Source organism: Sceloporus occidentalis, unplaced genomic scaffold, assembly GCF_023333645.1.
Source record: "Sceloporus occidentalis isolate IW3139 unplaced genomic scaffold, rSceOcc1.0.p SCAF_50, whole genome shotgun sequence".
Lineage (NCBI taxonomy): Eukaryota > Metazoa > Chordata > Lepidosauria > Squamata > Phrynosomatidae > Sceloporus > Sceloporus occidentalis.
The window spans coordinates 4,480,738-4,624,916 of NW_028317030.1; the positions used below are offsets into that span (position 1 = coordinate 4,480,738).

The window sequence follows — 144,179 nt, forward strand, 5'->3', positions numbered from 1 at the left end:
CATCATGGCTGCAGACTACGTTCTTACACTGGTACACAGTGTGTCCATGTATATCTAGTTGGGAATGGTAAGTGGCCAACACCATCTGGCACTGGCCTATTGGGCATTTTCCTGGCTGGCCAGATGAGCAACCCATTAATATAGTAACTCCGAACCATGCGCAGCCAATGCTATTTCCCCGAACGTCCCAAGCACACAGACGTCAAAGACTGTGCTGATTTCATAACTGCGTCTAATCTTTAAGCAAGCCATTGGGGCACAGATGAGCCGAGTATTCGTTCATGTACCGTTTTATAGCGTGTTAACATTTGGCTATTTAGCTGCAAATCAATTAAAATATATATCTGCATATCATTTGAGCATTTAATTTCTTTAAATTATCTTAAACACATTGAGGTTTAAAAATGTAAAGGACTCTGACACATATAACGAATGATACGGCACTCTTCCTGGTTATCATAATTAGATCCTATATGCAATGTGGGCACATATATGAATGTGTATGAATATATTATATTTGGTCCTATACATATCCTAGAAGGTTTGCTATAATTCTAGGCAGCCAAACCTCTATGTATCTGATGGGTCATCCATGAATGCAGGCCTGGACTGGCCATCAGGCACACCAGGCAAATGCCTGAAGGGCCATTTTTAGACAGCACCTGCTAGTTGTAGTGAGTGGCCATATGCTTTGATTTATTGACCACTGGTCCACTTACTGTATGGATGACTGTGGCGCATCACACCTAGTAGAGCGAAAAGTATCTCTATTCAGATTGAATAATTCATGATGAATAACTAAGTTCTCACTGTAACAATGTAACGAAGGACCGGCCAGCATCATAGAATCAAACGCACGGCCACCAGAGAAACTCTGATTGGGACCACAAAATCAAAATTGGCAGAAGCCTCACCTCTGATTTTATGATCAGCAAATTCTAGCTGTCTTCTGACTGGCTGAATAAAAGAATACAATCAAATCTGGGTCATGCGTAAGTTAGAGCACGTCAAGACAGGCCATCTGCATATCCAGCCGTGTTCTGCACCTAGGTCATCTGGCGGCCTCTGGACGTAAAGTGCCAGGGACATCCCCAGTCCAGCCCTCATCTTTTATTTAAATCTGTTGAACTTGCCAGACTTGAGTCTACTCCACTGGCAGAGTTATTTAAAGCCCAGCCTTCACTCACTGAAAGGAAGCAACTCCAAAGCTCAACCTTTTTTGGGGTCATTTTGAGAGTGGTGGGAATTTGATGTTGAGGTTTGTTCACTAAAGAGGGAGTTTGCATGAGTGATGAATATATATCAACTACTTGATGTTACTAAACATTATAATGGGCCAACCCCAGCAAGCTTCCAGACCAGCAAGAAGGGCCGAGCCGGCCCTATATCATGGGTAGTTGTTGAAAATTAACTCACTGAGAGGACTATGTATCATGGGTCGGCTCAGCCCTTTTGCAATGAGCACCCATCAGGCCCAACGGCACCTTCCTGCATCAGCCAGCTGACGTCATGTTGCCTTCTGGTGGTCAAGGGGAAGGCTTAAAATATCACAGCAGTGCTGTTGATGGGGGTCCTAGGGTCAACATCTGTGGGCCGCTATGATAATGCTTGGCTTGGGGCAGCTTCTCTTTTGCTTTGTAATGTTCACCTCCCCTGCAAACTCCCTCTTTAGTGAATAAACTCCAAGACTCTACTGCTAGACTCAGGAGCTCACATAGAACTTTGCTCTGAACTTGGCTCAAACTTCCCCGGCATCCCCGGGTCCAACTAAATCTGTAGTCTAACCAACATGACCCCCTGAGACTTTTTTTTTTAAAGACCACCAATAACCTGCCTAAGTTCCTTGTGATGAAAAGCCTGACTTTGTATCCGTGTGAGCCTGACCATAAACTATTTCCTTTGTTTGTCATAAAACCCACTATTCAGCATTTTTAAGGTCAGGATAGGGTCAGGTGCTTTTCGTTATGCTGACTATGGAATTTTATCTGGCAAAATAGAAAAAAAAATACATAGAAAAATTCTCCAATTCAGTAAAGTTTAGGATTCGCAACGATGGCGACAGCTTGGAGTTCAGGGCTTTCCGAAATTCAATTAGAAGAAGCCAACGCAGATAAAATATATGAGAAAGTGTGTGCGGAGATAGAGACTTTGGAGTTACCTCTAGGATCTACATTAAGGTAAAAAGATATTTCGGAATTTAGATGTTTATATATCATTATAGCAAGGCGATCAACAAAGTTAAACTCCAGTAAAGAAAATAATGGCTTTTTTCTATCCTAGCTGGGAATAATTTTTATAACAATGTGGATATTTAATTATTAACAAAGATAATTAATCTGGGATTCTGAAATTCTATTTTTGCTAATTTTCACTTCTATAAAAAGAAACCCCAAAACAGCAAAAGTATTCGAATGGGGAGTTCCCATCATTTATTTTAGTTAAAAGTGGGTTTTCAAGAATATTGTGCAGTTTTAGTTTTTTTTCCCCCATAATATAATATTTTTGGGCAGCTACGTATGAGGCATTTGTATCAGTTCTCTCTCTGTTATCTGAGCCCGATCTACTAGACAAACATTTAGGCTCCTTATCATATTGCCTTGTGGTACAAATATCAGAATGACTCAGCCTTAATCACCCAGTCTGACTAATTAAAGTCTATGAAAGGTTTTCATAGTACAAGCAGGAATTAATTAGGATTACCAGAAAGCATCAGCTCAGTGTGGTGCTTGAGCAGGGAAAGCTACTCAAAATATCACATGACTGACAGCAATGGCTGCCTCCAGGTCTGCAGATAAAGGAAGTAGATTGGAACATTCTATTTTAAGGAGGAAAGTATTTTTTCCCCCTATGGGATCATACCTAGGTTTGCTGTAGTATAAAGTCTCAACGTATATAATAATAAAGTGCGCGTGGTGTGTTGACAGCATGCAGGTATGAAGTCAAATATCTTGACCTTTACATCGTCAATGCCCATGTCAAGATGGAATTTCTCAATATCCAACGTACAACCATGCAATAATTCTGTAAGACGTTGATGGAGGTTTGAGTAGAATTATGAAATGATCCAAGGGTAATTGCCCTGCCGGGCTTTTGCCCTTGTGCCAGATGGCCAGTCCGGGCCTGTGCACCAGACCTACCCGGACGACCAGCAAAGATGTTCAGTCTAAGTTCTCACAATGTACATGCCACCTTCTGAAGCAACATCTTCCATGACAAGGACCCAGTTGGGCCCGCATAGACATCCCTCCAGGTAACACGCTTACGTAGAGCAACTTTTACTAAAGGTGCTGTCCCAGCTATGCTGCCAAATTTAATACCATCCAACTTTTAGTGATCACTGAAAAAACTGCGGCTGGATTTAAACTTTGAGACCCTGGTTTAGGAAAGGAGAACGATCGGTCAGTGACCGGTAGGATCAAAATAAAGTATACGATCCCCCTGCTTGGGAGCAGAATACTGTAGATGAAGCTGGAAGCCAGTATATTAGATGTACTCGCCAGCATGCAGAAACAATTGTCCGATCCCTGCTTACGTCAATATGTGACCTGAAAATTATGATGTCATAAGATGATGAATGTTTCAGGAAAAGCGGTGGCCATCATAACTGGCCCAGGATTATTTGAGACGATTAAATATGGCCGTACTTGACTTAAATGTTTAGTTTGTAACAAATAATGTCAAATTTTAGGTGTTTTTACTAAATCTGGAGTTTGGAAGTAACCTGAGCATTACACCTAACCAACTGCGAAAGAGCTGAGCTGGCCCCAGATAATGTACAGATAAATCAGTGAGATGACTTATACAAAATCTCTCCATATTAACTATGCATTATACAGGGCCAGCTCAGCCCTGTCTGCAGGAGAAGCTCACTGTGGGTTCAATAAATTTCTTTACAGGAAGGGCTAATTTGGCCTGCATAATGTATAGGTCAATCAAATGACTTTTAATATGTCTTACCAACTTAAACATGTTTTATACAGGGCAATCCACGGTGTTCTTGTAGCATAACGAACGGGAACATCGCGAGATGAACCTGTAACTCTCCTGTGTTTCCATACAAAAAACGTCTTGGTGAACCCGATTCCGAGGCGATATCAGGAAGTCGTCCATCTCTGATCACCGTGTCTATGACTTCCCACTTAGATTAATACCAAGGACGCTTTCCTCTTGTGCTCCTTATCCAGCTGCAGCGTATAGGGTTGCAGTGTGTGCCCCGGGCAGGGTCTGCGCTGCTACCCAACCCCGGAGTGACTCGACGCACGTTACATTACACCTCCCTGTACGGCACCCGTTTGCCCCACCTGCGCTTTGTGTTTCACTCGCTTACAATCACGCCGTCGTTTGCCATTGCTCACATGGGGCACTCAATGGCCGGTGCCCCCCCATCACCTCCCATGTACCCTTAAAGTACCGGTGCTGAGTTTACCATTCCAGCCCGGTACTGGTTAGAAGCTGTATAGGTGACCGTGCCGTCCTATAATCCTAAACCCAACATCGCCTTGCTGCATTGTACTCTCTCTGTGTCAGGGACCTGCATTGGGACTCTCGGGTGGGTTTGGCTGGATGCCTCCGTTGATGACATCCCCGTAGCTCGTTCTTTGTATGGTTTGACGCGTTTTGTCTCTTTTGGGCTTTTTTCCTTCTTGTCTGCCCACGCGGTGAGCCAGATTTTTGGTGATTTTGGCTAGACCTTGATAAAAAAAATCTACCCAACCTTCAGACCCCTGGACCAGCCTGCCGCTCCTTAGAGCTTTCCTTAACGGCCCCAGGCCTAGGGTCCATCTATGAGGCAAAACCTTACACGGGGGGAATTAACTCATTGATTCTGCCCCCATTTTATAGTGTACTGTACCTTTAAAAGCACTCTGGAACGCGATGCTTATATTATGAACGCCATATCTTCGTTTTTGTACCATCGTTCGGTGTCCTGTTTGTTTTTTCCTGCAGCTCTGATGACTTTCAATCGCCTGAAACAATAATCCATAGATCCTTTCCTGCTCTTTGTATTCCCCCCAAGCCCCGCATTCTGCACGTGTTGGCATCAAACTGCATTTTCCACTTTTTTTGGGGGGGTCAACTCCTCAATTTTTTTTGAAATCACTGCGATTTAACCTCTGGGAGTCAGCGCTGGAGGATATCTCGTCCACCACTTCCATATCTAACGAAAGAAGCCACTAAAAAACATATCAAAGGGTTTCGGTGGGTCTCGCCATAACCAGCGGCCATTTGTGTTTTTTTTAACTTGGCAAAAAAAAAATAATACAGAAAAAATTAAATATTTACTTATAAGGCATTAAAAATATAAATAAAGCAAAAAAATAAATATAGTATTAACTTCAGCATTTCCATACAAAAGGGTTATCCCCAGGAGCTTTATTAGCTTAGGGCCCCAAAGGTACTTTATTGGCTTTGGGCCCCCAGGTGCTTTATTGGCTTTGGGCCCCCAGGTGCTTCATTCGCTTTGGGCCCCCAGGTGCTCTATTGGCTTTGGGCCCTCAGGTGCTTTATTGTCCCAGGGCCCCTAGTGCTTTATTGGCCCAGGGCCCTCAGGTGCTTTATTGGCCCAGGGCCCTCAGGTGCTTTATTGTCCCAGGGCCCCTAGTGCTTTATTGGCCCAGGGCCCTCAGGTGCTTTATGGGCGCAGGGCCCCTAGTGCTTTATTGGCCCAGGGCCCCCAGTTATTTCAGTGCCCTCTGTGACCCATCCCCCACTCACACTGTGCAGCCGAGGTGTCTCCGGCTCCCTCTAGCGGCCGCCGCCTGACATTGCGCCGCCGAGCAGCTCCTGCAGTCTGTCACCGGCAGCCCCGGCCGACTCAGTCCCTGCAAGATGGCGGAGAGCGAGAGCCTGGAGACCGTCACCGAGCACGAGAGGATCCTGCAGGAGATCGAGAGCACCGACACGGCGTGCGTGGGGCCTACCCTGCGGTAAGATGCCGGGCAGGGTGCTACGAGGTGACCGGGGGGAGGGAATTCCCTTCTTATCGCGGCCCTTCTTCCCAACCTGCACCGGGGGTGGGTGCTGAAGTGACAGCTGCCCTGGGGGTGGGTGCTCTAGGTACTGCAATGATAACTGCCCCGGCGTGGGTGCCGTAGGTGCTGCTCTCCCGGGGGTGGGTGCTGGAGGTGCTGCTGTTGCCCCCCGTACCCCCTCGGCGGCTGTCATCCCACGAAAGCCTCATTCACATCACATGTCCGGTTATATATAATATTATATGTGAGATTATATTATATATCGGATTATATTATACGTCATATTATACATGAGATTATATTATATGTGAGATTATATTATATGGGATATTATATTATACGTCATATTATATTATACATGATATTATATTATATGTGAGATTATATTATATGGGATATTATATAGCGTGATGCCGGCTCCATCAGCCAAGGGATATCCCTCGTTCCGCTGATCCCGGTGAAGAACCCGTTTATCTGCAGTGTAATTATTTTATTTGCTGAGGCTGCTGATTATAAAACGTTATTATAAAGTTCCTGTTTTGGGGATATTTTGGTTTGATGGCTGATTTCTGGTTATCGGTTGGGGAAGCTGTACGCCCGCGTCCCGGTTGGGGAAGCTGTACGCCCGCGTCCCGGTTGTTGAGGCTGTACGCCCGCGTCCCGGTTGGTGAGGCTGTACGCCCGCGTCTCCGGTTGGTGAGGCTGTACGCCCGCGTCCCGGTTGGTGAGGCTGTACGCCCGCGTCCCGGTTGTTGAGGCTGTACGCCCGCGACCCGGTTGTTGAGGCTGTACGCCCGCGTCCCCGGTTGGTGAGGCTGTACGCCCGCGTCCCGGTTGTTGAGGCTGTACGCCCGCGTCCCCGGTTGGCGAGGCTGTACGCCCGCGTCCCCGGTTGGGGAGGCTGTACGCCCGCGTCCCCGTTGGCGAGGCTGTACGCCCGCGTCCCAGGGGGAGGCTTTACGCCCGCGTCCCCGGTTGGGGAGGCTGTACACCCGCGTCCCCGGTTGGGGAGGCTTTACGCCCGCGTCCCCGGTTGGCGAGGCTGTACGCCCGCGTCCCCGGTTGGGGAGGCTTTACGCCCGCGTCCCCGGTTGGCGAGGCTGTACGCCCGCGTCCCGACGGCCAATGTCGGCGTTCATTAACTTGTGACATCAGAAGTAGACCGGGGGACAGGGCCTTCTTCACCTTGGAACGTCGGACCACAGAAGGGCCGTTCTGCCCCAGCTCTGCAGCTGCAGCTTCTCCCCAAGGTAGGCGCCCCCCCCCAATTTCCCTTTAAAATCATGCCGTGTCTGATGCGCTTTATACGAGACCCCTGCTTTCGGGGGGCTACCTGGTTATCCGCTATAGGCAGGGTATACGGTGATTGTGTTTTTGCAGGATGTTCACACGGAGAGAGTCCCAGCGTGGATTCACAGCTCCGTGGCCACATCATGTAAACAGAGTAATGACACGGATCCGTCTGACACGTGATCTGTGTGTTATCCTAAGGTTGCAGTCCCGCAGAGCGTGTTTATGTTTCAGTGCTGGGTGTGGACGGAGGTTTGGTAACAGATGAGTCACGGAGCCGTTTCTCCAGCCCGCGCTCTTCCCCGGGCATCAGCGCTTTTGGTTTTATGGTCAAGTGATATGAATGCATACAAAAAAAGATACTTATCACCTTTGGGAGAAGCTGCAGCTGCCATCCTCCAACAGAGCCTGATCATTCTCCCCACTGATTGGCTGTTTGAAGCAGCCAATGGCAGGAAAGCGAAACAGGACGTGAATTAGTTAAAAAAGCAATCGCATTGAAGTATACAGCCTAAAAGGAGAGAAGTACAGGTAGTCGAATGGTTACTGAAACAGAGTAAATGTAACGGATGATATAATCTATACAATGCGGAGAGAAACAAGATAATAAATAAAATAAATAAATAAACAGTGATAGAAAAAAAACAAAACAAGTGAAGTGAACAAGAAATGGAACAAAATAAAAATGAAATGCAGTAAAAAGTCCATAGAGGCAGGCGAAGAGTTAATGGCTGAAGCTTGCAAGCAGCAGCGTAATCAAGCCAATCATCATCCTCATCATCCTCGTCATCATCATCCTCGTCATCATCATCATCCTCGTCATCATCATCATCCTCGTCATCATCATCATCCTCGTCATCATCATCCTCGTCAACAATCGTGTTCCATATTTTATAAGTGTCCCAGAATAACGAATCGATCTCGTAACGCAGACGGGTGATCTACTAATGAGCCCTTTTATGAGCAATAATAACCCTTAAAGTGCCGGCGTCCTCATTTACAAGCAGTAATGAGGCTCCGGGGCAGATGCTTGTTGGCTTCCCCTCCTGATAAGAGAGTGGCTTTAGCTAGCCCCCTGACACACACAGCTAGCCTTTACTGGATGGGGTATATTCACTAAGCCGAGAGTTTCCCCAACTTCGCTCCTCGTTAGTAAGCGGTCAGACCTAGTGAGCTGGATCTCCGTAAAGTATAGCTGGACCCCCCCCCCAAAAACAAATTACGGACGGTTAATCGATAGCCTGGAATATGAACATCCCGGCCGGCAGCGCTCTGACGGCTGATGACTCCGCACCGGTCAGTAGATGATTTAACTCGCCGGTCACACTCCTTGGTTCGGAAGAATTGTTTAGCTAAGCGAAATAAAATATAAGGTGGGGGGTGGGCGGGGGTTTGGTATTTGTTATGGTCTGGAATGTATATGGCACACCAGCCATTATTCTATATATTATGTAATAATATTACATCCAAACCATCCCCACCAGCTGGACATCTATACGTAATGTGACCAACTGCTGTGTCTCGGCACATGATTGGAGCTTTTAGGGCCCAAGCATTCCTAGATAGGAGGGGCATCGGGGAGGAAAAAGGGATTTTTTTTTTATTACATTTGTCGCAGCACCGGCCCCCGCACCGAATACGTGATTTTCCGCATGGAATATAAACGCGTTTTCCCTTTAAGGCGTTCGCCGGGGTCCTCATTGCATCTGCCGGCGTGTGACTGCGAGCTCGTGGGAGTCTCGGAGAAGCGCTCTCACTTCCAATAGCGATTGTTAAACCCTCCTGGCAGCTCGCGCCCTCTAATTCATCCGATGAGTTTATCCGGCTTTCTACCCCACAAGCACCCGGCCCAGCGCCGGCCGGCCGGATGATGGGTAACTCATACAACGAGCTCAGCTGGGTCTCTTCTCTTATTATTAGTATCAGATTCAAAATAACTTTCCCAAATGTTGTGTTTTTGTTTTAAGACGTTCTCATTTTTACGTATTAGCCGCTTGTATGAGTTCTCGCTCTGACTCCTTATCATTCTGCCTGTGGGGAAACAGGAGAATGGCTCAGTCTTAATCACCTAGCTGGAAACTCTGACTAATGAAAGTCTATGGAGGAACGGGCTTCATTAGCATTGCCGTAAAGCATCAGCTCAGTGTGGTGTCTGAGCCGGGAAAGTCACCCAAAATATCACATGACTGCCAGCAACGGCGGCTCCGGGTCTACAGATAAAGGGAGTTTATTGGAATAAAAACAGCACTGAGGGGGTTATTACTGTATACAGCGGTGGGGGGGTTATTACTGTATACAGCGGTGGGGGGGTTATTACTGTATACAGCGGTGGGGGGTTATTACTGTATACAGCGGCGGGGGGGTTATTACTGTATACAGCGGCGGGGGGGTTATTACTGTATACAGCGGTGGGGGGTTATTACTGTATACAGCGGCGGGGGGGTTATTACTGTATACAGCGGCGGGGGGTTCCAATTGCTGAATGTAATACTTTTGTAAGTAATACAGCACTAAAAACACCATTCTTAGTACCCCTGAATGTCCGAAACCACGGCTAGAAGTCATGCAAAATTTTATCTCATTCATCATTTTTACCTGGGAACTCTTTATTTGTCATGTGACCCAAAAGCAGCCGCTGATGTTGGTGCTAAGTTTCTGTTTCCATCGAATAAACCCTCGGAGGAAAGGATAAAAATGACAGATCTCACATACTGGGAGGGGATGCAGAAATGTAGACGTTGCACAGTATTGTTTCTATTGTTTGATATAGCACCATCCTATTCCGCAGCGCTGTACACTGGGCCGTTTGCGTGTCTCATCCACGTGTCCCGGGAGCTCTGAACTCGTATGTTTTGCTTCGCGGCGCGTCGCCGGCCGTAACCTCTATACTAACGAAAGGTTCCTGCGCGGGACAATAGTGTACAATATACAGAGGAAATGTAACCAGAATAACTTTCCTTTCCCGTTCGGCACGTAACAACAACTCCCATCACGCTCTTACATCATTTAATGTACTGAGCATCATTAGAAGGGCCAAAGGCTGATTGGACGACCACAAGTTCCTTTACCCTGTTTAATGGTGAGGTTCATCAGTACATTATATATATATATTATATTATTATTCATTGTTTTATATAGCGCCATCAAATTCCATAGCGATGTACAACGGGTAGACAGGACATAACAAGTAGTGGTAGTACTTATGTCCTGTCTACCCATTGTACAGCGCTGTGGAATATGATGGCGCTATATAAATCATTAAATAATATAAATTTGCCTTACTGTCATTAAATTGAGCAGTGTTTCTCGTCGGAGGATTCTTGTCCAGCTGCTGCTTGACATCAGGAACGTTTACCTGTGCACAGACAGGCCAGTGCGTTCATAGCAATTGGCAAGTGTGTAACCCCTGTGTGGCTGATTCTAGCATTGAACTTGGTGATGCCCCCTACTGGCTACTTTGGTATACATTCCGGAGTCCCTGGAGCAATGCAATGTAAAAGGGGGGCTTCAAACACAATGTTCATGTAGTAGATGACAGGACGTCCCCCCCAAAGTTTCACTGCCAGGTTGGGGGGCTCTGTCATAGGGAACCTTAAACCCAGATGACACGGCTCATGACGATGCATTGATGACCTCATAAGATGCCACAGTGTCATCATGTGTGAACATCAAATGAGGTTTTCTAAACTGTTAATGGGGAAGTGATGACTTTTCAGCTTTTAGCATAACTTATGTTTTTTTATTACAAATCCATACATTTTGCACTTTTGTTATTTAATTTAAACCTATCGTAGCGTTTTGTGGTTATGGAAGCTGAGAAAAAAAAGGAAAAGGTGGCAAAAGTGTATTAAAGGGGCAGTCCGGTGTCCGTGAACGCTTCTCCCGCAGGGTGTTTAGCCGGGGTTTGAGCAAAAGGGGCCAATGCATTCTGCAGAATCCCCCCCAAAAAGGGACCGCACGGGAATTTAAAGGGGCCACGCACCTATCCTATGCATTAAAGCGCACACGATGGCTGGCGCGTCCCTTTAACGAGTTGATGAATGGTTTGGGTGGATTCAGGGATCGTCGTCTTATGTTCCCATCGGCCCGTTGCTATGGCGTTTGTTTTCCCTGCGCAGGATATAATTATGATGCATATCAATTATTAAATTGTTTATTACTGAGATGCGAATGAATTACCGCAGGACAGATGCAATCTTTAGGAGGAAGCCGGTTGAGCTGCTAACGTTACCAAACCCTCGTAGAGGAAACGTTTCTTCACTGGATTACGTTAAGGAAGTCGTTGCTCGTGTCTTCAGGTGCGGTTCCTCTAACTGCTGTCGGATAAACACTTTGATCATCCTCAGCCGGCCACCAGAAAGAGGGCGGTCGCTGATGTATTTATGGGGGCTGCTGCCCTAGGTCTCGGCACCCCCTACCACCACCTTCATGCCCCCCCTGCCGGTCTTCTATGTGCAGAGCGCCTAGGAAGTGAGGTTGTTAGCCGACGCTCTATGTTGGGTCATACCCGAGTCCGGACTGGCCATCTGGCACACTGGGCAGACTCTCCTGTGGCAGCCGCTGGCTCGATTCTCCAGTCCGCGTACCATGTGAGCATAAAAACAAAATATACCGCCGCGCAGGTCCAGCTGTCGGCCGCACTTACAGGCGGCTGCCGGCCTTAAAGTGATGAGGTGTCCTGGCGCCCTAAGACCGGCAGCTTTAGACGTTGGTCTGCAGAGACCTCCGCGGTGTAAATGGGAAAGCCTCAAGAGCCATCTATGATCTTTCAACTGGCCGCTATGGCTGCTGAGCCCTTGGACTTACCGCTGTAGAACTTCTTGGCCCACCTGGCGTGTCCCTCGTGTCCCTTATCGTAAATTGCTTGTTTAGATCGGCGGAAACCCCGATGAGGGATCGCGGTTTTCCGTGCATCTCAAGTTGTCAGAGATCGAAGATCTGAGCGTATTTTTTCAAAAAAATTTGTGCAAATAAAAAAAGCTATTTACGGTTAACCAAGTCGATCCTATATTTATCCCTTTTTATGACCGGTTTCGCGGGAACCACCGTTACTGGCCGGGATTCTCACGCCCTTTACAGGATCACCCTTTATTTATCTCTATATTTACCGTTATACTTATATTTATCCCCAGAACTTCTATTAATAACGTGTTTCAGGACTGTGAGCGCAATCCACCAGGGATCGAATGCCGTATTCATTCTTATTACTGGATTTATCATCTTTGTAACTTGCATTCAACGTCTGTAGAGAAAGATACGTCCTTAGCGGACGTTTCCTTGACCTCTTATATATAGAAATGGTCCCTGGCGGCACCCATAGTGCACTTTGTGCTGTACTGAACTCCACTTTCTGCAGTGCATTCTGGGAGTGGAAGAAGATACAATCACATTACGGTCATCGGCCTACAGGGGCTGGCAGGACAATAACCGATTTATTCATCTATGCTGCCCAGTTGGGTCGTCTTGCCGCCATACTTGGCGACTCTCAGGGTTTCGCTCCGGGGGAAGCACCACTTATTGCGGCCCGCCCCACTCCCCGCCCACTTTCCCTCCCAAATGGGTGTGTCCAGCGATGTCGACGAGACCGCCCACTGATGTCAACATGGCCTCCTACCCGCATTCCCAGATACCCTTGCTGGATGCACCGCGCATGTGAATGCACAGGTATTGGGGGTGCGAATGCCCCTTATGCTAGAGGCAGGGCTTGGGATTGAACCCTGCAGGCCCCCGTCCGTGCCAGTGGCACTCTAGCCTGCTGACGTAGAAGGGGCATTTTGAGATATATTGTGGGTTATCCACAAAAAGTTTTTTTAAAAATGTGTTTTTTGACCGTAGGATCCAAACGGAGCCTTCTGATTCCATCCATCCATTGGTTGCTATGGCAACATGACTACTTTTTGGAATCTGCACTTTTGGAATTTCTCTTCATAAATAAGCGCGTGTCAGACGGCTCACGGGGCTTTAATCCATTCGATTTTGTTGGGTAAAATCCCGATTTGTCTCCGTAATCCATGGCTGCCGCTCCACGCGTCGCTGCTTCCTCTCGTCATGGATGGGGGGGGGCAAGTTAATAGCCAACAACATGAGCAGACCCTAAGAAAACACGAAAGTGGTCTTTTATTGGCTTTTTGTTATTTCAGCGGCCGACTGTAAGAGATAAAGGAAAAGCTCGGTATCTGGGGCCGGCACAATGAGACCGGAAACGAGGAAATCGATCTGCAATGTGGAGCTCCAGATAACCGAGCGGGGGCTTTGGGTAGAAGCGCGTCCGTTGGCAGACGTCGGTATCGCTCCGGCGGGGGGGGCGACGACCCCACTCATAGGAAGCAATGTTAACAAGTGAACCGTTTCCAACCCTTTCCTGTCCGCAGTAACAGGATGCTATTAGGGCTAAAAACACTGAAAAAGCACATTTACGGAAAACGTCGGTGGAATTCAAAGCCCCCCCCCCCCGTTCCCCAGAGACGATAAACCTCCGAGGAGCTTTTTATTATTCTGCTTTGTTCTTGTTTTTTTTTTTTTTTTTTTTTTTTTTTTGCTTACGCTGCCTACATTAGTATCTGGAAAAATAATAACTCAGATCACGCTCAGCCTTTCATCGATAGCTAGAAGGGATGCAGCGTTTAGTCCAATCACAGGGTGAAGGTTATGTCTCCATAAAGGTGGGTATTGATAGTGTTTGGGGGGGATTTCTAGGAGGTGGAACAGTGTGGCTGCCGGCAACCATCCATGACCTTAACGTGTTTGCCTGCAGCAGAGGGACCCTCCAGATGTTTGTCGGGGGTCTTACTTTATGTTTAAAGGGCCTGATCTTGGTGGCATCCCAACCATACAACCATTAAAACTTCAGGGAACCCGGCTATTAGGCAAAGCCAACCTACTCCCGTTCCTGAAAACTAGCGAATGCCCCCCCGATACCTCCCGATGACCTCATATCACCAAATTACCTGATACCCAGGGGCATCACCGCTTCCTCACCTTTTATCCATTGTACGGCAAAATAATAATAATAATAATTGTGTCAATAGGGGGCGCCACCATGAAGTCAAACACTTACCCTCATGCCTGTTTGGCAATATTATTGGCACCATTGCTGGCCAACTACTACATACTTGATGATCCTGTATTCATTATTAGGGCCGTGGAACCCTTACACCCATCAAACATTCTAAGCTTCTAGAAAAGAGGGGCATTGGGGAGGAAAAAAAGAGAAAAAATGGATTTGGGTCCTAAAGAGGGACTCTTCCGTCTTGTAGAGGGACACATGGGAGGTGTGATCTGAGCAGCGGGACATATGAGGTTTGGTTGCCACCATATCTTGGTGAAAAGCTTTCTTTGGTGAAAGCATTAACTCTTTCATTGCCAGAGCGAAGTGTTTGGTTAACTCCCGTCCTGTGAGGCTGGCGGAGGGCTGGCGTTCCGGTGCAGGGGAGGGTATTTTGGCTTTTCGGATGCCGTTAGAAGGGTCGTACGATCGTCCCCCCCGTTCTGACGTCTTGTTGCAGTCCAGCATTGTTCTTCCGTGACTAATTTTCCGCTGACCCGGGGGCTGATTTGGTGTCCCCCGCTGCTTTGGGTAATGTCTGCCCTGTAGTGAGATATTAAGAATTGTGTTTTCTGGCGGCTGAATCACAGGAAACACCTGGCCACAATCTGGGGGGGGAAAAAGAATGAAAACCAGAGGTGGGTCGGAGTTGGATTTTTGGGGCAACATCTGCGGAAACATTAAGTAACCAAGCGGTTTAAATAAAAGCCATCGCTTTGATTTATGATTGCGGGAGGGATGTCCCAAAAACGCAGCCTTGTGCCCTAATTATCCAAACCGATGCTTTTATTACTAGAAGCTGACGCTCCGTAACCAGACGCTGTAAGGTCTTTTTTGCTAAAACTTACGGCATAAGAAATGTCTCAAAAATACATATTTCAAAAATAAGTTGTAAAGAAACAGGACTGCTATAGGGGTCCCCCGAAGCATGAGACCCATCCAGCCCCCGTCTAGTCGCCCGTTTTTCCCAGCTGTTAAGACCTTAATCAACCTCGTCTTCGATTCAGGAGCCATATGTCTATCCCATGCATGTTTAAATCCCCTCACTGTATTACCCTCTACCGCTTCTGATGGGAAGCTGTTCCACTTATCTACTACCCTATCAGTAAAAATGGTCTGTTTCTGGACTATATGAAAATATCTCCGGTTTCCCAATCATTTGGAGACTATTCATACATTTAAAGGGTTAAAGGGAATATAATTGGCACAGAAGCCATATGCCTATCCCATGCCTGTTTAAATTTCCTCTGTGTATTAAAAATGTTATCGTTTATGAAGTTGGTGGGGATCTCGGAAGTTTGTGTATTGAGTCGGTGCTGAGGTCTGGTTTGTGTCGCTATATGCCGGTTAGTGGCGGGCTGCCCAGGGTAATAGACAGTGAGACTGACATTGCTCTGCCTTTTGGTGTCCGAGGGTTAATATTGATATTGCAAAGTCCTTGAAATATAATTTATTAAAGTAATTTTTAACTCTGGTTTTATATATATATATATATATATATATATAATCCCTCTAATTGTAAGATCCTTTGAGCAGGGCCCTCCTCACCTGTTGTCTCTGTAAGTCATATCATTATGTGATATACTACTTGTTATGTCCTGTCCACCCATTGTACAGCGCTACGGAATTTGATGGCGCTATATAAATCAATTAATATAAAATAATAATACTAATATATTTTCTAGTGTTAGACTGCCCCCTTGTGGACACATTCTGTATTTTCACACGTTGTCCGCTTACAATCGGCTTTCAAAGGAAAATCTGTGGATTTCATAATCTCTGTGCTTTTTCACCAAGTTTTAGTCCTTTTTCTATCGTGCAAATTCGTTTTTTTTTTGCCCAAACGCCTGAGTGATTAATACGTGTGATGCCCTCATATTTATAGTCTGATAGTTAACAAACTACAGGAGGAAAGTTTATTACAACGGAGGAGAAATATTAGAACACAAGGCCATCATCTACAACTAGAGGGTCTGAGGCTTAGATGGAATGTCAGGAAGCTTTACTTTTCTGAGAGGGTGGTAGATACGTGGAACAGCTTCCCAACCAAAGTGGTAGAAGGCCAGTCCTTTTAAAGCATTGTAGCCCTTCCAGTAATAGAGGGGTAAGTGACACGTTGAACTGTAGTGCCCTGTACATATCCATATTGTGCATAAGGGGTTAATGTTGTTTTCCTTTTTGACATTTTTGAATCCTTTTAATAATACAGGATCATTTTACGATGCGATTAGCAGCCCCCGACAACTTGCGCCACAATAGGACACGTTATAAATGCAGAGCTTCTACAATGTTGGTACACAAACCTTTTATCTAGGGGGATTAAGACGCAACGAGCCAGCGTGACACCGGAAATCTAATCCATCGGATTTAATTAAACCGTCCCGGTAACGAAGGTCCTTCCTATCTGATTGTGATGTTTTATTGCGCTCCCAACGCGGCGAGAGCGATCATTAAGTAAACAGAATGCGGCGGCCGTGAATAGAAGACATTGTAGCGCCGCTGGCCTTTATGGTCGCTATCTGCGGTGACCTGCTGGCGGAACGAGCTTCCGCGCTCGCTTTATGAGCCGTTTATCGTCGGGTTGTTTACGGTGCGAGCCGGAGATATTTGGGCCGCCCGCCGTAACCCCCAAGGATTATCAGCGAGCTGGAAAGCAAACACTCTCGTACGTTTTTATCGACGCGATTAATATTTCTGATTTTTTTACGACCAGTTTGTTCTGGGAAATAAGACCTTTTGGTAAATAAACTAAAACAAAAGACCTTTTTTTTAAAACTTTTTAAAGAACAATGCATACAAAAGCTGCGCGGCCCCTTTAAATTTCGCTGCTGTTCATTTTGTAATTGCATGGGGGGGATTCTGCAGTGATACGTGATATACACACCTAGCTCTGACTCGGGGAACGTTGCGGGCAGGGGGTCTGTTCAGAAGCCCCCTCGATGATTTCGATGGGAATGCTTACCTGACACTGATTGGCTGCTTCAAGTTAAAGGGACTGCTTTGGGTAGATTTAGTTTCTTATTTACTTGTCCAGGCTACATACGTCCACTTAGTGTCCGCACCTCTAGGAACGCTCTCTGAGCACTTCGTACATTGAGCGGGGGCAGGCTTGGGGCATGGGTCATGTCTGGCCGGCAAGAATTGACCCTGTTGGGGTAGTGTGTGTGCCAAAGAAGCATTTTGGATGGATCCTTCCCGTAGTCTAGGTGGTGGTAGAGTCATCAACATTAAATGACTAAAGTATATGCAGCAGGGAATATTATGGATTTATGGGGGTTTATTCACTAATGCAGACAAATTTGTTTTCTGGCCCTGGGTAATGCATAGTCCAGTGAATAAGCAGACTTTCTAGTAAAACCATTGATTAAACTATACATTACGCAGGGCCGCCCAAGCTTTTCTTGCAGGGGACGCTCACTGTGGTCAGCCCTTCCCAATGCATTGTGTATATGGCAAGCTGGAATGAGAAACCTCTGGAAGCTCTCTGAGGTCTATTCACTAAAGGGAGAGTTGTCAGGAGAGTCTACGGGAGACTTGTGGTTCACTATTCATTATGAAGGGCCAACACTCAAAAGATTGAGCTGGCCCTGTATAAAGCATATACGAAAAGGGTTACGAAATCTCACTGATTTAACTATACATTTTACTGGATCAGCCAAGCTCATCCCACACCGGGGGTTGAACCTTCATAATGTATAGCGAATTTAAGGAGCTGAAACACAACTCATCCACAAACTCTCCCCAATGCTTAGTGAATAGACCTCAATGTTTAGTGATTAAACCCCATGCTACACTGTGGGGTCTTTGTACAGTAGGCTAAGACCTCACCTAAGCATTTGCTCTTAATGCTGTTACCTTAAGCTTGGCTCTACAGCTCTAATGATTCTATATTCATACATATATATGTTTGACACTGTTTGTTGTAAAAACTGCTATTCTGCTTTATTTTCTCCTTGATGGCGTTGAGGTCATCCACAAGATGTTCATTCCTTTTTTAAAGAGCTGCAGAATTATCTGGGCAGCGTGGAAGGTGTCTTGCTGTTTTATCATTTATATATAAAGCACATAGAAAAGGTGACACAATGAGAGGCCCGGCACGTCAGAGGGCAGAAAGCTAGAAATAATTTCTTGTCTATGTATGTTTTTTGAATGGTGTAACTATTTGATAGAAGATACATTTATAGATGAGCCTTAAGAAGATCTGGATATTCACCCGAATTCAGCAGATCCAAATCATGCAGTTTGTGATGTGACCACAAGATGGCGCTCACAGTATGCCTTTACCTTTAAATGCAGGAGTGGATCAGATGAATTATTATTATTATTATTTATTGTTTTATATAGCGCTGTCAAATTCCGTAGCGCTGTACAATGGGTGGACAGGACACAACAAGTAGTGTGTAACATAACAATTTGACTTACAGAGACAACAGGTGAGGAGGGCCCTGCTCAGAATGATTGCAAAGCATCAGCTGGGGTTAAAGAGACAGTTTAATGTTCCTGACGCTCTCCCTATAGAAGAATGTACATTAAAGTGCTCTAACCCTAATATGAATACTTTCATATGTATTCTTCCAAAAAGAAAAAGACAGAAGATGCTGCTACAGCTGCCCTCCTCTTCTGTGGTCCAACCATTCTCGCCACTGATCGGCCGCTTTGAAATCAGTGGGAGCGCTTTCTGTGTATGTGCCACAGGGGTCTGAAACATAGCCATCCTTCCCGCGTTCCCAGAGCCAGCGATGGAGGCGACGGGCGTTGAGTGTAGGGGGATGTGTTCAGCCAAACACATCTCCTGTACAGATCTAGCTGGAGAGTGGGGAAAGAATCCTGCCCCGTACATTTGCAAAAGGGACAAAACAAAAATTAAAAGGGTCCACAAAGCTTTCATATGTGTTAAAGTGCGTATGGTGGCTGGAGTGCCCCTTTAATATGGATTGTGCCAACTGAATATAGTGATATTACTGGCTAATATTTACTTAATTATATTATTATTATTATTATTATTATTATTATAAATGAACCAGATTATTTTGTTATCACATTATTTTAGCTTTGATGCCCTAGATGGAATTTATGTTTGGTAGACTATACTGAAGTTTCTCAAGCACCAATGATGTTTTTCCCCCCCAGAATGTGCTAGACCGTTGAAAAAAAGAGACACAATCATTCCACGAAAGGTGGCACCTCTCATGTATAAAAAAAGACAAAATTAACTTTAATACCTGAAGTGCGACATAAGTAAATATAAAAGGTGTAATTTTGTTCATAAATAGATAATAAATAATTTCTGTTACACCCTGCAGGGGGCACTATAGTCATTCCTTCATTACATTATTATTATTTATTGTTTTGTATAGCGCCTTCGTATTCCGTAGCGCTGCACAATGGATATAACGAGTGGTGTATAACGTAACAGAAACAGGTGAGGGGGGACCTGCTCAAAAGAGCTTACACTCTAGAGGATAATAATGTATTTATGTATCGCCAGCAGATTCCGTGAAATAATTTAAAATCACGCACAATAGCAAACTGGCAGAAAAGGAAAAGAGGGTCCTGCTCTTGTGAGCTTACAATCTAGTTGGTGTATTGTTGGGAAACTCCCACGAAACATTGTATTTTTACTAATATCAGATTAAAAATTAGTTTTCTAAAATATTCTGGTGGTTATGTTTTTCTTTTCTAAAACGTTGTCGTTTTTGCCCCAGGCGGCATATTAGCCAGTTGTATGTGTAGCCTCCGCTGTGGACTCTGCTGGAGCCTGAACTGGTGGCCGATGGGCAAACGAGTGTTTATTAAAAAAAATCTGCAGAAATGAGAGTTCCTCTAATAATTCGATGTGAAAACTAAATGGGCGCCCGGCGCTTCTTGTGCTTCCGCAGCTCGGTGTACGATGACCAGCCAAACGCTCACCAAAGGTTCATGGAAAAGCTGGACACCCGCATCCGAAATCACGACCGAGAAATCGAGAAAATGTGTAACTTTCACCACCAAGGCTTCGTGGACGCGATTAACGAGCTCCTGAAAGTGAGGGCCGACGCGGAGAAGCTGAAGGTACGGCTCGCAGGACTCTTTTCGGTCTGGGTCCCGGCTCTTTCCCTCCCCTCGCATCTTTTCTTGTCTGTCTGGGTTTGGGGTAAAGGAGCCGAAGACCACCAACAGGGTCTCGGTATTTCGCCCCCCTCTAAACGTAGACATTTAACCTTTAACATTTTGGGGTGTAACGTAACGGACATATAAATCACGCCAGCTGAATTTAAGTTTGCGTGTTGGGAGAAATCCGTTCAAACGCGTTATTAAATACAGTAGAGGACGGGGAAGCGAATTAATGAAACCAGTAGTTACCCCGCCAGTGTAATATAAATCGCCCCCCCCCCCTAAATAGGGTATAATAAACCGAGAATGGATCGTATGGTGATTGCCCTCTACTGGCCGCGGCCACTCAGTTGATTCACCAATCACAGAGCTGCTCCAAGTTTTAAATGGAAACTGGAGACTGCAGCTTAATGGGACAGAACCACTTGGAATTGCGTGGGGGGTTCAGGAGAATCCTCTGATACGCATTTGCCCCGCCTCCTACTCCCCAACCATTTCTCTTTCACGTTTACCAGCGTTGGCTCGGCAAATGCAGCCGGCGGAGGGTCCGTTTGGACCCCAATGCACATGTGAAGATTTCGATGCCACAGTCAGACCACGGAGGAGTGCAGCCGCAGAGACTCGGGAATTAAATGAATCCTTATTAACCCCCTTCGGCAGAATATTTATAATGTGGACAGCCATTAAGGTTCGTTAACGATCCGAGCTTTTCTTCTTACATCAAATGGCTGAAAATACCAACTAGGATATTCGCTGCTTAATGTGCTTTAGATGTAGTGAGAAGATGAGCAGCCCTCTATGTAGACCTCAAGCAGAGTCTGGGATCGTCTGAACTTGACAGCGAGCCATGAGCAGATGCCTGGTGGGCAGCAGATGCCTGGTGGGCTGATGGCCGCAGGTGCCTGCCCCAGATCTTCACCGCCACTCGTGCAGCAAACTCCTTACTTTAGTTCGGTTCACGGACCCTCACGCAGCCAAAGTGGAAGAGCATGTAGCGTGCGGCTGCACGTATTCATCGGACGCCTTTACCTATGTCATTAAGAGGGTCTTTTTAAAAAAACTCCAGCCTAGATTGAGGTCTAAGCCGGTAATTGTGGAACCTTTCTATAAGCATGATCAATCACGTGTAAACGTTGGGACGTCCAAGTTTAGTGAATAGACCTAATTGTATCGCTGCGTTTGTTCGGACCCGCCGTCTCTTAGTCAATGCCCCCGCTTGTTTCCAGACCACACAGAAACTTATATTCAAAATATCCTCTCTCTCTCATTAAGACGTACGGGGTCTTCCGCTACATTTGTTCCATGTAGAGTTTTTCGCAGAGATAGAAGTTCCCCCCAATAAAGAGAACGTATGGAGCCGCTCGGAGCTCCACAGTGGGACAATCTGTAACGTTCTCACGAGAAGCTCTTTTAGAACGCAGGTGCCGAGACCTTTATTTCCTCTATCTTACGTAAACCAAATACAATTTTTTTGGGTCCAAAAGTTGCTGCCAAATTGCTCTTGGAACCTTCTCGATGGAAAGAACGCTTCCAAAGGCACCTGTTACGTGCTTGGCGTTGGTCATAAACGTGGTCACCACCAGGAACATTATTTGGCCTTCACAGATGCGTCCGCGGTTTACGCAAAGGTCACACCGCCGCACCATCTCATTTAGCTCTGTTTACACGCCTCCGACACGCATAGCGCCTCGGAACCTGCGATTAGAGACACATTATATAAATGATATTCAGATAACGAGACAAAGCGCGGCATCAATGAGGTCACTGACCGTCTTTGTTTGGGAATTAATGAGATTTTTTAATACGACAGAATGCGCTTCCTTATTACGGTGACCTAATGAGCCACTTGATATGTGGGAAAATGCGAAGGTCGCGGCCGCTCTGCACCTGCGGCCTGGAAATATTGTGACGCCGCGGCCGTTTCCGCGTTTGATGTGAATCAGCCACCCAGTGTTTGCGTTCAGCAAAGTATGAATGTTTAATTACAAGAAAATGCCATCGCCGTCTCGGGCAGACAAAGAGCCGAGGACAGAGCTCATTGAGGTTATCAAGAAGGGACCAGTGGCCAATTGGGTCAGCGATTTGGATTGTTTGACAGACCCGCAGGAACAAGGAAAGTTCAAAAATCCCAAGTAAATTTGAGAAGTTTGCCACGGAATCTGTCAGTACGGGCTGTCAGAAGTAATTAGACTTAGCAGAAGCCCCCCTTTTGTGGTGAAAAGTTCAAGTTCAATCTGTAGAGTTAATTGGAATTTGCATTTCTTTGTTGTTACCTTCTCACGAGTCATGATCTGATTACAAGGGTGAGCAGCCACATCAGGGAAAGGGGAAAAAAAAGCCTATTTCTCCAACAAAGTAACCCAAAAAAATGCCTCCTTTTTAGGTGCAGGTTACCGATACCAACCGAAGACTCCAGGAAGCCGGGAAGGAGGTGAGGAAACAAACTTTTTTTTAAGAGGGCGACGTTGTCAACGTTTCTCAAAAATGCCTTAAAAAAATATATTTTCTTCTCTTCTAGGTGATCGCTAAAACCGAAGAAAGTATCAAGTGTAGAATTCAGCAAAGAAACATTGCGACGGTGATTGATAAGCTGCAACTGTGCCTTCCAGGTGAGCTTTTAAAGCCATGAATGATCGAGCGTTAAAAGGCTCACTGACCAGCAGGGTGGCGCTGTTTCAAATTCATTTTATTATGGTGACAGCTAGGGTACAGACTGGACGTAGAGGAATTTTTAGTATTAATATGTGAATATGAATTAATAATTATCTATAATATATCAATTATTAACTATACACGAAGGGGGGCAGTGACGTTCACTTTTAATTCTTTTTATAAAAGATGTTCTTCAGCGTATAAAAAGTACAGTATTGTTCCAATTTTAGGCTAAACCCTTATTAAGAAAATGTAAGGGATATTAAAAGGCTATAAAGTATAGGGCTACAATACAATGCTTTATAATAATTTTAACCCCCTTAATTCATGATGTACCCTCTAACTAAGAATTGATTCAAGGAGAAATCCGATTGCCTCTTGGAGTCAAGAAGGAATTTTTTTCCCCTGATGGCAGAATTCAAAGTAGCTTAATTAGGGTGTTTTTGCCTTCTTTTGGATCAAGAATAGGAAGGTTGGGTAGAAGGGTTGAACTTGATGGACTTAGGTCTTTTTTCAACCTTATGAACTATGTAACAGAACAGGGCGGAACTAATTGGATCAGTTTGTGTTGTTGGGGGACGCATTACTGATGGACCGCGTCATTTTATGGCGCTTAGCAGCACAGGAGAGGAAAAACGCATATATATATATATATATATATATATATATATATATATATATATAATCCCCAATTATAGCCCACACCCGATGTTGTACTTTGAGAACGGCCATCTTGCTGCTGTATTAAGCACCGACTTCACACAGGAACTAACAGGAACTTCCTGTTCAGATCAAGCTCTTCAACAATGAAATATGGGAAATGGATGAAACTTTGAATGACCTGCATTCCCTTTGGTGATGTCAGAGCTAGAAAATCTAAATCTGAACAAAAATGCAAATGTAGAATATATTTAGATACATAATTAAATAAAATAAATGTAATATAACCTTTTAAATAAGTGATTTTTTTCCAGTGCAAAAGGGCTTTATGTAATAATTCTCCTTCCTTCATTCATTCATTCACTCGCACAGAGCCTCTTAAAATACACTTATGAAGACCCTTATGGTTATTCTATGTATATATATTTATTTATTTATATATATTTATATATGCAGTATGTATATAATGGGGGACGTGGTTGATGGCTGTTCTCTCGATTAGCTCTCTACCCCCGGCTTGCTTTGTGCTCCTGAGGCCATGGAGGGGAACGTATTCATTAAACACAAAGCGATGACTGACAGGCCCTTTGTAGTGAGAAATGGCAGTTTGCGTGGCCAGGGGCCGAGTGCCGTCAACTACCTGAGGTGACCATGTCTAAACCAGGAATGGACTAGCAGGGGCCCTTTTGTTTGGCCACAAGGGGGCCGCTATGTGGGGCTTTCAACCTTTTTAAATTAATAAGCTGCCAGCTCAGTATTTATATTATATCAGAGCCTTGGTGGCCACCGGGAGCAGCCATGTTGCCGGCAGACATAGACCCCATTCCTGCTCCTGGGGCACAGAAACGTACTTGAAAGCCGTATCAACTTAGGGCCCAGTTCCCCATCCAATCTTGACTTGTCATGTTAACCCTCAAGGTCTCCTCCAAATTAAAAAGGGAAAAAAGCCCACTCCTTGTTCCCCGAGACCCCGGTGTTTATTACATAACTGTCTCTTTCAATGCAGACAGAGATCGCAGTTAGTTTTGGTGATTGACATATTTTCAGGATCAGCTGTGAAACCACACAAGAGTTCAAGACCTCAGAAGTCCCTTCTTCATGTGAAATAACAGGAAAATAATATTGAGCTGGCCTCCTAGTGAGAGTAGTATGTTTAGTAGTAACAGTCCTTTTCTTATATTTCCATTAAAAACCGTTTCTGGAGCTCGGTCTTTTCTGTTTACACTAATTTGATGCAAATGTCTTTTTTTGATTCAAATTTTTTTAGCACTGGAAATGTACAGCAAACTAAAGGAGCAGATGAGCGGCAAACGGTGAGTCTATTCTTTGTGATAAATTAAATATTAGTAATAAACATCTTTTAGTTCACTTTTTAGCAGGTTTTCCAAAGGAAGACGTATATTAAAAAAATATATAAAATAAGCATTAATTTATAGCCTTGAAAACGGAGCGCAGGAAGTAGAATAATGTGGGAGATTCCTTTGAAAGTCGTCTCACTGATTTAATTATACATTATACAGGGCCAGCTCAGCCCTTCCTGTAAGAAAGCAATCTTAAGGTATAAGAAGCACCACCAGAGGGGTTAGGTATCTAAATAATAAAATAGGATGCAGATAAGTTCCATGCGCAGAAGTGATTAAGGAAAAAAAATATGTTCTTCCTTGAGCATAACCCCCCAGCGCAGTAATATAACCCCCCCCAGAGCTATATACAGTAATATAACCCCCCAGCGCTGTATACAGTAATATAACCCCCCCAGAGCTGTATACAGTAATATAACCCCCCAGTGCTGTATACAGTAATATAACCCCCCAGCGCTGTATACAGTAATATAACCCCCAGTGATGTATACAGTAATATAACCCCCCAGCGATGTATACAGTAATATAACCCCCAGTGCTGTATACAGTAATATAACCTCCCAGCGCTGTATACAGTAATATAACCTCCCAGCGCTGTATACAGTAATATAACCCGCCCAGCGCTGTATACAGTAATAACCCCCAGCGCTTTATACAGTAATATAACCCCCCAGCGCTTTATACAGTAATATAACCCCCCAGCGCTGTATACAGTAATATAACCCCCCAGCGCTGTATACAGTAATATAACCCCCAGCGCTTTATACAGTAATATAACCCCCCAGCGCTGTATACAGTAATATAACCCCCCAGCGCTGTATACAGTAATATAACCCCCAGCACTGTATACAGTAATATAACCCCCAGCGCTGTATACAGTAATATAACCCCCAGCGCTGTATACAGTAATATACCCCAGCACTGTATACAGTAATATAACCCCCAGTGCTGTATACAGTAATATAACCCCCAGTGCTGTATACAGTAATATATCCCCCCAGCGCTGTATACAGTAATATAACCCCCCAGCAATGTATACAGTAATATAACCCCCAGCGCTGTATACAGTAATATAACCCCCAGTGCTGTATACAGTAATATATCCCCCCAGCGCTGTATACAGTAATATAACCCCCCAGCAATGTATACAGTAATATAACCCCCAGCGCTGTATACAGTAATATAACCCCCAGCGCTGTATACAGTGATATAACCCCCAGTGCTGTATACAGTAATATATCCCCCAGCGCTGTATACAGTAATATAACCCCCAGCGCTGTATACAGTAATATAACCCCAACGCTGTATACAGTAATATAACCCCCAGCGCTGTATACAGTAATGTGATACTTTGGGTGACTTTCCCTGATATGCAGCCGTGTGAACGCGTTATATTATGGGCCACAAATTACCGCTGGTTTATAAAGAAGAGAATACAATATTCTGAAAACACGTTTCTGATGCTTGGAGTATAACTTTAGCAGAAGTTCCAGTTTTGAAGTAAAGATTTTGTGCTGTATCTGTTAATCAGTCTGGCAGATGTTGCTGGTAAATGGGGCCATTTTTCAAATACTTAATGAAGAGTTTAAAAAAAAAGCTTTTTTTTTTATCTAAACAGCGTGAAATGTCATAAAAATATAATCATAGAAGATAAAATATTATTCCTTAATATTTCACATAATCTCAAATAACGCAGGGAAGAGTAATAAGTCGGGTCCGTGGGGAGCACAGCTGGAAGTGGAGAATAACCGTCTCTTCCGAGCTCATTAGTATCTCCTTCATCTATCATCCCGCGTTACAAATTAATTTACCGCCTTAAGCAGCGTGACGACTGACCCCGTGGCAGATCGGCCCCATTCGGCCCCCGTCTACTCTGCCCGTTTCTCCTGCTGTAAAGACTCAAACCTTAATCAGTCGTTGGTCTCATCTTAGATTCAGGAGCCGTATGTCTATCCCATGCATGTTTAATTCCTCTCACTCTATTAGCCTCTGCCACTTCTGCTGGGAGGCTGATCCACTCATCTAACACCCTTGATATAGCGCCACCATTTTCCACAGAGATGTACAATGGGATTTACTATATTTGCTCGATTATAAAACAACCCCCCCAAAATGTGAATATTAATTTAGGAAAAAAAGAAAAAGCCTGAATATAAGACTACCCTATAGGAAAAAAGTTTTATTAGTAACTATTAATTCAGATGTAAACAATTTTTTCATATTAAATAAAAGCTATGATTGCGAAAAATGCATTATTTTCTTTTTATTTCCTTTTATTTGCCAACCTCCCCACCCCCAGTTATGCACATCTCCCCCAGGCCTGCCATTCTGCCCCCAGATATGCATTATACCCCCTATATGCCATTCTGCCCCCGAATATGCCTTATACCCCCTATATACCATTCTGCCCCCAGATATGCCTTATACCCCTATATGCCACCCCCCCCAGATATGCCTTATACCCAGTAAATGCCATTCTGCCCCCAGATATGCCTTATACCCCCCAAATTTTGTAACTGCAGTGTGTGTGTAGAGATTAGAGCTTTAACTTCCATTAACAAAATACACAGTACTGGATGATCTACCAGAGGACTCATAAATGGCTTTTTAGGAATAGCCGTGTGGCTGTTGGTGTGTGTGTGTGTTATTTTACTTACACGTAGAACACGTGAGACACAGTTAGGCACGTCCAGACCATTCCATGTGCTTACGTTTCTACTCCCGGGAAAGCAGGACTCGTCAGTTTTTGCGAGAAGTGTGGGTCTCGTTTGGCACCGACCTCCATCCGCTGCTCGTAGAGCGGAAGACCACGCTATCCATGGCACGTGATGATCGGCCTCGGGACGTTTCCCTTCTCTCCCCGGGTCTCTGAGACATAACACTATCTCAGCAGTCTAAATACAGAGAGAGAGAGAATACGAAAAGAGAGAGTGAGAAACTCACACAACAGAGAGAGAAAAGCATACATTCAGTTTATCGGTGTATCAGAATTCCGGTGGTGGGGATTAAAGTTACTCTCCCAACCCTAAGCGTGGCCCGCTTAAATAAGACAGGGCACGGCTTAATGCGTTCTGCGGCGGGTATATTTACACTATTGCCGTATATTTCACACAATGATGTATGGTCAGTTATTTAATATCGAATACCCACGTTCGCTGGGTAAATCCTGCCCTGCAAGTGACCTACAAACCAAGGAACGTCCCCAAGCTCCCACCGGAGCGGATGTTGAAAGGGCAGAATATATATAATTAACGAGGGGCCGGGGACCGGCTTTAAATTGGATTATGCTAATTCCGCTTTCAGTAACAGCATTCAAAAACCTTCCAGATGAACCAACGGTGTTCCGATAAGCTGATTTGTAGAATTTGAATAAAAAAAAAAAAAAAAAAGGCATTTATGCGATTTCTTTTTTTTAATGCCGTTATAGAATTATCTCCCGAGAGGTCACGGCGCGTGAAGCGGGAATTTGGATAAAAAAGAATAATTCTGAAATAAAACCTTTTTTCTAAGAAGGTTTAATTTTTGCTCTTTTTACACAAAACCCACGCGTTTTACGCGCTCAGTGACCATGTTATTTTTTTCTCTCTTCGTGCTGCTTTTATCCCGTTAACCAGAGACAGGATTTAAAATTCCCCGTTTGAGGGCAAGGAGGGTGCGCGGCCCGTTGCGTTTAGGATTGTTATTTAGGAGTGCGCAGGGCGGCCCGAGGGTTCCTGGTACACCAGGCGGGTAGCGCTTTTGGTATGGAGTGGTGGTGGTGGGGGGGTAAAAATATCTGGGGGAAATATTAATTCTGTAACGGCCTATGTAGTGTCCTGTAAACACGCAGATCTTAATTAGTCCTTTGATCTCGTCTTAGATTCCGGAGCCATATGCCTATTTAAGTTGCCCCGCTGTTGCTTCTGCCGGGAGGCAGTTCCATGTATCAACAACCTCCCAGTAAAGTAAAAATCCTTTCTAACGTCCTTTCTAACGCTCTGCATCTTTCTCTACAGATATTACTCTGCTCTGAAGACGATGGACCAGCTGGAGAACATTTATCTCCCCAAAGTTTCCCAATATCGTTTTTGCCAGATCATGGGTGAAAATCTGCCCAAGTTGCGAGAGGAGATCAAAGAAATCTCCATGTCGGGTCTCAAAGACTTCTTGGAAAGTATCCGGAAGCATTCAGATAAGATAGGCGAGACGGCTATGAAGCAGGTAGGTGCCCAATAGACCTTCTTACTATAATAAAAGTGCTGAACATTCACGCTTATCAATAAAGTTTATTCAAATATTTTAAAGCGGCATTTTCCCAATACTTTTACAGTTCTATATACCTCACCTATGGCGTTCAATAAGCTATATATATGTATATGTGTGTGTGTATATATATATATATAATATATATGGAATTTGACTGCAGACAAGAACCATTCGGCCATTTCTTTTTCTACTGTAAACACACAAACTTTCCTCAGTTCTTGGGCGGCCATCTTGACTTCTTGTTTCGGGAGCTCAAATCAGTTCTGACAGGAAGTGTCACAAAAGCTCAGTATGGAAAATGTTAATTAAACTGCTTTTGCCACATTTTGCTATGTGTTATTATGATTATTATTATTACCATAAGATAGAATATAAATGTAACATTGGTGTTCTTGGTAGAGGTTTTTTTATAATGCTCGCCACATGGTTTCTATACGGAACTCGTGGAGAAGTTTGGAGGTGTGTGTGTGGTTATTGCGTTTCCAAAATGGCGTCCTTCAATCATTGGGCCTGTCTTTCCATGTCGTAATAATATTATAATTCTGTATCTTTCTTTATAAAACGTAGGCACAGCAGCAGAAAATCTTTCACATTGCGCTGCAAAAACAAACCAATGACAATTACAACAAAAACACGTACATCATCATCAACGGCCATGTATCCGAAGCGGAAAACCGATTCAAATCAAAATGTCAGACGCCTGAAGATGAAGACGCAGAGGAAGAGGTAAAAAAAAAACCCTTGAAGATGTCTCAGGACGCTTCATTTGTCATTTATCTAGTATTATTGTAATCTTTACCAAAAACAGTGAATTTTCCCGTAGAAAATATTTGTCTCTGATCCTTACATTAAATCGCCCCATCGTTATGTTAACTGTTTGAGGAAAGGGATGTTTTCGGCATATTGGGTATGGGGGGTAAGGTGAACCAATGCAGATAATGACCTTACTTCTTCTTGCATTGATCTTTATTTATATATATATATATATATATATAATATATATAGATGTAATGTATATGTATGTATATATGTATATATATGTGTATATATATATATATATATATATATATATATATATATATATATATATATATGAAACATAACCATGTTTCTGTTTGTTTTCTCTTTCCAGGTCCTTAGCGTTCAGGATCTGGTGGATTTCTCCCCCGTATACAGATGTCTTCATATTTATTCTGTCCTGGTGAGTATGTTTCCAAACCCTACCGACATGGCAGATGCTGCGCTACAGTACGCTATGCACCTGTCCTCTACACTTTTATTTTGGAAAATATATCTCTTTAAAAAAAAAAAAAAACTCCATGTGTCCATCACCGCATTCAGGTCCGAACAAAATAATATAAGTAAGTATTACGTATTCGTCCTTTACCGCGGCAATAACGTAACTGACCTTTAGGCTGGTTTTTATTGTCCATTAACCGCCCCAAAATTGCTGTTTTTTTCTCTCAACCGTCTCCGCAAGTCTCGCAGTGCTGATTCTCCTGATTAGTCCCGTACCTTCATAAGAGTTGTAAATCTTCTAAGACCTGTTTTTCTTGTAATAAAAATTTTATAGCGGTGTCATAATGATGAAGAAGTCCGAGTTTGGGAGGAATAAGGGGAATTTCGAATGCAACGCTAGCAAAGTTTGACTGGTTTGATATACTGTACGGTGGCTGAAGAAGGAGAACATTATGCAGGAGGAAGCCGAGACGTACAAATCAAGCCATTTCCACCAAGATGCACAAAGCATAAATCTCTCGGCTGTTTTTTCTCCCTAAGAGAACAGAAAGTACAAAAAACTATGGAAAACATCTTTATGATACTAACCTTCTATGAAGGGTGGCTTTAGAGTGGGCTGGTGGAACCCAAGCCACAGATACTTCATAATCATGAAGACGCAGGTCCAAGATAGGAAAAGGGTCCAAGAGAGATTGAATGATGAGGCACTGTATAAAAACTCTAAATTAAGTGAGTAATTGTCACTAGTGAGTCTTTTCTATGGGTTGAAACTATAGTAATTCAAGGATCTCGCCTATAATTTAGTGATAGTGTGAAGGGTGAGAAGCTGATGGCTTGGGTGGATGGCGGATAATAAGGTGAAAAGTCATGTCATGATATCTGTCTGTGTTCAGCTAGTCTCAGTAAGCGATGCAGTAGATGAGAAGCAGAGGGGGCTGATAGATATTCAGAAGACGGAAAAGAAATAAATATTTTTAATATAGAATAAAGATTATGATATTTGATTTTAGAGGAACTTTCCTCTTAACTTTGCTCAACGAAAGCATCTGTCTAATAGACGGATGTGGGAAACTTGCCTGGCCGAGGTTTTAAGCCGTCTGGAACAGACTTGACGGTCTACTGCGCCAAACGGTCTCACCAGGGATGAATATTAAAGTACTTTGTTCCTTAATAAGCACTGCTGAGCGGAAGCTGCGTTTGGCCGAACCCGTGTGCTACGAGACAAGGTGCTGGAGAGTAGGGAAGAACAACAGATGTATGGAGCGGAGTCAGATGAATTCCTTTGAAAGTAAAATATAAGGTGACACCCAGCCATCATATTCATTCAAGGGCATATGATGGTTGGAATGTACCTTGATGGACACCCACATCTGGAGGAGACGTGCCAATGGGTTCCTAGCAAGATTGAGAAGATCCCAAGGGTCAATAAGACAGGAGGCGCGGGGCAACTTTGTTTCAGGGTGACTTACATTAACACCGTGAATATGTCTCTTTCTGCAATATGATGCGATAAGAAAATGACAGTCAAAGCCTTAACTTTATTATTATTATTAATAATAATATTATAATAGCTATAGAGTTCTTATTAATGCATTCTATAACTCCATGTATTCCTTTATCTTCAGGCTTTTATGCTAATTCTTTAAGCAAATTACAATGGGACTTCTTCACTACGTTACTTAACCTTTCCATAAGTGAAGTTACAGAGTGAGAGCTTTAATTAGTAAATTAATTGGTGTTCTTTGGCACTAACACAGAAATTCCATTCTGTTATTTTTTCCTGAAATTTAGCTAAATTACTGATCTTATTAGTCAGATCCCCTCCCCCCCGTCACTTCTTACCCCCACCGAGAAGACGCTTTGGACTTTTTCGCCCATCTATGATGCTCTGGAACTTCTAAATAGTGTTCTTTTTTTTTCTTTACAAAGCATTGATTCCCATCTTATGTTGGCCTTTTTTTTTTTTTTTTTTGTATTCTTGGTAGCGGAGGAGGGGTTCTTGGTATCAAGTCATGGAATGCTAAGTAACTGTGACCCACCGATAACCTCATGCCCCCAAAAATTAAAATGCTAAGCTGCTTTATTCTGCTTGCATACAAATGACGTTGCATTCAGTAGGTAGATGAGACGCTGATGGTGCTGCGGTTTCAAACAGACAGATGGTTCCTTGTGAATGCTTCGTCTTAATGAGAGCACCAGGATGTCACTTAAGTTTTTGACAAAGGGCACAGGGATTTTTTTTTTTTCGAGCATTAAGTCCCAAGGACGATATCACACTGTCCGTCATGGCAGTAGCTGGCGGTTTCGGTGTTTAGTTTCCTTCTATTATTTGCTCTTTATCATATTATTACCTTTTAGTTATTTTTTACTTTGTTTTCATTACAATTCCAAATATAATTGGCGTGTAGAGTTTTTCGCTAGAGAATAATACATTTTACAAAGATGCCAACAACACATAGAAATATATAAAATATATATATATATATTAAAAAAATAACAAAAGTCATCTCCGTTGTTTGGCAAATTTATATAAAAAAGTAATTCAGCGATTTAGGTTTGAATATAGTTTAAATAACGATATTAGTTGGTCTAATTTCATGGCTGAGCCATCATCGTTGCCTCTGCCGGAAGAGCTCAGGAAGTGCTCGTAAGAGCAGGTGTAACAAGATTTTTCCTCCCCCACTCCACTGAAAATTGCTTTGTAACCAGATATAGCATATATATTCCTGGACCTTTTGTCTTAAAAAGGCCTTATCTTAAAGATCCGCTTTAGTCTTAAATATCCTGTATCTTTAAGTAGACTTTTTAGAGAAAAGTGGGTCACATTTTTAAGTTCATTGCGTAAAGCCATTTAGAGTCGGCGCAACTTGTTATTGTTTTGTTCATAAAGTATAAAGTTAGAACATCTGGTTTAATCTAGAGATATTTAGTATTGAATTCATGTTTTAAGATAAAGGAAAGAACATATTTATCTGAATTCCTCAAGCATTCATTAAGCATCTGCGGAGTGTTAACGGCTTTTTATGGTCCAATTTTAGGGCGATAAAGAAGTATTTGAAAACTACTACAGAAAACAAAGAAGGAAGCAAGCCAGATTAGTACTGCAGCCCCAGTCAAACATGGTGAAACCTCTTCGTTAAACAGTTCTTGTTTTCCATCATCGCCATCGACTCATCTTAATTCTTGCACCATTTTGTTTCCTTTTTCTCCTCTTCCCAAAAAAAGCACGAAACAGTGGAAGGCTATAGGAAATATTTCAGCCAAATCGTAGGGTAAGTAGTAGTTGATTTTAAGAGTATTTCCACGGTTGATTCTAAAGTGGTCGAGGTTAATACAGCGAGGGAATTTAAACATGCATGAGATAGACGTAAAGCTTTCTTGGATCTAAGACAAGAACAAGGACTGATTTTGGGTTGAGTCTTCATTGTAAATAGGCTGCCTACATGGGGCCAAATTGTCCAAAATCTATGTCAGCCCATAATAAGAACTTCTGATGGAATCTTGACCCTGGCCTTCAAGCTAGTGGGGTATTAGGCTATCTATTTCCATATTTTTGTACAAACCCCCCCAAAATTTGATTTATTTATCTCTTTATTTTGACGTTTATGGAAACAGCTACAGGTTGTTGATCTTTACAGACAGTTAGCCTTAAACCCGATTAAACGTAATTTAAGCAGTGTCCATTTCGACAAAACGTAAACCGCTTCCCCATTTCGATTCAGATTCTTCGTGGTGGAAGATCACATTTTACACGTAACGGAAGGTTTGGTGACCGCGGCGTACACCGCCGAGCTCTGGAACATGGCGCAGTCAAAGATCATAGCGGTTCTTCGAACGTATTCGGTAAGTGTGATGGATTCCCTTGGCCTTCGCCACCGGGAGAAAAGAAAGAGGCCGCTGTGTGTTTAAAGGTGGGATAATGTCAAAGTGAGAAATCACTCTTCCATCATTGTGCCCTTTTTTTGTAATTAGATGTTGTTCAGACTTAGAAGAAGACCTGCTATGCTATTGTTTCTTCCCAGAAGATTCAGGCTGTGAAAGCACAGCCATGGGCTATTTGCATAATCCTTCTCTGATTTACAACTGACTGAGCCCTCAAAACTTGCTTTTAGTTCAGCATTTTAGAATATGCAGAGTTAATCTGCTGTTATTATTGCAATCTGTCCTCATTAGTCTCAACTGACCTCTTCATTAGATCGGACTGAATGGTTCAACACTGGGAACATCACCAGGAAATAGCTCCTGATTATCATCCCGAACGCCCAGTTTCCAAGATAAACTCTCCCAATCCAATCTTTGCGTTTCCTCAACATTGTCGCTTTGCCTCACCGACATCCCGTGCGCCCCAGATTAAGAGAATAATCCCAACTCCTCCCAAAATGGAAGAACTGTAACAAAAAAGTAGAAAGTCTTGTCTTAAAAATGCAGAATTCTAGGGTTAGAACTCAATGATTCTTTTGTCTTCGGAACGTTGTATGTTTTTGTATGGAATTTTCTTTACTTCCATATTCTTTTTAACAAATATTACATGTGCCACGTTGCACAAAGCCTTAGTAATGTAGTGTAATCATTAAGATAAGTAATAAATATGTATTAGAAATTGTACAGTTATCTTCCTGTTTGGTTATTCTTCCGCCATGCAGTTGCTGATTGCTGTTGATTGGTTCACGCAGCCTTTGAAGGAGTCGGAGAGTGAACTTAACGACATGCAATGATGACATAATACTGGTTGGGTCACGTTGAGACATAGAGCTCAGTTTCTTGGGGGCAAAGTTTTAAACTAAATGGCTGCAAAACAATTACTTTAGTAAACGAACAAAACGCACATGCTGCAGGTTGTTTCAAATAAGTGGATTTAGTTGCTGTGACGCTAATGGTTTCCCCTCAATAATACGGAAAGCTCTACTCTTGGCTGATCTCCTTAATTGATTATTGAATTTGTTTGTAGCCAACTCAAAAATTACAGTCCTTGCCATCCACACATCCCTGCAGAATTATTCTCACTCCCTTGAGCCAGTCTATTGCCCCTGATCAGCAGAGCCGTAACTGCCATGGGGCAAGAGCGGCAGCTTCCCGAGACACTGAACGTTGGCACTTCATCCATCGCATGGATGGTGCCCATACGCACCCTTCTGCATCGTCCCACTTCCCGGAGCAGATGTGATGCCAATGAAGGGTAGGACCTCGGAGCCTGCCCCAGGTGCCAAGAGCCCTAGTTACTGCTCCATGATTCCTCACCATATCCAAAAGCCTTGGAGGTGCATGGAGGGGTATCTGCCCTCTCTTGGCACTTTCTGCAGAAGTCCAATTCTAGAGTTGCAAACAAGTCAGATTTTGTGTTAAAAATAATAAAGTGCTAATTTTTATAAGTTTCACCATTTAGTTAAAAATCAGACCTACTCTGGATGGCGCAGTTGCGTATTAGCTCAGTATAAAAGAGTTTTGCCCGTGAAACTTTACACCTCTTTGAAGATGATGGGAAAAATGCCAAGTAATACATTGCCTGGAATAGGAGAGATAAGCTCCTGTTATATATTTTTTTAATTTATGCTACAAAATCCTTCTTCCTTGATTGATTTTGTTCCCCCCACGAATCATAAATCAGTGCATGTTATGGGATTATATAATTTAATTTATTTTCTTTGGAAGCATTATTCCGTGCCGTGTTCTCAAGGGTCGCCCTCTTGCTCTAGAGGAGCTGCTAACGGGGACAGCTAATCCTTTCATCCCCAGTGACCGATGGGTTAACCAGCAATAATTCTGTATTATTCTGAGATCAGCGTAACGTAACGGAATATAATACCCCATCTTTCTCCGCCAGTAAATTTACTGTGCGCCGTGTAGCTTCAATGGTCCAGTAACTGATAATATGCTTAACAAATCCAATTTCTTTTTCAGTCGTATTGCACCGATCCCGATCTTGTGCTGGAGCTGAAGAATCTGATTGTTGTGTTTGCCGATACTCTGCAGGTCAGTGCTATCTACAGTCTATCAGTTACCGTTCTTATTAGATTTTATTCCTGCGGTACGAGAAACAGCTTTAGACACCAATGAAAGAACCATTTTTATGATCTTTGCCGGCACAAGCCGTACTGCATATCGCCTCCGTGAGGTTTGGAACGTCGTAGTACCTACTGTCCATCAAATCAACTGTTACTTAGAAAAAAAACAACTTTATAAAAAGGTTCAAGATATGGAAAGGAAATCAGCAAATGTGTGTCTGGTGTTATAGGTGTATCCCGGAACAAGAATGGTAGTTACTCCCGGAATGTAAAATAATTTAGGTCAAGGGGAAATATCTACCCTCAATCGGTTCGCAGAGTGAATTTGAAATGTCTTCAATTAAATAAGAAACCTAAGACGAGAATGGAGTTAAGGGGCCGAAGTACATCATCTGACAACCGCAGGACATCTCAACGCTAACTTGTGCCACCAGGTGATGCTGTCTGCCAGCTTATGATGTAATGTTCTTCCTATGAGGAGGTCCATGGAAGCGCAAGGGTTGAAGACTTGCTCTTCCAACATAGGGCTGCAGACAGGACACTCTGTGCTGGACCCTATGCAGTTACCCGGGTTGCCATAAGATGCCCAATAGTACAGTTCTTCTCTTAAATATAAAAGTATATATATAATATATATAAAATATAAAAGTGTATACCGTTCATGGACAGGTCTGGAAAGAAAATTACTGACGTTTAAAAGCCAGGACCAAAAGCAGTCTATAATATGTACATGGTTAGGCAAGGTGGGGGGAAGGGGGTTTACTCGCTAAGAAAAAGTAACAGTTTAAACTCCTTGACTTCACTAAACATTATGAAAGCTCGTCCCCAGTAAGATCTGGCTGCAGGAAGAGCTTGGCTGGCCCTGTATAATGTATAGTTAAATCAGTGAGATTTCTTCAGTCTCCTTACCAATTGAATAATGCTTTATACAGGGCCAGCTCGGCCCTTCTTGCTGGAGAAACCTTACACCAAAGAATAGTGAAGTGAATTAGTTGAAATCACAACTCTCCAACAAACATATTTCACAACTTTGCGATTATAGCCCCCTGTGTGTTTGTGTTGTGTAGAGTGAGCAGGGTTAAAAGCTTTGAGTACATTTGGGGTACCCTCTAGCGTTGGATTTAAAGTGGTCCGTGCCCACATGGTGGATGTCCACAAGTGGAACGTTCATGTGGTATTTAGTAGGACCGTGCTCGTACCCAGATGATAGATTGACTTCCTTTCAGCACCTTCTCCATCGCACTTTAATCCTTCCTTTGTCTTTCTCATTATCCCATTCTTGCTCTCCGCCATGTTATCCTACCTAATTGACCCAATCATAATCCTTTCCTAAACCTCCGCCTTTCCCCCAAAGCCCACAGATAATTAACACTTACATTCCTCTGAACCAGATATCATAATCCCTCTTTCTAATCATTTCGCTGCATTCTATCAGTCTATTCTAGAATAACATTATATGTCTCAAGACTGCAATCCATAGCACTTCCACATTAGCATATCCTCGTACTCCTGTTTAGTGTATCGCCAACGATGATTGTCCTCATATTAGTATCCTGTGATTTATTACTCCTTACAAAAGTGGAATCTATAATCTAAAATGTGTTGGTTTTTTTTAAATTACAAATTTTTGGGGAAAAAAATTTTGATTAATATTTTTAACGATAGGTCTTTAAAAAATACATATTTTTTTTGTTTTAAAAACATATTTTTTACAGGACTGCTTCAGAATGGTTACTACGTCTCTACATGTTCTAAAACTGTAGGTTTAGCAGATCTTTGTAGAAAATGTTAGTCATAAAACTATTTTTTTTCTCAAATTTACAAAACTTTATTGATGTGAAAAAATATTTTTGTTGAAGTTTTGTAGTATTGTCTACGGTATTACACCATTCTTATTTTTTTTTCTCCCAAAAATGGCCTCTGTTCCCTGTATACTGTTTGGTATTCTGCTAATATACTATATTGTATTTTATACAAAATTGTTTTTCTAGTGCTTTTTACTATAAGGTATAGATGTTTTGTGTGTGTGTGTATGTGTATGAATGTATATATGTGTTATATGACATTTTTCTGTTATTCCAGGGCTACGGTTTTCAAGTAAATCGCTTGTTTGATCTCTTCTTTGAAGTAAGAGACCGATATAATGAAACTCTTCTTAAAAAATGGGCTGGGATATTCCGGTATGTATCTACAACAGTCCTTTCTTAGACTTGGAAACAGATTTATCAAAGGATGAAAGGTGTAATTAAGGGCCCTCACTGCAACCTATAAAGTTCCTTATCACATTTCTATGTTTTAACCGACCAAGTTCCTTATAAACCCCTTAATGACAATACATTACGGGCTCATAATGCATTGTTTTCAATGGGTTTAGGGACCGCCCATTGTCCTTAAGGGGTTAAAGGAGCACTCTAGACCTATTTTCATGTTATATTCATATTGGAGTCCACTTTGCATAGGCGATAATTAGGTGCCGGCGTTCCTTATTTGGGTTCCTACGATGCCGTCTCCCTCGGTATACGTACGTAAGCACGCTAACCCACCCGGGATTCTTATAAAGTCTGAAACGTTCCATCCGCTTTGATCCTCATCAGCCACCGAGTAGGTCATTATGCCACCATTTGGTACTCTTATAGTCGTGTAGTATAACACGACATAATATCATATAAGGCATAATATAATACAAACCATGGTTTGCGGGACATTATCATAAATGGTTGGATTGAAAAGTCACTCTGGTTGCACATTGTTGCCAACCTGGATCACTGTGAATACCGCAGAATGATTTGGGCTTGGGATTCCAGAACCTGCTTAAATCTTAGGTCCATGACCAGACAGCGTATGTCTTACCCGTCATGTCTGTGAAACTGAACTTTTAGGCAGCCAAACACACTAAAGACGCCCAATGTCAGTGCCTCTCTTGTGTGGATTTAGATATATAAAAATGCGGCACCTGCGCTCTAGAAGCCGACTCTTCCCTGTCCGTTCAGTAGAATACGATGTGTTATTGACTAAATCAGCTTCTGATCCAGTTACCTGCATCCATATTTCACTAGCAATGGCTCTGTCGTACGTATCGTTTAATAGATTGCATTTATAACGAATGTGCCTTTTTATATGTTTTTTTACAGGGACATTTTTGAAGCTGATAATTACAGTCCTATCCCGGTGGCAAATGAGGAAGAGTACAAGAATGTAATTAGTAAATTCCCGTTTCACGACCAAGAAACCGAAAAGGTATGCAATATGGAGAAATATAGTTTGCTCATTCCTGCATTAGACTCTCCGTTATAAAGAGTGTTACCCTAACATCAAGGCTGTAGGCAGGTGGATAGGTATTATACGCACCCATAGCACCCAGCTTGGTTCAGCGATCGCAGCTTTTCTGATGCACCCACCACGTTTGTGAACTTTGGCTCCACTGCTGGTAATAGACCTGAAACCGCAATGGTTTGTTTCCGGCTTTGTTTAGGTCGGGATATTGAAATATATTTAGCACCCAAATGGGGTGATCTCAACATCACAGATACACAGCAATGTTCTGTAAGGTTCTAGATGGCCGATGGTTACTGGAGGCTCCTGGGAACTGCCGTCCATTGGCAGCTGGGAATTGCCTGCTTCTGTTTTAATGTGCCAGGGCTGTTCTCATCTGATTACATACCCCGGGCAAGAAGCTTTTCCTGCCTGCATCATGTCACTTAGCCATTGGAAGAGGCTTAATGAGACATTGGTGTAGATGTTATCAAACGGGGCTTCGGTAAGTCTCATTATCTCCAACTTATGCAAATGCAGGGCATTGTGTCATGTAATTAGTTGCTGATTGGGAAACGGGAGGAAGAAAACGTGTGAAGGACATCCACGTGATGCAATAATATCATGGACGTGATATGGTCCTGGTTTTATCAGAACATTAGCCACCAATTGCGTTGCCAACCGTTACGCTATTAATTCTCAAGGCGATGATCTAACGTCCAGTGATTTTGTTGATTAAAGGAAATATACAATATACATATCCAGGGCTTATTCACTAAAGGGAGAGTTGCCAGTTTGCAGGAGAGTTGTATTCCAACTCTTCACCTCACCATTCATCATTCGTAAATATATTATAATGCATAATTTAACGGTTAAGGAGAAATCTAACTGATTTAACTATACATTATACAGGGTCGGCCCTGCAGCAGGAGTCCACTTAGGTTAGTCCTTCATATGTGTAATGAAGTCAATTCTCCTGTCAGCTTTAGTGAATTGATATCAATGTCCCGTCCAATATGTTTAGGAGAAAGAATAGCCACTTACAGGGGTAATGAGCTATAACATTTTTATTTAACTTTCCAATACGGGAAATAAATCTGAATCTGCCTCTGCATGTGTTTTTCTAATCCATAGTTAATAATGATGTCTTGTACACTGTATATATACTGTATACCGTATGCCAGTATATAGGCACGGACCAACGTTTGGTTGGGAAACTAATGCATGTTTCTGTTCCTTCCTCAGCATCCATTTCCAAAGAAACTCCCGATGTCGCAGTCCGTTCCTCAGATCTACACGCAGGTCAAGGAGTTTATTTATGCGAGCCTTAAGTTTTCCGAATCCCTTTATCGAAGGCAAGTATCAACTCAAGTAGATGAGCAACAGACCATCCATCCTAGAGCCAGGCATACAGTGGTCTTCCTTCCTTTGTCCCACTTCATCCATTATTTGATGGTTATGTCCATCCTTGGGGGTGCTGGGGCCCGTGTCTTATAAGACATCATCACGATGTGGGACACCGAACCCACTCCTCTAATGATTATAACAAAAAATTATACAGCGCTTTATAATGTCAGTCCATTAAGTCTACATCTTCTAGTCTTCAGCAATTATGAATGAAGCATAGAAACCTAGACTTTGCCGCAAGATCAGGCACATTCGGTCCATTTATTTGCCTTTTTTTCCTGCTGTAGAGACTCAAAGCTTAACCATTCGTTGGTCTCGTCTTAGATTCAGGAGCCGTATGTCTATCCCTTGCATGTTTACATTCCCTCACTGTATTAACCGCTACCACTTCTGCTGGGAGGCTGATCCATTTATCTATCACCCTCTCAGTAAAGTATACCTTCTGTGCAATACATCTAAACCTCGGGCTCTCTAGCTTTAAATGATGGCCTCTTGTTCTAACATTTCTCCTCTGCTGGATCCAGTTGTATGTCTTTGTATCGTTATAGCTTATACAGAGTAACAACGGGTCCTGGCATGGCCGGTTCCCAACAGTTTCTTCATATTTTTGGGTATATGCTGATATCTTAAATTGCATGTTACAAGATTGTTACAGTTAAATTGTTTTTAATGGGATTCGAATGTTATTTGTTCTGGAAACAATGAATCATTTCATGGAAACGACATTTAATTCTGTGCTCTGTGACCTTCATACAATTGTTACATTTGTGAAACTGTGGAGGTCTTCGGCGTTTGTTAGTAATGCCTGTCTATCCATCTTCATGGCATTTGGAACTTTTCCAAGCACAATGTAGCACAATTATGATAAACTTAGCAAAATTAAGGATGTTATTAATGGTTTACATGGAAAATAGGCAGAGTTGGTGTGAAATACATTTTTTAAATAAATTGAAATCAGGGTCATATACATTATGTGTGGGTAAGGTATATAATATCGAAATATTTTTTTTATTGCACGATTAATATATATATACAGTATATGTTATATGCTCACACAAAAATATGTATTAATGTATTAAAAATCATATAAAAAATCTTTGCAGGATTAATATGTTATATGGTATAATATCCAGTATGTATTATTGATTAAATTACAGAATATATATATATATATATATATATATATATATATTACATGTTTACACAAACATATATTACTATTATTATAAAGTATTTCCAAGTTTAATAATTAACCCCTTTTTTACATATTATATAATATTCTATATTATATCAAAATATTTTTCTTAGCTGAAAGATATACATTATAAATGTATTATTAACATATTAAAATATTTACATGATTAATGTTATATATTAACATATATATATCGATTTTTTTTCCATTGCAGGAATAATATAGATATATATAAATAACCCAGAATTTTTATGCAATTCGTATCCTAATATACAATAGGCTTCTTGCGTGACGCTAGAAAAAGCGCCATTTATATGACTGTACTATACAGCGAAACCTCAGCTTTGCCGCATTAAATGTGTTTATTTTTGTGTGAGTAGATTAACCCGTTCCTTTGTGATACGCATTTAATTTTTTTGCAGCTCTGTTTTAAATCAGATAGAATAACATTTGAACGCTCAGCGTGAAAACAGCCTAGCAGCCACTGACAGTTTATCTGCTAATTCCTATCTGTTAATGAATGTAAATGACTGGAGATTCACACATCCTTAATTGACCCACCAAACAATTTACACATACTAACGAGTAACCTTTTGACCCAAACCGCAAATATTTACTAACAAAACACACGTAGAAAGAAAAAAAAAAGAAAACACTGCTAACTACCTTGTCAAAGGTAGACAAACAATTGCAAGTGTGTCCTAATGCCAAGCAAAAGGTGTGCTGATGTTTGTAAAGTATCCTGTATACACTACTGCGCTAATTATCATGCTCAAATAGCCGGGAATAGGTACGCTATTATTTTTTATTATTATTTTATTATTATTATCTTTTATTTTTTATTATTATTTTTATTATTATTATGATCTTGCATTTATATAGCGCCAACAATATCATATCCGCAGCGCTTTTGGTTCAGAAACAAATCTGTCGCTCACCTTCACTCTTCGCTTTCACACACTCTCTCATACACTCTCGTTTACTCTCTTTCACTCTCTCTGTCTCTGTCTCCCTCTTCTCTGCTGACCGCTTCTGTTTCCCCGTCTCCTTTTCCGCAGCTCTATTTCTTCTCTTTCCTCTTCTTGCTCTTCTATCTACTTTCGTCTTTATTCGTCCCCTCCTCCTTGGTATCCTAGCTCCACTAACTAGGCCTTCTGGAGCACTTCCGCAAGCAGGGACCTCCGCGCGCACCCTCTCAATTGATTGGAGGAACGGGGGAGAGGCTGTCCGCGTGCGGCTCGCCGTGGCTCCTCCAGTTTGCGGAAGTACTCCCAAGAGGCCAGAATATTGCAGGTGCGGAAACGCTTCTCTTTCTCCGCAATATTCTGCATTTTTAGAATATAGGAAAAGAGAAATCTCATATAAGATCTGATCGGGCAATTCATAGATGGTGCATATATTTTGGTATTAATCTTTGCAGATCAGAAAATGACCCACTCGGTTGTAGCAGGAGATATCTTTTCTACAAACACATATGGTTTACCATCAAACAAAAACATGGCATTTCTGTATCCTAAACAACCATATAACGCTACAATTGTAATTCACTGTAGTTTAATAAGCAAATACCATATATATATATAAATATATATATATCTATATCTATAAATATAGATATATATATATATATATATATATATATATATATATATGTATATATATATATAGTACTTTAGGTAATCAGATATCATTTCCTAGATGTTTGAGGATGGTATTTAGATAGATTCTTGACATTTTTTTAAAAATACATTTGCCAATACACTATCTATCTATCTAAGTCAGTAAATGCATAATCTTAAAATACACATTTAAAAAAAAAAGTGTGTAATGGTTCGCTAAACTATTCTTTAAGCAATGCCAATAGAGTCTTAAATGATGAGCTAAACGTTGAGGAAGAGAGTTGAGATTTAGTGTAATTTTGGACTTTATTTCAGTAAATCCAGGGTATTCAGGGGTAAATAATGTTGCTTGTTGGATACATTTTTCATTTCTGAGGATTTTGTGAAATTAAAACCGTGATGATGATTTTTTTTTTTAAGATTTCTCCTGCAAACTATAGACCCCAAAGTTTGGAGCTCCGTCTGATGTCGGTCTTTGCAGATCCCCCGTGCCGGAGATTATAAAAAATAGTAAACCTTATCTCCTTTTTCATAGCGAATATTCCTCTTTCATCCCAGAATAAGAGCAGCATAGCCTTATTATTATTATTATTATTCTTATTCTACACGCCTGACCTGTTATTAGCTCTGCGTGGCTTTGCAGTAGAGCTAAAGGCTTATTCTACTTACATGTGATCCGAATAATACAAGAAGGGGGAATTTGCAATATTTCTGAGTAATAGTTATACTTCCTATAGCGCAGAACTACATTTAAATCTCTTGTCCTCTGAATGCATTTTTGTCTTCTTTCACAATAAAGAATCTTCATTTATTAATTTATTTTTTCCGCTGTAGATCAGATTTTTTTCAGTTTTTACTGCCAGCTTTTATTAAAGGCTAGCTTAAGACTGAGGCAGGCACGTACTTGCCATCTGGCTTCAACGGCAGATCGGGTGCTACAGCAGTCGTCTGGACAGGCCCGGCCACTTAGTGAGCATAAAAAAGTCACTTATCCAGCCGACAGCCACGTCAAGCGACCGCTGGCCTTAAAGTGCCGGGTCCGCGCCGTCATTGCCAGTCCGGCTGTGGGTTATAGTACTGGTAGTCCAATAATAGTTTATAATCTGCTGTCACTACCTGAGAGACAATATTCAGTACAAGGCAATGCTCCTGTGTCATCCCGCCAATTATTCACGGTTCTTCACTTTGAAGGTGATGTTCCACTTAGACAGAGAATCGCAATTTTCTGTACGCTAAGCAAATTATCTTTAGGAGATCTATAATTTTATTATTTTGCTCTAAAGGTTTAATCACAAAAACCACACAGAAAGTTTTTGGAGGCTTTTCCAGTTTGTACGGCAACAGCCTATCAATGCCAGCTTTTGTGTCACGTGACAATTGAGTGTTCTCGGCAAAAATCTGAATGAGAACTTTACATGATTACATACATGTTTCTGGGAATGGTGGGAGTATTGAGTAGTACTGGGAATAATGTTTGCAATGCTTCATTGAATCGGCCGCTGCCTGGTACTCCGTTAAATAACTTGTTGATTTTGTTAGATGTGTCTTCCTCTGTTTTCTTGCTACTCATGTCCCCCGCGTGTCTCTTCTGATTTACAGCTCTACAGAAATAGATGATATGCTTAGAAAATCTACAAATTTACTTCTCACTAGAACCCTAAGCAGCTGTTTGCAAAACCTCATAAGGAAACCACACATCGGTTTGACTGAAGTAAGTAATGCTTTGATTAGAGATACTGCGTTCATTTCAGTAATAATGTAGCAGCAAAAATTATAGGTCATGATACTAAAAGACATGCCCTGTGCTTATGTTTATGTTATATATATATACGTGACTATCTCTCTTTTTGATCTCGGCTTACTTCTCTGCCACTTTTTTCTCCGTCACCTTGCTTTCTGCCATTCTCTATGGTCATCGCTGGCTCTTCCTGTCTCTTGAACCGAGGTAACACTCGGTGCTATTCACTCCATCCTTGTCACACTGCCCATCTTCCTTTCTCATCGAGCTTAATCACACTCCCCGTCCTTCTCTTTCTTCTCCATCCTGGATCATACTTCCTGCTCTTCTCTCTTTCATCTATCCTGGATCACACTCCCTGTCCTTTTCTCACTCCTCCATCCAGGAACACTCCCTGCCCTTGTCTCTTTTTTTCCCTATCCTGGAACACACTCACTGCCCTTCTATTCCTTTCCTAGTCTGGTCACACTCCCTTCCTTTCTGTTTTATGAATCCATCTTTCTGCTCATCTCTGCTTCCCATCATGCCTGATGTTGTATCTTGCCCTTCCTTCCCTCCTACATAATGGATCACATTCCATGCCCTCCTTTCTTCCATCCTGGTTTACGCTCTCTACAATTCTGCCCCCCCCAGCCTCATCACACTCCCTTCCCTTCGCCCTCATTCATCCATGCCTTATCACACAGCTTGCCCTTCTCCTACCTCCCGCCTAATCATACTCCTTGCCCTCCTTTCTCCTGCATCCTGATCGCACAGCTTGCCCTTCTCCTACCTCCAACCTAATCACACTCCTTGCCATTCTCTCTTCCAGCCTAATACAAATACTTTCTTTCACTTCTCCAGCTTGATTCCAAACTTGGCAACAAGTTGACGTTGACCGTTTAAAGGCTAGTAACTCTGTAGGAACACTGGCACGTTAGTGTTTTCTTTAACAGTTTCTTTTTCACTGCTGTGTCGTATGTTTGCTGGCATGTGGCACGATGAGAGGGGAGGACAAATCTGTATTAGCAGCCGGTAGCGATGACTTATCCTGATGTTACTCCAACCATGCAGTGGAGTGGCTGCTTACACTGCTAAAGAGCGCACATCACCATTTCAGTGTATACTCTCTAGAAGGGGCAAAGTGATGGGCGACAGAGCCAGATCCTTAACATTCCATTTTATGTACTGTAAAAGTGAAGGGGCTCAGTGAGTGTATGTACTCAGATAAGTAGACTATGAGTAAGGGAGGCTCGTTGAGTGTCTGTACTTGGTTATATGTACTGTGTGAGTGAGGGGGGCTCAGTGAGTGTCTGTACTGGGTTATATGTACTGTATGAGTAAGGGGGCTCAGTGAGTATCTGTACTTGGTTATATGGTATGTGCTGGATGTGTGAGGGGGCCAGTGAGTTACTGTACTCGGTTATATTTACAGTGTGAGTTAGGGAGGTTTAGCGAGTGTCTGTACTCGGTTATGTGTACTGTGTGAGTGGGGGGGCTCAGTGAGTGTCTGTACTGGGTTATATTTACAGTGTGAGTGAGGGGGCTCAGTGAGTATCTGTATGAGTGAGTGTAAGCAGGCAATAAATATGCCTCAATATCAGTACTAAGAAAAGGACATATTTACTTTACCAAAAGCCTACAGACTGGCAGCTCTTAATCATTGTTTTTTAACTTTTTTAACTGCCTTCCAGCCATTTCTTCCTTTGAACTCCCGTGAGTTTCATCCTGGAGGAAGCGAATGATTTCTTATCCTCTTATCCTCCAACACTCTAATTACCGCTAACCCACGATAGTCTCTCTAAAATCAGGTGGAACCGGGTGGGTGACGCCTCTCACCGGATGTCTCTGCTTTTCACTTTGTAGCTGGTGCAGATCATTATAAACACCACACACCTGGAGCAGGCCTGTAAATACCTGGAAGACTTTATAACCAACATTACCAACGTCTCGCCCGAGACCGTGCACACGGCGAGGCTCTACTGCCTGTCTACCTTCAAAGTAAGTGACGCCGGACTCCGTTAAAGCTCCTACACGTGGAATCATCCCCGAGAACACACAGTATATAAGCCACACCATCTGCCTGTCTCTCTTTATATATATATATATATATATATATATATACATACATATTTATATTTATAGTAATATTTTAATGAGCAAATATATTCTGTGTCATTAAACAAAATGTAAAAATATTATAATTAATAATTAAACAATTACATTAATAATAATAATACAAAAATTAACAGAGGCTAGAGAGACCCTACAAGGTTATGGTATTTTAGTTTTCCTTCATCCTTATTGTATAGAAAAGAGAGAGCGTTTTTGGTCCTGATTGCAGTCCAAGAAATCGACATCTTGCGGCCCTCTTCATGGGATGATCCCCTAAATTGCCATTGGTTCTCTGAAGACTGGCAACCATTAAAAATGCTATTTTGTTTTATTAGAGCACAGTTAAATTTTTGGTATTTTTCTGTGTTTTATTAAGAATTTTTTTTTTTTTTTACAAAATAAAATATATCTTAAAATATACATGTGGTTTAGGGTTAAAATTAACCCCTAACCCTTCTTTAGCTGAATTTAGTTATTAAAATCCTAAATTATCAAAATCCTAAAAAAAAATCTAATTGTTTAGTTCTTAGTTTAGTTATTAAAATGTAAAATTCTCAAAATCCTAAAATCATTGTAGATTGGTAAACTACAAGACTACTTTATATTTCTTTATATCCCACAAAAGAAAAACCCATTGTATTTATGTAGATCGAAATATCCCTATTTTTTTACTTGAAACAACAGTTTTTTATCATTCTCATTATGAATTTCTACATTGAAACATTTTGAGATCAGTGCGTATCACACAGGCTTCAGCCTCAAGACCTGTTTTACTGATTAAGAAGCTTTTAGAGATGATCTATGGCTCGCTGGCTAGTTTAGGCATTCTGATCACATGTAAAGGATGGGTTGACGTTTGGAAGGTAACTGAATTACTGCCTTATCTGTGTCACATAGATTAATTACCTCTAAAGAATCGCTAATGAGCTTTACCATCGTAGATCTAAATTTAAAATCAAGTTTCAATATATCATGTCAAAGAAGTACGGAAATTTGGAGCGAAATTCTTTTTTCATATAGTTTTAAGGACAAACCCACTAATACACTAATGTTTAGTTTGGGGTCACTTAGCTGTTTTCTTAGAAAAAAAAAAAGGACATTTCTGGCTGTAACATAATTGCAAAAGGTTTTTCTAACGATCAATTAGCCTTTTAAACTTAAACTCGGATCAGCGGACACAACGTGCCATTGGAACACAGGAGTGATGGGAGTGATAAAGGGCCATTGGTACACAGGAGTGATGGGAGTGATAAACGGCCATTGGAACACGGGAGTGATGGGAGTGATAAAGGACCATTGGAACACAGGAGTGATGGGAGTGATAAAGGACCATTGGAACACAGGAGTGATGGGAGTGATAAAGGGCCATTGGAACACAGGAGTGATGGGAGTGATAAAGGGCCATTGGAACCCAGGAGTGATGGGAGTGATAAAGGGCCATTGGAACCCAGGAGTGATGGGACTGATAAAGGGCCATTGGGACACAGGAGTGATGGGAGTGATAAAGGGCCATTGGAACCCAGGAGTGATGGGAGTGATAAAGGGCCATTGGGACACAGGAGTGATGGGAGTGATAAAGGGCCATTGGAACCCAGGAGTGATGGGACTGATAAAGGGCCATTGGAACCCAGGAGTGATGGGACTGATAAAGGGCCATTGGGACACAGGAGTGATTGGAGTGATAAAGGGTCTCTGTACGCCTCTGAAGAGATTCCATAAAAAATCAGCCGTTTCCAGCTACAATAGTCATTTACAGCATTAACCCCGTCTGCTTTTTTTTAATAAGTGACCCCAAAAGTTGGAACGGTAGCATGTGTTTGTGTATATATATATATATACACACATTATATATGTTCTGTCTTTTATAGGATGCAAGGCATGCGGCAGAAGAAGAAATATATACCAAACTTAACCAAAAAATTGATGAATTTATCCAGTTGGCCGACTATGATTGGACTATGTCGGAGCCGGACGGAAGAGCCAGCGGATACCTAATGGATCTGATTAATTTTTTACGAAGCACATTTCAAGTTTTTACCAATTTGCCTGTAAGTTGACAGAATTGCCGAGTTCTGAAAACTCGTTTCATACGTATCATTCGCTTTACATTTTCTGTTCTTTTTATGTTCGTTTATGTTTCTTTTTGAGAATTTCACCAGGTTGGGTATTAATAAGAAGACGTCATCTAGACAGGGTGATCGTTATTTTTTTTCGTTTTTTCTCCCTAGATAATTATATATATTTTTTTTCTGCTCTCTTAATTTCTCCTGCTTTTAACAAGGATCCGCCGCCACTTTCTGGCAGAATAATCTATACATTCTTTTAGATGAAACTGAGAGAATGGATCAATGGGGAACACTCTTATTTATCTACCACCCTCAGTAAGGTACAACTTCCTTACATTAGATTACACTGTACTTTACAAAGGACCAACCCCACCGAGCTTCTCCAGCAAGAACTTCTGAGCAGGCCCTGCATAATGTATAGTTTAATCAGGGAGCAAAAATATTTCACTCTCCTGGTTGAGTGAATACGCCCCATAGTGTAATAATTTTTTAAATAGAAGTATGATAGCACAATATATCTAACTAGAGAAATGAGAGGTGTAGAGTATGGGGTAAGTGTTTCTGAGAAGGAGAATTATGTGACCTGGGGCTATCAGAGGCCGTTCCTGTTCATTCTAAGCACAGTAACAGGCGATATGGTAGCCGGCAAACAGTCAGGTTTTATGGCAGACTGCTCCTTGTTTATATGCTTGCAGGTCCTGACTTACCTGTCTTAACCTTTACGGCCTGATTAACCTGCTCCAGGTGTAACATACCTATAGACTTTGAAGGAGGCCCCCCCCCATACACTGGGGCAACAGGGTACCTTCTCCTCGCGTCTTTCTCTGCAGCTTCTGGGTTATAAATCCAATAGGGTTTCAGTGTTGGCCATTTTTTAGGGGGACTTCTATATGCTCCTGACCGTGTAGGGTGTGAGACGCATTATTATGTACGTTTATAGACCCCTGTGAGCGTTGTATATGGGGTGCACAGCAACATGTAAAGTTCTGTGTGAATTAGAGAAAAAAATGGCCGCTGTGCCCATGACGCAAGCTGTTTGAAACCTTTTGGAAAAGCTCTTTCAGCCTTTGCATGACGCTCAACATCGTGCGCTGTACCGTGGCCCCCGCCGGAAGCCCCCGCTCGGCCAGCTTTCATCATCTTTAGAACAGCTCTCCTGATGTTGGATGGCTGGTTTTCTTGCCACGTTTGGGGTCAGGGGTTTTTTGGAAGCCACTTGTGGAAGGTCCACCTAACAACTTCCATGATTTATTTACCGAGTAGGAAACCTGGAGTTAGCAGACTGTGACTCGGATGCGACAGACTGCTAATATTTACTAATTAACACCACTTAAATACACAGGGGTGGCCGTTAGAAGTTTGAGACGGGGAACTTGCCGGCAGATCAGACCCATTTGGCCCCATCTGGTCGTCCGTTTCTCCTGCTCAAACCTTCATCAGTCGTTGGTCTCGTCTTAGATTCTGGAGCCCTATGTCTATCCCATGCTTTAAATCCCCTCACTGTATTACCCTCTACCTCTTCTGCTGGGAGGCTGTTTACAGCAGCAGAAACGGGCAGACTAGATGGGGCCAAAAAGGGCTGATCTAACAGCAAATTCCATGTTTCTTTAAGGAAAAGCAGGCATGCTAGACGGGCCGGATGGGTTTGATCGGGCGGCAAATTCTTGGTTTAAACTCCTAGAAGCAAAACTTTAGTTGGGCAGCTGCAGCTTCTCGGCAGCGTTATGCAGCATGTGTCTGTTAACCCTTCCCTAGGCTAGCAGCATGTTCACCCGCCTGGCACTGTAGAGAGTGTCCTGGCAGAGCTGGGTGATATTGTGGCATATGGGCGTGGGAGAATTCAGCACGATCGTATCCATACGCTCCACAAACAGAAATCATACGATGGCATCCTTGGCAGAATGAGTGGTAGATTAGAACGAGACTGTGGGTGGCCGCGTTATTAGAGACGTATCTGCCTCATCTAGTCACCCGTTTTTCCTGCTTTATCAGTCTTCGGTCTCGTTTTAGATTCAGGAGCCATATGCCTGCCCCATGCATGTTTAAATCCCCTCACTGTATTAGCCTCTACCACTTCTGCTGGGTGGCTGTTCCACATATCTACAACCCTCTTAGGAAAATGAAAGCAAGCAAATTCCAGCAAGTGTCCTGCGAGAGTTGTTGCAACTCACAGCGATTACCACCATACATTTACTGGTAAAAACAAATATATACGTGAAAAAATTAAGTTTTAAGGCAGATTAAATAAGATTGGTAGATTGCGTATTTTTAATAATTTGTGGACAGATTATTATTATTTTTCATTATTTTCATTATTGTAATTAATATATTTTAGTTATTTATAATTATATTATTTTCATTATTGTAATTAATATATTTTAGGTATTTATAAATATATTATTTTCATTATTGAAATTAATATATTTTAGTAATCTATAATTATATTATTATTTTTATTATTATTTTCTTTATCTTATAAATTTATTATTATTATTTTACTTATTGTAATTAATATATTTCAGTAATTTATTATTATTGTTATTATCATCATATTTTCTATAAAGTTTGCAATAATTTACACCAAATACAGAGGATCAGTTTAAAAGAAGCCACATTATGGTGAGCCTCATGCAACGGCTGGAATGGGTAATGAATCAAGTGTGTGATTTTTCAGGATATTATCTTTTGCTTATATTTACATTCTTTGTAGCTCAAGCATTCTTCTAAATATGGAATAATTGTGATGTCATCTATTTTATTTCCTTTTAATTAGTGCAGATTGTATTATCAGATTTCATGTTTGGGGTTTATCTATCAAGACATGTTATATTAAAACTGACTTGTTATCTCCATGATCAATACGAAATCTGGGTTTCCATAAAACGTTTCTATTCACTGATGGAGTATTGAAAATTGACAACATGTTTTGTGCTCTTTCAGATATTTTTAATTAGACGGTTTTGGCCCGATAACACACATTTAATTAAACCCTCACTTCTCTATGGCGCGTGATATGGGGGGAAAAAACACCAAAAACTAAATAACTATAATTTTTTCTCTTAATAGAATTTGGCTTTTGTAACATTTTTTTTTAATAAATGTCATCTTGGTAGATAAATACCATGCTTCAAATAAAAACGTTAAAAAACACCAGGACCATTGCTATGAAACAGGGGGGGGAAATTCCAATCCTTAATATGGGGAAAAAAAGGCAAATTTCTTTCAGGGTACCTGTGAGGCCCAAACTTCTTCGGGTTTCTTTCATACTTCTTCTTTGCAAATCTTAAATATTGCCTCCTAACTCTCCTCGGGGCACTTTACTATTGAGGTGTAGTTCTGGTGGCTAGTAGGGCTTTACTGAAGGTTTTTGCGTGACTTTAAGTCATGTTATCAAGATCCATGTAAAAGAGTAGAATAATTAGAGAAATAATGTGTTTTATTTACAATGTTTCATTTACAAACCCATTTACTGCGGTCTCTACACACATTATTGGGGGGTTTAGGGCTGTAGAACCCCGTTATACCCTCATACCCAGCAACCATTCTGAGCTCCTAGGAAAGAGGGGCATCAGGGGAGGAAAGAGGGGCATCAGCGGAGGAAAGGGGGCAGGGGGTACATGAGATATTTGGGAGGCAAGTTTAACAGAGCAGTTTGTCTCTATTGTTCGGCAACCTGATAATCAGTTTTAGAGCTCCGACGGGTAAGCCCTCCACTTCATGGCAATGGTCTCGAGCGTTTACCATCCTTTTAACACCAAGTAAATGTACGCCTGCTCACTGCTGCCCTTTTCCTGCTTATTGCCTCTAATGTTTCTTTGCTCTTTACCTTTCTACCTTTTTTGTGTTTTGATTGCTCTGCTGGTCTCCTCTTCAGAATAACAGCAATGACCACGGAGCTATGTCGGTAAGTAACAGCAAGATGGCAAACACGCTTGTTAATTGACTTGTAACGGGTGGCTTGCAGCAGCTGTCTGCCTCTGTCATGCGTATACACAGTCTAGCACATACCTGCCATGGCTTATACTAACAATTCTTACATATGGGTTTTAGTTGAAAAAGGTCACGGACCCTTGGTATTCGGAGTCGGTTTTCAAGGATATGTGCCAGACAATGGGTTTGTTTAGGAACTTGTTAACGTACATGTTGGCTGCTGATGCGGAGACCACTTCGGCTGACTCCGTGTTTGATTTTTGCTGTCACGGGACCAGTAGGTTTTGCGTAAAATCTAAGAGATATCTTACCATCGTTGGTAGGATCACAGAACTCTTTAAATTAAATTTACATGGCCATCTTCATCTCCAGTGTCTCCATCCCACCGCCTTCAGTGGTTCCAACGTCTTGATTAATGTTTAACAGTAGGCCATATGGGGTGAAGTTTGTCATTGTGAACTTAAACATAAGAGCAATCACCATTTGCAGTTCCTTCTCACACTTGGGATTGTTCCCTTTACATTCAGATTAATTGTAATTTAGAAAAGTTGGGTCATTAGTAACTTTAAAAAAACCATCATTTGAAAAAGTTCCATCAGTAGAATACTGTTTTTCCCCCTCCTCCAGACTTCAACTGGGAACCCGAGCCATACAGTAGACGCTCTAACTCAAACAGTACACCATCTACGTTCGTTATCCTTTTTATAAGCTTTGTACCTGACTTCTGTGCTCTTGGAAAGAAATATTGCTGCGTTGATATCAATCCGACCCTCCACAGGGATACATCTGTCCTCATCTTCAGCCCAGTAAGAGGGTCCAAATAAACCAAATATAATCTATTAAAAAATAAGCATCTAGAATAGAAGAACAGGATAAAATAATCTATTCCGAGCCACAGCATTTAATATACAAAAGAAAGACATCAACTGTCTTTTTTAGTCTGGGTTTTGCAGGATTTTCCCATTACATGACATACTTGCAAATATATTTTTTTTAATAATAAGGGAATTTAATTACAATTAGTTATTTTTCAAATTGATATTTAGCGGTTTGTTTTTTCCCCCGTTCATTGCCCAGCTTTTTTTTTTATGTTGAGGATCTCAAAGCACAGGCAGTGGATTGGGGGCCACCAGAACCAAAATGTTTATTGTAAGACAAAATGAGGGGCGCATTCAGGCCATGGCATAACGTGGCTTATTCATTTGAAGCCTTTGGGGGAAGCGCCTTGTTATTTAGTATGTCTTGGTTGGAAAAACACAAACCGCCTATCAAGACTCCCTTTAAAGATGCTCTTGGTGGTTCCTTATTCCATTGCCCCAATGTGTTAATTCTATTGATTTTTATACTTTCATTGAGTTCACCTGCAGTAAGTACTGGTGATGTATTGTCTAAGGACGATGGTGGCCTTCTTGAAACTTGACCTGTTTAATTAGATAACCTAACGTTACTTCAACGCATATCTGAGACATTTAGCCTTAAATCTGGGTGGAGACCTACACCCAAATCTGAGAGCAGCACTTTCCTGGGACATGTACTTGAAAAAAGGTAGCGTGCACCTGCTTTCTCGCTTGTCTTTCATCCCACAGTTGGGTCCACCAGATCTTACATTGGTCTGTGTTCCTTTGGGAGGCCAAAATAATTTAACCAAATTGTAGTATCTTATTTTTTAAATTTTTATTTATATTGCACCAACAATGTCCGCAGCGCTCCTTACAGTCCATGCGTTCAAAGGGTCTGACAAAACTAGAGCTAACAGACTAAGACGAACCGATACATTAGGTACAAAGGATTGCCTAGATAACGTTTGTAAATCTCTCTGTTTGATCCATTTCATTTTGTTTTACTCCTGCCAGAAAAAAAATATTGCATTGTATGTTAACATTCTTGCTGCTAAGGAGTTGAATACGGATGCTCACCGGCTTCTGCGGGATGGGATTAATTTGCTGGGAATACAGTAAATGTCACCGGAGTACAAGATGAATTATGAGGAACACAATGACCTTTCCTAGGCAAGCTCCGAGTAAGGGTGTTTGCTTGTATTTGAGCTGGGGGTTTAATATTATGTGCTGATGAGAAAGTGATAAAGCTGCCGGTACATATTTTAACCATGACCAGAATGAATTACTGGCATAGGGAACCCTGCTATTACAAATTTCTGCTAGCATCTCTGTTGTTTGTCTAATCTTTCACAAGATCGTATCAGAATCTCAGCGATATCCCAATCTAATTAGATTTTTTTTTTTTCTTCCCCGAGAGATCCAAGTCGTTGAGTTTTAGACTTAACCTTTTCAGAGACCAAAGACCCTACTCCGGTTTGAGCGTAGGGTTAACAAATCCTTAATAGCTACCCCCTCCCCAGAGAGTAGAGATTCGTATCTCGATCTTCGGATGATAAGAATTAAAGGGGGGGGGGATTATATTTTACTCTTGTTAAATATGCCAAAAGGTTTCAGAATCGGGGATCACATGCTCTCAACCGCAAGTCCGATTCCCAACATATGTTTCTGGGATTTAATTATCGTTTTCAGCTGCTATGGTTTTAGTTTAGGCCCCTATCGTTAAGCGACAATAAACCAAATAAAATCGGTAAATATTTTAAGCGGTTTTTTTTTTCGTTTTCTTTTTCATTGAGATGCGATACTTGTATTTTATTCAGCCAGTACTTGAGATGCCAAATATTCATTTAGCAGCCAAAGTTGATAAAAGGAACTATACCCAAGTTTTTCTTTCCATTTTGTTAGATGGATACATTGTATATTAAAAAAACCCAAAACTTATTTTTCAAAGGGCATACAGTCTTATTTTCCGCCGATTTTTGGAGATAGAAGCTTGAGCTCAAACATAGGGCCAGGTCTGAGCGCTGATTTGCATCACGGTCTTTGTGATGTTTGCACAACATGACCAGTAATGATGTCATAAATGCGCAAGTTACCGCAAAAGCTGGGGAGAAAGGCGATTCTTGCAGTAATTCCCCCAGGACTTTGCAGCGCAAAACCCTCAATGCATGGTAACCTGTTATCTCACGTCATCTAATGGGACTCTGTACTCAATTTAGGAAAGAAACAAAGGAAGGGTCCATTTAAGGTGTGAATCCTGCCCAAAGTCCTTGATAAACGAGACGCCCTAGTGGTCATATATGGAATTGCAATTAAACCCCCTCCCAGGAAAAATGAAAAACTCTTTTATCTAATGTAGGAAGTTCTAGAAAATCACTACCTCTCCAAATGGTCTTAATTCTAGAAGAGGTGAGATCCTTGAGTGCAGGTTTAGCCATGTTATTTTGGGGTACCACACATCCATGGAGCCAGTAAGCCATGTAAATATTTTTTTATTATTTTACATAGAACTTTAAGTAATAATTTAATGGCTGCCAGATATGGCTGTTTGACTCCTAACCTCTGCAGAAAGAAATTCCTGTTTTTGTCACTGTTTAAGACAATAAGACATTTTAAAATATCTAAAATATTTAATTGAAGCATGAATCTAAGTCATTAGTTTTCTGTTCAGGTCTTCATTATTGGGTTTGCCCAATCTCTATATGGTGTCAGACTGCTCTGTTTTTGGGGAAATTGGAATCTTAGCTTGGTGAAAAACTGAAGTGACATGGATAGAGTGCCGAACCCAGCCGTGACCGAGACCTACTAGAAGTCTGAGTATGATAACGCACATACATCTACATAAACACAGAGAGAGGGTTTATTGCAATAATACTTGTTCATAAGCTTCAGCTTTCAGTTGACCTTTCCTGATGAAGCCCCTCTGTTACGTATGTATATGAGCTGCCCCTTATGGCTAGAGAAGCCATGCTGTGAAAATAACATTAGCTTTGTAATGTTAAACAAGAATCATTAGGGGGTATAAATAAAGGGGTTATTTTTAACACTTAACACCGAGCCCCTCTGGCTAATATCTGCCTTGATGCTTGATTGGATATCCAGAGCGGTCTACTTGGCTTTAATGCATCTTTTCTGTGGGCTTCAAATACTACAGATGGTAAGAAGTTTGGCTTATAGAGTATAAATAATAGTACCCTACAAGCATATATGATTGTTTATGACATTATTTACCAATCATGGTACATAAACTGATCTATAGGGCAAATTAGCAGATAAAGATCTCTAATAAGTTTTATTTTGGAAAGACATAACTCACCACCATTGGCAGAGTTTAATTCATAATTATACAAAAAATTATCATTAGGTCAATTAGGTTACTTGGAAAAAAGTGAAATCGGAGTGTAACGATAGTGGTCACATAGAATGCAAGTATGACCGGACGAAATGCTCTTTTTATCCTCTGTGACCTTGGGTGAAGAGGTACTGATGAAGACACAGGACTTCATTAGACCATTAGACCATGGTCATTCTTCACCCCTTATGTAAACACAAGATGGAAACCCCTATGGTAAAACTTGCTAGAGCAGCCTTGGTTGGAAAGGAGCTTCTTCAGGCTGATTGACCAGTAACTTTCCCACTGAGGTGTAAGTGGTTCTAGTATTCTTTTATTATTTTAAGTAGAAGACCACGTATGGAGAGATGGATGGAGAGATAGATGGGAAAAGGGAAAAGCATAGAATTTTATGTGTTTGCACAGTGCTTTTGGCTTTAAGACGCTATTCATGTGAGGTGACCTTTAAGTTCTTCTTCCCCACTTGTGTTATTTTACCTAAAGGGTTGGGGGTTGGTTATTTGTGCTGGTTCATTGTTCCCATGATTGGCAGTAAAAGACTTATTTCACAGCTTGCAGTAAAAAGCCAGTGGGTAAGGGATGGCCCATCTCTACAAACTAAATTCAAAAACTGTCAATCAACAAAAAAGCCACAGAAAAGGCTCTCTTACTGATTTCACCGAATGTCGCCTCACGCTGTCCTTGATTGGCACGGTCTGGCAGGGAGGATGGATGAATCTGTCACCGGCTGGTTAATTGTGTTGCCGATCTTGGTCTGACATCGGGTCTTTGAGTAGTAAGTAGCTCAATACAAAACAAATTAGCAGAGCGTAGTCATATTTCTCTTTCACTTTGCTTTGACTTAGTTGAATGCAGTCCATAAATCATATTGACTGACATTCGACTGGATGATGAAAGCAGCCTTTAAGACTCCAAGCCTGGCCCTAGACAGCGCTACCTTGAATGGGACATGTCCAGTTGCATATGGTTGACCCTTCAGGAATTTCCTGTCAGCCAAACATCTCTTGACCACAATTGTTCCAGAGAATGAAAGCTTTTGGTCACTATTGAGAGGACTAAGTGTGTCAGCAGATTTCCACGTTCCTTAGAATTTCAAGACATTAGTAGAATCTCTACTTTCTTTCATGAAAACTAAAGTTTCAGCATTATTTCAGGAGTCAAGAAGATGTTAAGACATTTAGACCCGGGAGCAGCAGGTGTCTTCAACCTTTTTTGGGAATGAAGTATATTTTCTCTGTCCACCCCAGTGTTCAGTATTAACAAGCTTTATAGTTTCCCTCTCTATATATTGCATTTTTGGGGAAAGATGCTATAGACCTTTCTTCCTTGAGCTGCTCCTATTTTGAGATAAGCTTTAGAGGAAGTGAAGCAATGATTTTTAGTGATCTTCACAAGCATAAGGAATCACAAAGAGATTATGATAAATGGAGATTTCTAGGTTGCTGATAGTATAGTATGATAAGCATTTTGATCTCCAGTTAATATGGATCTTTTGAATTTTACTGTCCTATCTATCTATCTATCTAGCTATCTAGCTATCTATCTCCTCATTAAGTTTTATCTCCTGTATTGTGAAGTTGCTGCTTGTTGTTCTTTGGCTCACATTGTAAGGGTGGGGAAGAGAAGGTAGAGAACTTCGGGATGGGAATAGTTAATACAGCCTCTGCCACAGGCCAATCACTGCTTGCCCAAGGGAAGCTTTTATAGTAAATATCTCTATAGCTAGTTTTAATAAAGAAACATCATTATGCAAAAGCTTCGCATGCATGCGTTAATACATATTTTCAACATTTGTTATATAGGTAGACGGCCAAAGACACAAAAATGTGCTGTGCTCTCTGGAACCCTGTCCATGTTACTGATAGGGTTAACATGCAGGGCCAATATACCGACTGCTACAACCCTTTACAAAACCCCTCTACATGCATAAACAGTAGCCCATCTTGGACAGGGAGGGTTATGGTAATTAACTTGGCTCAAAGAGCTATCATTTTGAACCGTTAGCCAATCTGATTTTGGGGAAGGTTACTCCAAGTTTTGTGAAGATGGACCCCTTCCTCCTTGCAGCATGGAACAGTGAGCACCACTGCTGGAACCCGAGACTTTACAAAGTGTAAATAGAGGCAATTTAGTGCCATCAGACCATCAGAAAAGCTTTTCTAAACATGTGACGATTTCTGTTTTGTTATAAGCCGAGCCGCCAACATGTTTCCGGTGAATGAGTTTCTTCGGGTTGAATGGAGTGCTTGGATGTTGTGTTGCTTTATGCACCTGTACTGGGTGTGTGTTTTTGTCTTATTGTTTGGATTGTCAGTGTTAGTTGATATATTAACCTCCATGGCTTTCTATATTATTTCTATTCTTTTCTTTACCCCTTCTTTCTTTTACTTTACCCCTTTAACTTGTGTGTCCTCTTGAACATCTGGAACATCATTCATGAAGACCCTGGTATTCCAAAGGCAAGTTTAGCTCAGCTTATCCTAACCTATACTTGCCCTGGGGTTACCGTGGTTCAACCTGTATCCCACTTTGGCGCAACGGTGTCCCACTGGCCGGCTCACCCACCTCCATTGTCATACCAAGATTTTGATTTCTTATTTTAGTGACAAATTCTAAAAGAAGCACCTACTGATTAGCGGGAGAAACAATATATATTTTACCATTGAATATCTTAATAGAGAGGTTATAGCCATATCAGTCACCTTCTCCTATTAATCCCTTTATTTGATAAGAAAGCAGATCTTCCGAGTTTCGTGGTACCTGAACCTTTTATTTTCCCGAGCCAAAAAACACTATTCAGTTTAGACGATGTTCCGAATGTCTTCTATTTTGTGAACATAAATCTTTCATGTTTGAAAATGTTCCATTTAAATTAATTTAGTTCTCCATGGGATGCTTTCTGTCCTTTTTTTTTTTTTTACATTAAAATTGTGTTTTGGAGTTTTTCTTGACAACCTATTTGTCTGCCTCTACTTCTATTTCATTATCACGGGAGAATAAATAGAAGACACAGCTTATTTAATGGAGTAGTACATTAAACCAAAACGCGCTAGTTGTTCCATTCAATCAAAATGACATACTCATTAGGTATCGCAACATATCACATTGTAATTAAATGAACTGCGGAGTGTGGACCATTGGGTACGCTTGCTGTGTTTCCTTGGGTATTATAACTACCATTAGTTGATGAACATGGAACTGCCTTTGGGTAGAAGATCATTCGTATCAAAATAATGCTTATTTCTTTTTTAATCATTTTATGTTTTAATCTAAAGTTAGGAAATTTTCATTAGTAAATAGTTCTATACCTTGATGAGGCTTTAAGTTTTCATTGTAGTCATACCTGCCAACTCTCAGGGTTTGGCCTTTTCAATGGGCAGATTCTCAGAGTCGCTCAATCTGGGGCTGACTTCTTCATATACTACTTTGATTTGTTTGTCTTACTCTGTCAATTCTAGTCTTGTATAAATGTTATGAATGAAAGTGAATGAATGACTTGGGATTCTCAGATATTATTAAATGATTATTATCATCGTCATCTTTTATTTATATAGCGCCAACAATTTATGCAGCGCTTCTTACAATACATATATGCAATATATTTGCATATATGTATTGTAAGAAGCGCTGCATAAATTGTTGGCGCTATATAAATAAAAGATGACGATGATAATAATCATTTAATAATATCTGAGAATCCCAAGTCATTCATTCACTTTCATTCATAACATTTATACAAACTCTTAGAGTAATATGGTTTCCATCATAAGCGAGTCACTGGAATAGATTCTTTAAGGGTTAATATTAAATTGATCTTAGGGTCTCAGAAATCCCCCCCAGTTTGAGCGTAGTCCAGCATTTATCCACTTTTCAGAGTTTCCCAAGGACCCTTTGTAAGCAGTTAGCGGCTGGGACCACCAAGTTCTCTCACTTTGTAGGAGTCGGGGAGCCGGGACACTGATTAACTTCTCTGGGACTTTTGTGAAAAACAATGACAATTGAAACAATAACAAGTAACTATTAAAAGCAGGTGCAGATTTACACCCAGTGCAGTTTTTCAGGGGCACGTCATGCTGACAACCCATAGTGGTCACTGGCCATTGACCCATTTGATTTAAGGATGAGGACAACAGGAAGCCCAAACTTCCTGATCCATAGTGCGTTCCTGGAGGACACAAAGCAGATGGATCAACAATGTAACAATTACAACACATGCAATATGTGTACAAACATATATAGCTACAAATATGGATCTCGCCTACCTGGTATAATATGTGTAGGGCTTGTAATCGAACCCTCAGGTGTATTGGCAGTTCTAAAGTAGCCTACAAGTATGTGAAAGACCCTAGAGATGATTATATAAAGAAGATCCTGTTATTGTAAACAGTACATTTTAGACACCCTTGTAGAATTGCTGGAGAAAAGCATTATATTTATTGTATACACCCAGAATTGGACACCTAAAACTCGAGGGGGTCATATCTTGAGTATTGCTTAATTGAGCTCCTACTTGGATCAGATTGGGGAATTTACTGTTGCCGGCACCACATGGTAGAATGTCCACAGGGGACTTGGTTTAGGAACGCAACACGGGAAGCCCAGATGATCTGGATGGGCAGGGAGTTGCCCTCGAGTCGTTCAGCTCCAGGGAGTTGATAATGCATTTGCGTCCATCATCTGTATTCCAAGTGCAGAGGGATCCCGCTGTGCCTAACTCTCGCCTTGTTTTATTAAATACCCAAAGTATTTTTGAGCTGAGGATCATCGCTCCTCAATTAGTTGGAATAAGATGATGTTTGTATGACTATACTGTATGTTAGAGTTTTGTTTACCAAATTAATGTCGTCACATCTGTCCTCCAGTTTACTTGCGCAGGCAAGTTATGTTACATCAGAATTGGTGATTTAGATTGGGATAGATCACTCTACAAAGATGTTGGCCTTTAAAAGTGAGTGGAAGCTAATAAGCCATGTGCAGAGTTCATTTATCTAAGTACTAGGACTTTCTTATGTCTTTGTCAGGAATAATATTTACGATCACATAAGCTTTCTTCTAACACCTATCAAGGAAGCCTCCATGGGGTCTTGTTAACCACCTAGTTGGCCACGTAGAATATGCATATCATCTATCTCCAATAAGTTGGTTTGTTCGAGTTAGCCGGTCATATGTTTGAGGAGAAGGTAATTGCCATATGTCGATAGTGGCAAGCTACCCTTCCGCTCTTAGTCTAAGGTTTCAACCCAACCTTCTTCTTAGAATATTTTAATACGTTCGTATTTTAATTCAGCCACAACTTTGCACCCAAGATGTCCTGGACGTTCACAGCAATGTTATTATTTAATGTGTGTAAAGCAAGATTTTGATTGTGTTGTGTGCTCTTGTTTTAAGGGGAAAGTTGCTCAAACAGCTTGCATGTCCGCTTGCAAACACCTCTCCACATCTCTAACCCAAATGCTCCTGGACACTGATTTGAAGCAAATAAGCATGGGAGCCATCCAGCAATTTAACTTAGATGTCATACAATGTGAATGTAAGTACCTAACCTATTGTGTATTACGTGAATCTGTTCACTAAAAAGTCCATCATGAACGTATCTCCTAAATTTAAATGTGCTGTTTCATGCAAGTGTTCCAGGGTTTAAAGGAAAGAATGTTAAGCAGATCTACCTTGATCAGTTGATCTAAATTTTTACTTTAGTTATCTTTTATTTCAATATCAATTTCTGCAGACAACAATCATTTTGTAGTCAATGAGCTGTATTTTGGTTGACCGCCTGCCAATCTACCAGCCTTCTATGATCAGCAGCCCACTGGGCATTTTCCCGGTGTGCCATATCCCAGTCCGTGCCTACCTTAATTTCATCCGTCATGTAATGTATGTGTAATACTGTATAAGAGTTTGGAGTCACTTAGAAGTTTTCCTGTTTTTAAAAGAAAAGCAAATTTTGTCCATTAAAATCCAGAGCAGACGGGGTTAATGTATTAATGGAATCTCTTCATAGGCGTACAGAGGCCCTTTATCACTCCTATCACTCCTGTGTTCCAGTGGCCCTTTATCACTCCCATCACTCCTGTGTTCCAATGGCCCTTTATCACTCCCATCAATCCTGTGTTCCAATGGCCCTTTATCACTCCCATCACTCCCATCACTCCTGTGTTCCAATGGCACGTTGTGTTCGCTGCAAGGCAGTTTCTGATGTTTGCATGGTGGTCTCTGATGTATGCGTGGCGGTCTCTGATGTATGCGTGGCGGTCTCTGATGTATGCGTGGCGGTCTCTGATGCAGCGCATTGACCTCTGACCTTGTGTAGCGAGCGCTCCACCTCCCGCGCATCGATCAAACCAGCTTGTATGATTTGTTTAAGCTACTGTACAGGACTACACATTAAAAAGAAAAATATTGAACTCAACTTATAACGACCTCTTCTGAACCTTTCCAGCTGAACCCAGGGGTTTTTACAAAACAAGAACAAGATCGTTCCAAAGAAACACCCCGTCTTTATTTAATGACGGATTAACACCGTGGATTAAAAGCAGTGGCTTGCTAGCACGGGGACCGTGGAATAGAAATCTCAGTATTCCGAAGCATTCCATTCATAAAGGCTGTCAGACACATTCCCAGCGTCCCTATGTAGGACGTGATTTATGTCTCTACTCATTGGCCTCCTCCAGCTCTCTCCTTTGACATTTCGGGATTAATGGCCACAACAGTGACATTTCCATTAGCACTCAGGGTGTTCAAATAACTCACGAATGGCAGGTGGCTTCCTACTGTATTGATAAATGGCTTTTTAGGTTTAACAGACACAGAAGGGGAGACGTGTCCACGAAAATCCTACATTTTAATGCTCGCGGTCTAATGACTGCCAAACTCGGATATATTTTTTTTCAGTTTCCAAACTGCTGTGAAATGTTCTCGGAATTTTTATGTGTTCGGTGCGATGTATAAATCACCGGAGATATTACTGCGCTCGGGGTGTCAGAAACCTGTGCGTCCCCACTTAAAGGGGCCTTAATGCATGTGATCGATGCGTGGCCCCCTTAATTTTTTACAGTGTCTCTCTTGCAAATGCAGGACCCCCCATACACATTCGCCCCTCTTCTCACCCCCTGGCTACTTGCCGCGTAGGAGATGTGTTTGGCTCCAGCTGCAGGCGGGGGAAAGCACTCCCATTAAAAAGAGAGTAAACGGTCCCTTTAAGGACAGCCATTTTCATATATAATAAAACAAATATATACATTAACCCTGTAACAACGGTTTACTAACTCTTCCAGCATCTAGTGGGTTACATCACTTTGTCAGACCATCGAAATGTTGTTCGGTAGGTTGGCAAAAAACCTACCAGCCGAGTCTACTGGCAACAGCGGCGGAGATAAATGTCTCACAACTAATTGAATAGCAATTTTCACATCGATTGCAACGGGAAAAAATAAACAAGGATATATTTTATCTCAGTTGATGAATGTGGGCCAGTATATCCCCATTTTATCTCAGTTAATGAATGTGGGCCAGTATACCTGCATCAGCGAGACCGCCCACCTGCATCAGTGGGACCGCCCACCTGCATCAGCGGGACTGCCCACCTGCATCAGCGGGACCGCCCACCTGCATCAGCGGGACCGCCCACCTGCTCTGGGTAGCTGGAGCCTGGATGTTCCCAGGTATGCTTATTACGTTACAGATGGTATCACCGCAAAAGCTTTAGATCCAATCTCGGATGATATCTTTCGCAGGGACTTTCCGTTTACATTTGTCGCTGGCTTTTCTTGTTTAGTTAGATATTCAATTTTGTTTTTTTTATTTTTGCGTGTTTAGCTGCTTCATTTGTCACATATGGATTTGCAGGTGCTTGCGGCTGGCTTACTCTTTCAGGCCGTTTCATGGGAGAATGGTTAACGTGACGCGTGATGCAGCCGGTGTTGTTGATAGCTCTAAACAGCTTGTTGTACACCAGATCTTTCAGCAAGATCGTGATTCAGGCCAGACACTTACATTGTCTCCGTTAGTCGCAGTGAAAACAATTCCGTCTTGTGGTTTTCATTTTTATCTTGGAAGACACCCTCTGCTGTAATTGTCTCTCTATGATTTTTTTAAATCGTTCATAGACGACCCTTATTATGATGAGCGGAAATCCAAAGGTTTTTTACCCCCTTTGGAGAAAAGTGGGCTAATTGTTTTCCGTATTGCACTAAAAAAGGCACTTTAAAGTCTTCATTGTGTAAAATAATAATGATCCTAATAGTTACACAAGATGTAGAGGGGGAAAGTCCATATTCTAAGTAGATCCTGTACACAGAGGGATCTGGGTCTTCACACACTGCATCTCTCCAATAGATCAGGGCAGCCGTTGTTGTCTTGAGCCAAATGCCTGTCTTGGCCCAGCTTGACCCAGAAGAGAAAAGCCAAATCAGCAAAAACTGAGACAGTTAAAATGCCCTTTAATCCATCTGTCTTGGAGTCCTTGTGCTTGTAGAAGCATGCTTGCGGAGACCTATGTGTCCTTGGGCAGGAGAAGGTGGTCCAGGGTCTGGCTGGGCTCATGTGCAGGCAGTCAACATTTCAACTCAAAGGACCTTTAGGCTTGACAGAGTCCCTTTGGGTTGAAGCCTTGGCAGTCTTGAGCGGGTTGTGTCTCTCTGCACCCCAGTCTTTGTAGTTAGCTGGGTACCGACCACAAGTTGTATGTGCTATGATATCATCATGGGTTGGGCAATGGAACAGCTGGTCCATTTAAACATTATAGATACCTCTACAACTTTATTACTGCTAACAGAGCATATTGAGCAAATAAGTCCAATCTGGGTTTCCTTTGGATGGTTGGATCCATAGTCTTACTGTGCGTCTGGCAGTTAAATGAAACAGTCTTCTAGCAGAGATGGTAGAACCTTATACGATGAAGGAATAGATACACACATAGGGCTGGTATAAGGCTATCATACATGAAGACCAAGGACTGAATAACGTTTGAGACCTTACAACAGGGAAAAATGGGCCACATAGATGGGAAAAACCTGGAATCCGGCAAGAGATCTTGAGACAGCCATGCTGCTGTTACGCTGTGGATTCCAAACCGTGATCATCTGGGGCTTTTTCTCAAGGAAGAATACCTTTCCCCTCCTGACCTCCGAATGGTGACATTATACTTTAACGAGAAAGAAGGCATTCCGACCTGCCCACACCTGATAGCCTGTTAAGGCTTTTCTTTAATTGGCGTCTCGCTAGGGGTTGGATATTTTATTGTGTGAATTCTGGAATAAAAACAGATGTTCAAAATATGTTGACAGCTAGAGAATTAGTATCATTCAAAATCCCTCAGTAATCATTCCCCTCGGGGCACGAATAAGCCTTTCCCTAGATTATAGCGTTTTTTTTATGTTTTTGAACTTTGAACGTAAAAAATGCTTCAAAATGCATTGTAATCAGGGACAAGGTGATTGACAGTCTAAGAACAGAGATTACCCTGGGTGTGCGCGGTTATACGGGGGGTTTATAAAATCAAACACTTGCTGTTTGAACCCTTGACCTAATAATTACCGTGTAATATTTAATATGACTGTTTATATAATGTTAGCAAACATGCACATTTTGGATTTCATTGGAGAAAAGTAGTTGGTACCGTTAGTGGGTACACAGAAGGTCTGTAGGACACACAAGGATGTGTTACCAAAAATGATGCATTATTAAACAGATCTGTGGCGTCTTATTTTATTAAATGTTTACCCATTCTACAGCACTGTGGAATATGATATATTTATCCACTACTGTTTAAAAGTTTGGGGGCACTTAGAAATGTCAATGTTTTTGTCCATTAAAATAACATGAAATGGATCAGAAATTTAGCACAGGCAGGGTTAATGTTGAATAATGACTATTGTAGCTGATTTAATGGAAACTCATCATAGAGGTACAGAGGCCCTTTATCACTCCCATCACTCCTGTGTTCCAATCGCCCTTTATCACTCCCATCACTCCTGTGTTCCAATGGCACGTTGTGTTCACTGATCCAAGTTTAAGTTTAAAATGCTAATTGATCATTAAAAAAAAAAAAGCTTTTGCGATTATGTTACAGCTAGAAATTTCCTTGTTTTCCATGAAAACAGCTGAGTGACCCAAACTTTTGTAATGTCTATAATCTATATATGACCAAAGTATGTGGGCACCTGACCATCACACCTATATTAGTTTGTTGAAAATCCCATTTTAAAGTTTACAGTCACTGAGCTCATCAGTACGATCCATTCTCCTGCCAGTGTTTTGTCTATAGAGATGGCTGAATAATTGCTTGGTTTTATACACCTGTTAACCATGAGTGCGGCTGAAACACCTAAACTCATTTGGAGGAGCGTCTACATACTTTTGGTCAAAGAGTGTATATATATATATATATAATAAGATTTTTCTGCTTTCATCTGCCTAATGCATCACAAGAAGATTAGGAAAAAGATTTTAAAATATTTTTCAAAATATTATTTAAATATTATTCAAACTGTTTACTGGCTCATCTATAATTTGTTTGTTTTTTCCAAATGAAGGAATTAATTGATTGTTTTCTAAAATTCTGACATCCTCTTTTCATTCCCTTTCTTCCTTCTTTCTTGTCGATCCGTATCAATTCTGATCGGCTGCTTTTCTGTATTCCACTGCTCCCCGACACGAGGTCCTCTGACGTGTACAGTGACAGTGCGCTGCTAAATATGAATAAAATACATTTCATTTCCAATATCATTAACGACAATCTGTATCATTTGTTATTGTTTTTCAATCCAACGTTAAGCATTTTATCGTGTTTTTTGCTTGCAGTATTCGCGAGTTCCGATCCTGTTCCAGGATTTCAGGAGGATACGCTCCAGTTAGCATTCATCGATCTCCGACAAGTAAGAAATCAACCCAAAGTCCTCCTCCTCCGCCATAGTGTTTATTTTATACTGGGGGTAATATTTAGCCCAACACATGGTTGTTACTATAAGCCCTTAGAGCAATTCATTTTTTTAAATTGAGAAAATCTATTTAATTCTGTTAAATTTTGCTGTTTCGTATTAAACTGACCAAAAAAATCAAAATGAATGCATAAAAAAAAAACATTATTTTAAACACATTGTCGTCACTGGAGGAAACATTCTGATTTATTTTTTTTAAATTTGAATATTTGGGGGTATTCTTCTTTTTTTAAATTAATTAATATTTCCAAAAGAGCTTCAATGCTACAAAAGAAAGTGTCTATAAAAATTCAGCAGGTTACGGTAACAATTGTCAATTCAGTGTGAATTCTAGGAAGAAATGAAAAAAAGTATCACAAAATAAAATAATAGTTTTATCAATTTATGATGTTATGCTTAAGGACAAATTCTACACCTCTCGACAGAGTATTCTAGTTGTTGTCTGATTTTTTTCTTTTAATTAGACTACGGTTGAGTATGTCATTGGTTATAAATAATTTTTTCATACGAACTTGAATAGACTAGCTAGCTCCCATACTACCGTATATAATATTATTATTCTTTGAAACCTTTTTTCAAGGCAATACAGTATGTATAAGACTTAAGTCTTATTTTTATAAGTAATTATTCCATTACCCTTGCTGGGAAATGTTAGGAATCGCATTTGTTCTTTAGCAGATGGGGGAATGATTTTCCTTTGCACTCTTCACATCCTCTTGTATTTTAATTTACCTTCTGCTCAGAAAGTGTCCAGGAAGTTCTAATGTGCAAAGGGAAATTCCTTCCCCCTGCACCACTAATCTGCCGTGCATTCTCAATGATTTTTAGACATGTACTGGTTGGGGAAATGTTACATTTATATGGACACATTTACATAAATATTAGAAGCATCTTTACTAACAATTGCAACCTAAATTTACAGCCGTTAAATCTTTCAATGTACTTTGTAACGGCCACCACCTCTCAGCTTAGGGACATGGAACGTGACACCGGGGCCTCAAACAGCATATCTTAACACTTATGCTACATTGTTAAGATCCTCATGGGCTTTTTGGGGGGTCTAATGTCAGGGTTACTGGAAGGATTTCACTCCCCTGAGTCTCAAGAGTTGAAAACTGGAGACCCTGTTTCGGGAAACTATGCAGAAAGGTTAGAATTGACAAACGATATGATTTGGTGAGAATATTTGAGAAGTAATTTGAACAAAGCTGTTTTGATTGCACTATAAATACCCAATCTGTCTGTGCATTTGTTTTAAAAAGCGCAAGTTTTGTAAGTGTGCTGGTAACTAACCTCAATGAGATTATCAGATGTAGCATATACAGTATATATTCTCTCTCTCTCTTTCTCTCTCTTTTTCTCTTTCTCTCTTTCTCTCTCTTTTTCTCTTTCTCTCTCTTTTTATCTCCTTTTCTCTCTTTCTCTCTCTCTCTCCATTATGTATATATACACTACCACTTTAGGGTCAATTAGAAATATCCTTGTTTTTTGAAAGAAAAGAAAATTTTGTCCGTTAAAATAACATGAAATGGATCAGAAATCCAGCGGTGTTAATGTTCTAAATGACTATTGTACCTGGAAACGGCTGATTTTTAATGGAACAATAGTATCTATTATTGAATCAGCCTTAATTTATATTTGATCTAAATATGTATAAACATGATGTCCTTCATATAGATCTCCCTTTTTTGTGATAACCGTTCTCATCTGGAAACTTCTGGTTCAGAAAAGATTCTAAATTACATTGTTCTAATTTTGTGAATCTCCTGCATTGCGTTAAAATCTCTCTCGCATAAAACCATGTTCGTTTATAGGGTATTATAGTGCGATATAACATTGAATTCACACCTAGAGCTGAGAAGAACTTTCACATTTCAGACACACGACTTTATACGCGACAGTTTATATTTGCATCCTTAGCATCCACAATAAGGCGTTCGCTGCGGGGCATAAATTTGAACCCTTGGATTGTAAAACCATATCGGGATCACCTTACCTTTTTGGCGACTTTATGCAAATCCCACTGGATTCCCCACTTCTGTGGCCCGGTAGGACAATTAAACCCGTTCTCAAGTCCACCCTTGGCCCAGAAAGACCTACGGTGATGACAGAATGGGTTTGTCGGATTGTTTTCATAGTATCCATAATCTCAGGACGATTTACTTTGCTGATGAAGGATATCTTCAAAGATGTTTTGTAGGAAACAAAGATTATGATCTAAGTATCATTATGGTATTTCACCTTCGGACCCTTTCTGTTTGTTATTTTTTTTTGGGGGGGGAGACGTTTGCGATACACTCACATTAATACGTCGAATGACAGCTTTTTTCAAGCATTTGCAAAAAAAAAAAAAAGTGAGACGTTCCTCATTGAAAAGGTCAAGCTTCTGGTTTTCTGGGTCAAACTCGATACTGTTGCCTGCGTTTCAGCTTATGAAAGATAAGGAAGTTCCTCCGCTGCTAAATAGTTACCTGCCCACCCGGACTGTGGCCCCCAGGTCAAATCCCTGATGTGTTTGCCTCTTTATAGAGGAGCTGATGACAGGTAGGGTCTTATACAAGGGGGGGGGGGGGACTGGAAATATATCAAAGCTTCGAGGCTGGAGCATTGGGACTTGAATACAGTCTGGAGCTCAAAGTTGAACCAGCAGGATTGCCCTTCTTTTAAAGAAGACTTGACCCGAACATCAAAAATGCTCCATCTTGCTGCCAATCATAGGCTTGTTAATGGAAGCCAGTTATCTCAACAATCTCTACCTCTTCTCAATGTGTGGGATTAAGCTGGATAAATACATCACATAAATATACACATTACGTTTAATGGGAGCTTTGCTATTTAAAGCCCCAGCTATCTTATTATACAAATGTTTGGGGAGGGGGGGGTTGTGTGTTCCTCACCCCTTTGGTACTTAACTAGTTAAACATCGAGTCGCCCTGTTGTCTAAGGGTAAATCATAGTTTAACAGTCTTGCTCAAAGTTGTTACTTTCTGTGTCGAATGTATTAACTTTTTAAGTTGAAACGAAGGCCGGGGATTAAACGCGTCTCAAGAATGCGTGTAGGGACAAGTTTCCGGGCAAATTTCAGTTCTTTTCATTTTCCTAAATAATCGGAAGAAAAAAAATTATTTGAAACTGTCTTTTCTGTAATTAGTGGGGATTTGTCTGGGGTGTTCTCTTCTCCGCCAGCCATTAGTGTGTTAAAATTATATTTAACCCATCGACACAAGCAGACGTTCCATGCCGTCACGTAAACCACATCATGGAACGTTGCAAGGAAATTACTTCCGTGCGCCTCCGTCGAAGGCTCCCTCACCACCCCATTGGTGGGTAGGGGTCATGTGATAAGCATTGGCTTTGTAAGTCTGTCTCCCTGCTTTACATTGATAGTGAGTCAGATCAAGTATGAAATAAAAAATAATAATAATAAGACACAGAAATTAACCCCGTGAACCCCAGTGGTAGTGTCTTAGTCTCTTCTAATTTTGTGTGTGATTATTTTTTTGGCTCTTTTACTGCAATTTGTAAGGCATAGATATAAATGTGTATTTTATTTTGGACATACTAGTAAACCACCAAAGGAAACCTCAGTTTTCACACTTTTAGCTGTTCCAGACGGATTTTTTTTTAAATGGGAACCTTTTTGACGTCCTTTCGTGTTAAGGTTAATGCACAATTCATAACACATTTGAGAAACCCTAATTGCTCTCTAGAGATGTGTTGAGTTCTGTAAGGAATGTATGTTGGGCAGCGCGTGACCTTAATTCCCTTCCCATTTATTGGAATCCCCCCTTAACGATTTGAGACCCTGAGAAGCCGGCGTGACATAGAGATCCTACTTTACATTTTTAGTATTTGTAATTTAAACAGCAGTATTTGTGGAACCATCACCAAAATCCCAGCAGTGCATTGAGATTGTATCACTGACCTCATTCATTGGAAAAATGTTTGCTTAAGCTTCGGAGTACCATATACTCTAAAAATAAAAAATAAATTATAATATATATATATATATATATATATATAAATAAATTTTCCAATTTAAATCAAGAGGAATATCATTATTTTAGGTATATATTAGTAGTAGTAATAAGAATTATTATTATTATTTTAATATCATTATTGGTTATTATTTATATAGGGCCAACAATATAAGTAGCGATTCTTACAGTCTATACATTGTGACTGATAGACGGGCTGATACATTAGGTAAAGAGGGTTCTGCTCACAAGATACAAGATAAAATCGAGTGTGTGTGTGTGTGTGTATATCTATAATATATATATATAATATAATATAATATAATATAACTTTTTGAATGTTTTTATCCCAGTTCCACTAGCTTACTAGTCAGGATAGACATGTTAGATATCAGTAAAACAAAACAGTTACAGATGAAGAGTAATGGACATATCCAGTCCTGATATTAGATAACTAGTTATGTCCTTCTTTTCTAGGACCTCAGAATGTTTACTGGGAAAGGGACTGTCCTCTCAATTAGAGAGACACTTGGGAGGTATGCTGCTGTTTCCACCATACGGCAAGCTTGGCGATATAAAGTGGAAACATTTTTTTTATGTGAGCTAAATGGAGAAAAGTTGCCAACCAAAGTTTCCAAAATGAGTCCAATGAAACCTTTACGTTCTGATGGTGGCCTGTCAAGCTTTAGCCATATTAATAGTCCAAAACCACGCAGTTTCTCTTACTACATTTAATATTACACTTTATTTAGTGTGGGTTGTGGATAAGCTTTTTATTCCTAAAAATACTGTGCCTACGGCCTGCTCTTTACCGATTTATTTTTAAAATCTGCCCATCTTATGAAAAGTACAGGAATATACACGCTGCTGCTGCTTAAAAGTTTGGGGTCACTTAGACATTTCCTTGTTTTTGAAAGAAAGCCAATTTTGTTGATTAAAATAACATGAAATGGATCAGAAATCCAGCACAGACGGGGTTAATGTTGTGAATGACTATTGTAGCTGGAAATGGCTGATTTTTTATGGAATCTCTTCATAGGCGTACAGAGGCCCTTTATCACTCCCATCACTCCTGTGTCCCAACGGCCCTTTATCACTCCCATCACTCCTGTGTCCCAACGGCCCTTTATCACTCCCATCACTCCTGTGTTCCAATGGCCCTTTATCACTCCCATCGCTCCTGTGTTCCAGTGGCCCTTTATCACTCCCATCACTCCTGTGTCCCAACGGCCCTTTATCACTCCCATCGCTCCTGTGTTCCAATGGCCCTTTATCACTCCGATCGCTACTGTGTTCCAATGGCCCTTTATCACTCCCATCACTCCTGTGTTCCAACGGCCCTTTATCACTCCCATCACTCCTGTGTTCCAATGGCCCTTTATCACTCCCATCACTCCTGTGTTCCAATGGCTGATTCAAGTTTAAGTTTAAAAAGTGAATTGATGGTTAGAAAACCCTTGTTTTCCATGACAGTGACCCCACACTTTTGAACAGAAGTGTATATAAAGGTATGTATATATATATATTTATATACACACACATAGGTATATCAATAATTTAGGCAAATGAAACCCTGTAATTTCTGCTGTTTAAAAGCCCAAGTACATAATGGCTAAAGGGTTAAAGTGCAGAGTTAATCTGTGTTAAAAATGTAATCTTTCAGTTTATTAGAGTGAGCGAGGAGATCAGATTTCGACAGGTTGAGCAGACAGCCTAATGATTTCTAGGCGGACGTTTCTGATGTTTTGAGACTTGTAACTGTTTCTTTGATATGAAGTGCGTGATGTTAGGACCCTGTCCTGCGCTTGTCAGTTCGCAAGTACCCAGCGATCATCTTCAAGGCCCTCTTGACTGCTAAATACTGAAGGTGATCATCTCTCCGGGGCACTTGTCTAAGGAACATCTGGACGTTTCTCTCTCTGCCTCCCAAAGAACACGGTTTTAAGACGGCCTTTATAATAATAAATGTTGGATTCTTTCTAAAGGATTCATGAACGAGTTCACTTTGATGTCCCGCATGCGCGTGTATTGTGTGGTTTTTTGGGGGGGAAAGCAAATCTTTTCACACATTTCACATTTTCACAAGCAAATCTGTGTAATGCTGTTAAGCCATTAAAATAATATATTTATAATATGGATTATTAACTCACCTTATGGGTATACCGTGGCTAAACATTCTTCACTGTTTGATTCTCTTCTCCCGTTATCTAATCAACTTTAAAATAAAAAATGATCTCCGTAAATCGATTTAGTTATGGTAAAAGCTGTGAAGATGACAGTTCCAGGTTAAAGTGATATTAAACTTCATTTTTTACACTAGAAATGCGATTTTAAAACATATACAAAGTATAAATATATAAAAATACATATAAATATATAAAAATAAATGCATTTTAGGCACAAAGTTTGATGTTGGCATTAATATTGCTGTTATTGCGATGGTGGAGAATGTCTCGCAGTGTCGTACAATGCTGTTTAGAACATGCTGTGTGCAGGGCTGTCCCTGGTGGGGTTTGGGGTCCTGGGGAACTTCATATTTTGTCGGGGTCCACCATCGGCGACTATGTCTATGCAATAGAAACCCAGCAACAACACAGCAGACTCCTTTACAGAATGCGGGATAGGTGGGAGCCCAGGGCCCTCCTGAGAGCGGGACCCCGTTTTACCCTAAATATAAAGAAGGGCTCTGGCTGTTTGGTGTTGGTAGTAATAGGGAAGAGATCTGAGACCCAGAAGGTCCGTTTTCACTACCTTCTCTCTGATAGACAGCAGAGAAAACAAGAGGGCCTCCTTACCCCCGGCTGGACGGATTCATGCATGTGGCCCCCCGCCGCTTAGGTCAGCTAGAGGCGCTTGTCAGAATCCGGGCAGCAATTTGGAAAATGAAAGATTTTTGCTTAGAAAAGCTTGATCTGCCAGCCCTGTTAAATGTTACAAATTTACAGATATTTCCAGAAAAAAGAACTAAATTCCTGATGTTCTATTTATCTAAAATGTTCAGGAGGCCAGCGACGAGCTCTGCTCTGCAGGGCATAACCTGGAAAATAAGTAGACAGGGAGAAAATGGTCAAGGCATTATTAACTAAGTGTGGTGTAGGTGGGAGTGGGTGGTACACTGAGCATTATATATAATCCATCTTGGGCGTCATAATCATTTGCTTTGAACTGACTATGAGACTGGCCAGGTTTAGCGACCAAACCCTTCTTACTTAAAACTTGTGCTTAGTTAAAGGTCCTATAACGATACCTGGGTACTCTCTGTTTTGACTCTGAGTCCCAGAGTTTTTGCCCAAACCTCAGGGTGTCACACGGTCTGGAGATGACTCCTTCCTACTCTACACTGTTGTGATCATATCTACGATACCCAATTGGTGTTTTGCTTCCGGTATGTTACAGTTGATATCCCTGCCTGAGTACAGGTGACTCAATTAAGTGTATCTTTAAATAACGATAAGTCAAGGTTTTTTGACATTTGGCGAGTCACTACCTAGAATCTTGACGATGGGCAATTAAAGGGTTAATAGTTCAAGAGTCTCAGGGCCGGTTCTTTTAGAACGTTCCCAGGTACGTCTGTACCACCTGAAGAAAGAAAACCACATTCTTACGGGGTTTTTCCCCCTTCTTTTGGATCGAAAGCAAGGGTTGAACTTGAAGGAGTTAGGTCTTTTTTTTCAACGTAAATATAGCCTTTGGCTGGCTAAGGGTCTTAAGAGTTGTAACCCAACAAACAGGCCAATGAAATACCCTAAAAAGCTTTTTTTTTTAGCAGCACATCAACATTTATGGATCTGCTGTGAAGCTCTCTTCCTTTGGAGCTGAAAGAGTTAACATAGTTAACATATATATCATCGTAAATGTATACAAGTCCCTATAAGTGAATGGCATGTACCGCTACACAATGTGCTCTCTACGCAGCCTGCAAATGCATATTATCATAAACCCGATTAAATATGCTGCGTACGGCTGCCCGTTGGAGAGCGGTAAAAGTGCCGTAATTAGATGTCTGCGCTGCAGGCCGTTGTAAATCACCGGGAACATGTACGACTTCGGCTTGTAAACGGATGATATTAATGACAAAGTCACAAGGAAGGATGTGTGATAAATATATGGGAACTAATGTACTCTCCGATCAACAGTCACTTCAAGGTATATGGCTTTCTGCCCCAAACCGCACGTCCCTCTTAAATCAGTGTCCTGTACCCGGGCCGAGATTTATAGCTTCTTTTATAAGAGTCTTTGCAGACATCTCGCCTCCAGAAACGATACAATGTATCCCAGCATGCGGTATCTTGTGGCAAGCGGGCTTATTTCTTCTCCGTCATATTCTGATGCGTAAACAGTTAAAAAATGCAAATACATCTTAATATGATGCATTTATCAGTGTTCCCTTCGAAGAGAAGAGCCCAGTACAGAAACGGTTAAAAGCGAACTCCTTACGGCAGATCAGCCCCATCTGGTCTGCCCGTGTAAAGAGTCGGTCCTCGGTCTACGTCTTAGATTTAGGAGCCGTTTGTCTATTACATGCATGTTATAATCCATCAACCACCTTAGCCACTACCACCTCTGGTGAGAGGCTGTTCCATTTATCTACCACCCTCTCAGTAAAGGAAAAATTTACCGTCACGTAAAATGAACTCTACTGATCATCGTGGTTGTGAAACAGGAAAGTGATGTCATCAACAGTACAATTGAACTGAAATAGTATATCGCAGTACATGGCACGTTTACCCATTATGGGGGTTGTGTTTGGGGACACGCAGGCCGAGGCCATGGACTCAAAGGTTGCCCGTGAAGAAGAAGAAATCCTGATGGGATGACCTCGCAACCGCAGTGACCACGATCCCAGTTGCTGGGGGCATTGACTAAGGCAGCGGGTTTTGGGCACACAGTGGGCAGAGCAGTTTGTATTAGAAATTCCTACTGAAAGAGGGAGGACATTTTTTTATTTTGATTTAAATTGAGAAAATTCATCTTCCAAAAATTGAATTTTTTTAAAAGTAGCAATGATATTAAATGTATCTCAGGTCCAATTGGGTATGAAGTCTACATGGTTTTATTTTAATGATCTAGGTCATGACGGGAGGTCAAATCTCCATCAGTAAATCGGGTGACCTTAGACCTCTTGAGTGCAGCGGAAACCACTGGGAGTTGGAGGTCTCGTTGCAAGTTTTCCGGTGCCTCCTGGACTACAATGCAGCGTTCCGGCTTTGAGCATCAAGATACCATGAAAAGATTAGTCTTCGAGGCACTGTTACATTATTACATTTCATTTTCCATCTGATTCTGTAGGGTTATAACAGAGGACAGAGGAGCAATAATATTAAAATTGACAATGGCATTAAGATATACTGGCCCAGAAGGAGAAGAGGGCCCTGGTCTTGTGAGCTCACAATCTATTAATGCTTTAGATGGTAGAGGGTCTCAGACCTCTCCTACTCAAAATCCAAGAAAACCTTTAGGCTTACGCTTTTCCATTTCGGGCAGAGAAGCTGCATTTGAAGAACTACAAACATTTTGTATATTCTCTATATTTGTATATATATTGATCAACCACTAAATAATTAAGAAGGCAAAAAATGTCCTATGCAAGAGCCATCCACCAATAAAATAACACATATACCGGTAATTTCTGCTTCGGCAGCTATTTCTTAACCTGGATGGGGCTACTGGGTTTGGTGGAAACTAGTAACCCCCTCCCCCCAAATCTACTTCAGATCTGACGCCATTTACCATTGTAATTTAGGAGTATTTTGCTATCCAAATGCATGACTTTACATTTAACAATGTTGAATTTCATATTTAATGTTTTAGGATTATATCGCTGGTTGATATTTAAAGTCAGATCAAAACTTCACACTAGTATATATATATATATATAATATATTTTTTTTTGATTTTCACAGTTTTTGGTATTTTTAATTAAAAAAAACACTTATTTACGTTGCCTTCTCTTGTGTTTAGAACAAATGATTAACTAGAAAGTTGCTGGACAGTCCAGTCTAGGGTCGCAGCCCCGCTGTCTTGCTTTTCCCGGAACAGTCGTGATCATGGGCAAGTTGAAGAGATCCCCTGATCTCCCCTGACTGAAAAATATAGAGGTCTGGGTTGTTGCCATAGCGATAAGGCAACTTTTCAAACTTTTGGAAATACACTATTACAGTATCTTAAAACTCAAATTCATTTTTTAAAGCATAAAAATAGTATTTCTCCTTAAAATTCAAAAAAGTATCGATCCTTGATAGGAGTAAATGCTTTATTATTTTAAAATGACTCTTACTAGGCAAATTCTTTTATTTTTTTTAATATAGATAATTTTTAGGGTGTTTTTTTGGATTTTTTTCCCCTGTTACCAGGTGGCAGCATAATGAAACACACTATTGTAGCATAAAACCAATTGAAATTTGGCCTAATTGGTGAACATACTCTCCGGCACGTCAGAAGTCCCGCTGAAAGCCATTGTTCCCCCCCCCCCCCTTACAGCTCCGGCGTATCTTCCTGGATTATTCTTGGCAAATTTCATCAGAGATGTAATGAGAAAACAGAAGGGAGCTCAATTATATCAGCCGCTAATTGCTGCAGTCGTAGCGGGACTTGTCCATTATACTCGCAGAAGTGTGCTTTTTAAAAGCCAAAACATTTGGGGGGGGGGGGAAAGATTTTTCTGGTCGTTGCATAGATTAAGCCAATATTATATGTGATATATATCAAGGACCCTTACAACCACCCCAGTGCTGGAGAATCCCAGATTTTTGGGGTCCATCCAAGGCTTTTTGATGCACAACGGGACCGGTGAGTCTGACACTAAGGACATCTGACGATGACTTCGTTTTCAGCAATATGTCTGCATTATTCGATGGGTTTGGCTCCAGCTGTGCGGATTGGTTCAGTCTCTATATGTTGAGTAAAGTGCGGTATCCATATGATAGATCCATGCAGAGTGCAGGGATTGTTCCGGGGAAGGTCTGTTAATCTATAAAACATTTTATTAAACTTAATGATTTTTTTTGCAGAGGAAATTCTATAAATGAATGTTATTAAATATGTATTTTATATATAATATCCCGATGATCATAGAGAGCGATTATGCAGTAAATGAATGAGTTTTTAAAACACTGGTAGTTTTTGCACCTTGATATAATGTTTTCAGGTAGTTCTGTTATCTGAGCCCAGTCTACTGGACAAACACCCCAAGTCCTTATCATGCTATCTGTGTGAAACAATAGAACGACTCAGTCTTAATCACCGAGGCAGACACTCTGGCTAATGAAAGTCTGTGGCATAAAGTATCAGCTCAGTGTGGTGTTTGAGCAGGAAAGTCACCCAAAATATCACATGACTGACAGCAATGGCCGCCTCCAGATAAAGGGAGGAAAATAATCAATATTAATATATTTCCTCTACTTATTCTAAAGGCTGTCACAGTTTGCCTTTAAGAAATGGCGTCTTAAATGGGAAATTCCCCCTCTCCCTTACAGTATTATCATTTTCATTTCGTTTTGCTGCTCGTTCTCAGTCCCTGACGACACGGTGTTTGGGAATACACAACCTCTAGTTTAAATTCATGATGTCATTTGTTCTGTCTACTATGGAGTCTGTCGCTATTACTTTTAGGGACCACGATAGTGAATATATAAAGATATATATATATATATATATATGTAGTTATAGACTATTTATATAGACTATACAGACTTTTTGAATGTCTTATATGCAAGAAGTTCAATTTAAAAGAAAATATGTTTTCTTCTTTTTACTACTTTTTTTTCTACATAAATAAAAAGTTACATTTTAAGGGGTTTCTAGAGTTCTATAGTTTAATAGTTTTAAAAATAATATGTAGCCTTAGCACACCAAATTCCTCCCTTGCTAGTTTTCTAGGTGAAATTACACCAACCATAGTTTGTGTCAGACCAATAAAAACATGTTTCCTTGGATGTGGATTGGCATGTGGCATTAAGATCATTAGACCTAAATTTCCAATTATTTTCATCAAAGTTCAGAGGATTATTACCTAAATTTCAAAGAATTTACCAATTAGGTTTACTGCTCTCTTCCCGGCAGGGGGGGTTGGAGGTAAATGAATACAAATCAAAAGAAACTAGTTTGCATCTTTGATCAAAGAAGGTCCAAAATGATAGAAAATTCAACAAGGCACAAAAAGCATTTAAAAAAAAAATAGATATATGTGGTTTAGAGTTGACTGTGGGCTTCACATCTTTAAAACAGTTTGTTAATTAAAAATGGGAAATTTAAATTCTGATTTCTTATAATAATTTAATTAAAAAACTAAATTCAAATATAATGTAAATGGAATTTATTATTTTGTTTCTATCAAAAGGCAAAAGTGAGATACCCATTATTTTTGGTTGAGAAATATCTACCATTTCCAATATATATATATAATTATTTTTTTATTATTTTTTTTTTTAATGGCATGATACTAGAGTTTAAGACACCCCATGATATGTTTGTAGGTAGAAACATGCTATTTATTCTACATTATGTGATGATGGTAATAGTAATCGTTGGTCTCGAGGAGCGCTTTAAGAAAAAAAAAAAACATTTTCATTCATAGATTTAACTTCTGATTCACGGCAGGTAGATGTAAGATTGCAAACTACTAAGTAACATCCACTCAATACATGTACATGCCTGTGACAGGGTAAGACGTATGGATGTGTTTTATAACCTACCCCGAGCTCACATTAAATTCCAGCATTGATTATGTGTATTGGAATGCTTGGCCCTAATGAACCTACAAAAACATAGCTAGGAACTTCATGACATCACAGCTGGGTCAACCCACAACGATCAGGCGATCCAGGCTTCCGAAGACTTTATGGGGGGGGGGAAACAAGTTTTATGTTTGTCATTTGTGGAACATTAATTACTATACAGTTAAGGAATTAAGGATTTATTTGGTTAAATAAAGGTTGTTCTAGGCTTCTCTAGCTGTGCCGGCAAGCCAACTCTGATACACACACTATTCCTCTATGTTCAATCTACTACAGTTATTTCGAAACCACATCCACCTGCCTTATATCCACTGGTTTCAATTATCCTTATGCCTCCTTACGAGAGCCACCATTAGAAGTTGGCTCTTTCCTGCCCGTGAGCTTCTGCACCATCCTCAACTCTTTCCATCGACCTTCCTCCTCCACACAACCCTTGGCTTCTCCAATATACCTCTTTTATATCCCTATTGTCTTCTTCAGCCTTTCTCCTCCACGTTACAAATACCTTCTCCAGCCTTATTCCTCCATATAACCAGTGCCATCTCCAACCTTCCTCCTCCGCATCAACCTTGCTTCTCCAACCTTTTGTCTTTCCTGTCAGCTTTCTTCTTCACCATCAAGCATGTGCCTCATAGCCACCTACCCTCATGTCTTCAACCTTTCTTTCACGATCTCCATGGCCTATCTCATCCCGAACAACCTCTCTCTCCCATGAACCCGGTTCGTCCCTCCATCTACTCCCACCTAATCAGCCTCCATATTACACTCGCCCATTGCCACCATCTTCTTGTCTACTGTCACACATTGAGTTCACCTGCGCTTCGGGGCCACCCGGGATTGTACTAGAAGAGGTTTTGGTCAGATGGTTGGAACCCTGTGACTCCTCCAGCTACATCTTGTGGTTAATGATACTTGCAGATTGAAACTTAGGAACCATGCTGTAAGTGTTAAAGGCAGCGTTGTGCGCCATCTCCGAAGCTTTTCCGTACATCTGGCTGCCATCCATTTATCCAGGGCAGTTCTGGTGTACGCGTTACCCACTTACCCTGGATTAAGGCGGGTGAAGTAATTTAAGATATCAATGAAATGCTAATTAGGGGTGACTGTTCCATTATGTACTTTTTAGTTAAGAATCGACACTTTTAACAATAGCATAATGCCCTTTTTTAGTAATATGTCTTGCACAATTAACTTACAATTATATGATTATATAGGAATTAATTAAGAATGAAAAGGTTATTTGGAGGTTGTCCTTTTAACCCATAATGGGAAAATCATCATGTTTGTTGGAAATCTAAACCGTCCTTCTGGTCTCACAATCGTTCCGACCTTTTGAACTTGCCGAAGCTTATTAATGTTCTTTTATTCCCGCAAATCCGGCGGCATAAAATAATAGGAAGTTAACGGCGCGCTGTTTAAGGTGCTTATGCAAAGTGTCAACAGAAGCGATGGGGTATAGAGTATCACCATTCTTGCTTGGAAAAGGCTAATCTCTTGCTTGGGTTATTCAGAGGTCAGATAGGGATTTCTCTCTCTCTCTCTTGCAAACCCCTTAGTGAATCGCTTCTGTATGGTTCGGAGTGGTAATTGCACCCCCAGGGTAGTGGAAAAGCACACAGCATTTACCCCGCTGCATCAGAACAACCGTAAGTGATTATAACGTGTTTTCCAAGTAACTCGTACCGTACAAAAGTCCATTAAACGCGCGATCGAGTGTAGAGGTGGCGACATGATCAGAATGGAATACACTATTTAGCACGTGAAATACGTAACGCTCCGGGGGGGGGGGATTCTGTTTTTAGGAACGGCCAACAAAAATGACAACTTCGCGTTACAACCTGAAATTTGTTAAATGTGCTTTAAAAAAAAAAAAAAAGAACCAAGTTAAGTCTATTTTTTGCACCAGCCACACAAAGTTTGATGCTTCGTTGATCAGGTCTGAGTTCTGGGTCCAGTAAATGAATCGCGCATGCACTTAATGGAAGCTGGGTTCAGTAATGCACCTGATGGCGCATGTTGAACCAGACTTGTCTGCCAATATCAGCGGAGGGCCATGTATCAGCCCTTGGGAGCATCTATCTAAACAATTACATGGACATTTACGCTATATTTACAATGTATAGCTTATCTTATACATACACTACCGGTCAAAAGTTTGGGGTCACTTAGCTGTTTTGGTGGAAAATAAGTACATTTCTGGCTGTATCATAACCTTTTGCAGGGGTTTTTAACAATCAATTAGCCTTTTAAACTTGGATCAGCAAACACAACGTGCCATTGAAACCAATGAATATTAATATTAATTTGTCTTATTGTTTGTTTGCCTACGTATTCATGTCGGTTTGCCCGTGTGTCGTTTTATGTGGATGTTTTTTTTACGTGATCTGTGTATGATCCCGTGACTTGTGTACGTTAAGAATATTTGTTTTTGTGTATCTTTCTGTGTGTGTTATTGTGCGTTAATTGGTTTGGCTCCATGCGTTCGGCTTTAGATTCCATTCTTCTTAAATACTTTTAATACCGAGTGCTTATTGGAAATGGAATCCCGTGTCCAGAAATGAAATGGGGTTTGAAACGTACAGACGGCTTTAACTTCAATCTGGCAAAAACCGAGATAAAATCTGTCTCCTACTGGGGAATTAGGGCTTTTGCTCTTTACTTACAACAAAACAAACAAAGCATTTAAGAAAGAAACTCGCAATGATTTTTTGGAAGACCGCGGTGAAACGGCACATTAACGGATCCTCCCGTAACGTGGGATTGCTCTATAACTACGTCTTAAAGAACGATAGATGCGACCAAGCTGAGGGCCGTATAGGTTTTCGGAGCTTATCTCTCCGCAGAAAGACATCCAGTGGCCACCAACCAACTCGATTATCCACCGGTTACTTTCCAGTTTTGTAACTTTCTTGCACATCAGAAGATTAGAGTAACCAGAGGGCGAGCGCATTCTGCAGGCAGTGGGCTTGGAGGGGTTAAAGGTTTGCAATGTTGTGAAGGTAGATCATTAAGAAGTTATTAATAGCAGAATGTATGTACCCGCGCATGTACCGCTGCTGAATCCTAGTCTGCGATGAAGTCCGGGATCTGCTAATGCCTATCGTCTGACACTTATGTATATCAGCATACTGCAATGTACACAAGACACGCTCCCAGAAGTAGAGGCTGAGATTATTTATTATTATTTATTGTTTTATATAGCGCCATCGTATTACGCAGCGCTGTAAAATGCCCAAGACATTGTATACAATATAAGCATTTCTAAGATGTTGATATGGCACCAACAGCGATAGTAGAGAAGATTATTAATACACGCGAGGAGCATGAGGCAGAGCGGGAGCCGTGTCTGCCCCTACGTAAAGGGAACCCACACATTATCTGCCGGCATGACACGTGTCTTGGTGGGTTTCAGGTGGTTGGCCCCCAGTGACAGGTACAAACTCCCTTTACCAGGGCATACTGCGGCTGGATTTTAGGTTACTTTCCGAAAAGTGATTAGTGAAAAGCTCAATGTGGGTAAAATTACCAAGGGTCGCCATCGCAGGGTAGAGCCGGTACACCTAGATTGTAAGCTCTTTTATCAGGGCCCTCCACATCCTGTTTCCATAAGTCAAATATTTGTTCTGTTTGCTAATTGTGCAGCGCTTCAACATATGATAGTGCTATATATAACAACAAATAATAGTAATACCCCATATTGGTGCTGGGGGGGGGGGTGCAGTTCCAACACTGGTGTAACTCCCCCTCTCTATATCCATACCTGATATATTGTAGGGACTTGGGGTCCTAGGAAGCTGTACGGCTTTAACTTGGGGGTGTCAGGGGAAGAGTAAGTGGGGTTTTGTTACATGGACGGAACCGTGAACGTTTAACACGATACTGAGTCCGAAATGTACCAATGGCAGCCCATTGTCTCTAAAAGCCCCAAAAAGGGTGTTATGAATATATATATATATATATATATATATATATATATATATATAAAATAGTAATATATTTTATATTTGTATAGTAATTTATGAACTGAATATATATATATATATATCAGTTCATAAATTACTAAAAAAATACACAAAATGAATCATTTGCATACTTTGATCGTTATCTCTAGATTTTTGCCACCATCCCATCTAGAGCCCCTTTTTTTTAATCCGGAAAGGACTGATTGATGAGTAACGGTGGTTTGTTCAGGGTTCTAAGATACTTTTGATACATCGGGTTGATTTGTGCGACATACCCGCGGGGCAATAATGAAACCTACAATGATGGTTTAAGGGGATAGGTTTCTTTCGGTGAGTGACAGTGAAGGACAGCTGACGGCCGACGGACAAAAACCAATTGAAGAGGTTTGTAGGTCTTCTTTGTCTTGGCGGATGGATGGATCACACGTTCACAGCTGGATCATATGCAGATTCCCATTCAGCACAGGGGTATCATTCTTTACCCCACGTCTTAGGAACTAAGAAGCGCGGCAGATAATCCCTCATGGTCATAGCATTCAACGCCCCAGCCTCTGGATTTATTTAGGGGTCCTACAGCAAAATATTTCATTTCTTTTTTGTTCTTGGGACAACAGTGATGACATTCTATACATGTGTGTAAGTGTGTGTTCGTGTGTATATATATATATATATATTTTTTAATCTTTTTATTTTATTTTTTTCGTATGTCTATCCCATGCAGGTTTAAATCCCCCCCCCCCCTCCCCCGCTGCATTACCCTCTACAACTTTGAGGCTGATCCATTTATCTACCACCCTCTCGACCTATTCTAGCACGCTGGAGTAAAAACCAGTATAGCCCAGCAAAGTTTGTAAGCAAAGTATTTAACTGTTACAAACAATAATAAATTGGGTAGGAAGTGGGTTTAAAATGGCTTAAAAAGGGATTACGGCTTTAAAGCTGAATAAAGGATTTTGCTGTTTTACTTCAGACGCATTAGCTTTTAAAAGATTACGCCGGTATTGATCAACAACCTTTGGGGCAGACCTTAAAATAATGATAGGGGATAAGTGGTATCATTTTATTTGTGTTTGGGAAAGCGGAATTCCCAGGAGTCGGGCTGAATTTAGGTAGCATCACCTTCCAGCTGTACGTTCCCCACCGAGGATAATCTAACAGGAGCTGCTTAATGTGCTTAATTAGGACTCGCTTAAGACCTGGTTTAAATTACCCTGGAATTCCACATATCTCCTGTCCATGAACGGATAGTTTTTACAGATGCGCCGTGCTCTGTAGGACTCTGCATTGTTGGAACTCTAAGGAATTGGCCGATCTGCTAAGAGGTGAAAAGTTGACGAGTGAAATTGCCGGGGATGCCTGCTTTCCAGCTGTAAACATGCTCCATAGGTTTGGAATGATTGGGACCTGGGTGAAAATACATCGGGTGTCCATAAATACACCCTTTTTACTGTAGATTTCCCATCGCCCACGTCCCCCATGCAAGCCAAGAATTTGCAGGTACCAACAGAGCTGAGAGATTAGGTGACGGAGGTACTGAGTTTAGTTTGGGTTTACGAGGGTCGCTCTAGGGGAGAAATTCATGAAATAAAATGCCTGTAGTCTCCTGACACATTGGACAGCCTAGCGCTTGGCGCTGCACAGAACAAAACAGGAGATCTAATTCTTCAGCCATTGACTTCTACAAGAACATCAATGAGACAACCGATGAGAAACCGTCTATATCTGTTTGATTTCAGGGCTCTTGATGGGTAAAAGTCCTCGGGAACAAACATCGTTCTTAATAATTATAGAGATGGCCAGCGATAGGAATGCAAATTTCACAGACATATATGTATATATTTGGTATATCTAACGCAGTTAATGTTTCCTGTACCTTCCAGCTGTTGGACCTCTTCATGGTCTGGGATTGGTCAACATATCTGGCTGATTATGGTCAACCGACATCCAAGTATCTGAGGGTGAACCCAAGCACGGCTTTGATTCTGTTGGAAAAGTGAGTATCAACGTCGGGTAAAGCACGAGCTGCAGACTGATTTATCATAAACTCTATAACTCATCGTCAGGGTGACATTTACCTATCAGCGAGGCCAGACGTACTTGCACCATTACAACTAAATAGCTGTTCGATACAACATAAACAATAGAAAAATACATGAGAAATACCTCCATTTATGAGACCGTAGTGGTGAACTTCAGCTTCTCCAAATGTTTAAAAAAAAAAACCAAAAAGAGTATCGTTAAGCCATGTGGCACCCAGTCTGACCTCTATAAGTCACAAAGCGAGCAAGGTGGACATTTTCCTGATAATAGCATTCATTGCGGGTGTTTTGAACGTTCAAGAACACGAGCCTTCAGCTCACCCAGCTTGTCGCGGGACCAAGATTGGGAGGAGGTTTGGGGCAACATAGTCCTGTCTCAGAAGGTCCAAATAGATGATGACGGTGCATGTGTGGCATTGAATAAGGGTAGACGAGTTATAGTCCCTAGAATATCTGGTTTAGAAGGGGTTTCTGGGTAAAACATCATGGCTGCCTACAGAATGGCTCTCTGTCGTGCTATATACATTGCTTGTATGTATATGTTATATGTTATTGTGTATCTGTTTGAATGACATTATATAATGTCTTGTCTCCTCTCTCTCTTCACCGCAGGATGAAAGAAAGCAATAAAAGGAACACCATATTTGCCCAGTTCAGGAGGAATGACCGGGACAAGCAGAAGTTAGTAGACACTGTGGTGAAACAGCTGAGGAACTTGGTCACCGGGATGTCCCAGCACTCATAGTACACTACGCCTCCTCCTGCTGCCGGCCGACTACAACTCTCATCATCCTCAGCGGGTGGCTGATGCAAGTTGTAGCCTTCCAAAACGCCCAGACGGCCAATGATTGAACTCATTCTTGAGTTGAACAGTTTGTACAAAAAAACTGATTTCTGCTAAGGGATTAGACAGCAGAAAACCTGAGTTTTTAGAACTTTTTATTGAAATGATATTTTATATATATATCAGAAACGATGGCATCGTGAATATATTGTAAATACGTTATTGGAAATGCTTACATATTGCTGCTAGATCCCGCCGTCTCTCTGCTGCTGAGGTGTTAACAAGGATTTCTTGGACACGCTACCTTTTTTTAAAAACGGAATTAATGAAGACAAATGAGTTGATAATTAACCTTTTCAGATCTGGGGTAAATTAACAGCATTTTGGAACATTCGGTTATATGTGCAAATGTTTCGAACACCTAACAAACCTGCATTTCTATTTCATTTTGGGCAGATTAGATGGGTCCAATGGTTCTTATCTGTCTCCAAATTCTATGTTTCTGTTTTTCTTTCCAAAAAAGGCTACAGAGATAGTTTTTAACAGATCTTACACATATTTGGTGCCGTTAGGAGGAAATGCAACGGAAAGCTGCCTCCCCGCAGCCATCCAGAAACACAGACCTAAAATATCCGAATATCTGTCAGGAACTGGAAACCTTTACTCATATGAAGTTGACTTTTAAAGGTGCTGTTCCACCTACTCTGCTGAAGTGAAGAATGTTGTAACAGTATTAGAAACATCATTCCTGGTATCCCTGGTGTTGGATGCCCAATCCCTTCCAGGAAATTATTATTTAAATAAGAAAAATATTTTGTCATTCATAATCTTCATAACCGTCATGTGACATAAAAGCAGCCACTGATTGGTTATTGCCATAGAAATGGAAAAGGCTTCTTAAACATTTTGCGTTGTTTTTATGTTGTTAACCATTTAGAGGAAAGAATAAAAGGAGAAACCGAGCGTTCTTATTTGGTTATGATACTAGAGGGTACAATCAAAGTTTTTTTTAAGTGGAACAGCACCTTTAAATAAGAGTAGCTTGTAATTCCCCGTTAAAGCACTGGTCTGATACCAGCAATATGCTTGTGACCCGCACAGCACGGTTCATTATTGCCCCAACTGTGAATTCTGCGTTGTCTCAAGCCGTCTTCCTCTCCAAGTGGATGGATGCGAAGGGAGCGATTTGCGTAATTTTGGTTCTCAGGGTTTGTGATTTTAAACTATACTTTGTACATATTTTCTTCTATGTTTTCTCCTTGTACCCGGAGACATTGCGAATAAAAGAACGTTGACAAAACCTGCTTCGCGAGTCTGATTTTTAAGAACAGGTGGAAATAGGAGTTTGTATGGATTTCCTCTGCCCCATCGGCTCTCTACTCCCCAGATCTTTCTGTTATTATGAATCTAAGACGAGACCAACGACTGGGTAAGGTTCGGGTCTGATCTGCCGGAAAATTCTAATTTTTCTTCACATCAACTCAATCAGATCTAACTATTTGCCCTTTTCAGTGTCCCCTCAACTCAAAGCCACCTGGGGAAGTTCAGGTTCCTCTGTGGATTCCGGGATGGAGTAGGCGAATCCCTGCTTAAATGCGCCCCTTCTCCCTTCCATCACTTTATCTTTTTCCTTTACACTACACCCCCACCATGTTAACATCTTTCATACTCGGTGGCTTGATTTATCTGACTGCTCCATCTTCTGTCTGCTTTTCTCTCTTGTTGCTTCTACGTTCTCCTTTTGGTTTAAAGCAGGCAGTTGCTCACTGCACACAGTTGGGGTAGACTTGCAAGGAAGAGTTTGGGGTGGATTATAGGTTTGGGGTAGATTATAGGGGTGAAAGAGCTGTTAGGAGCTGGGCCATTATTAATTTTCCTTTCTTGCATGCAGTTCCCCATCCAGCTGGCTACATTAAAGGTAACTTGTGGACTTCAGGAAGCTCTTCCACTATCATTAGATTATATCTAGGTTCTCTTCATGTGCCTGGGATGTGATCCATTAGTACCAATGGGTTTGGAGAACATGAACTAGAACCCATTGCTGTCTGAGTACCAAAGATGTCACCGGACCTCTTGCTATCTTGGGGAGACCTCTTTTCATCTCCATGCACATCGTGACATCGGTTTATTTTTCATCATTTTCGCTGCACTTTCTTGGTTACTGTAGGAATTGCTTTAAGTAAAGAAAAGGAAGCTTTTTACCCATGGAGTCACTGGTCTCGCACTCTATGTCATTACTTATACTTACACAACTATATCCTGCAGCACCCAGGTATATCCAACCACCGGCCACGCACTACAGCACCCCAGATCAGGTGCGTATAGAAAGATGTCCGGTAGAAGCTCGCTGGTCATTCGCGGGGTGCGCCAGATGGCCAGTCTGACCCCGGTATCCAGGCACCGGTTTCTAAATGTCTCGTCATCATTTCTGTGAAAATACCAAATGTGAAAACGGAACTTTTTTGGCACATTCATGATAAACCCATTGCATTAAATACATGGAGCAGTCGTTGAAATGTGAGGTCACTTATGTTTCTCTCATTTTAATAAGCAAATAAACAGTTTTTAAAATTCCTTTTACAATATCTGTTATTATTATTTCTTGATTTATATAGTGCAACCTTATTACTCAGCACTATACAGTAAATAGGACATAAGTAGTGCATCACGTAACAATTTCAATTTACAGAATGAAACGTTAAAAAGGACTCTGGTCAAAGAGCTTACAATCTAGGAATGTATGCTATAAACAGGGTTAGTATATCACTTTTTATAACTTTGTTTTGAAGGTTTCCAATCCGATCTGAGAAAGCATCTTAAATGGGGTCCAGATGTATTCTTCAGCTTCTTGTACGTCCAAGTATGAGGATCGTTTACAAACCTCAATTATACTATATCAACCTAGAATTCTGTGTGTATGTGTGTATATATATATATATATACTTATATTTATATTCCGATAGCAGCTATAGTGTATCACCCAACTAGTAATTAGTGTAGAAATACTATATATATTCTATATATATAGCAGCTTTCTACTATGTCATTTATACAATGAGGAAAAAATATTGTATATTAATATTATTATTAATATTAACAATGTATCGGTTTGTCTTAGTCTAGTTCAGACCCTTTGAATGCATGGACTGTAAGAAGCGCTGGGTATATTGTTGGCGCCATATAAATAATAGATAACAATATATACACTGTATCACTTAACAACAACAATATTTTTTTTATTATTCAAACAGCATCTGTTCTGTTACATCTGGGTCTATACATTAAAGCACTTGGCTTATTTTTCTACATGGTGCTTTTCTCATTCTAATGTCACATATATTGGCCCTATTGTGTTTCAGGAGGGGTCCTAGCAGATGACTTTGTAATCTCAATAGATAGAAAGGTTTTATGCGGAATATAAAAGTCTGCTTTTAGTGCAGTTTGTGGCCAGGGGAATTGGCCTTCATGGGAGATACATTTGAAGCTGTAAATTATTGAGAGTGGGCTCAAAGTCCTGATTTACACTGATGGGCGCTGTAAATTATTAGCGCATGGTTTTATGTCTCCTCTTGGTGGGACAGAGCTGTGAAGGCGGAAAGACATATGTATATTGATTGAAGGAATAGGCCCATGTTGGTCTCTTGGACTGTAATAAGAGAAACATTGGACCGTGCGAGACAATAATGATATCATGCTGGGGGAATGATCTTTAACCTTTTGAATTCTGAAAAGAAATTGGGGTGTCTATCATGCCTGGCGGCCTTGGATACAGCCCCCCAGCAAGCGCAGCCATTCTCAGAATGTTTGAGCATGATGGAAGTTGTAGATCAAAACAGTATGGGATGCTGCCTTTATCTCATATACACTCACTGTGTGCCAGATTTATGCATGTTTATTTAGATACACCACAGTGTATTATCAAGACTTGTCTTAGAAAGAGTTAACAGAGCTCTTTGATGGAAAGGTATAGGGCAGTGCATTTTAAACCACATCAGTCCCTTTTAATAGTTTCTATTTTGGAGAGCAGTTCCTTGTAGTTAAAGGGTTAAATAAAAGGGAACACTCAAAAATCATGCAGTTAACCACTTTGCAATAATTAAGAGTTAAATAAAATGAATGGGCAAAATAATCCTAATTTGAGTGAAGAATAATCCTCATTAATTTGTGTTTTCTTTTGGCTCAAGCAATATTATGGGTGTAAATGTCTATCAATAGATTGTAGTTAAAGGGTTTATCCAGATCTTATCCTGAATAATGACCCAGGGAGGTGGGAAAATCTCTGTTATAGTAAAGCTCAGCTAATTCTCCAGAAAATCTTCTAGATTCTTTATATATATATATATATATATATATATATATATATATATATATATATATACAACTCATTGCCATCCTTTCTGTATAACAGGTGTTTCAGGAAAAGCAGGCCCCTCAGCAATAAAACCAGACACCAAAAAACACCAAATGAACCTAGGATAACTGCTAAAGATATTTATTATTATACTACCTTCCTGTGTAAGGTGGATGAAAGGGTTATTGCCACCCATCCCCTGCCAGCAGACTTAATGGGACTGCGAGTTTAAAGCATCTGCAAATACCCCAGTGTCCATGGATCTGCCAGTATGTTTAAATGCCCCCCACCCCACCCCAAGGCAGAATGAGTTTATTGGGGTTGGCCATCATAACTAATAGCACCCTATATAAGAAGCAGAACTGGGTAACTCCCAGCACACTCAGCCAGCCAGAGAAGAGACGTTAAAGTTTATGGAAGGGACCTGTGACAAGTGATTGGTCCCAAGAGAGAAATGACTGCCCCGGTTCAAACAAATAAAATAACAAATAAATGGCATAGAAATATAGAAAAAAATTAAATGCATAAACCTCCAGCAGATCTGTAACGCGAATTCTATGCATCATATATGTCTGTACACAACAGTATACCTGAGAGTGGACCCTATATGTCCCTGTAAACACAGTATGTATAAGAGTGTACCCAACAGCTATAGTTACACACACTATACGTAAGGGTGGACCCTATAGCCGTCTGTACACACTGTATACATGAGAGTGGACCCTAAATCTCTCTGTACACTCAATATACCTAATATTGTACCTTATATCTATCTGTACACTCAGTATAACTGATATTGTGCCTGATATCTAGCTGTACACTCAGTTTACCTGGTAGTGTGCCTCATATCTATATGTACACTCAGTACACCTGATATTGTGCCTTATATCTATCTGTACACACAGTATACCTGGGAGCGGACCCTATATCTAACTATACACTCAGTATACCTGATAGTGTACCCTATATCTATCTGTACACACAGCATACATTCACTCTCCCAGGACATCCATCCTAGTAGCTCACCCCATGCCTCTATGGCTAGCGCAGCACTCGCTGGCTCCCTGGTGCCACCTCTCTGATCAGCCCCATGTACCCCGCTTCCCACCCTCACTGAGACCTGTCACATGTCCCAATGCTGTCCAGCTGTACACATTCCTTCAATCAATATCATCATCTCCAAAGGGTCCAATCCCAGCACTTTCCCAGATACTTAGCTATGCAAAAAAACACGTCATTTCTGAAGGTGGAACATATATTTTGTCAATATGTATATAAATCTAGCTGGGAGGCAGCTCATCTTATAGGCTTGGGAGTGATGACTGTAGTCACCTCTTCAGGATATTAACCTCACAAGGAAAGTGTGTGTAGAAGGACATGGTGAGTACTTTTATTTAAAAGATGCTGCACAATTCTAGATTAGCAGACACCTGTTTGAGAACTTTTAAAACTTGGATTTAAGGAAATCAGACATTTCTTGCATACTATATTTTTTTAAGCTATAAATATATTGTTAATATCAGTGTTTGTTATATCTATACTTATTTATTATACCCTAAACAGGAGCTCGTCATATATAATAACTTCAATGCTTTCACATACAAGCCTGGAGCATAAATCCCCCATAAATCTTCTAAAACAGCTTTTTTTTCTGTACTACATTTATCACTTTCTATAACATACCAAATATGTAATAAAACATGAAAGCTGCAATTTTATTCCTTATAATCAACATAACTTCAACCCCATACTATAGTACATATATTTTTCTTAAGAAATAACTCATTCCGAAAAAAAATATTTCAAAGATCATCTATATAATAACATATATGTTTTTACTTTTATATTATTTTGTTTATAATTTTTGTTTGATTTTTTCATTTTTTTACAATACTGTTTTTAATTTTATTTATTTTTTACAATCTTTTAATTTAGGATACATCCATGGATTAATGAAATTGTTAACTCCCGGAGTCCAGGACCCTCCCTCTGTCAAAGCCTTTCAGCTCAGTGCAAATCACTGTACTCTGGGTGACACTTATTCAAATCTCACCAGGACTAAAAGCAACTCCTTGGATCTGAAGATGTTCCTCACTGAACTGAACTACATGTCCTTGCTGGAGACTGCCCTGACATCTGTAGTATCTGTGATCCTTCTTCTGGTTGCGTCTCACCAGCTTTGGTCCCTAAGGTGGCATAATGCTAGAGACAGAGGCTGTAAATTACCTCTACCAAAAGGCTCAATGGGATGGCCATTTTTTGGAGAAACACTACACTGGCTTATCCAGGTAAGAATCTATTCTCCATGTTTAAAATTATTTAAGAGTTCTGTAAATATCAAACTTTAAATTAGTTTTTTTTGTAATAATTATACAATATGAACATCCATGTAAGAAGGTCCATGTAAGAAGGTTTTTTTGTATTTTTTTTTACTAAAAAAAATGTTGTGTTGCATGTTATGGGTAAATGGTTTTGATGGGTAAATTGAAAAAAATAGGATTATTTTGAGCTTTGTTCTAAACTGGACTGGGATGGACTTTAGAATGTTGGAGAACTTGGATCTGGGGTGGAATGTTGGGTTGTAGAACCTCTTTTGAAGAGGTGGTTTCTCCATTCAACTGAACATGACTTGGACTTGTTTTAGGGATCTGCTTTCCATAGTTCCAGAAGGGAGAAGTATGGGAATGTATTTAAGACTCATCTGTTGGGCAAACCGGTCATTCGTGTGACTGGTGCAGAGAATATTCGCAAGATCTTGATGGGGGAACACAACCTTGTGAGTTCTCAGTGGCCCCAGAGCACCCAGATCATCCTGGGCTCCAACACCCTGGTGAATTCCATTGGAGAGCTCCACCGACAGAAGAGAAAGGCGAGTTCCCTGTATTGTTCTGTTTGCACTGTATGTACAAAGCATGTCATTCATGGATAGGAATGTGGCCACCGACTGCAGGGTGCAGGCAAACCCTATTCATATGGGATTTCCATGCAACCTCAGCCCTAGAAGCCTTTATCCTGGGGGCTGGGGCCCTTCTAGGTTTTCTTTAAAAATCCCATCAGCCTCAGCCATCTGTGACCATACCTTACTGTATTCTTCTCTTTATCTCAAAAAGAATATATATGTATCAACTAACATTTATATTATCTGTCTATATATATTTTTTATATCTCTGTATCCCCACCCAATGGTTTTTATTTATGCCACTTCAAATAAACATTATTATTATTATTATTATTATTATTACAGTTAACCCAGGGGGCATATATTAATCTAATACATGTGTGCTGAACCAAGAATGGGTCCCAGGAAGAGCAGATTAATTAGTTTAGGAATTGGTAAATTCTGAGAATAACCATAAACGTTCTTGGCTTTTATGAGTAAGAATTGTTTATGACTCTTATCTTAATGTTGCTGATGTTTTGGAGATACATTGTATCTGTTGGGCTGACTGTATCCTTCTGGTGTCTTGGAGGACATTGGCAATATCTAGACATAAGGTAGAAGTTTTATTCCCTGTGTTCTCTTGGTCCCTTTCTGCAGATCATGGCCAAAGTGTTCAGCCATTCTGCCCTGGAGAGTTACCTCCCTCGGATCCAGGAGGCTGTGAGCTGTGAGCTCCATGGCTGGTGCAGAGATCCTGGCTCCACATCAGTCTTCCCCTCAGCTAAGACCCTGACTTTCCGCATAGCAGCCAGGATCTTGCTGGGACTCAGCCTGGCTGAACAACAGTTCCAAGAAATGGCCAAAGTCTTTGAGCAGCTGGTGGAGAACCTCTTCTCCTTACCCCTGGACATCCCCTTCAGTGGCCTCCGAAAGGTACCTTGTATTATGTCTTCTGTAGCCCACATCTAAGGAGGCTTCCAAAGTGTAGAATTCACAGATAAAGAATCCTTACAGAACTTACACTCTACCTGTATTTTAACTCTCAATAGTTCTGGTAGATCTATCACCCCATGGATCCATACTGCAGAGCATGGTAAAGGGGCTAAATATAACATATATATATATATATATTATTTCATATATTTCATTATACTCTCTGTAGTCATACCTGTATAAAACTAGGAATTAAAACCTGTAATCAATAGAACATTTGGCACTGATTCCCTTATTACTGAGTCCTTTAATAGGTTTAATGTAAATATAACAAAACATTTTAATGTTTAGACTATTGTATGTACGGTATTAAAATATTTAAACTGTTTTATTATATTTATATTATTGATATATTTATTGTATTAGCATATTTACTGTATTGTTAAAGTGACTCAGTCTGTGAATCAGGATTTATGTTCGATGGAAGGTGCTGATTTCTCTTATTTTATTTTTAAGTGTGGGTATTCGCAGATTGGCACTAATTGTAGAATTTATGGACACTCCTGGCCCACTCTGCTTTATTGGACAGGGGGTCTCCATAAATCAGCACTAAGTGGACAGTCCGTGTGTCCCAAATCATCTAATTATCCGGAAAAATGCATTCTTTTTTTCCCCATTCTGGACAGGGGCAGGCAGAGTATTGTTCAAAAACATCACAAATTACAGAAAATTAACAGCTTTCCACCCAAAACAGAGAAAACAGTGATTCTAGAGACCCTCCAGCTGAGCCAAGCACAATGGGCAGCACCAGGGACCCATCAGAACCTTATTACCCTGTGATTTGTGGCTGACACCAGGGCAGGAGCTACCAGGGACATGCCTAGAGATAGATAGATAGATAGATAGATAGATAGATAGATAGATAGATAGATAGATAGATAGATAGATAGTTCTGGAAATCAACGGATAGATGATAGAGAGAGAGAGAATAGATTGAGATCAGAGGTAAATTGATAGGTAGATAGACAATAGGATTCAAAGATGATATAGGTAGATATATAGATAATATGGATAGATATATAGATATACAGATAGATAATATAGAAATATAGATAGATAGTATATATAAGATATATAGACATACAGATAGATAATATAGATGGATATATAGATAATATAGATATATAGATAATACATTATATATAAATATAGACATAGCTATAGATATACAGATAAATAATATAGATACATAAATGATTTTTTTAAATATAAATTGATACATAGATCGATGCCTCCGGGTAGTAAACCACCAAATCCCAAATTCGCGGAATTTCTGTATCCAGATACATTTTATTGGGGTCAACTTTCCACCTCCAGTAAAGCCCTGGCACTGCTGTCACCCCTGATTTTAAAGCCCCCTGTGAACTGATTTGCCCTTTTACTCCATCAGAGAGTAATTCAGGGTAACAAAGCCGGCTCCATCCACCCAAATCCATCTACAAAACTTTACAGATGTCCAGAATCAGAAGTTGTGTAATGTGTGGTAGCCTTTGGAAGGGGGTATGTGGCAAGTTGCTGATATATGTCTGTTGTAATAGGGTATTAAAGCCAGGGATACTCTGCACCAATATATGGAGGAAGCTATTAAACAGAAGCTTGCAGCTCAAGACCCAGATGTATGTGAAGATGCCTTGGACTATCTGATAAACAGTGCTAAGGAGAATGGGAGAGCCTTCAGCATGCAAGAGCTTAAGGTATGATGCACTGGATGGGGCTTGAACATTACCAAGAACAATATTACATATAATGTATATATATATATATATATATATATATATATATATATATATATATATATATATATATATATATATTATTTTTATATATATATATATATATATACTGACATCATGTTAAAGTTTACATCTTTATAAATAATGGACCACTACCAAACATTTGGACTGAGATCACATTACAATAATATGAAATTATAATTTGGAGTGCATGGGGAGAAAAGGGAATTGTAGAAGGTAGAACTGAGATGTGTGGATGAGACACTGCAAGGGGTGAGGGGTATTTTTTTATTAATGAAGGGAGGTGTGAATTAGAATAGGGGCTGGGAAGCCTTGGGGAGTAAAGGTGATAATGACATGTCAGAGCTGTTCTGCACTTGAGTCTTCAGCATCTTTTCAGGTAGGGGGGTTGGTATCAGTAATCTTCTTTTATATTTTATTTTTTGTTGGATTTCAACCCTTATCATCCTCAATCAGATTATATGAATACCAGATTAAAATGTGTGTATGTGTGTGTGGGGGGAGGGTGTTGGAATAAAAAAAAATTCTATAAAATTGTAAATATGCCTATTTTATATTTTAAAATATTTTATGCATTTATTGTTACACAGGAGTCTGCTATTGAGCTGATATTTGCTGCTTTCTTCACTACTGCCAGTGCAAGCACTTCCCTCATCTTGCTTTTGATGAAGCATCCTTCTGCCATACGGAAGATCAGGCAAGAGCTTCTGTCCCAAGGGCTCCTTAAACAATGTCAATGCTTGTCCCCTCCAGAAAACAGAAATAACAACATCCCATCCCATCATCCTAATGGCTGTGCAGAGGACCACTGTCAAACCTCTGGGTGCCACATGCCCCTTCTTCTGAACTCTGATGGAGAAGTGAAAAACATCTGGAAGCCGACACAGTGCATGTTGGCTGATAAAACTGATATGGAACATTTGCAACTTGTATCTAGGAGAATCCATAATGGAATGAGTTGGGTAGACAAGTCATGTGGACCCACCTGCACAGAAGATACACTTCATAGGAGCCCCAGCTGCAATAAGCAGCCAGGAGACCTTCAAGAATTGTGTTCTGGATGTTCCTGTAATGTAGAACTCAGCCTGGACAGACTGAAGGAGCTCCACTACTTAGACTATGTGGTGAAGGAAGTTCTGCGCTTATTGCCACCTGTTTCTGGAGGCTACAGGACAGCCATGCAGACCTTTGAACTAGATGTGAGTATTACTGGTTAATGAAACTCCAGATTTCATGGAAAAAATGTCTTACCACGAATTTTATTTCAAAAACCGAAACCTGATCATTACCATGCCTTGTATGTTAAGTATAGCTACATCTTAAAACCTTTACTAAATCATTATGGAAGAATTAACCCCCAAGACTCCAGGACTCTTTGATTACATATTAAATAATTAGGGTTCATTTAGATTTGACTAGATCTTAGAAGATCCATGTACTTAACATGTGTTGCTTTGTCGCCCTCTTTTGGTTGATTGAGGAATTAACCTGAAGAAAAAAACAAAACAAATGCCACATATAGCCTAGGAATAATGTACGTTATTAGAAAAAAAATAAAAATATATATATATAAAAAAAGGGATAATTTAATACTGAAAAACACAAATATTGTATTAATAACAGAAAACATCTATGTGTACTTGACAGTATATTCCAGAGCCAATACATTTCTAATCCAGATGTGTTACAATTTACTAAAAAAAAAATAAAAAAAATCACTAGAACATACTCTGAGTTTTTCTCAAAAGTTGTTTAGCAAAATATTTAAAGGTTAAGCCTCTGCCTTCTAGAAATGTGAGCTGTTCTCTGGACCTCAATGGGTTAAATAACCAAATCTATTTTTACACGTTTTATCGTTCATTTATTTGAACATTTAGAAAAAAAAATAACTATGTTTTAACAAATGCAGACAGGGCTGTGTGTACATTTAAAAAAAATGTTTAACATTCTTATATATTATACATAAATGAATAATAATTAATAATAATAACAATGATGTATTTTTAATTTTTTCTCTATTAGTAGAATTTATTCTGTGATGTTAAGTCAGCAATTAGTCAGCAAAGCATTATAGAAGCTGTAGTTACATAATAACTGGAGATCTACTTTTAGTTAGTTGGAAGTTTTCAGACCCCCTCTCCCTCTGGGACCACCAAAGGTCTTGGTTTTAACTATATCCCTAATGCCATGTGAATATTATTATTTATATAGCAGTATTATATTCCACAGTGCTGTACAATGGGAAAAAGTAATATGATGTTGTGATAGCTGCCTTTTAATGGATTGCGGGATATAGAGCATAAAGCACATTTACTCATCATGCTAGAGAATCTGAAAGCTATTGTACAGGTCAATGGAAAAATATTTAGTAACGTCCCTTATGTGCAAATAGGTTGGTCCAATAACAAATAACATGCATGTGACATGCATTCCCCCCGTGATGTATAAAACCTAATTTTACTTATGCTCGCTGTTCAGTGTTCGATGTGAATTATCCATAAAGCGCTATCCGATTGTCCCAAACACTATTCAAATAAAATTCTGTATTTTTTTTTTATAACATTCTTAAACCCTGTGCTTAGCAATGAATACAAAATAGTTTTATCTCTTTTTCTTCCAATAAACTCCCTTTATCTGCAGACCTGGAGCCGCCATTGCTGTCAGTCATGTGATATGTTGGGTGATTTTTCCTGGTCAAACACCACACTGAGCTGATGCTTTATGGCAATGCTAATCAAGTCAGTTTCTCCATAGACTTTTATCAGTATGGTGATTAGGACCAAGCCATTCTATTGTTTCTGAGGATCAATATCATAAGGAGTCAGGGTGTTTGTATAGTAGAGTGGGCTAAGATGACTGAGCAAGACAGGTATACAGATGTACAGCGCTACGGAATTTGATGGCGCTATATAAAACAACAATAAATAATAATGTTTGAAAATATTGTATTTGTCCTACAAATATTCACCCTTTAGTAGCCATGCTGTTGAAAGTCACTTGATCATGGCCTATTCTACTTCTTCTCACTTACAGATAACCATTTTTTTCTTTGCAGGGTTACCAAATCCCCAAGGGATGGAGTGTCCTCTACAGCATAAGAGACACCCACGAGACAGCAGAAGTCTACAAAAACTCTGAGTTATTCGACCCAGAAAGGTTTTCTCCTGAACGAAACGAAGGAAAAGCCGGTCGATTTAATTACATTCCTTTTGGAGGTGGTGTTAGAAGTTGTATCGGAAAAGAACTGGCTCAAATAATCCTCAAAATCTTGGCCATTGAGCTTGTGGCTACCTCTAAATGGGAACTGGCCACCCCGAACTATCCCAAAATGCAGACTGTCCCAATCGTTCACCCTGTCGATGGACTTCATGTTTTCTTCAATTTTTTAAGTTCAAACGACAGTGACGAAGTGTCAAAACTGTTATAATTTACCGACAACACGTCGAAGAATAAGCCCTTAGTCACGCTTAACCCTGTGAGTGCCAAAGAGGTAAACTGCTCGACCATATGGCATGAAAGGGTTAAAGCGGACCTGTCACCTTGAAAAAGTCACAATAATTTTTTAACATTGAAAAACTGTTTTTAATAACACACCTGATCTCCGCTTTCTGATTTGCTACTTATTTTGTATCTTTTAACATTTCTGTAACTTTTATATCAGGAAAGTCGAGGAGTGTTGGGTGTGTGCCCACATTGCCCAAAGCACACTGATTTACCTGGCTGGCAGGTTATATATTATACCTGGTCCAACCATAAAGTTGTTTTTTTTCATAATTATATTTTTTTTTATTTTTTTTTGGTGACAGGCGCACTTTAAGCAATGGTTGTATATTTCCAGAAGGGTGCATGTACAATCTGTAATGTAGGTCACTTCCCTAAAAAAACAAAAAGAAGAAGAGGTTATACTATTTATAATGTAATAATTATTTGTCAAGTTCATTAAAAATGATGAACAATACTGAATTATAATACAGATATTTTATCTTTGTGCATGGTTTATTTGCAATGTAAAATTTAACTGCATAATAAACACTAACATGATAATAATGAAGATTTATGCTTAGGGTTTGAAGTTGTAATTTACAGAACTTGCCTTAAAAAAATGTCAAAATGGATATAAAAAATATTTAAATAAATGACGGTTCAGTGAATGGGAAGAGACACGAATTTTTGATTCTTTACCGGATTTAATTAGTTTTAAATTTGTTGCAATAAAACGCACAAGATCAGTTTCAACTTGGTCAACAATGTCAAATGTTTATTGGAATTCCTCCGCACCCTGAAAATAATAAGATAGAACAACATGGGTGGTACACTGGTGGGAAATGGGTGGGGCAAGAAGAACAATGGGTGGGGCTTGGTAAAAGGGTTTTCTATTGGTCAACAAATTATAGCATGGCCCAATGTAGGTTGGGCTAAGATTATGCCCCATCCACTTACCCCCAAAGAATCTCTTCAAACAAGGCAAGATACACTTTAGACCATGTCATGGGGAATGTGGTGGCCCTTGGTGGTTGCAAAGTTAAGTTTCATGAATATCACTCATCCAATCCATTGTTGGCCAAGTTGCTGAGCTCAGTTGAGTTGGTTGATAGTGGATTTTTTTGGGTTATAAAGTTTGTCTCAGTGGGAACTCAGTGGCATTAGACATTGACATGGTCCTGAAGCTCTCCATAGACTTCATATTGAACTCAAAAGACAACACTTCCATTGAAACATGTTGAGTTTGAGCTGTTGAGTCTGGATCGTCAGTGTGGTTGAACTTGATGGACCTAAATTTCAACCTAAATGACTATGTTGAGTTCATAACCAGGGCCAAGAGAGCTCAACTGATCCAATAATTCTATGCATGAGCTTAGTGCCCAGAGGAGGGGACTCTGGTCTCTTTTCAATGATGTCAATGAAATACAATGAAGCATTTTATTTTGGGGATGATCCACTCTTTTTTTTACCAATGTTCCAGACCATTACAAGGTCTATACCAGCTGTTACCCCAAATGCATTCATCTTACTCAGAACAATTAATGTATTGTAAATTGTGCAACTCTCTTTTTTCATAATAGTATGCAAAACACTGACATATACCTGAAAATAAGTATTCAACAGAACACGTTAAACCAGCCTCTAATTGGTTAGCAGATCCTAGGAGGCCTCCCAATAATATGTTTCTGGTGGCCTCCAGCTTTCAATATATGATCTAGAACTCTATGGATTTACCTCCTGCTTAGCACTTAAACCAGCCTGGCCCCTAGAAAGCTATTCAGCTCCCAAACTCAACATACATCAAAACGAGCCCCTGGTCTGAACGCATGACTTTATACATTGCAGTGCATATTGAGCATTTTTATTGATCCTGTTAAATATACCGGTAGTTCTTTAGTTATTTTTCCTCCTCTCAGTAGCCTGCACACATCTGTACTTTAATCTTCCTACTTGCAGAAGCTTAAAAGCCAATTTACTAGTCCAGTGCAATTATAAGGTCCTTTAAACTTCCATAAAAAGCAGATAAGATTCCTCTCCTGCTGGGAGGCTGTTCTCTTTATCTACCACCCTCTCCATAAACATATTTTGTAAACACATGAATTAAAAATTGTCATATTCTAATGCACCCCTATTCACAATTCTAATGTTCTATATTTGTATGTAAATGTTCCAAATTAGAACCTTGTCTGGCCAATAAGAGTTGAGAATGGGGTGAGTATTCCAGCTCCCATTGGATGAATGCAGTTTGGTAGTTCAGATACTGGGAGTAGTTGTTCTGTATATTTTCTGCAAAAAAAAAAATTGACATTTACTTATGATGTAAATTAATATTGTCTGGGGTATACACTGAAGCAGTGCTCTGCTTATTAAAACTCAGCATTTTATAGGGTAAAAAACTTTAAAAAAGTTAATATAACAATGTTATTTTTACATTTAACCCATTGTTTTTCCTTTGTATAGATTGCTGGTAGAATGTGTGCTTGATACACTGTTTCTTCTTTGCCCAAACAAGAAAGTCTGTGTTTTAAATGTTTCTTTTCCAGTAATTGCAACATTAACAGCAAAACCTCAAACCCACCATGGGCTTCTCATTCACTTTGCTCTCCCCATAGACAAAAACATCTCTGCATGGTAAAAAGAAAAATACAATTATGGCGCAGAATTGACTCTTTGGAAACCTCCAGCAGATATGGATTCCCACTCCCATCAATCTCATCCATCTTAAGGTTTCTGGGAGCACTAAAGGTTGTTTCTGGACAGTAAATACAAATACAATTGTAGGGGGGAATTGACTCCTTTGGTACATCCAGTTTCTATGGACTCCAGCTCCCATCATACTCAGCCATCTAAAGGATTCCCCAGCAGCTGGGAGCACTAAAAGTTGTCTCTGGATTGTGTTTGTATTAAAATTGTCTCAGATCGTGTCATCCCAGGTTCCACATGATAATGAAGGAGAGGGAGGGGGTGTCTGGAAGAGATTGTAGCCAAACTAGGTTAATAGTTATTGGCAGTTTGACCCTTCTATGAACCAGGAGCTTCTGCCCCCTGACCTTGTCTATAAGGTGAATCTTTGTGGTCATCCCAGGGTAAAATCAGTAGGCGGTGGGGGCAGGCTGCAATGACTAACCTAAATTAGCACAGCCCCTAAAGGCTTCTGTCCCTTTTGTTATCTTTTTTTTGTTTTAACCCTCTGGTTGCCAAAGAGGGGGGTGCTCAATCCTTCACTACAAAGGGTTAAATTCGGACAATTAACCTTGCCTGCCAGAGGTTTGCAATGCAAAAAAACTGACTTTTCCAGTCCCAACAAAATGACGTCATCACATTACTTAGCCACTTTGTTTTCTTACATTACAGCATCATTTTTTCCCAAATTTGTTAAAATTCACCCCAAAGCAAGGTTATGAATGGCTTGCTTTGTTTCAGCGCAGCCCCTTTGAAATGACTGCTTCCCAGTGTAGATTTGCATATGCCAGAGAATTGAACTAATTGCTACCAGCAATTAATTTTCTTAATTGTATCAAGCCAGTAAAAAAAAAGGGGGTTAATTTTTTGACCTCATTCCAAGATGCCTTTAATTATCTCTTTCATTTCTTAGCATGTGATCTATTTTCTTTTCTTACTGAAGACTGTAAAAAGAAGTGTCTGCCAGGGGATAGTAAGGGTTTCCTGCACTAATTATGGCTGCTCAGACCACCCTATCTTGTTATTTGATGAGCAGTGAACTTGGAGAGCTGGCTTGCCAGGGTTCATTCAGATGTCATGGTCCCTGGTAATAGGTCACAAGCAGGTCACCTCCTGGGAATGGGAGAGCTGCCTGGGGTCAGAATGTCACTGTTTGTGTCCCAGGCTAAATGAGAAGCTGCAGACAGAACACGGATCTCACACACACATATACACACACTTATACACACACTTATACATACACTTATACATACACACACCCCTCCTAGAACCTGGCCATTCCATGGAACCTTCACCCAGCTCACAGTGTGACGTCAGAGGGGGTGTGTACCACCATGTGCACACAGTCAAGAACTATTATGTCATATTACGCCATAATCAAAACAGGAGCTGGCACTGAATAGGTTAAAAACATAGCTTCAAGCTCTGCAGGTTATACACACATTTAAACTAAAGATTAGCTGGAAGGGGCATGTTGTGTTTCTATGGAGGCTATTCCCCCAAAACCCCTAGGTTTTTTTTTGTCAATGTGCATTGCATAACCCATTGTTAGCTGTGGTTGATGGGAGTTAGATAGCCTTATAGAAAATAAGTTAGGATTTGGGAAACACTGCATGGTATGCCATTCTCCTATTTGTCATGGATTGTCCATGTCTGGCCCAGGCATTTAAAAACACTGGCCCTGACCTAGGGGTCGATTAACTAAACCAGGTCTTTAGCCTATACCAGCTTTGGGGTAACTTGCATTTACCGCCTAACATACAGCAAGCGATTAGCAGTCTGTTACCCTGCATGTTGTGTTACCAGGAACAGTAAGACCTTAACATATATTTATGGCCCGCTTCTGCATTAATGCCCCTATACACAGGGATCCGTGGGGTATAAACACAGTTACACAGTCCAAACAAAGAATGACATGAACCCATTTCCAATGTATGCCAGTAAAATTTACATCCAGGAGATCAACAAATTATCCCAAAATTAAGGAATGGCTTTAAAGAAAATGAATATCAACCGAATGCCCCAATACTCTATTCTGTTGAATACAGTTATATGAACCCTAGTTTAGTCACCAGATCAGCTCATGCACCCTATTCATGAAGAGAGACAGAACACAATATATATGACTATAATTCACATTGTGAGTATGGCTCTAATCCTCACCCCCCACACTCTTCCTGCCTCCTTTTACCCATTAATCCTATAATGGTGTCACTGGAAGACTCTGACCAAATCCACTTTACTTGGCCTGGGTTCTAAATCCAGATTCTGACCCCAAACCCAGTCATGGGGTCTGTGACGGCCCCCATAAGTAAAGATAATACTTATATTCATAGATTGTAAACTTCTAAGGGCAGGGCTCCCTCCTCCTTCTTAGCATGTGTTAATGTTATTATAACAGTTAAATAATTCCACCGCTATGGAATCTGCTGGCGCTATAGAAATAAATTCAATGTATGTAATGTATATTGGCTAGGTAAGGATTGGAGCGCAAGCTCTGAAGTCTTCCTCCCGGACTCCCTTTTATGTGCTTGATAACATCTGATGCGTTATTCTCACTGATCTGTTTAGGACTGTCGCCCCAGTTTGGGTCAATAAATATAAAACTCAATCCCAAGGAGGGGGGGGGGATTAGTTGGTGTCTCTGATTCCAACATTCAGCAGCATTATTTATTCCAGTTTTAAGGTGCCCTCTTCCCCTTAAATTGTTAAAGTTGCTGGTTCCACCTGATGATGTCATAACACAAGTTTTGCACAATTGTTTGTTTTTTTTGTCTTTTATATATATATATATATATTTTATTTTTTTCTTTAAATCCCACCATTTAATCTACGGTCCCCTGTGACGCAAATTAACTCTTTGAAAATCATCTCCTAGTGAGGAATGTTAATTAGAAAAGCCAGGCTTTGGAATAATGGGCTACCGAGTCCAACCTAAGCCAATTTCACCGCCGATGCAATGTGGTGCCTGCACCAGGATAAAGACAAATTCCTTCTTCCCATAATCTCTTGTGACAATAAAGAAGTAGTGTTTGTTTCTTGCTAAAGTGTTAATGACCGTATTGTTTACCTATTTCTACAGGACACTCGATTTCTGTTATTTTATTACACTCTATGCCATTAGGCTTCTTTAGCTGGTTGACAGACGCTCGGCTTGACGTATAATATAGCTGGTGAGTTAGAAGAGATGCACTGTAAATAGAACAGCCTCCCAGCAGAAGTGGTAGAGTTAAATACAGCCAGAGAATTTAAACACGCAGACCAACGACTGATTAAGAGTATTTTCAGCAGATAAAATGGGCCGAATGGTCCTTATCAGCCATCAAAAGCCATGTTTCTATATCCCGCTATGGTTAGATGGAGCCTTGTTATCCAGGAGCTGATTGGGGGTAATTAAATTTGGGGTGTTTAACAGGAAATTTCTAATTAATTAGATTTTCAGGCCACTCCAACAGGCTGAAAATCTCATTCACATCACACTCAGCCAGCCAAACTGATTGCAGCAATCAGCACCAACGCTAAAGGGACCCTCATTTACCTGGGGGCAGCAATGGGTACCTTTGATGATGTATGGCCACTTAATAACTTCCCCTGCCCCCGCCAACCAGAAACTGTACAATGGGGTTTAATCCATGTTTTCAGTTGTAAGACGCGGATATAGGTTAACTTCAAAAAACGTAGTTAACTTAAAAAAAAAGACTATATTGTATTATTTAACATTAGATATACATATGACATTGTTTACAATAGATGTAATATGAGAAATTTTTACTGAGAGGGTGGTAGATCAGTGGAACAGCTTCCCAGCAGAAGTGGTAGAGCTTTAATTTTCCTGTACAATTTTTAAATAATTTCAGTATAAAAATAATACAAAAACAAAAAAAGAAAACATTGTCCCTTTCAAAACAGTATAAGATTCCAAGAGGTTCAATTTGTCATCATGGGGTTATTTGTGGGGCAGGTTACCCAAGAGACCCCATGGTGATTAAAAGTAACGTGATTAACCCCATAAGGGCCAGGAATGTTGCATATTGAATTGGCAGGTTCTAGGTAGCCTAATTGGTGAAAAATAGAAACTAATTCTATCTTTGTTTGGCCCCTTTTGTAAAGCAGAGATTTTTGGGCCGCGGACGGCAACTGCCCCTATATATGAGACCAAACTTTATGTTAATAGGGGGCTGGTTTGTTTTCCCCAAAACATGACCTTTCGGTTACACTTGAAACTCATAATAACATTATCCTGACTCAATATGTATTCAAATAGACTTTCTAGAAGTCCATCTAGATACATTGTCCCAGGTGTTGCTGCAGCAGGGTATGTAAATAGGCATTAGCCCAACTTGGTGCCAAATCCAGGGCAAGATTTTCATAACAATGTCATCGAGGTTTTCCCAGGTAGGGCAGGAATGGCTAAACCCGCTTACCCCTGGACTTTATTAAATGGCTTCTTTCATCAAACATCTGCAGGAGGTCTGAGCTCCAAATTACACCACTGGGCTGCATGTGCCTTATTTTTACCCCCTGGGGCAGCAGGAGCTTAAGGTTTGTGCTCTTCAAGTGTGGTTGTTGGCCAACAACTCCTTGTACCCTCAGCCAGTTTTTTGTTGTTGTTGTTGCTTTGGTTTGGTAGCTGCAGACCCAAAGTATTTGAAGATGCAGCTCTACCTACAATTTGCAGACAAGAGGACTGGGTTGACTGATGATGGTCCAGTCTTGGACTTCTTTTCTCCTGACGTTGCTCTAGATATTTGACTGCAAGAAAAAAAATTTGGAAAGAGATATAAGGGTGGACAGATCTTTTATTTGTGGGCAAAGCTGAGAGTCATAGGAGTTTCATAGCTCTTTGCTTTTCACCTGGTTTTTGGACCAAGACTTGGATAGCAATACTGGGTGTTGCAGCCCAGCAAGGACTGAAGTTTAGAACAAAGAGTTTAGCTTCACACACCAAATTGCAGGTGGATCATTGAGTTTTATGACCAATGGCACTTTGATCACTGATCAGTTTCACTGCTGTTTGGAGGGCAATGTAGAGATGGGGTGAGAGTTACAGCCTCCACTGGTATTTTTCCCTTGAAGCTAACTCCTATAAATCCAACCCCAGTCACTGGGAGGAGAATTGGCTGTACATGTCAGGTTAATGGCAGGGCATTAAATTCCTCAACACAACTGGAAGACCATTCCATGAACACTCTCAGCAAAGCCATTTAGCCTCATTTACCAACAATTCTTATAATAATAGATAAGAGGACTTCTGCTGCACACATCAAGCTTTATCTGGAAACTTCAATGCATAAACTTAAAGGAAGCAGATAGTGTTCTTGAGCAGGACATCTGAAATATTCCTTAACACATTCCTGGCATGCTCAGCAATATATCAACTGACACACACAAGTTCTTCTGTCCTCCTGCTGGATCAGAACTCATCCTGCAGGTATTTCTTGCTGGGGAACAACAAAAAAAAAAGCTGCTCCTATGTAATAATCTTCTGTCCTTTTAACCCCATGGCTTCAACTTTAAGGTGCAGTTCCACAAGGATTAGACACTTTTATAACTAAATGCTGCATTAGTAGCACTATCACCAATCCCAGGAATCATTCACTCCAGTAAAATGTTGCTTCATTAATAGATTTATTGTCAAGCAACTATTCATTGTCATGGCACACAAATATGCACTGACGATGTGCTGCCAAATAAACCGAAAAGTGCTTCTAAAAAAGTTTTTTTTAATTTGATTAAACATTCAGATGAAATAAGAAAATGACAGATCTGCTCATTTATTTGCTTAACATGCTATACAGCATTAAAGGGGAACTTTAGAATATTAAAGTGGAACATCACCTTTAACTGGAATCCAAGCGAACATAACATAATTCTAAGATTACATACAATTATTTAACCCTTTTGACTGCCTTTCTGCCCATTACCATGGCATTGAAAGAATTAAAGGTCTCTTTGCCATTATCCTGAGCCCACGTTTATCACCAGGTGTGATATTTGATAGATTTGCCCCATATTTGCAGAAGAGCTTTATTATGTAACAAGCAACTCCATCTGCAATGATCTCTCCAGTGATATACATTCTGTTTTGTGGAAGGACTCTTACAGTCTTGATGTGAGCTATTTTATTTCCTATAAAAAGCTGTGGGTGGCAATAAAGCCTGGGTGTTTACCTTTTGATATAACCTTGCTTTCCCTTGCTGACCTGAGTTTGAACCAGCCATTAGCACTGCATCATAAGTTTAAGAATTTAACTTCTGTTCCATACTTATTCCTCCCAGGACCCTGAACGTAAATACAATCTGAGTCCAGGGGTGAAATGCAGGACAAGAGCTAATTTTATAAGACAGGAATGCCTATTGAAGAAAGTGTTTGATGGGTCCCCATCTAAGCACCTCATTATGTTTCATATTGGAAAAGTGCAATCACCAGACATTACTGAGGATAAGGACAGCACCAGGGGGCTGCTTACTGCTAGGCACTCATCTACACCCCCCCACCTCTTTTGCCCCCAATATACGCTTTTTAACCATCTGCTGGGCATCACTGGCCAGGCTTCCTCTCAAATTGAATGTTTATAAACAATAATGTTTCATGTTTATAAACAATGTTTCATGTTTATAAACAATGATGTTCCGTATATAGTTATAGTCGTACTTGAGGATTTTAACCCCTTGCCTGCCATAGCAGAGAGGGGGAGAGGCAAGCACCTATTGGCAATTTGTTAGCCAACTTTTGGCACTCACGGGGTTAAAGAGGACTGCAGGGTGCTTTTAACCCTTTCTGTGACCGTTGGGTCACCTGGAAACCAGACTAAATGGAGTTTGAAGACAAATAATGTGGATAATGGAGGGGAGGTTGCAATATATATATATTTACAACTTCCCCTCCATTATCCACATTATTTGTCTTCAAACTCCATATATATGTGTGTGTGTGTTATTGTATGTTTATAGTTTTTTCGTTTTGTTTCCCGCAGAAAAAAGTTGGAAAAATGTAAAAATACCATTAATGATGAAATTAATGAGTCTGAAAACCCCAAATCAAGATAAAGAGATCCCAGTGCTTCGCACAGTGAGGTATTCGGATCTACTGCTGGCTTTTTTCTTTAGGGGGGATTAAGTTGAGGGTCCTGAATGCAGTCTTAAGGTAAATAGTACACGCCTTTCTATTAAATGGTCCATTGAGTTGCATGGCTCTGGGGGAGCTAAGCTGCAAAGTGCCCTGGAAAATTAACACCTTTTCAAAGGAAAATCCACTGATTGTCTGGAGCTCGCTGGAGGTGGTAAAAGAATCCAAATGGTTAAAGATTTTGGGCAGAATTGTCCTGGTGGGAGGGGCCCTAGAGGGATGCTACATTCTGCAATTAAAGATGAACTTTGTGTGAACTAATTTATCTGACCAAGGTAGAGAAAAAAAAAAAGGGGCAGACCTGGTGGAGGTATATAAAGGGCTGACATAGGGACAGGATGACTATTTAGGGTTTCGTGCTCCAGGTGCAGGATAGGCTGCTAATGGATCTCTATACACTGCTCATTAGTGCTCTGTGCACCCTGTTGCTCCCAGTCCTCCTCTTTCTCACTGCAGTCAAGTTATGGGACCTTTACTGTGTGAGCCAGAGGGACACAACGTGTGGAGCCCCTCTACCCCCTGGAACCATGGGGCTTCCATTCTTCGGAGAGACTCTTCAAATGGTCCTACAAGTACGTACCCCCCCATCTTATCCACTCCTGGGATTTCTTTGGGTTTAGGGCTAGATCCAAGGACCTGAGATAGGCTCTTGTGTGGCTTCTTTCACTGCGGTGGGTGAGATCTGTTGGGATTTCTCTCTTCATCTATCAGATTCCCCCCTTAAAGTTCAGCTTCGTGTAAGATGCGTTTTTACGCACATGGTTTGGGGTTTTAAAGCATTGCGCCCGACCATGGAGCCAATTTTAGTAACTAAAAGCTCTAAAATGCCGGAATCGGCGCTGATACCTAAAGTTCCCTACATAGAAACATCTAAGAAACTTTCGAAAGTTTGGAAACAAAACTTTCTGCTATTAACATTGTATCCATTAAATGAGGGAATCAGCTTATTTGCGCTGCCTTGGAGTGTTGCATTTGTTGTATTTTATTTAACTTTCTTTTAATATGTAACTTTTTTTTTTTTTTTTTTTTAGAGAAAAAAGTTTCTCCAGGCCAAGCGCAGAACTTATGGGCGCATCTATAAGACCCATCTGTTCGGGACCCCCACGGTGAGGGTAATGGGGGCTGATAATGTCCGACAGATCCTCCTTGGAGAACATAAACTGGTGTCTGTCCAGTGGCCGGCGTCTGTCCGCACTATCCTGGGGTCCAGGTGTCTGTCCAACCTCCATAACTCCCAGCACAAGGAGATGAAAAAGGTAAGGACCCCCCAGCTGCCTCCTGGGCTTTAAATGCTCTTTAACTTGGGCTGACTTCTAGTTAAAGGGCACCCCCCTGGAGTATCTCGATCGGCGGGGTGATAGCGCCATCCCTCGGTCAGTCTCAGCGGATAACTTGTTGCTTTTTATCATGTATTTGATGGATCTTCTCAGATCCGTGCTATATATCGGTATCAAGTATCATGCTTGTTGGTCAGCTTAGGAAGGCATTTAAATATCATGCTTTGTAGTCATTAGAAGAAAAGCTTGCCGTATGCATGACTGGGAGGGGGGGGGAGGGGTTGGCAGCCAGTGGGTACCCAGCATGGGGGGGGGGGGGTGTCTGATGAGCCATAACCTACCCCAGAATGCTAATGCGATACACGGCTCTCTCCTCTCAGGTTATCATGCAAGCCTTCTCCAGGGAAGCCATGGAAAACTACGTGCCGGTGATAGAGGAGGAGATGAGGAGCGCAATGAGTGGGTGGCTGCAGGACAGCTCCTGCGTGCTCCTTTACCCCGCTGTCAAGCGCCTGATGTTCCGTATCGCCATGAGGGTCTTGCTGGGCTTTGAGACCCAGCAGATGGAAGACACCGAGGAGCAGCCCATGATAGAAGCCTTCGAGGAAATGATCCGCAACCTCTTCTCTCTGCCCATTGACATTCCCTTTAGCGGCCTCTACAGGGTGAGTGTGGAACTGCAATTTAAATCCCCAGCCGAAAGGGGCATTAATAGACAGCTTCTGAATATTGTGGGGGGTCACCTTTAACGCTTTCATTGCCAGGCTGCATTTTTATTCATTGCAGCATCAGTGAATTTATTTCAGAGTTTAAAAGAAGAACTTTTTTTTTTTTTTTTCTTTTTTGTTTGGCACACAAATGGGCAGATTCCTGCAATAAAAATGTAATTTTCTTGTTATTGGCTTTATTCTTAGTTAACAAAGTGTTTATTTTTTCTCCTTCTCATAGGGTCTACGGGCTCGGAATATAATTCATGCCAAAATTGAGCAGAACATCAAAGAGAAGCTCAACAAGGAGCCAGAAAGATCTTGGAAAGATGCACTCCAGCTTCTGATAGATCACAGCCAGCGGAAGGGAGAACCCATTGACTTGCAGGTAAATCCCAGCAATCTTATCCCACCATGCAATGAAAGATTACTTTGGTTCTAAAAATACAATTCTTTAGACTCTTAAGATTTGTTGACAAAGGGTTAAGTTACTTACTCTTGCTCTTGTACAGAATTGCCCTAAACCAGTGTTGACCTTCAACTTAACAACCTTTGCCCAGTAGTGGGAGATGCTTTTCTTTATAGTTCTTCAGTTTTCAAACTATTTTAACCATGCTGTAACTTTCTGCCCCTAGGCATTAAAAGAATCTGCAACAGAGCTCTTGTTCGGGGGCCATGGAACCACGGCCAGCGCGGCCACCTCCCTGATCACCTTCCTAGCTCTAAACAATGGAGTTGTGCAGAAAGTCAGAGCGGAGCTCCAGGCAAAGGTATGCTTTGTGAATGTCTACTCCCATCACTACTTGGCTATGGTCCAAGGCAAATCTCATTTTCTGCCTCCATAGGCAATATATCGGTAGCCCTTGATTATTGCACCAGAACATAAAAGTTTTTAGAATGGGTTACCATATGCAGATCGAATACTGAATTAGTATGGATGTCCCGACTAAATAATAAGTATAGATATAAAAAAATTTATAGTTGTGTTTGACAGAGTTTTGGAACTTTTTGCCAGCATTGGCATTCAGTGTATCATACGTATTAAATTCAGTCTATTTAACTATTGTACTTTTGGCTTTAAAAAAAACTTTTTTTTTTTTTTTTTTTGGACATACAATTCATCTACTTTTTAATTTTCTCTTAAAGGGACTTTTATCCACCAAACCCGACGAAAGAAAAGACTTGTCCATTGAAATATTGCAACAGCTTCAGTACACAGACTGCGTCTTAAAAGAGACCCTTCGGCTGAACCCACCGGTCCCTGGGGGATTCAGAGTTGCCCTCAAGACCTTTACTTTAAATGTACGTAGAAGGCACTTTATTTTTTTATAAAATTAGCCGTGCAAGTATGATATTTTGTTGTATTTATAAAACTTTGGGGCAATTCCGTTGCGTTGATCGCCAGATCCGTGACTTCAGACGCGTTAACTACATCCCTTTCAAACTCTTCCAACCTCCACTTGATCCTTAAATAACCAGTAACTCCGTGGATAACCAGGGGGGCCAGACCGGGCTTTTCAAATGTATTTGTTTTATGATTGTAATTTGTCTTTCTGCTTTTCACGTGCTTGTGCTGAGCTAGAATTATGGGGCCGCAGTTTGCTTTAGAGCTTTAATTGTGTTTTTTCCTCTTAAGCAGAAGTCTCGGCTCGGTGTTTGTGTCCCTGTAGGGAGTTCACAAGGTCCTCCTTTTTACAGGAGCATCACAACATCTGACAATTTGCAAGCAATTTCATACATGTCAGTGGGCTTGTGATACCCCTAATTAGGGGACTTTTTACTGTTTTACTGCTTCGGGTAGCCACCCTCTAGACCTCCAGCTGTTCCAAGAGATATTGGCAGATAACGGAGGCTCAAAGTTCACTTCCAGTAGCCAAGGGACCTCTAGATCTGCTCCTAATCCTCCACAACCCCTATAATATTAACCTTCTGATTTATCTTTTTTAAGGGTTATCAGATTCCAAAAGGCTGGAACGTCATATACAGCATCGCCGACACTCACGACGAAGCCGACATCTTCCCAAACAAAGACGAGTTCAACCCCGACCGCTTCCTAACGCCTTTCCCCCAGGACTCCTCCAGATTCAACTTCATACCCTTCGGCGGTGGCGTCCGAACTTGCGTGGGCAAAGAGTTCGCCAAAATCCTTCTGAAGATCTTCATCATTGAGCTTTGCCGAAATTGCGACTGGGAGCTTTTAAATGGGACTCCTGCCATGAAAACCAGTCCCATAGTGTACCCCATGGATGACCTTCCTACCACCTTCAGACCCTTTAATGGTGCAATCTAAGCATTTTCTAGATGTAAAAAGTATATATCTGACTTTATAACATTTTCCATTTTATATTTAACTTGTACAGTGCTTTAGTTTTTTTTTTGTTTTTTTTCTTTGTTTTTTTTATTTATTTATAAATACTTCCCTTGTAAAGTGAATACCATTGTTCTTGTAGAAAATATTATATTTAAATCTCGCTTCGGACTGGTATTATTGGGTATTTATGTGATTAAAATTAAAATGTATATATTGTAAATATGCTTTTCGTGTATCATATATTAAAGGATTTTAACCGCTACCCAACGCGTTCCGTGCTTATTGAACAAACACATGGTGTAAAATACTAAATCTATAGCTCAAGACTCTATTGGGAGACGGCTTTCGCAGAAGCTGATATTACGCTTTCATACGGAAATGTAAAATCACTTTCTGGTCACAAAAATAAAACCCCAGATTGACAATTTTTCACTTTTATCTGCATAAAATATATATTTATTGGCCAATGGCGCCAAGCTGACTCTGTAACTGAAACGGAACACCCGTGCCAAAAGGTTCAGACCGTCCTGATAAGGGCCAAACTGGGGGTATGTGTGTAATTATATTATATATATATATTATAAGTCATGTGCTATTGGCCATGGGTCACTGGGCATTTGCCAGACGTCAGGGCTGGTACTGATCATCAAATCCCACAAATACCCCATATATACAGTCCGCTCATCAAGCCATCTTTCCCCGTACATTTAACGTGGTGCCCGACGTATACCCCATTCCACCCTTTATGTTCTGAGCTTGCGAGCTCCTTATAGCCCCAGTTGATAGCCCCCCCCCCTCAAAGAAGGCTATAATCTGTGGTTGCCTCCTGCCTGTATGCTGATATTTTGTGATGGATAAAGGGGGCATTACAGGAACGATATAAAGAACTGCTCCCAGTTTCCGGGATTATTTTGAAGCTCATTCACATTATATCATCCTCATGACTCCGATCCAAATAAATTCCTTGCGTGATGCATTCTGCGCGAGAGAGTGAAAGGATTAGAATATTTTTCTAACCAAAATGAACGGATGCCAAAAAACCAACATATTATCAGCAACAACACCGCATAAGCCTGACCTGACTGATACAAAGACCTTGCGATGACCCCGTGAACCTTTGGTGACCCCGGCTTAAATGTGTCCCGCTTTAAATCCACTTAGACGCGTTCTCTGAGTGAAGGCTGAACATTACCCTGCATGGTGTTTTGGGGCTTATCATTTAGCGAGTAAATTATATTTTCTTGATAAATATTTCAGTCAGTTAAAGGCACTTGAGTCTCTTTAAGAGCTGAGTCTATGGTGTTGGGGGGGGGGGGGGGAGAGAGCATATTAACCCCTTAAATGCCTCTGGGATAAGCAAAACTGTTCATTACCGGTATTTGAAAACTCTATGTTCTAAAGAGAAAATACTTAGAATTCTATAAATCCATCGCTTATTTAATATAATATGTTTCTTTATTTTAGTTATTTTAGCAAGAATGACGATTAGCTTTTCTAAAAAAAAAAAAAGTGAGATATTAAATTACTAATAAAAACTTGTGTTTTTTGTAAACTTTCTATAAGCGCTTTTGGCCACTAAAGTTTGGAAAGAAAAGAACCCCTTAACCACTCGATGAGATGCTGACGGGCTGTGGGATTTTAATTCGAAGCGATGTCCACATCTGGGTGTCACTCAACACAGCTGGAGCAGCCAAGGAAAGATACTCTGTGTGTTCGAGTGATCCATCAATTCCAGATTAAACCACAGAAAGTGATTCATGAATTGAGGTCCCGGGCTGCATGTCATATGTCCCACTTCAAAGTAACGCATTCCCCTCTTCTGTTCCTTTGTGCGTTTTCGGGGACATGGTTAATAAGTGTAGCATTACTTAAAAATGAATGGCCAACTTTATTCTGTAAAACCAGTACCACCATTTAAGATCCATCTCGAGGATGATTTCTATTCAACCAACTCCTCAAACCGAGATCCTAAATGAAGAATACATCTTCAATTTCGGGGTAAATCAGTAAATGCATCCAGGGTAGCTGGACCATTACTATTACGCAACCAACACAGGGCTTCTTATCCATGAACTTTGCTTCCCTTTCGTTGGCCAAACAGGTATTAGGTTAATAGACAAAGTTGGCCAGACAGAGGACACCAGGGATAAACGGAGAAGGTCCTGAGATCTTAAACTATGGATATAGATCATCCTCATTTATTGAAGTTGGATCTTCTACCATCAAATTTAAAGGACCTTAAGGTTCAATGTTGACATCCCATACAGTGTAAGAGTTTTGATGTTAATGACAGACTATGTGTTGGCAAAAAAATATTAATGTAGAACAAGACAGATGCATCCAACAAGCTGAATACTTTACAAATTGATGGACCTACTTTAATAAAGATGGGGCGGAAAATACCCACGGATAAGAAGAAAGAGACAGAGGAGTTTGCTTAATAGTGATCCATGAAAGACACCATGTTTCTCTATACTTTCTATTCACAAAGAGTGGAGTCGGCTATTGAATTGAGTTGCTTAAACCAACTTGGCCAAGTTGGCTAAAGAAGAACAAAAATCAACCAAGCCTCATACTTCTGTTACATGATTGATGAGCAGGAGTCTTTTTAAAGAGAGCTGATTCTACAGACTCCAAGTGTTAAAGCAGTTTACATTATTGAACTTTGCTTTATGTGATAGTATATGATACTGTGCTGTCCTCTATAGAGACGTCTCTTCCTCAAATTCTACAAATACCTCTCTATATATTTTAAAGGGGTTCCAGCCTCAGAAGAACCGTCCAGTTGATTAGCAGACTCAGAGGGAGTTGTGGATTTGGTGGAAGTGAATACAACACCTCTCAGGGTTTACACGAAACTGTAAGAACAATTCAGTGAAAATGTGAACTCGTTCCTGGAGTCAGTAACCTTCAAGTCACGCTTTGTCTTCAAGAGATATGGCAGACCGAGCAATATTTGGTAAATCGTCTGACTTAATGATCCATATTTTTAAATTGTATCAACTTATTTTGATCAGTGAATCATTTTTTCTTTTGTGGACTTTCTGGCAGAGGTTGGTGGCCGCCCAAACTATTACTTCTTTGAAGGCCACTTTTGTGGAACAAGGCACTGGTGTTTAGTCTTTCAGGTTTTAAAACCATAAAGTATTCCAGTTGCCCGGTCATAGGGTCTTGGTACCGTCACACCTCCGTATCACCTCTGAAGTACTCACATTTCCACTTTATGATGATAAATAGAACTCCGGTGTTCTTGCTCATTAGAACCATATCCTCAACATTTGTTCACGAGATTTACATTCTGGATTAAGGTTGTTCCCTTCAGACTAAAAAGCAGTGTTGAAAATAGTAACCCCTATCCATATAAAGCAGTTTCTACTTGAACGTGATTCACATTTGTTCTATTTGGAGCTTAATGACCTGGTTGCACTCCAGCCGTTCATTTAGGCAGCACCCTGGATACTTTATTGTGTATGGGGCTCTATCTTCATGTTACCCCAAAAATATCTGTGTTTGTGTGTTCCTCTGTCTGCCTTTGATCTTGAATTAGACAAGGTTTTTTTATATTGCTACATCTGTTGACTTTTATTAGCAGTGCTTGGAGGTCTTCTACGCTGTCGGCCGGCAGCAGGATAGTGTCATCCGCATATTAAATGTTATTCATGCACTCTCTGCTAAAGCTGCTACTTTTACCGGGCGATTCCACCAACAATGCCTCGGCATAGACGTTAAACAGAAGGACAAGAGGTTGACACTCTTCGGAATTCTGGGCCGACCGGTCCTCTTCTTTCCTCACCATGCCTTTGACCATGTCAAGACCTTTTCTTCACACAACTTCATATTGTGCACCTTATTAAATGCTTTGGCATTATTGAATCCTGAAGATGAAAAGTCCTGCGACTTAACCCCTTAGTGGGCCAACTAAGCCCATGATGAATAGACTCCAAAACCATCTACTAAATATAGCCGAGAAGACATAATATCTCTGCGAAGGCTTGTTTTTTGGTCGATTTTTACCATTTACAATACAACTTCAGAAATTACACATATAGAACATTCATTTGAAGAAACCTTTTTTTTTCTAAATAAACATCTCGTATAATAACCTGAAGAATGAAGCAAGACCCTGTCAGCTGTTTCGTTACACAGACAAAGCAAGCAGGAGAATGAACTTGTTACTAAAAGAACATGGCATGTGACCCAGACGTTCCATAGAAAAAGGGTACAAAATAAAGCAGAAGGACAAAATAACATAGAAATGTGCAATTCTAACCAAATATAGAGAATTCAACTCTTTCTTGGATTCATGGTTTAGGTCACGCCTGTGGAATTTGTTTTTAGACATCGATAATTTGAGTAATAGTTCTTGGCTCGCAGTTAATCAATGCAGTCATCGCCTAGTTAAGCAACACAATCGTCAGGGAACAATTCAGACAACCTCTGCAATGACCATGTCTTCCACGTTCTAAATAAGTCGCACCTGTTCTTCTGTCCGTGCAAAGTTTTGGGGTGAGTTGTTTTGAATTAGTCTGTTTATTCCTGAAAGATCAACCCACCTGAGATCTCGTGGAGACACCTGGAAAACCTGTGTTTACAAACAGGGGGGTTCCTCTTCGGGTACCTGTAGGGGGACAAAAGTAGAGCAGGGTCTTCAGATCATTTCCATCATGAATCCCAACATTACAAGCGTAGGGTCTGACCTGGCACACCCAAAAAGCCGATCCTTCCACTTAAATCACAGAAATGTATTTAACAAGGAAGTATTGGAAAAAAAAATCTCCTTAAACCCCCAGCGCTGTATACAGTAATAACCCCCCAGCACTGTATAAAGTAGTAACCCCCAGCGCTGTATACAGTAATATAACCCCCAGCGCTGTATACAGTAATATAACCCCCAGCGCTGTATACAGTTATAACCCCCCAGCGCTGTATACAGTAATATAACCCCCCAGCACTGTATACAGTAATAACCCCCCAGCGCTGTATAAAGTAGTAACCCCCAGCGCTGTATACAGTAATATAACCCCCCAGCGCTGTATACAGTAATATAACCCCCCAGCGCTGTATACAGTAATATATCCCCCAGCGCTGTATACAGTAATAACCCCCAGCACTGTATACAGTAATAACCCCCAGCACTGTAAACAGTAATAACCCCCAGCACTGTATACAGTAATATAACCCCCAGCACTGTATACAGTAATAACCCCCCAGCGCTGTATAAAGTAGTAACCCCCAGCGCTGTATACAGTAATATAACCCCCCAGCGCTGTATATAGTAATATAACCCCCCAGCGCTGTATACAGTAATAACCCCCCAGCGCTGTATACAGTAATATAACCCCCCAGCGCTGTATACAGTAATATAAGCCCCTATCGCTGTATACAGTAATATAACCCCCAGTGCTGTATACAGTAATATAACCCCCAGCGCTGTATACAGTAATATAACCCCCCAGCACTGTATACAGTAATATAACCCCCCAGTGCTGTATACAGTAAAATAACCCCCAGCGCTGTATACAGTAATAACCCCCAGCTCTGTATACAGTAATATAACCCCCAACACTCTATAAAGTAATAACGTCTAGCGCTATATGCAGCAATATAGCCCCCCCTGTGCTGTATACAGTAGTAACTCCCAGTACTGTATACAGTAATAAACTAATAACCCCCAGCTCTGTATACAGTAATATAACCCCCAGCGCTGTATACAGTAATATAACCCCTCAGCGCTATATACAGTAATATAACCCCCCAGCGCTATCTACAGTAATATAACCCCCCCAGCGCTGTATACAGTAATACCCCCCCAGCGCTGTATACAGTAATATAACCCCCAGCGCTGTATACAGTAATATAACCCCCAGTGCTGTATACAGTAATATAACCCCCAGCGCTGTATACAGTAATATAACCCCCCCAGCGCTGTATACAGTAATATAACTGCCCCCAGCGCTGTATACAGTAATATAACCCCCAGCGCTGTATACAGTAATATAACCCCCCCAGCGCTGTATACAGTAATATAACTGCCCCCAGCGCTGTATACAGTAATATAACCCCCCCAGCACTGTATACAGTAATATAACCCCAGCGCTGTATACAGTAATATAACCCCAGCACTGTATACAGTAATACCGGATTTATCTCATTTTGTTCCACTAAACCCCCTTTATCTGCAGACCCGGAGGTGTCATTCCTGTCAGTCATGTGATATTTTGGGTGATTTACCAAATAAATGTCACTGATCACATTTCTGTAAAGATGTAACGTGTCGGTTATCAGGAGTACATTGTGCTCTTGAGTATCCCTGGTTGATTAATTCACCTCCTTGAAGAAGACATTTCTAGCAAATAAGTAAGCAAGTGATTCTCGGGTACCTTGTCCGTGGTACTGAATATAATAAACTTAAAGTTACTACCCCAAATAATATACCCAAAAGATGCATTTAAAACGTATTTAGTGCTATAATACCGTATTTTTTGCTCCGTGCCACCCCATGAATTCTTTCTAGACTTCGCTGTGCACAGCCGCCAATCACTGGCAGGAAAGTCACATAATCTATACTATTTTTACATAGATTACTTTTATATTTTATACATATATAATAAGGAATCACATTTTTGTCTTATGCATCAGGTAGAAGATACCAGATTTCCTAGAGCTTTTAACAAACATTCTAAATAAGAATTTTTGAATGTATCAATTATGTGAACGTCCGTCACATGGCGGTAGGAACCCACTTGTCATCGTACTGCCACCAAGCAGCAACAAGGAACCGTATATGACGTTGTTTTGACTCTAGACCACTAGAGAAAACCAATTTCCTTAAGGAATAATAGGAAGTGTCCAGGAATAAGAAAACAGAGGAAACAATTGGCCTCCAGAGATAAGATCATGAGCTTGGGTTTGGTAAATAGGCGCTTTGAAAGAACTAGAAGCTACTGTGTATGGGAAGATGCGGAAAGCAGATTAAACGCCACCTCCTTCCGTATATTTTCATGACCTCGTCACGTTCTCCGAAACCCATCAGGGGATTAAAATGTAGTAAATGTGAAGGTTCCACGCACAATGACTTAGAAGGATGACTTTCGTGAATAGCATCGGCACTGAAAGGATTTAATATTTAAGTCTATAGAGATAGTCGGGATTCCAAGGACTTGTAGAGTTTTGGAACAAGACCTGATTTGTCCAAAACCGGGCATTTTGTTATCAATAAATGAGGTCACCAATATGGAGGACAAGTGATTTGGGACCAACCCTTGGCTTGTAAACGCTACTATTTCTATACCGCTATGCCAGTTCCATTGTGACTTACAGTATACCCCGCTATATCACGGGGTTCATATAAACCCATGATAGATGCTGATGAACTTTTCCACTGATCACCTTCTGTGGCGTTTTCCCATAATCTATTGTCTTCTAGTACATGGGAAAACAAAATAAGAATGTTTTTTTCTTTTACTTTCGGTTACCGGCAATGTACGGAATTTATTGCAGAATTTATTACCGCACTGAGAAAGAAGTTTGAAACTTTTGTCTCTCTTTCCCACTCGTTGAACTGGACACGGTCCGGAGTAAATCAACGTAATGGCTGTTGGGCTTACATTGTTACTGGAATGTTTTATATTCTAGGGCATCGTTTATTCAGAACAGTTAAATTAAAGTAGCCGGATAAAAAAAGAGTAAAAACTACAGTTGACCTCGTCACTTGGCATTTTGTTGAACAAAGTTTGGTCACAGAGTTTTCAGAAATTCTCAGAAAATATGGCCGTTCAGTGGTAAAAAGGGCGTCATCATAGGGTTTAATTCTTGGTATTGTTTGGTTTTTTTTTGTAATTTGTAAAGTAATAACCTTTAAGTAGATAATAAAAGTCAAGATTTTGTTTTTTTGTAGAGGACACCAACACTGGGAAGTAAAATCAGTGTCTCATGACTAGTCTATGGCAGATGAGGTTTAACGTTGATAAATGTAAGCTAATGCATTTTGAAAGTAAAAATTCTTCAGTTATATTGAGTCAGAGTGGGGGAGAAAAACTTTAAAATCTAAACACAATACAGACTCAGTAACCACATAAAAATATCGAGTAGCAGCTGACAAAATGCATTATATAGGATGTTAACACAAACGTGGAGATCATTATTATCCTTCTGTACTTGATCCAATAAGAAATTAGATAAATAAACTGAAATAATTGCAAAGAAACGCCTTAACCATGTAGTCTAGCCTCCTTGGTCTTGTCTTGTATTCACCATAGCCATACACCTACCCCCTGCATGCTTAATTTCCCTTACTGTATTAACCTCTTCTGCTGTCAGGCTGTTCCACTTATCTCACACCTGTGTCACCCTCATTGCAAATGACCCCCTTCTTTGTTACAGGTGAAATCCCATGCCATTAAATCACAAAAGGTGACCCTTATGTCACCTGCAAAGACCATAGGATCAAAGTTCAGATACAAGCTCCTTTTTTATTAACCTTGGATGTATCTGAATAAAGTAATTATATGCTCTCATAGCTCTTTCCTTTCCAATTTAATGAAGCCCAACTCTCCGGTCCTTCCACAATTCAGAAACATTCCGTCTTGGTCATTAACTTTGTTTCTGGACCTGTCTCAATTTTACCCGCAGACTATTTACTGCCTTTTTCGTCTCAAAAATCATATTATTCGGAACTATAACAAGGAGGAAACATACAATTTTTTTTGTGTTCTTTATATGAAAATCTTGATTATATGGATACATTTTGGTTTTTCCAAGGAGAGGACATTTATGTCCCATTTCTCTTTTAAGCATGACCCAAGCGTCCTCATCTGAACTCCTCATTGACCATCCTGACCCTCTGCTGATCTTCTACATGACCTTCAACAATATGGATTCTCCTCTTCAAAATTTACAAATGCTTTGCCAACAGCCAACGTCCAGAGGGCTCTTCTACCCAGATTTCATTCCATGCTTTTGCATAACATAATTAATCTTTCACGAAGAGACATATTTAAATCTACAGCCCAATTCTATCTCCACTCTGAGTCAAGTAATGGAGAGCGGGATGTTTTTTTTAATAAATATTTAGATTTTTTATCGTTTGTTTACATCCAGATTAGCATTAGGTCTCTCTCAGTGATCTAACCTTTGTCACTCTACTTGAAGAATGATTCAATGCACTTACCGCTAAGAGAGGTAGCCAAGGAAAGATCGTTTTGAAAAGTATTGATACATATATATATATATATATATATATATACATATTCTAAATTAAATATAATAAATTGGCTTCTGTGTCTGTAGGTGTATAAACAGACACAGTCCTGCCGAATATGATAACGCTATATAAATCAATAAATAATACTGTATATAAAATGTCTGAATTACTTTTTTTTTTATAAATGGATGGTGACAACCCATTATAAAGACAATAAGTAGAAGACAGGTAGTTAAGATGCTTGTGGTTCATCACCCCTTGTTCTAGATTGAGTCCCCCTCTTTAAATGTATAAACTGGAACCCAGTGTTGCAAAAATCCTTCATTTCACGGTGTTCTTGATCCCTGTAGAAAACGCCAAGATGGCACAGTATTTAAGTAAGGCTTAATCAATGGTTAATTAATAAACTAGAGCATGGCGCATAGAGGGGTGCTAAAATTATTACATATGGTTTGAACAGGAACCCAATATTTTTTGTAAATTTAAGTTGCAAATGTTGATAAATACGGGGTTAGATGGAGAAGTAGCCACGCCAAAGCATGTTATGTAAAAATAGATCCACTAAATGACATCGAGGACCAACAAACAGAGTTTTAGGAGATAAATTGGGCTTTCTTCTGTTTTTCGCCCTCCTCCAAAGTAAAATGACTTAATAATGAGGTGGCCAGACCTATCGTCAAAAACTGGACATTATTTCAGTTTAAATGCCACAAACTACTCTATACCGGGTTATACCCTGCAGAATGTGGAATTCATAGGTGTGCAATCTTAGATGGACAAACCTGGACTGTTTCCCGGTAGAAGGAAATAAAGTTAGTCATATAGAAACACCCAACTGCATCTGTGTGTCGAGATGTAAGGATTGTGATATCACATAGTGTGTCCGGATCAAATGTTAGGTACAGTGGTCTAAGGCAAAAACCAGGATCAGAAGGTTAGTGGTCAGTGTAGGACATCAAGGCAACAATCCAGGTCAAAACCCTTGAAAACCAACTCAAGGAAAAGTGTCATATGGTCCACCTAACCAGCCAACACAGCTAATTAATACTTATAGGAGCCTTATAGCTGAAGATTGTTGTCTTCTTGTGCTATAATACTATGATACTATGAGTTATTATGACAGTTAAGGGTGGGGATATCCCCAAATCTAAAGGATCTTGGAATATGTTACTTGGGTGTTCCGGAGCTTTGAAACAAGGTGAAATATGAGCTACACTCATAGCTGGAATGACAAAGTAACTCTAGTGATCATGATACTCCTGATAGAACGTTGAGCTCGATGTCTTCTAATCCCGGTGGCCATATGATACATATTGGACTCCACATGAGACATTATTAGATGAAAAATATGTTTTTCCTTCTACCTTTCCCAGAGCTATTCAATTTTTTAGGAGGTTTTGTGTTTAATTTCGATTTGCCTTTATTTTATTTTATAAATTTTACTAAAAAAAATCTAATTTGTAAGTAAAAGTTAGGAGTTGGGTGAAAGTTCCTGCTTTGCTCTCAATATTAAAGGGAAACATCACCTCCACAATGTTTTATTGTAGTCACATTTTATTTATTAAACTTACAGCAAACCAGGGGTCAAATTGGGGAGGAAAAATTACATGAAAAAAGATTTTGGGGGCTCCAGATCCAGTGACAATATGCAGTATGAAGAAGCACCTGTTTAGGCTGGCAAATTAATATCATGCGTTAAAGGGGTATCGAAATGACGTCTTAAAATGACATTATGAATGTATCAAAAGCATTGGCTAAGTCTCATTTAGAATATTCAGCCCAGTTTTTGGCTTTGAGTTAGTAAGAAAGATATGAGGGAGTCACAAAAAATAGCTACACAAAAAATAAGGGAAATGAGGGATTTGTCAAGTTAATTGATACATTACTAAAACAGAAAAATATCCTTTTTTAAATCTGTTTTATGGTGTTTGACGTCTATTAGGGCACCGTTTTCTAAACGGAGACCTGTCTTGGCTTTTCTTCTTCTTCTCTGGATGAAGACGTCCAACACCAATGGTTAAAAGATCGTTCTTCTTTGTAAAAGTAATCGAATTCGTGTCAGACGGAGGGGTAGCGACCCTATACTCCGAACATATCTGGCAATCAAAGTCCACCATGTTTCACTTTCAGGAACCTCTGTTATCTCAGCCCTTCGTAGAGTCAGACCAAAGACTGCTGTTTATAACATCTAATTCAATTTAGATGTCTCGTAAAGATGTTTCTTTTTTTTTTTGAGTTTTCCTAGCCTTTGTTATGTAATTCTTCAGATGAAAGGGGGGGAAAAAAACATGGTCGTCTCTATGTTTGTGTCAATGTCTGCCAATTGCTATCTACATATCTTTAACCCAGCGGCAACCTTTAGGGCTTGAAGGTGCTGTTCCACCCAGACAAAGCGTGTTTTAACATTTTAAGCCAAGACAAGTAAGGCGATATGTCTGATTATTCTTTTTTTTTTTCTGTCTGCGGGGTTTTTAGGAAGATTTTTTGCTGTTACGAACGTCCTTCTGTTACTCCAACCCAGAATTACACCATCCCTGAGAAAGATGAAAGTGGTCAAATGTGTTGTTGATAGAGCATTTTTCCAGTCAGGGTTTGGGCATGGAAAAACATGGCAGACGTTATTTGTAATATTATATTTATTAATCAATATCTTCTATTCCTCAGAATTGATGGTTTAGCTCCTAGAAGAGGTTGAGTCGCTAATACAACCACAATGATGTTGTCCTTCAAGAAGCGCCTGGTTGGCTCTCTTTAATGCATATCAAGGTCACCCTGGAGATGATTTAGCGGCACTAGCACTTTAAGGCCAGCAGCTGCCACATGCCCTATGTGTATCTGCAACGCTGGGCCCGAACTGCCCCAGGAGTGGCACTTTTAGTCCTTGGCACACCAGACATTTGCACAATGCACCAAATGTCCGCTCCGGCCCTGACTAAATTAAGAAATAGGTATGGTATTTCCACACAGGATTCTTAATAGATTGTACAGCGCTACGGAATATGAAGGCGCTATATAAAACAATAAATAATTATTAATTATTATATAAGTAGATTGTAAGCTCACAAGTGCAGGGCCCTCTTCTCCTTCTGTAGCCGGATTTTTATTTTTAATTTTTTTTATTGCGAAATAGTAATAGCGCTGTGGCGCTACATATATAAATTAATGTAAAATAATGGTGCAAAGACTCCAGCATGGCGGCCCATCCAAAGACCTGTCGACTGGACCATTCCGCCATTTTCTATGGTTCTAAGATAAATGGCCTTTGAAAGATTGCACAAGCACCGCTTTTCCTGCCAAACTGTCATTATACACCCAGAAATTCGGAGGGATAGAAGTATTATAGAAATTATTGGGATTGTATGATTGGGAAGGCGCTAATACGAGGGGGAATAAATTGAAAAGCACCAGAATTAGGGCAGCAGGTGACAGAGGCTGAGGAAGCGAGCGAGCGAGCGAAGGAGAAAAATATAACAAGAAAAGGAAGGTTTGCTTTAGATTAAAATGTGAATAGTGGAAAAGGTCAGGAGTTGTGATTTTTAAATGAAAATAAGAGGAGATCACAGAGGTGGGGATTGTGGGAGGAGAGGAGAGAAGAAAATCAGGTGTAAGAAGGGTGGATGGAAAAGGAAGGGCAGAGGTGTGAAAAGGAGGAGAGGTAACCGAGAAGTTCAAGGAGAGGGAAGGAAATCAGGAAAAAGAAATACGTTTGAAAGGAACAGAGACCCGGGAGGAGAAAAGGAACGGCATAAAATCTAAATATATTGGCACAACGTAAACAAGTGACCCCTCATATTTACTATTTACAAGGTTCTGGTAAATCTTTTCACTGGAATCATATAACTGCCTTTGAATAACAAGTACAACGAACGTAGTGCTATATGCACTACTTGTTATGTCCTGTCTACCCATTGTACAGCGCTACGGAATATGATGGCGCTACGCAAAACAATAAATAATAATAACAATTCCTCTGTTTTTCTCCAGACTCCTTTTTATGCTAACATCCTATTGTTTAGTTTCCGTCAGGGTGGAACGTCGTTTTGGTTAGATCACAGATATTTAGCTGTTACCGAATTACGCCTCTCACAAGCCCCTAGCCGGCCGCTGGCGTACACTGATTTATGGATGATAATAATGGATGGAGATCTAACATTTGGTTTTGGTGAGACCCTAAAAATTTAAAATTCTATGATTTCCTTTCGAAGCTGAGTGAGAAAAGCCAAAACTTTACTTTTTATGTAGTTAAGTGTAAAATGTTTCACGGTAGGTTTTGTCCGCCATGTGTAGTATTTCCGTCACACATCACATTGAGGTTCCACTGGAAGAAATGGAGTAGCGTCCTGAAGAAGAAGAATAACACCTGGGTCCGAACGCTCCATCTGTGTTGGACAGGAAGGAAGCGGCCCGCGTAGCCGAGCCATTAAAACCAAGGCCTGGAGTCTCCATGCCGAAAGGTCAAATGGTGGCTTGGTGCAAATGAGCGACATCCCAAGCAGACTGATAAAGGTTTCCTCACAGCCAACCGTCCTACAAAGGGATGAATATGTGTCAATTGCTCACAGCAAGTGTTATACTACATGGCTATTAGAATGAATAGGCCCCAGCCTCATTATTGCCCATAGCAGGAAATAAACTCACCCCCCACCAACACTCGCATCAGGAACATCATATTACATTTTATTGATAGAGCGCCAGCAGGTTTCCATAGCGCTGGAACAATATTCGGAAAGTGAAAATTATTGACAAAATAAAAGATAAACAGCTACGAGCCGAGCCCTCCTAATGTCTCGAATCGTCTTACTCCGTCAGGCCTAGTTTTGTCAGACCCTTTCAACGTAGGACTGTAAGAAGCCCTGCGGAAATTGTTGGCGCCACGTAAATAAAAGCTAATAATAATAATAATAATAATAATAACAATAGCTGACGTTAAGACATATTGATACAGAAAAAGAAGAAGAGGGCCCTGTTCTTTTGAGGCAAAATTTTTTTTTAGGGTAATTTTTTAAATGACTGCTTTATACACAGAATATGCCGAGGCTAAAATCCATTTTTGAATGTGGTTCTGTGTAGTAGAAATATGTTTTTAGATTGCTGGATTAATTGGGGCCTAATGGGTTCCAGGGGCCAAAACTATCAGTCTACATACACAGTACTGTGCAAAAGTTTTAGGCAGGCATGACAAAATGCCATAGAGTAAGAACGCCTTCAAAAACAGACACGATAATAGTTTACGTTTATCATTTAACAAAATACAAAGTGAGAGACCAGAAGAAAGACCTCAATCAAATCAATTTTTGGTGCGGCTGCCCTTCAAAACACCATCAATTCTTCTGGGTACCGATGTTCTTTTGACGAAAAGGGCAATGTAGAGGACCGTAGAGGCAGTGGTCGCCAAGGAAACTTAGTGGTGCAGATGAAAGACACATCATCTCTTCTTCCCTTCATAATCGGAAGATGTCCAGCAGCGCCATCGGCTCGGCATTGGGAGAAAGCAGAGGGACCCTGATACATCCATTCAAGAAGTCTGGTCAGAGATGGTCTTCATGGAAGACTTGTGGTCCAAAAAGCCATATATTCGACGTGAAAACTGAAAACAAGACCAAATGACGTAACTATTCATGAGAACACAGGAACTGGGGTGCAGAAATATCACTAGAAAATATGTCTAGGCCATTACAAGGTTTTGAAACAGTCCATAGTATTTTAAAAAAAAAGTTTAATAAAATATAAAAATCCTGACTGGCTTCTCATTATATATCTTTTAAAATCTGCAAGTTTCTTATAATTTTGCCAGAAATCTGAGTTCTTAAGGATTTGCTCTAATTTCCCTTGCATTGAAATTCCTGTAAAATGTATTGCTAAAAAATATCACAGCTGAACTGCTTTTAAAAATCGTAAGTTAAAAAAAATATAATGTGTAGTGATCAATTTAGAAATGTGAAGGTACATTTGGGGTATTTTTGGGAATTTATAAAATTTTCCTAGAAAACACTTTATGTTTTAAGAAAAACAATGGTGATTTTCGACAGGTCGACAAGCTTGATCTATTTTGAGAAGCTGCAGGTGACTTTCCCGATACTTAGGTAAAGTTCTAAGGGTAGTAACGTCAGTAATGTTTCCGCCATATTGTGAATATCCGTGAGAATAGTTCAATATCGTTTGATACCGATAAAAGTTAATTTATTATTATTATGAATATTTATTCATTTTTTGGCACTTTCAATGTCAAAATATCTTCACAGCATGATCTACTTGCTTAGACTTAAGTAACTATTAGTCCTATATCGGTGCATGATCGGGAAGGAATAAAAGGAGTTAAGACAAGGCATCATTCGATGTTGGTGAACGAGTTCCGTAGGATCACATAGGAATTCTTTTTTTTTTTTCATGACATATTTCTTTTACAAGTCACCTTTTAAATATTCTACGTTGTAAAAACAAGGCTGATAGGAATGACCACTTTTTTTTTTCTTTTCTTTTCTCTCCCTTTTTTTTTTTTTTTTAAACAAAAACAAGAAACATACATAAAAAGAAAAAAAAAAAAAGAAAAAAAAAAGAAAAACAAAATTACCACTTTTTGTTCAAGTTCTGTATATTAGCTTTTCGAATTTTCTAGCGAGTATTACTCATCTTTCAAGGGTCTAAATTACCTTCAGTAACAAACTTTATTCTGTCTTCCCAAAGAGTGGAAGTATCAGAGTTCCAACGGGTTTGAATCAAGATTCCCTTTTCCATGTTACACTGATATATTAATTGAGCTTTTATCTTAGGCCATAGGATTGGCTCCGCAGAACGCCAATTTCTAGCGATCACTATTTTTATTGCGGTCAGCACATGTACAAGGAATTGGTTGCCTTTTTTTCCATCATTAGGTAAGTTTAAATGTAATAGTGCTCTTTCAGGGGTAAGTTCCCAATCTGATCCAAATTTGTTTACTAAACCATATGAAATCTTTTGCCATAATTTTTTTATAGGGTTACAGTTCCACCATATATGGAGCATGTCTCCATTCTCCGCACCACATCTCCAGCAATTTGAAAGGTTATTGGGGAACATTTTTGCCAAAACAGAGGGAACATAGGAATTCTTTACCTGTTAATACGTCCGAGACAGATTTCAAAAACCTTTAGCATCTACAACCGTCGACCTAAAGCCCGGGGAGAGAGGTCACCTTTTCAGCTTTAGAAAGGAGGTGAAAATGGTGCCATCCTCACAGGCTCCACACCCTATTAACAAGTGTTAAGAGCTTCAAAAAGTCATTAAACCTTCCTTCACCTTTTTCCTCTCCCTACAATCAAAGGCAATTTCCTTGAAAGGGGACGTAAGGTTTATACTTTTTCCTTTTTTTTTTTTATATGGATGTGAAAATGACCCCGTTGAATAGACCTGCTTTAATATAAGTGGGAGATGTTCACACGCCGGCGTTTTCTTTTGTAGGGCTCTCACGCCTTAATAAAAAGAATTTAAGGTCCGTTTCCACTTTGGAGGTTTATTTTGGGTGTAGTTCGAGTAAATCCATGCATTAGCAAAGTGTGATTTCCTTTATAAAACCAGGGTCAAACCACAGGGTTAAAAAACGCACAACGTATCATTCTAGATATTTCCATCGGTCTTTTGTCATACGGCAAGTGCCTTCTGTGTCTGTGAGAGAGACGCCCCTGCCGAAATCGATGGGAACCGCACTGCTTATGGGGAAAAAATAAAAATAGGAAGTTTAAGAAATAATGTGAACTTCATTCAACAAATAATAATATATTTTTTTAATTTCATGAAAGCAGCTTGTATTTTAGACGTTTTAAGCTGCTTTCTTTGATCGGGTGTCTAACGGTTCCTCCAATTTTATCTCAGATTGGATGTTTTTCATTGAGGTTCTCAGTTTAGGAGAACAGATCACCGGTCAACCATCTGCTGATAAAGAAGAAGGCAGAGAATGAGAGAACGCTTCTCATTAGATACATTGGGAGTCATGTTTAAAAAATGACCCGGGTGGCATTTTTTAAAAGTTTCTTATTATCAATCATAGCAGCCAACAGCGTTTCCTCAAAATTTTGCTGTCATTCGCTTTAAATCTTTAATGGATGTCCTGGGTCTTTGCTGAAGAAAACAAATCAGGTATCATTGCTCAAATGAGGCGAGGGCAAGAATGAGACGAGGGCAAGAATGTCTGTCTACGTAGACAACATGGAGTTATAATGTAACAGGAATGAGGTCTTATGTGCACAAGGGGTTAGAGAACAGATGAGATGTGGTTGATGGTCACACATAAAAACTTTTTCCCGGGCCTTAAGGTTCATCAGACCTAAAACCAGTAATTCTTACCCTAATAAGTACTCCTGTACTTGACAAATCAGTAACCGCAATTAAATAGTGATTTGTGTCACATGAACAGCATGCTCAGTGCTCTCCGTGCTTCTTTCAGAATAAGTTTAGATTGCATGTAAGAATCCGATTAAACTAACATCCATCAAGGTGAGAGATAATTATTGTTTCTGTCAGACAACACCTGTTTTCACAGCATTCCTTACCCCGTGTAAACCAAAGACATGCTGAAACCTTGCACTAAATTTCATGTCTGACAGGAGCCCCGGGCGGTTGTGCCAATGAAACACCTTAACCGCTGCCATTTGTTGACATAAAGTGTTTTTGTTTACATTCAATTTGTTTTCGGCGTATGAAGCCATCGGGAAAAAAAATGAACTTTCACATTTTGTGGCGACGGAATGTTGCATTTTATGTGGCTCCTGGAACATGAATTTGGTTAAACTGTGAGCCACGTGGAGTTGACCTGCTCATGAACATTAATCAAAGTGTTGCCCTGATGGCTGACTAGGTCAACAAGTGTGATAATGACCTCGTACTGACCTACGGGACTATCTCATGGTAACTGTGTCAGTAGATATGGGGCAACTCATTATAATGCTCATTGAAAGCTAGTTGCAAGGTCCAGAAGGTTTGTTTCAAATAATAATTTTTGGGGATTGTGTAAAAGCCATTGGGCTGAATTGGGGATGGGCAGCCCTGGTACATGAAGGCAGCGTTTGGCCGGGGATATCCAGCTGGTGGCCGCACACAGTGGCATCGGATCTAGAGCAACAGATTGCGTAAGTATGAGGCACTGTCGGCATTTGCCTGGAGTGCCAGATGGCCAGGCCAGGCCTGCTTGTCCCTGATGCCCTTCTTTTCTAGGAGCTTAGAATGTTTGCTGGGTTTGATTCTATCACAGGGTTCTACAGCCCTGAAAGTTCCAATGAGTATGGAGACAGAAAGAAATGTAAAAATGCATTCTTCTACTTCTAAATATTGTGCTTCATTTCATAAATAGCCATCAAAAGGTCACAAAGTCACATCACATAAAATGGTTTGGTTAAGTTCTGTTCCCTAGCTACCCTTTTGACCACACTTCCAAGGACAAAAAAAGTATTTTGGAAACTGTATTTCATATTTGATATCAATGTGTCATATTTTGTCTTAGTGTTTTGTGAAAAGATCCCTATATCTGTATAATAACTTAGTCACTTACACCACCAGACCTCCAAAACATAGGGTTTCTGACTGTTGCAATGTCTTCACTCGATATAGACGATTCCTTCTTCACAATCATGAAAAGCAACAGTATCTGTCCCCTCATTCCAGGTATCAAGTGTCTATCATGGAAGACATGAGGAGAGTTCAACTTCAATACAAAACGAAAAAAAAAAAACCCAAGAAGAATTAATCTTGAAAATCTTGAAGGGAAAGAGTGATTAACTCCTCGGAGGCAGAAAAATGAGAGGGAAAGTTCTCTCCGACAATGACTCATTTCGCAGAATAGTTTGAGCAATGATACCTTTTGTCACAGTGATCTTACGTCGACTGCGGTAAAGAATATGGACTTCAAAGTCCGAGCTCACCTTGGAACGCTCTCCAGTGAATCATGGGAAAGATGGCCTCGTACCGGAATGCATATCATAATACAGATCGACAGAGACACACATACATGTGCCTACGGCATGGACGTTCCAATTGGAAAATCAATTATAGAAAACCTGCCCTAGACTCCACGAACTCATTAATTATCTGAATAGTATTGTGTTAAAACTGGGACTTTTGCCCCTCCCCCCAAATATATATATATATATACTTTATAATAATATATATATAATAATAATGTATATATATTGTATATATATTATTATTATATATATATTATTATATATTATAATAATATATATATATAATAATAATGTATATATACACATATAAATATATATTAATAATCGACTACTTATACAATTTTTCTTAAGTGAAATTGTAATCTATCTATCTATCTATCTATCCTATCAAAGAGTTCTATCTACTAGGCAACGCTCTGTGTTTGGTAGAACCCTGGAAAAAACATATTCTGAACCCAAAAGTACATTCCTTCACAATGAAACCATAACACGAACCAATATTTCATATAAAATAAACACGACTCGAATCGCACGGAAGAATATTTATTAACCAGTGTGTAACAAGTGTACGACACACACACATTCATACAAAAAAAATAAAAGGACCCCTGTGCGTGACCTCCCGGTCCTTGAGCATTTGAAACCAGCGAGGAAGCGTCGGTCTTCTCACCAATTCTGTAACAACTTGTCCTGAGGAAGCCGTCCTTCGGGGTCAGGTAAAGTTCAGCGGAGCAGCAGAGGCAGCACTATGTGAAAAATGCTAAGGTGTTCGTCTCCGAGACGTTCTTTCCACTCCCATCTGCCGGTTATTAAACCCGTAGGTTTTACAACATCAATAAAGAACCTCGCAACCAATTGGCTCAGACAAAAGCCCAAAAGCTAGCTTTAAACTATGAAAACTTTGCGTTAGGTCCATTTAGAACGTTATGCTGCATCTAGTAATTCCCTGAGTTCAAAAGTTCAGTGGATCCATGAACATTGTAATCTCACAGCAGGCATCCGAACAAATATAAACTATAAAGCAAACCAACCAAAAAAATAAAAAAATAAAATAAATAAATGTCAACATTTTTTATTTTTAAATTTATTTTAAATTTTTTTTTTTATTATTTTTTTTTTAACGATCTAAAAAAAAATAAAAAAGTTCCTTCATCGACGGATGGTTCCTTCAAGCTCATGTTGAAGGTGTTATAGCGGAAAAGACAATTAAATAGAACGTTCTTCATCCGTGATTTCAGTTTTCACATCAACGGATATTCAGCAACGAATCATCGTCATCGGCGAGCGAAACTAAACTTCACTAATCTTCTTAATAAATTGTGAAGTCTTTTTTTTTTTGTGCCTCGCTGTTTCTGTGGTGGCTTTTCTCGCTGTCTGGAACAACGAAAGAAAATCAAAACAAGGGGGGTGGTCATGACTTTATGTATTTGTTTAAAGTTAGAATACATGTCATCTTGCGCTACAGACTCATGACCAGGTTATGCATGCGTACTGTGATTCCTAAATTTGTCGGAATGAAAACAAACAGCTGATGTTTTTTTTAATGCTTTTGTGGGTAATGGGAGAAATGCACATTGCGACTGTTTTTTTCACATGTGGAAAATTACAATGTGGTTTTAGGAAATGCCTGGAAAATTGCAACATGATGACTTTGGAAGCTTACAATATTTATATATATATATATATATATATATATATACAAAAATTGTAAAACTTTCAAAAGAACTGTTTTAAACATAAAAAATATTTTATATATATATATATATATATATATATAAAACAGTTCTTTCGGAATAAAAAAACACTTTACACTAATTAATACAGCATGCATTAATACCATTGTGCATAGCTATTCTTTTATGATTTTAATATATTTTTAGTAGTTAATTTCAGTTGTGGAAATAAAATACAGCGAAGGCATTATGGGTACAGACCTAACCACATTCTGCCCCGTTATTTTAACAGCCATTCTGGGAGATGCGTGTAAATAGGGTGCTTTATTTAGAAGAAAAGGTTTATTGAAAGTGAAATTTTTTTTAAAAGTACTGCAATGTGATTTAAAAAATAAAGCACAAAATACTTTACTGAATAATCAGAAATCATACAACCCGTGGCTGCTTGGGGTGGCAGATCATATAATCCACATTTATGACACTGAATCCATGGCTGTTTCTTTCTTGGCAAAGAGTTAACACAGCCTTCCAGCAAAGAAGGGGTTAATAGAGAATTCTATATGATATGTGCCGTATTTTCTTGTAGTCACTATACTGCCTAATGGTGTCTGATGCACGGCCAAGAATATCATATCATACTTTCTACGTCTGTTTTATTATGTTATACTATAATATCCTTCAAGAAGGACTTTCCAGAACTTTAATCTCATCATTAGGAAAAGTGCTAAAGGTACAGATCTGCCCCCAGGATACTTATTTATTATCATTTATTATCCGGTAAACGGCTCCTTTTTCTGGAGCGAGGAATTAATATACGTAAGGAGGATTCTACCTTATTACTGTCCTAACCTCCGCATCTCGAGGGCTCCTCTCTGGAACTCGCCATAATGGTGGCCATTAGTTCAGCTCCAGAGACCGCTACGCCTTCGCATTATCTTCAGCGGTTGCCCGTCACATAATGTCTGGATGTGACATATCCCAGATCTCTTCAGCTGGAAAGCATGATGAACCAGTGAACTATGGCTCGGATATACAGATCCCTGCTCCGTCAAGGGTGGCGTCTGCACATGGTGGCTTAGTTGTCTAGGTATAAATATGCCCTCAAAGGGGGGATTAGCTTTGGCTACATTGACAAGATAGTGCTTCTTAAGCTATAGCTCTCTTTAAGCATTCCGTGATATAATACCCCAAAGTGATCTCCCACTAGGTGGTTTCTTACCCTCTTACCTGGCCAAAGCCACCAAGGCTCTAGGTGACAAAAACCTGATGACCTTGTTAACCTACCAGGTTCTCTATCCAAGTCTGAGGCTTCACTCATCTTACGTTTCTCAACTTTGCATCTCTTTGCTGGAAATGTCGGCAATGAGATTTCTTCTCATCGGCTTACCAATAAAAGTCTTTCCTGTTAGGTTCATTTCTATATAAAAGTGTAAACAGAATCTTCTTGCATTAATTGCATTTTTTGGTAACAAACATTCCAAAACTTACACTTTCTTTGCAATAGAACCCACTTCTTAGTTGGTTAAATGTAAAAATCATAAGGTTTGTTGTGTTCGCTATGTAATATAAATTCTCCACTCAACATTTCCCTTCCAAGTCAAATTAAACCCATTGTATGCTTTTATAATATCTGATGAGCAATGTAACGGAGGAACACAACCGCTTAGCACTCTTGTCAAAAAACGTTTTTCAGCACGGATAAGAAAATAGCAATAGAAGTCCGTATTTCATGTTTTAATTCATAGCTTAGAAAAGTGCAGTCAAGGTTTTATTTGAGAATGAAATCATTTCGAAGGTAATGTATAAGCAGCTATAATGTTCTGCTGCGCTAAGCATGTCTTCGGAATTATACCCGAAATGGATGTCACCTTAAGTGTTTTTACGGCTAAAATTCCTTCAGCCTCTTATATAATATTTCAGCCTCCTATACAATATTATAATATAATGTATAAGAAGCCTCTTATATAATATTTCAGCCTCCTATATAATATTATAATATAATGTATAAGAAGCCTCTTATATAATATTTCAGCCTCCTATGTAATATTATAATATAATGTATAAGAAGCCTCTTATATAATATTTCAGCCTCCTATATAATATTATAATATAATGTATAGGAAGCCTCTTATAAAATATGTATCTAATACTCATTACCGTAATTAGTCACAGTCAGTTGCTTTTCCTGAATTTTCAGTACTAGGTTTATTTAAAAAAAAAAAAAAGAAAAGAATTAAATTGATCTCTTAGGGCACATTAACTAAACACATATTTAGTAATTGTAGAATTTTTTAACAAGACAGGTTGAAAGACGGAGGGACTTATGGGAACGAAATGTGATTCTGGTGCAAAGTTATCACTCGAGCGACCGATGAAACCGTCCAATCTGCCGGAACATTCCAATGGTTGCTATGGTGATAAGATCACTTTTCTACTTTTGAATTATTGAGTTAAGGTAGCAGGAATAATGCGGCAACGTGGAGCCTTGATGGAGGGCCACCTGATGCATGTGGGCCGCTCTCCTTTTAGCACTTCTTTTTACTTCCTGTCATGTGACAGGATGGCCCAATATAGTAACATTACTAACATGAGTTAACACGTCAGAATTCTGCAGCCAGCGGTCTACAGCCAAGGAGCAGAGATACTCTGCGCGGCGAAACAGTCTGGCTGCAAATAAGCTTTTAATTAAAAATAATAACCGACTTGGGTTGATCATGCATCACGTCGCCATGGAAATAAAAATGAATTTTAATTGTGTGTTATTAGTTTAAGGAAAGGGTTTTTTTTTTTTTACTATTTGACCTTACGTTTGCATTGTCTTCACTCGTCATCACAATGTTCAAATTCCCTTTTTTTCCTCGCGATCATTAAATTAAATGAATTTCATGATAAAAATAACCGGTTACAATAATGTTAGTAATTTGCGTTTGTGAACGTTAATTTTCCAAAGCTGACGCTGCTAGGGGAAGTCCGGCATAGTGATTTTTCCTTCAAAAATTTGTGATTTTAGGATTTTAAGACTCGGAACACAGTATCCCCCGAGAACACATTTCCACGCATATGACCCAGAAGCTATTAGAGAGATTACCGTAGAGTTTTCTTTGGGGAGAATAGACTAGGTATCACATTCTAGAAATATATAAAGAGGGGTGGATTTCTTCGGCTTAACCTCCTGTGAAAACTATCTGCCAAAAGGCTTCAACCCTTGTATAAACGACATGACATGAGTTTGTACAGGAATCGAAGCCTAAAATATCTGTCCCTTTTACACATTGCACGACCTTTGAATCCAGTCCAATATTTTTGATGTACTCTTTGACTAAAATGCATAGTTATTTCACAGAGTCAGCATCGCCCTGTCCGTCAAGCTGAACTTTCCATAACCCATATTATTTATCCTATAACCCGCACACGGGACAAAAAAACATTCAAACCATATTGATATTTTTTATTTTTTATCGCGCATATGTTGTAAAAAAAAAAAAAATGTAAATCCATTATTAAAATGATCTGTATGAAGGCTATTGGTTCATTAGAATTTTTTTTTTTTAATAGAATTATTGGTCGCACAAATTAATCCAAATTGACCGTCGGAGTGGAAGTTGTGATGAAGAATATGCCTATCAGGGATGAAAGGGTTAACAGTATTTCAGGATAACATGCGCATATATTATATGTCTTAGTATTTGCACCCTGAGTAAAACTTTGTTTTTTTAATATATATATTATTTTTTTTTCTAATGAAGTAGCGGATTCCGTAGCGCTATGACAGTAGGGGAGAATACAAAATAGTCTAATAGCGTTACAAGTGACAATATGCAAAATTAACTATAATATGAACAGAAGAAGAAGAAAAGGACCCTGTATTCATTTCTAACCTGGACTGGCCGTCTGACAAACCCAACAAATTCCTGGTGGGCACTTTAATGGGCAGCTGTGAGCTGGATACACCTGGCCACTCATTGCAATAAGGTAAGAGTGTATCCTGAGTGTATCCAGCGAGTGGCCGCATCATTTATTGGGCTGCCGGCTTAAATTACTATGGCTGATTGTTGATCCCTGAAGAAAGGACTTGGCGGTCGCTTAAAGTCCGAATTGGCCTGAGGCGAGTCAAGGTTAGCTTGACCCAACTAGAGGGGAAGACTTCAGATCCTGGGGAGTTTCACTGAAGCTCTGCTGTCTTCTCATTTTTCTCCGTTATGGGATGCCCGGCCCTCATCGTTTCCTTGGCATTGAGTTCTTGTGTTCAGTTTTCATTAGGATCAATAGAAATTTAACCAGGCACAGAAGAGAAAAACCAGGAAACATGCCAACCCAGAGCACTGAGCGCCCATGCCTTCCTTACATATCACTGTTTTAGGTCTTGTTGATCCAAATCAGATGGCATTTTGGAGCCAGGAAGGATTTTTCTCCCCGTTCTTGATGCACAACCAAAAATCTCTTTAACGTGGGTTTTTGTTTTTGTCTCTTTCTGGATCATCAATGATGTTGAACTCGATGGACCTGTGTTACCCGCCTGCTCCCCTAGAATCTGCATGCCGGCCTAGTTGTGTTATAGAGAAGGTATTCTTGTGCCATTAAGCGTGGTATTTACACCTGGTGGACGCGTCCAGGAGCTTTGAGAAGACCTGTTGCTTAACTTCTGCAGAAGGAAAAAAAAGAAACTATTATTATATTAAATTACCGCTGGAAAAAGCCTGGAATCAGCATGTTTTTGTCATGTAACTTTATACGAGTTACTGAACTTTGTGTTCACCTTGTAAATCAGATGAAATACAGCATATTATACAGTAGATCAAAAAAGAGTTTTTGACAGGTGGGGAGCAGTATGGACTTCTGCCCATGGTAAAGTGTGACGGGACTACTATGGATCATACAAACACTTGGAAATAGTTAAATCTGATAGTTATTATTTATTTTATTATATATATACATTATTCACATTATTCATCTGACCTTTTAGTTTGCTACGGACATGACAGCTTCTCCATATCTAACTGGTTCTTCCAAATCCTTAAAGGGGAAAGGGTTAATGTTGTCTGCCTAACATTGTTAACCTAGTTCAACCTTGTTCTTAAAGACCTGGTAAAAAAAAACAAAAACATAAAAAACAAATCCCACATGCTTGACCAAAGGGTATACTATCACATATTATCAGCCACAATAAGACACTCCGGGACATGTTTTATGGGTCCACTTAAACGTGCCTTGGGCGCATTTTTGGGGTAAGAAACAAACAGCCACTGATTTAACAGGGCAATAGTATAATAAAACAGACAAACAGGCTTAAAGGTATTCGTGAACGGTAATATAACATTGTTAGGACCTGTTGGCTGCATCTCATTGACAGTGTAATTTGTGACTTTTTGCAGTTTGTGACTTTTTGAAGGTTTTTTTTTTAAATTCTTTTCAATGTTTTTTTTTTTTTTTGTAATTCAGATAAACCCATGTATTTGACCTTCAAGTGTATATATATATATATACAGGACGTGGAGAATAATTGAACAATCCATTAGATTATATATTGTCCAGAAACTTCTCCAGCAATTTGTCCCACGGAATTGGTCGGCAGAGAAGGTAGGGAAACACTTAGAGAGCGTGAGAGTGAGTGAACAAGAATGAGAGTGTGTGCGAATGATTCATTGCCTGGAAAGAATGGGTCAAAACATGTAATTTATATATATATATATATATATATATATATATATATATATATATATATATATATATATATATATTGTGCTTGCGAGCCATTAGAGCATTGCATAGAAAATGTTGTTAACCCTTTTCTGTCTTCGGGACAGACAAAAACAAAAGATCCTTCCGTCTGGCACAGAAATGTATTAATATTGTTTTGTAATTTTGTGTCACAATGAGTTAAAACGAGACTCCCCAAACTCCCGACCTCCGTATTGGAAGGCGAAGGGCACCTCCAGGCCACGCTTTATGGTGTTTGCGTCGCATCGTTTGCATGGTAATCCCTCGATGGCCATTTTTCTCTGCGCTCGGCTGGCGTGGATCCTGAAACCAGTAGCAAATTATTTCAAACAAATGCGTACGGGGCGAATCCAGCTGCCAGAAGAGAAGTGAAAATAAACCGGTGAAAAGAGACGGCCCGGTTCACGGAGAGGACAGAAAGGATATAGTGCAGGGGGAGAACATGGCACTCCGTACACTCGCTGAAAGACCTACCCCTGACGGTCCCGCCGCTACAAATCTCCCTATAGCTCGTTAAGGAGAAATGCTCCTTGCAACATTTCACTCCTGTTTTAACGCCCTTTGTTTTACTTCCTCTACTTGTTGGGTTCATTTCTATGTCAGATGCGCCCGTTCTGTGCGGTGAATCAGCGTCCTTCATTCCTTAATAGCTAAACGATCCTTCTAATGGGAAACCTAACGCATCATTTCACTGTAGGTGTTTTAATAGTCTTGGCAAGCGAAAAAAAAAAAGGAACAATTTGAGTCGAAAAGGTATTCATAAAATCGCCAAGTCCACAAAATGGGACGTAAGATATGAAAGATGAATGAGTCGTAGATGAAAAAAAGCTTCAGTTCCGATAGTTTTTCCCTTTCATTCATCAACCAGTGTCAAAAATCTCCGAGATATTTAAAATCAAACCTCGTGGAATCTGAGGTAGGTGGCAGTTCGTGGCACAGCCAGCCTTATCTAATCAGTTTGCTGTCCTGAAGTTCTCTCCCTTCTTCTAACTCAGTATCACAAAGGCTGCCTTAACAATAGAGGAGAGATAACTTAATGGGAAGGAATAAGCATGCAGATGCTTACAGAGGCATACATGTCTCCAGGGCCCGACTGGCGATGAAGAGGCGGCGCTGGCACTTTAAGGCCAGCAGCCTCTGATGACAATAACTGGATTTGAGCAGCAGCACGCGACCTATTTATGATCACGTAGTGTGTTGGCGGATATATCCAACCGCTGGCCACACGCTGCAGCACCCGATTTGCCGCGGCCGACGGCCAATCCTGGCCTACCTGTAACAGGGATGTCTCCTATCCATGTTTTAACCAGTGTAACCTGTGCATATTAGGCAAGTGGGAACTCATTTTGACCCAACTGCTGACACTTCAGATAAATGGATAAAGTTCATGCAAACACATTCACTCATTCACGCCTCCATGTCAGATCACTCTAATTATTTCAGATTAATTGATTAAGAGCAGATGTGGGAGATAAGACAGGTTATGGTTGACCCACAAGCTGCTCTTCTCATTCCCTGAAAAAAAAAAAGGGCATCTTGGATACATGAGTAGGGTACAAACAAGGAGCTATAGGTTCTGATTAACGAGAAGGACCGAAGCCTCAG

At 40.3% G+C, this 144,179-nt stretch overlaps 3 protein-coding genes across 4 annotated transcripts; all 3 read left to right on the top strand.

Annotated features, from left to right (window-relative positions):
- The first annotated feature begins 5,829 nt into the window (after window positions 1-5,829).
- On the top strand, window positions 5,830-88,443 carry LOC149288678 (exocyst complex component 6-like). 2 transcript variants are annotated; one of them, XM_089491471.1, is made up of 24 exons: window positions 5,830-5,927; window positions 20,187-20,358; window positions 22,784-22,831; window positions 22,919-23,009; window positions 24,980-25,025; window positions 29,069-29,273; window positions 29,886-30,044; window positions 30,451-30,519; window positions 33,596-33,679; window positions 33,783-33,829; window positions 34,280-34,400; window positions 36,456-36,527; window positions 38,642-38,739; window positions 39,691-39,796; window positions 41,057-41,166; window positions 45,632-45,743; window positions 47,616-47,750; window positions 49,733-49,912; window positions 53,805-53,834; window positions 63,437-63,578; window positions 68,849-68,922; window positions 87,540-87,652; window positions 87,970-87,981; window positions 88,311-88,443. In XM_089491471.1, the coding sequence occupies exons 1-24, from the start codon at window positions 5,830-5,832 to the stop codon at window positions 88,441-88,443; spliced, it is 2,457 nt and encodes an 818-aa protein (XP_089347597.1). The 2 variants fall into 2 exon arrangements, with proteins under 2 accessions (XP_089347597.1, XP_089347599.1); XM_089491473.1 differs by lacking the exons at window positions 53,805-53,834; window positions 87,970-87,981.
- A 6,474-nt stretch (window positions 88,444-94,917) lies between these two features.
- Window positions 94,918-101,888, top strand: LOC149288679 (cytochrome P450 26C1-like). Its single transcript, XM_089491384.1, has 6 exons — window positions 94,918-95,121; window positions 95,478-95,702; window positions 96,372-96,647; window positions 98,246-98,401; window positions 99,052-99,660; window positions 101,517-101,888. The coding sequence occupies exons 1-6, from the start codon at window positions 94,918-94,920 to the stop codon at window positions 101,886-101,888; spliced, it is 1,842 nt and encodes a 613-aa protein (XP_089347510.1).
- Window positions 101,889-112,137: 10,249 nt separating this feature from the next.
- On the top strand, window positions 112,138-116,028 carry LOC149288680 (cytochrome P450 26A1-like). Its single transcript, XM_089491544.1, has 7 exons — window positions 112,138-112,326; window positions 112,786-113,010; window positions 113,412-113,696; window positions 113,980-114,126; window positions 114,374-114,508; window positions 114,885-115,040; window positions 115,687-116,028. The coding sequence occupies exons 1-7, from the start codon at window positions 112,138-112,140 to the stop codon at window positions 116,026-116,028; spliced, it is 1,479 nt and encodes a 492-aa protein (XP_089347670.1).
- The last annotated feature ends 28,151 nt before the right edge of the window (window positions 116,029-144,179 follow it).

What these genes read in the sequence shown, in the direction of transcription:
- LOC149288680 (XM_089491544.1), top strand. Translation starts at nt 112,138, where the DNA reads ATGGATCTCTATACACTGCTCATTAGTGCTCTGTGCACCCTGTTGCTC. An exon ending in GAGAACCCATTGACTTGCAG is followed by an intron (nt 114,127 to 114,373) that starts GTAAATCCCAGC and finishes TTCTGCCCCTAG; the next exon opens with GCATTAAAAGAATCTGCAAC. An exon ending in GAGCGGAGCTCCAGGCAAAG is followed by an intron (nt 114,509 to 114,884) that starts GTATGCTTTGTG and finishes TTTCTCTTAAAG; the next exon opens with GGACTTTTATCCACCAAACC.
- LOC149288679 (XM_089491384.1), top strand. Translation starts at nt 94,918, where the DNA reads ATGTTCCTCACTGAACTGAACTACATGTCCTTGCTGGAGACTGCCCTG. An exon ending in TCAGCATGCAAGAGCTTAAG is followed by an intron (nt 98,402 to 99,051) that starts GTATGATGCACT and finishes ATTGTTACACAG; the next exon opens with GAGTCTGCTATTGAGCTGAT. An exon ending in TGCAGACCTTTGAACTAGAT is followed by an intron (nt 99,661 to 101,516) that starts GTGAGTATTACT and finishes TTTTCTTTGCAG; the next exon opens with GGTTACCAAATCCCCAAGGG.
- LOC149288678 (XM_089491471.1), top strand. Translation starts at nt 5,830, where the DNA reads ATGGCGGAGAGCGAGAGCCTGGAGACCGTCACCGAGCACGAGAGGATC. An exon ending in ACGACCAAGAAACCGAAAAG is followed by an intron (nt 39,797 to 41,056) that starts GTATGCAATATG and finishes TTCCTTCCTCAG; the next exon opens with CATCCATTTCCAAAGAAACT. An exon ending in ATGACCACGGAGCTATGTCG is followed by an intron (nt 53,835 to 63,436) that starts GTAAGTAACAGC and finishes TCTTGTTTTAAG; the next exon opens with GGGAAAGTTGCTCAAACAGC.